We start from the raw sequence: 144,179 nt of genomic DNA, 5'->3' as shown, positions 1-144,179 counted from the left end.
AAACATTGTCCTAACCTGATGAAGATACTATTTCGGAATTTGGAGTTACCACATCTCGAAGTTTTTGCCTGCATAATCTTGCAGTTAAGACATGCAAGTTCAACTCTTTCTCATGCCATTGATTATTTTTTATCAAACTACTTGCAACGTACTATTCATATCATTACTCCACTTAAACGCAAGCTATTAATTTTAGAATTATAAATATGACTATGTGGTGGGTGATGGAACCATGGTTTGTGTTGATGGTGGAGGTTCCATTGCAACTGGGAATCTTCTATCTCTAAATAGGAACTCCCCACTATATGATTTTCCTGGCTTGCCGTGCAGCCACGTCACCCCTTTTTATGTCCTACCGCGTGCAGTCGGGGCGTCGCGCCTAGCTTCACCAGTTCACGTCCCTTCGTGCCTCTACCAATTCACGCACAAACCAATTATTGCATTGTCCTACGACTTTCTGGTACATAGCTATAGTTAGTGCATGATGCACATATTCTATTATACCGAACTTGTTGAATATACTCGAACTCACCCTTCCCTCTTGAACCCCCTACTTAGATTGGGAGTCACCGAAGAAGGATCAGCCGTGGAACTTGAATAGGAAGGACTCAACCACTACATGAGGTAGAACACAATTAGTGAAGCCAAAAGAGTCAACTTCTACATCAATCATGGTGGAAACTTAGAATAATAGTAGGAGGGAACCAATTCCCTAATCCTAGAACGTAAATAGCTAGAGTTCAGTCATAATTTCTTTAGCAAGACAAGTAACTCTATAGGTGTAGTTAGTGATAAATTTAGTCTACGAGTTATTCTTATGGATTTTTATTTACAGTTTTACCTTATTGTAATTAGAAGTTTGTGAAGATCTTCTATAACAAGTCAAAGTTATAATTTTATAGACATATCTTGGACTCACAATGTTTCTATTGTACCACTCTAAGGTATATAATACTAGTGGGAATGTGTTTCATTGGTGTTATGTCAACGAATTTGGGTACGATAACATTTAGTGATATGTTGGGTCACCGCAAGATGCAAGTGCATGGTTTTCACACCGAGCTACAGTGATCTCAACCATTTTCTCAAATTCGGAAATAACATTTTAAAGTTCTAAAAAATACAAAAAAATATAGACATGGATACATACATATGTGCTCTACATCTCCGAAAGTTTTTCTAAATACGTTGTATAGTTGGCTACCCAAGAATCATAAAAAAAAATCTTGTGGAAAAAAACTTTTAGTATGCAGATTACATATGATAGATGCAAGTAAACACTAGTCATATATATGGACTTGTCTAAAAATTTCATAATATTTAGTTAATATGCTTTATTTTCTATATGTTCAACTTTCTGTTTCTCTTTAAACACATGAATTACTCAAGTTTTATCAAGATCACCAAGTTAACTAGCGGCCCATTCCTTAACTTCTTTTAAAACATCAACGTTGAAATTTCAACCTTTTAAATTATTCCTAAATAATTTCATATTTTATGCAATTTACAAACATTAGACCAAGTAATGTACTATTTCACATAACCTATCTCCAAGGACCCATGTATTGTCAGATCAAAAAAAGGAGAATGGTTACTAATATTTCTAGAATCAACAAAGCGAGGGGTAGGTCTCATAATTCTCCAGTCAACCTAGTACATGAAGTCACGGGGTATTTGTCTTCCCAATTAGGGAAGCTCAAAACACAATCTAGTTTTATAAAAGTGGGATTGATCTGAATTGTTGGCCATGTGCATTTGCACGATTCTGAAATGGTAAAGGATTCAAACATGCCAAGGAAAGGAGGTGATCCAACCGCACCATCCATATCACGTATAACCTGTGCCAACCAAAGGAAGTTCTCTTAGCATTGACAACACAACTCAAGTTGTTGCCCTCCTAATTTATTCCTATCAAAAACCCTTTTAATGAAGTTAAAAATAACACCAATTAGAACCAGAAAATTATTGTCATGAGAAGTTATAGACAATTCATCTAAGAAAGCTTTCTCTTCAGGCTGTGCATCGCCATTAATGCATAAACTATTATCAAATTCCAGTGAAAATCATAACTTTTAACTAAAGCAGTGCTCTCACAAAATATTCTCCGATTTCATATTTGATAAAATCAAGATTATTTTTATTGAAACCCACTAAAATTTCTCCTGACTCGCCACTGAGGGCCAAGTAAATTTTGTTTGGTTCATGGACAATAGGGCGTTTTTTAAGTCATATATATGTACTTGTCTAAATATTTCATACTATTTAGTTAATATGCCGCATTTTTCTATATGTTCAATTTTGTGTTTCTCTTTAAACACGGGAATTACTCAAGTTTTATCAAGATCACCAAGTTGTAACATCCCAGGTTTAGAGGCTACAAAAAGAGAGAATACAGATGTGTGCATTGAATTCATGCATAGAAAATCCGGGAAAATTTTGCTCTTTCAAATAAAACTTGTCACAGTAACTGAAGTTTCAATTGACTTGATGGAATTGAAGTAGCATCAAGACAAGCGCTAAAAACCTCAATGTGACCTTTGCTAAAACCATATTTTGGGTAGACATAATTTGATCCATATGTTGGATCAAATGGAACTAGAACTACTACACAACACTTTAAGTGAGGATAAAATATCAAATCCTATAAAGGATCATAACATGGTATTCCTTACAACAACAACATCTTCTTTAAGAATCAAACTCTAACTTATTAACACTTAAAAGATAGCAACTATCTTTGTGTGTAATTTAATTCACTTCGAAACTTATTACCAAATATGGTAAACCACAAGGTCTAAATTTCATAAAAGCCACACATTATTACTTAAATCATAACTTACTAAATTTATGGAATAACACAAAACTAAATTTGTTTACATTATAAATTATAGTTCAAACTATTTTAATAAAATTAAGTATGAGTATTTTGAAACTCATATGGTCATGCCTTGGTGGAATCAAACATGACCATCCAAAATTGGGGCATAACCTTTATCTTTAACATTTTCAACACAATTATAATTTGGAGACACTCACACATGATATAGTGCCTCATTGATGTCTACGCACGCTTCTATTCCTGTAAACAGTGTTGGGCCTCCAAGAGCAGAGGTTCGTAGAACAGCAGCAAGTTTCACTTAAGTGAATCACCCAAGGTTTATCGAACTCAGGGAGGTAGAGGTCAAAGGTATCCCTCTCAAGCAACCCTGCAATTAAGATACAAGAAGTCTCTTGTATCCCCAACACACCTAATACACTTGTCAGATGTATAGGTGCACTAGTTCGGCGAAGAGATAGTGAAATACAAGTAATATGGATGATTATAAGTAGTAATTGCAATCTGAAATAAAAATAGCAGCAAGCGAACATGTAGCAGAACTTGTTGGAAACGGTGTTTCAATGCTTAGAAACAAGGCCTAGGGATCATACTTTCACTAGTGGACACTCTCAATAATGATCACATAATTGAATAAATAAATGTTACTCTCAAACACTCTCTTGTTGGATAACAAACACCATTCATTGTGTAGGGCTGCAAAAGCACACCTCAAGCCGGAGTAAACAAGCTCCACAATGTCATAAAGGAATCACACACGATGCGCACACTGTCACCATCACACGGTGGAGAGTGACTCCGGAGTTCATATTAAAGTAACCTCTAGAGTGCATAATAAACAAGAGTAACATCTACATATTCAACTAGATTACAAAGCTCATGGTCACATAAAGATCACACCATGGGAGAGAGAGATGAACCACATAGCTACCGGTAGAGCCCTCAGCCTCAGGGGAGAACTACTCCCTCCTCATCATGGGAGTCAGCAGCGGCGATGAAAATGGCGGTGGTGTCGATGGAGATGACTCCTGGGGCAATTCCCCGTCCCGGCGGCGTGCCGGAACAGAGATTCTGTCCCCCGAAACTTGTCGTCGATGGCGGCGGCGCTGCGGAACCGTTGGTGGAATATGACTGGATGATCTAGGGTTTTCGCTCTGGGGCAATATATAGGCGAAGGGGCGGCATCGGTGGAGTCCCGAGGGGCCCACCTCACCTGGCGGCGCGACAGAAGGTGGGGCCGCGCCACCCTATGAGGTGGCCAGCTCGTGGCCCCCCTTCGTCTCTCCTTCGGACTCCGTGAAGCTTCTGGAAAAATAGGGACGTGGCCTTTTGTTTCGCGCAATTCCGAGAATATTCGCAGAAGTAATTTTCTAGAACCAAAAACAGCAGAAAACAGGAACTGGCACTTCGGCATCTTGTTAATAGGTTAGTCCCGGAAAATGCATAAAAATGATATAAAGTGTATATAAAACATGTAGGTATTGTCATAAAACTAGCATGGAACATAAGAAATTATAGATACGTTGAAGACATATCACTCATCCACAATAAGAAAACCATCCACAAGACATTTAGTAACAAATGCCACTTGGCTATCCAAAAATAAATCATACGAGAGGATAATACTCATGCCGCATAGGATGAAATTATCTACATAGATTGCCTCCTCAGCTATGCCACCTCATGCTCAAAGGATTGCTATGGATGAGGGCATGACAATCAAGCATCTTGCTCATCAAACCAAAACAAGAGTCACCCACCTATGTGTCATCATACTAGAGCAAACCCAAGCCTATAAAAGGAGCCACACCCTTCATCCATTTGATCATCTTGTAGCATGATGCAAGGAAACCACTACATAGAGGCACTCCATACATTAGATAGGGACTAGGTGAAGCAGCTAGGAGGTGGAGGCATGCCACAAGATGCAGGTTTATCCGATTTCCTGAAGAACAAGCTACAAAAGATAACAAGGTAGAATTCCTAGGCAGACCATATATTTTTAAGATCATATCATCATATTTTGAGTAGAGCCCTAGGATGTGTCAAATTATTGAGAAGTGAGAGAAGTTACAATACTAACCATTGCCATGACCATACAAGAATACTAGAGAGGTACTAATCCTAGTTGTTCAAGTCAACATTTGATCTTGGAGGTGAGAACCCTATTCCAATAGAAATACCTTAGGAAACCATTTCCATAATCCTCACAACTTGGTATTGATCATAAACCCTAAGAATCTAGGATGAGTGTGATGAGAGTAATAATAAAGAGAGATTAGTGAGGATTGAATTGATCATGTCTAATGCATGATCATGCTTTGTAGATATAGTACATAAGTTAAACTTTATTTAATAAGCAGATATTATCCATCACATGAAATAATAGGTAGACCACTAGTAATCAACTTTAGACCATTCTCATTATCAAGGATAGAAACCAATGAAGAACAACAAGACTTTGTTTATCCAAGCACTTGAGACAACCTTACTATTGTCTTGATCCAAGAATCCAATCAATGGTGAGGAAGAGTAACCCTAGTCAATAAAACATGGTGTCAACTCATACCCATAGCTTATGCCTATACCCCAACCCTAATGTGAGAATCACTTGGGATCTTAAGTAGAACACTACCACACCTCATGTCCACTTACGATTCCATTAGTGAAACATAAGCAAAACCCTAGACTATTCAACATTAGATCAACTCCACATAAAATACTAATCCCTAACTTGTGTATCATGGATCACAAGTATAAACCCAAGCCATATACACCCTAAGCTTAAACACCATTTTGGTGATTAGAGTTAAACCGATATCAAATTCTATTTTTCCTTCCAAGTGACTTGCTTAGTTAACCAAATAAAGTAGTGTTTTATAAATTGAACCACCATCTTAGAAAATGCATTAATTATGAGGAGCATAGGATTTTTCCTAAGTAATTCAAGCTAAAAGTTTACTAAAATAAGATAAGTGATTGTAGAACTTATCCAACCATTTTTCTAAATCCCTAGAAAATATGAGCACATAAAATCATGACATGAATTATACTCTTAACTAGGGAACTAAGTAACAAGAATTCACTTGTAAATAATTTAGTTGCAAATGTGTACAAGAAAAAAACCCTAACTAAAACTTGGTAGTTAAAGATAACCTTCTGGAAAATAATTTGAATACTCCTAGGTCAATATTTTAAAACTAATATTGATTTAAAGATAAGTCCCAAAACTCAAATAGCAATTAAGAATCCAATATGTTAACCCCATATAAAATTATCCTAATATTTCACTATGGAATTTGGAATCACTTCATCACTTTTAGAAGGATTCCAAATAACAGAAACCTATAAATCAAAACAGAATTTAAATTTAATTCAAATAACAATAATGGAAACTGAAAACAGAAATAGAAAAGAGAAGAGAGAGGGGCTTACCTGGCAGGCCGCAACAGCCCAACACAGCAACCACCCGTGCCACCCAGGAGCAGCCCAGCACCATCTGAATGCAATGGCCCAGTCTAGCCCGCGTACCCCTTCGCTTAAATAGAAGAAAAGTGAAGCCATCGTCTTCTCCATGGTCGACAACGCGACAGAGATCGCCGGCCACGTCCCTCGTCGACGATAAGCTCGACATGGACGTCGCCAGCCATCTCAGAACCTCGCCGAATCTTTCTCGCGTTCGTCCTATCCTAAATCATCACGATTCACGCTCGAAACCCTAACACGCATGACCGCCGCATCCTGGCCGCAAGTCGCCGATGCTCACCATCGATATATACCTCGCCGGGAGCTATAAATAGGAGAGGAGAACTGATGTCTACGCACGCTTCTATTCCTGTAGACAGTGTTGGGCCTCCAAGAGCAGAGGTTTGTAGAACAGCAGCAAGTTTCCCTTAAGTGGATCACCCAAGGTTTATCGAACTCAGGGAGGAAGAGGTCAAAGATATCCCTCTCAAGCAACCCTGCAATCACAAAGCAAGAAGTCTCTTGTGTCCCCAACACACCAAATACACTTGTCAGATGTATAGGTGCACTAGTTCGGCGAAGAGATAGTGAAATACAAGTAGTATGGATGTACATGAGTGGTAATAGCAATCTGAATAAAATATGGCAGCGAGTAAACATGCAACAAAATAGTAAACAAATGGAGATTCGATGCTTGGAAGCAAGGCCTAGGGATCCTGCTTTCACTAGTGGACACTCTCAACTTTGATCACATAATTAAACCACTCAACACTCTTTTGTTGGATGATGAACACCACTAATTGTGTAGGATTACACGAACCCTCAATGCCAGAGTTAACAAGCTCCACAATATTCGATATTCATGTTTAAATAACCTTAGAGTGCACGATAGATCAACACAACTAAACCAAGTACTAACATAGCATGCACACTGTTGATGGCGTGTAACTCACACGTTCGTTGGGAACCCCAAGAGGAAGGTATGATGCGCACAGCAGCAAGTTTTCCCTCAGAAAGAAACCAAGGTTTATCGAACCAGGAGGAGCCAAGAAGCACGTTGAAGGTTGATGGCGGCGGGATGTAGTGCGGCGCAACACCAGGGATTCCGGCGCCAACGTGGAACCTGCACAACACAACCAAAGTACTTTGCCCCAACGAAACAGTGAGGTTGTCAATCTCACCGGCTTGCTGTAACAAAGGATTAACCGTATTGTGTGGAAGATGATTGTTTGCAGAAAACAGTAGAACAAGTATTGCAGTAGATTGTATTTCAGTAAAGAGAATTGGACCGGGGTCCACAGTTCACTAGAGGTGTCTCTCCCATAAGACAAACAGCATGTTGGGTGAACAAATTACAGTTGGGCAATTGACAAATAAAGAGAGCATGACCATGCACATACATATCATGATGAGTATTGTGAGATTTAATTGGGCATTACGACAAAGTACATAGACCGCCATCCAACTGCATCTATGCCTAAAAAGTCCACCTTCAGGTTATCATCCGAACCCCTTCCAGTATTAAGTTGCAAAGCAACAGACAATTGCATTAAGTATGGTGCGTAATGTAATCAAAAACTACATCCTTAGACATAGCATCAATGTTTTATCCCTAGTGGCAACAGCACAACACAACCTTAGAACTTTTACATCCTTTGTCCCGGTGTCAATGCAGGCATGAACCCACTATCGAGCATAAGTACTCCCTCTTGGAGTTACAAGCATCTACTTGGCCAGAGCATCTACTAGTAACGGAGAGCATGCAAGATCATAAATAACACATAGGTATAACTTTGATAATCAACATAACAAGTATTCTCTATTCATCGGATCCCAACAAACGCAACATATAGAATTACATATAGATGATCTTGATCATGTTAGGCAGCTCACAAGATCCAGACAATGATAGCACAATGGGGAGAAGACAACCATCTAGCTACTGCTATGGACCCATAGTCCAGGGGTAGACTACTCACACATCACACCGGAGGCGACCATGGCGGTGTAGAGTCCTCCGGGAGATGATTCCCCTCTCCGGCGGGGGTGCCGGAGGCGATCTCCTGGATCCCCGAGATGGGATCGGCGTTGGCGGCGTCTGCGGAAGGTTTTCCGTATCGTGGCTCTCGGTGCTGGGGGTTTCGTCACGGAGGCTATTTGTAGGCGGAAGGGCAGGTCAAGAGGCGGCACGGGGCCCCACACCACGGGGCCGCGCGGCCAAGGGGGGCCGCGCTGCCCTAGGGTGTGGCCCCTCGTGGCCCCTCTTCGTCTCTCCTTCGGACTTACGGAAGCTTCGTGGAAAAATAGGCCCCTGGGCTTTGATTTCGTCCAATTCCGAGAATATTTCCTTACTAGGATTTCTGAAACCAAAAACAGCAGAAAACGACAGCGGCACTTCGGCATCTTGTTAATAGGTTAGTTCCGAGAGAAAATGCACGAATATGACATAAAGTGTGCATAAAACATGTAGATAACATCAATAATGTGGCATGGAACATAAGAAATTATCGATACGTCGGAGACGTATCAGCATCCCCAAGCTTAGTTACTGCTCGTCCCGAGCGGGTAAAAGCGATAACACGGATAATTTACGGAGTGACATGCCATCATAATCTTGATCATACTATTTGTAAAGCATATGTAGTGAATGCAGCGATCAAAACAATGTATATGACATGAGTAAACAAGTGAATCATATAGCAAAGACTTTTCATGAATAGCACTTCAAGACAAGCATCAATAAGTCTTGCATAAGAGTTAACTCATAAAGCAATAATTCAAAGTAAAGGTATTGAAGCAACACAAAAGAAGATTAAGTTTCAGCGGTTGCTTTCAACTTGTAACATATATATCTCATGGATATTGTCAACATAGAGTAATATAATAAGTGCAATAAGCAAGTATGTAGGAATCAATGCACAGTTCACACAAGTGTTTGCTTCTTGAGGTGGAGAGAAATAGGTGAACTGACTCAACATTGAAAGTAAAAGAAAGGTCCTCATAGAGGAAAAAGCATCGATTGCTATATTTGTGCTAGAGCTTTGATTTTGAAAACATGAAACAATTTTGTCAACGGTAGTAATAAAGCATATGCATCATGTAAATTATATCTTATAAGTTGCAAGCCTCATGCATAGTGTACCAATAGTGCCCGCACCTTGTCCTAATTAGCTTGGACTACCTGGATTATCACCGCAATACATATGCTTTCACCAAGTATCACAAAGGGGTACCTCTATGCCGCCTGTACAAAGGTCTAAGGAGAAAGCTCGCATTTGGATTTCTCGCTTTTGATTATTCTCAACTTAGACATCCATACCGGGACAACATAGACAACAGATAATGGACTCCTCTTTTAATGCTTAAGCATTCAACAACAATTAATTCTTTTCTCATTAGAGATTTGAGGATATTTGTCCAAAACTGAAACTTCCACCATGGATCATGGCTTTAGTTAGCGGCCCAATGTTCTTCTCTAACAATATGCATGCTCAAACCATTCAACTCAGTGTAGATCGCCCTTACTTCAGACAAGACGAACATGCATAGCAACTCACATGAAATTCAACAATGAAAAGTTGATGGCGTCCCCAGTAAACCTGGTTATCGCACAACAAGCAACTTAATAAGAGATAAAGTGCATAATTACATATTCAATACCACAATAGTTTTTAAGCTATTTGTCCCATGAGCTATATATTGCAAAGGTGAATGATGGAATTTTAAAGGTAGCACTCAAGCAATTTACTTTGGAATGGCGGAAAATACCATGTAGTAGGTAGGTATGGTGGACACAAATGGCATAGTGGTTGGCTCAAGTATTTTGGATGCATGAGAAGTATTCCCTCTCGATACAAGGTTTAGGCTAGCAAGGCTTATTTGAAACAAACACAAGGATGAACCGGTGCAGCAAAACTCACATAAAAGACATATTGAAAACATTATAAGACTCTACACCGTCTTCCTTGTTGTTCAAACTCAATACTAGAAATTATCTAGACCTTAGAGAAACCAAATATGCAAACCAAATTTTAGCATGCTCTATGTATTTCTTCATTAATGGGTGCAAAGCATATGATGCAAGAGCTTAAACATGAGCACAACAATTGCCAAGTATCACATTACCCAAGACATTTATAGCAATTACTACATGTATCATTTTCCAATTCCAACCATATAACAATTTAACGAAGGAGAAACTTCGCCATGAATACTATGAGTAGAAACCAAGGACATACTTGTCCATATGCTACAGCGGAGCGTGTCTCTCTCCCATAAAGTGAATGCTAGGATCCATTTTATTCAAACAAAATAAAAAACAAAAACAAACCGACGCTCCAAGAAAAAGCACAGAAGATGTGATGGAATAAAAATATAGTTTCAGGGGAGGAACCTGATAGTGTTGTCGATGAAGAAGGGGATGCCTTGGGCATCCCCAAGCTTAGACGCTTGAGTCTTCTTAATATATGCAGGGGTGAACCACCGGGGCATCCCCAAGCTTAGAGCTTTCACTCTCCTTGATCATGTTGCATCATACTCCTCTCTTGATCCTTGAAAACTTCCTCCACACCAAACTCGAAACAACTCATTAGAGGGTTAGTGCACAATATAAATTAACATGTTCAGAGGTGACACAATCATTCTTAACACTTCTGGACATTGCATAATGCTACTGGACATTAGTGGATCAAAGAAATTCATCCAACATAGCAAAAGAGGCAATGCGAAATAAAAGGCAGAATCTGTCAAAACAGAACAGTTCGTATTGACGAATTTTAAAATGGCACCAGACTTGCTCAAATGAAAATGCCCAAATTGAATGAAAGTTGCATACATATCTGAGGATCATGCACGTAAATTGGCTTAATTTTCTGAGTTACCTACAGGGAGGTGGACCCAGATTCGTGACAGCAAAGAAATCTGGAACTGTGCAGTAATCCAAATCTAGTACTTACTTTTCTATCAACGGCTTAACTTGGCACAACAAAACACAAAACTAAGATAAGGAGAGGTTGCTACAGTAGTAAACAACTTCCAAGACACAAAATAAAAACAAAGTACTGTAGGTAAAAACATGGGTTGTCTCCCATAAGCGCTTTTCTTTAACGCCTTTCAGCTAGGCGCAGAAAGTGTGCATCAAGTATTATCAAGAGACGAAGTGTCAACATCATAATTTGTTCTCATAATAGAATCAAAAGGGTACTTCATTCTCTTTCTAGGGAAGTGTTCCATACCTTTCTTGAGAGGAAATTGATATTTTATATTACCTTCCTTCATATCAATGGTAGCACCAACAGTTCGAAGAAAAGGTCTTCCCAATATAATTGGACAAGATGCATTGCATTCAATATCCAAGACAACAAAATCAACGGGAACAAGGTTATTATTAACGGTAATGCGAACATTATCAACCTTACCCAAAGGTTTCTTTGTAGAATGATCAGCAAGATTAACATCCAAATAACAATTTTTCAGCGGTGGCAAGTCAAGCATATTATAAATTTTCTTAGGCATAACAGAAATACTTGCACCAAGATCACATAAAGCATTACAATCAAAATCTTTAACCTTCATCTTAATAATGGGCTCCCAACCATCTTCTAGCTTTTTAGGAATAGAGGCTTCGCGCTCTAGTTTCTCTTCTCTAGCTTTTATGAGAGCATTTGTAATATGATGTGTAAAAGCCAAATTTATAGCACTAGCATTAGGACTTTTGGCAAGTTTTTGCAAGAACTTTATAACTTCAGAGATGTGGCAATCATCAAAATTCAAACCATTATAATCTAAAGCAATGGGATCATCATCCCTAATGTTGGAAAAAATTTCAGCAGCTTTACCACAGGCAGTTTCAGCAATTTTAGCAGTTTCAGGCAGTTTTTCGCGCTTTGCATTAGAAGTGGAAACATTGCTAACACCAATTCTTTTATTAGTATTAGTAGGAGGTGCAGCAACATGTGTAGCATTAGCATTACTAGTGGTGGTAATAGTCCAAACTTTAGCTACATTCTTCTCTTTAGCTAGTTTTTCATTTTCTTCTCTATCCCACCTAGCACGCAGTTCAGCCATTAATCTTATATTCTCATTAATTCTAACTTGGATGGCATTTGCTGTAGTAACAATTTTATTATGATGATTTTCATTAGGCAAAACTTTCGATTTCAAAAGATCAACATCAGCAGCAAGACTATCAACTTTAGAAGCAAGTATATCAATTTTCCCGAGCTTTTCTTCAACAGATTTGTTAAAAGCAGTTTGTGTACTAATAAATTCTTTAAGCATGGCTTCAAGTCCAGGGGGTGAACTCCTATTATTGTTGTAAGAATTCCCATAAGAATTACCATAGCCGTTGCCATTATTATAAGGATATGGCCTATAGTTGTTACTAGAATTGTTCCGGTAAGCATTGTTGTTGAAATTATTATTTTTAATGAAGTTTAGATCAACATGTTCTTCTTGTGCAACCAATGAAGCTAATGGAACATTATTAGGATCAATATTAGTCCTATCATTCACAAGCATAGACATAATAGCATCAATCTTATCACTCAAGGAAGAGGTTTCTTCGACAGAATTTACCTTCTTACCTTGTGGAGCTCTTTCCGTGTGCCATTCAGAGTAGTTGATCATCATATTATCAAGAAGTTTTGTTGCTTCACCAAGAGTGATGGACATAAAGGTACCTCCAGCAGCTGAATCCAATAAATTCCGTGAAGAAAAATTTAGTCCTGCATAGAAGGTTTGGATGATCATCCAAGTAGTCAGTCCATGGGTTGGGCAATTTTTAACCAGAGATTTCATTCTTTCCCATGCTTGAGCAACATGTTCAGTATCTAATTGTTTAAAATTCATTATGCTACTCCTCAAAGATATAATTTTAGCAGGGGGATAATATCTACCAATAAAAGCATCCTTGCATTTAGTCCATGAATCAATACTATTCTTAGGCAGAGATAGCAACCAATCTTTAGCTCTTCCTCTTAATGAGAAAGGGAACAATTTTAGTTTAATAATATCACCATCTACATCTTTATATTTTTGCATTTCACATAGTTCAACAAAATTATTAAGATGGGCAGCAGCATCATCAGAACTAACACCAGAAAATTGCTCTCGCATAACAAGATTCAGTAAAGCAGGTTTAATTTCAAAGAATTCTGTTGTAGTAGCAGGTGGAGCAATAGGTGTGCATAAGAAATCATTATTATTTGTGGTTGTGAAGTCACACAACTTAGTATTTTCAGGGTTGGCCATTTTAGCAACAGAAAATAAAGCAAACTAGATAAAGTAAATGCAAGTAAACTAATTTTTTTGTGTTTTCGATATAGCAAACAAGATAGCAAGTAAGGTAAAACTAGCAACTAATTTTTTTGTATTTTGATTTAGTGCAGCAAACAATGTAGTAAATAAAACTAAGCAAGACAAAAACAAAGTAAAGAGATTGAGAAGTGGAGACTCCCCTTGCAGCGTGTCTTGATCTCCCCGGCAACGGCGCCAGAAAATATGCTTGATGGCGTGTAACTCACACGTTCGTTGGGAACCCCAAGAGGAAGGTATGATGCGCACAGCAGCAAGTTTTCCCTCAGAAAGAAACCAAGGTTTATCAAACTAGGAGGAGCCAAGAAGCACGTTGAAGGTTGATGGCGGCGGGATGTAGTGCGGCGCAACACCAGGGATTCCGGCGCCAACGTGGAACCTGCACAACGCAACCAAAGTACTTTGCCCCAACGAAACAGTGAGCTTGTCAATCTCACCGGCTTGCTGTAACAAAGGATTAACCGTATTGTGTGGAAGATGATTGTTTGCAGAAAACAATAGAACAAGTATTGCAGTAGATTGTATTTCAGTAAAGAGAATTGGACCGGGGTCCACAGTTCACTAGAGGTGTCTCTCCCATAAGGCAAACAGCATGTTGGGTGAACAAATTACAGTTGGGCAATTGACAAATAAAGAGAGCATGACCATGCACATACATATCATGATGAGTATTGTGAGATTTAATTGGGCATTACGACAAAGTACATAGACCGCCATCCAACTGCATCTATGCCTAAAAAGTCCACCTTCAGGTTATCATCCGAACCCCTTCCAGTATTAAGTTGCAAAGCAACAGACAATTGCATTAAGTATGGTGCGTAATGTAATCAACAACTACATCCTTAGACATAGCATCAATGTTTTATCCCTAGTGGCAACAGCACAACACAACCTTAGAACTTTCATCCTTGTCCCGGTGTCAATGCAGGCATGAACCCACTATCGAGCATAAGTACTCCCTCTTGGAGTTACAAGCATCTACTTGGCCAGAGCATCTACTAGTAACGGAGAGCATGCAAGATCATAAATAACACATAGGTATAACTTTGATAATCAACATAACAAGTATTCTCTATTCATCGGATCCCAACAAACGCAACATATAGAATTACATATAGATGATCTTGATCATGTTAGGCAGCTCACAAGATCCGACAATGATAGCACAATGGGGAGAAGACAACCATCTAGCTACTGCTATGGACCCATAGTCCAGGGGTAGACTACTCACACATCACACCGGAGGCGACCATGGCGGTGTAGAGTCCTCCAGGAGATGATTCCCCTCTCCGGCAGGGTGCCGGAGGCGATCTCCTGGATCCCCCGAGATGGGATCGGCGTTGGCGGCGTCTCTGGAAGGTTTTCCGTATCGTGGCTCTCGGTACTGGGGGTGTCGTCACGGAGGCTATTTGTAGGCGGAAGGGCAGGTCAAGAGGCGGCACGGGGGCCCCACACCACAGGGCCGCGCGGCCAAGGGGGCCGCGCCGCCCTAGGGTGTGGCCCCCTCGTGGCCCCTCTTCGTCTCTCCTTCGGACTTCTGGAAGCTTCGTGGAAAAATAGGCCCCTGGGCTTTGATTTCGTCCAATTCCGAGAATATTTCCTTACTAGGATTTCTGAAACCAAAAACAGCAGAAAATAGCAACTGGCACTTCGGCATCTTGTTAATAGGTTAGTTCCAGAAAATGCACGAATATGACATAAAGTGTGCATAAAACATGTAGATAACATCAATAATGTGGCATGGAACATAAGAAATTATCGATACGTCGGAGACGTATCAACTGTCACCATCACACTATGAAGGAGGAATAGATCACATCAATACTATCATAGCAATAGTTAACTTCATAATCTACAAGAGATTACAATCATAACCTACGCCAAGTACTACACGATGCACACACTGTCACCATTACACCGTGGAGGAGGAATAGAGTACTTTAATAACATCACTAGAGTAGCACATAGATGATATTCAACTAGATCAAATAAAGAGAGAGATGAACCACATAGCTACAGCGGAGCCCTCAGCCCCGGGGGTGAATTACTCCCTCCTCATCATGGAGACAGCAATGGCGGTGAAGATGGCGGTGGAGACGGCGGTGGAGATGACACCGGGGGCAATTCCCCGTCCCGGCAGGGTGCCGGAACAGAGACTTCTGTCCCCCGATTTGGAGTTTCGCGATGGCGGCGGCTCTGGAAGGTTTTCTCTGGTTTCGTCAATCTGTATAGGGTTTTCGCGACGGAGACCTTAAGTAGGTCGAAGGGCAGCCTCGGAGGGGGCCTGGTGGGCCCACACAATAGGGGGGCGCGCCCCACCCCTTGGCCGCGCCGCCTTGGCGTGTGGGGCCCCCCTGGCTCCTCTCCGGTACTTCTTCGATGCTCTGGAACCTTCCGGGAAAAATAAGGTGTTGGGCATTAATTTCGTCCGATTCCGAGAATTTTTCCTTACTAGGATTTCTGAAACCAAAAACAGCAGAAAACAGGAACTGGCACTTCGGCATCTCGTTAATAGGTTAGTTCCGGAAAACGTATCAAAACGATATAAAGTGTGCACAAAACATGTAGGTATTGTCATAAAACTAGCATGGAACATAATAAATTATAGATACGTTTGAGACGTATCAAGCATCCCCAAGCTTAGTTCCTACTCGCCCTCGAGTAGGTAAACGATAACAATGATAATTTCTTAAGTGACATGCTACCAACATAATCTTGATCAACATTATTGTAAAGCATATGAAGTGAATGCAGCGATTCAAATCAATGGTGAAGACAATGAGTAAACAAATGAATCATATAGCAAAGACTTTTCATGAATAATACTTTCAAGACAAGCATCAATAAGACTTGCATAAGAGTTACTCATAAAGCAATAGATTCAAAGTAGAAGGTATTGAAGCAACACAAAGGATGATTAAGTTTCAGCAATTGCTTTCAACTTGCAACATGTATATCTCATGGATAGTTGTCAATGCAAAGCAATATAACAAGTGCAATAAGCAAGCATGTAAGAATCAATGCACAGTTAAAACAAGTGTTTGCTTCTAAGATAGAGAGAAATGGGTAAACTGACTCAACATAAAAGTAGAAGAATGGCCCTTCGCAGAGGGAAGCATTGATTGCTATATTTGTGCTAGAGCTTTGGTTTTGAAAACAAGAAACAATTTTGTCAACGGTAGTAATAAAGCATATGCATTATGTAAATTATATCCTACAAGTTGCAAGCCTCATGCATAGTATACTAATAGTGCCCGCACCTTGTCCTAATTAGCTCGAATTACCTGGATTATCATCGCAATACATATGTTTTAACCAAGTCCAAAGGGGTACCTCTATGCCGCCTGTACAAAGGTCTAAGGAGAAAGCTCGCATTGGATTTCTCGCTTTTGATTATTCTCAACTTAGACATCCATACCGAGACAACATAGACAACAGATAATGGACTCCTCTTTAATGCATAAGCAATTAGCAACAATTAATGTTCTCATATGAGATTGAGGATATTTGTCCAAAACTGAAACTTCCACCACGATTCATGGCTTTAGTTAGCGGCCCAATGTTCTTCTCTAACAGTATGCATGCTCTAACCATTCAACTAGTGGTAAATCTCCCTTACTTCAGACAAGACGGACATGCATAGCAACTCACATGATATTCAACAAACTGTTGATGGCGTCCCCAGAAACATGGTTATCGCACAACAAGCAACTTAATAAGAGATAAAGTGCATAAGTACATATTCAATACCACAATAGTTTTTAGGCTATTTGTCCCATGAGCTATATATTGCAAAGATAAAGAATAGAAATTTAAAGGTAGCACTCAAGCAATTTACTTTGGAATGGCGGAGAAATACCATGTAGTAGGTAGGTATGGTGGACACAAATGGCATAGTGTTTGGCTCAAAGATTTGGATGCACGAGAAGTGTCACTACAAGAAAAGTTCTGATAGACAACGTCCCAAAATCGTCCACTAAGGGGTATTTTTCGTCGCCTATGGGCCTAACCCGACGATATGGGTTCTGTTGTCGAAACTGCGTCAGGCAAAGTCCTACGACGATTTTTTCGGTCCGTCGCGCTTGGGCGCCCTTCCGCCACGGAAAATCGGACCGTTGCCCAAGTGTTTCCGGGAGCCCGTTGACTGCTGACGTCATGCAAACTGACACGTGGTAGACGCAGTTAATCGGCAAGCACGGCGTTAACCGGCTGAAACCCCGTGGTAGATGGTAGGCCCACACGAGGCCTGCCACGTCTTAAGCGGGCCGGGCCAGCTGACATAGTTTGACCGGTCAACTATATAGCTGGGCTGGTCCATTAGTTACGTGGGCCGGGCCTAACCTCTAAGGTTGACTAGTCAAAACTTAAATGGGCCGGCCCATTTAACATGTGGGGTCCACCTTACAGCAACTGGGCCGGCCCAAGAAGCAAGTGGGCCGGACCAAAACACAGGTGGGTCCCACTTTCCTGTTAAAGGGCCGGCCCATTTAGTGTGTGGGGTCCACCATATAGCAAGTGGGCCGGGCCAAAAACACAGGTGGGTCCCACTTTCCAGTTAAAGGGTCGGCCCATTTAGTATGTGGGGTCCACCATATAGCAAGTGGGCCGGCCCAACAAGATAGTGGGCCGGGCCAAAAACACAGGTGGGTCCCACTTTCCTGTTAAAGGGCCGGCCCATTTGGTGTTTGGGGTCCACCATATAGCAAGTGGGCCGGCCCAACAAGATAGTGGACCGGGCCAAAAACACAGGTGGGTCCCACTTTCCAGTTAAAAGGCCGGCCCATTTAGTATGTGGGGTCCACCATATAGCAAGTGGGCCGGCCCAACAAGATAGTGGGCCGGGCCAAAAACACAGGTGGGTCCCACTTTCCAGTTAAAAGGCCGACCCATTTAGTATGTGGGGTCCACCATATAGCAAGTGGGCCGGCCCAACAAGATAGTGGGCCGGGCCAAAAACACAGGTGGGTCCCACCTTCCTGTTAAAGGGCCGGCCCATTTACCATGTGGGACCACCATATAGCAAATGGGCTGGCCCAATAAGATAGTGGGCCGGCCCAATAAGCATGTGGATCCCACTATCGTGTAACCGGGCCGGCCTACTAAAGAAGTGGGCCGGCCCAAAATGAAAGTGGGTCCCACACTACTGTAAGTGGGCCGGCCCAATCTGTTGTAGGGCCCTACTTGTTTGACTAGTCAACTTGCATTAAATTTCATGAGCCTAAAATCTAATATCAATGATACACACAATTACATACACAAATAAAACAAGTAGGAAAATTACAAGGCAATTAATGTGCCCAAATAAAAATATTACATAGAATCATTGAGGACTTATATTAGCATCATCAATAACACGTTGACATTTGGCAATCGCCTTGATTGAATCTTGTGTACTCTTTGTCAACATATCAGCTACAGATCTTAAAGCAGCAATACCATGTCTTTTATAAAGTACAGCCTTGAGATATTTACTGTTTGATGAAAGAAATGGTCTAGGTTGACGGCTATGAGAAGATGCATCAGAAGAAATATCAGAACTTTTTGTGGGCCTCACTTCTAATGAAGATTGCTTCATCACAAGCGCATTACGATAATAATGCAAAAAGAGTTAAACGATGAACTATGCAAACATTTATTATGCAATGTAGATATAAGATAATAACAAGTTGCATAAATAAGACAATGTATGGAACTTGTACTAAGCACAAACTTACATCATAATGTTGCACAGGGTCGCTACAGATCCTTTTTTGGCGACTATCTTCTAATGATGACTGCTTCATTAAAACTGCATTCTGGTAACATTGCAAACATAGTTACAACAATTAACTATTCAAACATGTATTACGCAATGTAGTGATCAGATAACAGCATGTAGCAGAAATAAGCACAAGATAAGATAAGATGCATGTACTAATAAGCACACACTGGCTTGCTGCAGGTCCTTCTCTTGTGTGCACTAGTCGTGGTCAACATGCCTGTCATTTTAGGTTCAGCCATCAAGTGAAATGCTAATCCTCCTGCTCCATTGTCCTTAATCTGTGTTTAGATATCACATTTAAGACCAAGTCAGCTGGTTTCAAATAACAAAAAACTTGAGCTGCCAAATGAATAAGCCAATATTTACCAGATATCAGATTAAAACCAACTAGATGTTGCTTTGCATGAGATACGAATTTCAGACATTCAGATTTAGAGTAGGGTAATGCCAAGGTTTTCCACATAAAGTAAACTGGCATTAAGAATGACCAAATGTCCGGTTCAAATCACCTTCGCAGTTTCTCCAAGACAAGCATATCAAATAGGCAGAAACATAGTAAAGCATGAATGGCATTGCTATGGCAGGGTTCCAAGTGTTAATCTCTTGCATAAGGAACAATGCATATAGGTTATAGATAATAACGGAAGTAAACTGCCAAAATAACCAACCAAGAACTCAGATTCCAACCTTCCCTAGCGTCCCCGCTGTTAATATTGGATGTTCTAATAAGTGGTTCGCATGATCAATCCCTAGGAAAAATAACATTGACAAGTCAGTCTACGATAATACAAAGACCAGACATGCACGCAGCAATAACTATATAAGCTAAAGACGAGGTATAAGAGCAAGCAGATTGGAAATGCACATAGCATGATTATAAAAGCAGTGTGAGAATAGCAGACACGAGAAAACTGTTGGAGATATGCCCAAGAGGCAATAATAAAAGTGGTTATTATATATATTTATGTTTATGATAAAAGTTTATATATCATGCTATAATTGTATTAACCGAAACATTGATACATGTGTGTTATGTAAACAACAATGAGTTCCTAGTAAGCCTCTTGTATAACTAGCTTGTTGATTAATAGATGATCATCGTTTCATGATCATGAACATTGGATGTTATTAATAACAAGGTTATGTCATTATGTGAATGATATAATGGACACACCCAATTAAGCGTAGCATAAGATCACGTCATTAAGTTATTTGCTATAAGCTTTCGATACATAGTTACCTAGTCCTTATGACCATGAGATCATGTAAATCACTTATACCGAAAAGGTACTTTGATTACATCAAACACCACTGCGTAAATGGGTGGTTATAAAGGTGGGATTAAGTATCCGGAAAGTATGAGTTGAGGCATATGGATCAACAGTGGGATTTGTCCATCCCGATGACGGATAGATATACTCTGGGCCCTCTCGGTGGAATGTCGTCTAATAGCTTGCAAGCATATGAATGGTTCATAAGAGACCACATACCACGGTACGAGTAAAGAGTACTTGTCATGAGACGAGGTTGAACGAGGTATAGAGATACCGATGATCAAACCTCGGACAAGTAAAATATCGCGTGACAAAGGGAATTGGTATCGTATGTGAATGGTTCATTCGATCACTAAAGTCATCGTTGAATATGTGGGAGCCATTATGGATCTCCAGATCCCGCTATTGGTTATTGGTCGGAGAGAAGTCTCAACCATGTCTACATAGTTCGCGAACCGTAGGGTGACACACTTAAAGTTTGATGTCGTTTAAGTAGATATGGAATATGGAATGGAGTTCGAAGTTTTGTTCGGAGTCTCGGATGGGATCCAGGACATCACGAGGAGTTCCGGAATGGTCCGGAGAATAAGATTCATATATAGGAAGTCACTTTCCAAGTTTGGAAATGATCCGGTGAATTTATGGAAGGTGGTTTCTAGAATTATCCGGAAATAAATCACTATGGAAGGAGGAGTCCCTGAGGGACTCCACAAACCCTAACCAGCCAACCAAGTGGGAGGGTGGAGTCCATGGTGGACTCCACCTCCTTGGCCGGCCAAGAAAAGGGGAAAGGGGAGAGTCCCTGTCCCTCTAGGTTTCGTCCATAAGGCAGTTTTTCTGTTGGGGTCTTATTCGAAGACTTTGGGCAAACCCTTGGGGTTCCACCTATATAATGAGGAGGAGAGGGAGGGGGCAGCCCATGGCTTGGCCGCACCACCCCTGCCCCCTTGAGGCCGGCGCCCATGGCACCCCCTCTCCCAAACCCTAGCCTCCCCTCCTCCACATACAAACTCCCGCAACGCATAGGCGAAGCCCTGCCGGAGTTCTCCACCACCACCGCCACCACGCCGTCGTGCTGCCGGGATTCCGAGGAGGATCTACTACTTCCGCTGCCCGCTGGAACGGGGAGAAGGACATCGTCATCAACACCGAACGTGTGACCGAGTACGGAGGTGCTGCCCGATCGTGGCACCGTGATCAAGATCTTCTACGCGCTTTTGCAAGCGGCAAGTGATCATCTACCGCAGCAATAAGAGCCTACTCTTATAGGCTTTGGAAATCTTCAAGGGTGAGTCTTGATCATCCCCTCGTTGCTCCCGTCTTCTAGATTGCATCTTGGCTTGGATTGCGTTCTCGCGGTAGGAAATTTTTTGTTTTCTATGCAACGAATCCCTACAGTGGTATCAGAGCCGTGTCTATGCATAGATGGTTGCACGAGTAGAACACAATGGTTTTGTGGGCGTTGATGTTTTTGTTGTCTTTAGTTTGAGTACTTTGCATCTTTGTGGCATAGTGGGATGAAGCGGCTCGGGCTAACTTTACATGACCGCGTTCATGAGACTTGCTCCTCGTTCGACATGCAACTTGTATTGCATAAGAGGCTTTGCGGGTGTCTGTCTCTCCTACTATAGTGAAGATTCAATTTACTCTTCTATTGACAACACTAGTATCACCGTTGTGGTTCATGTTCGTAGGTAGATTAGATCTCACTCGAAAACCCTAAACCACGTAAAATATGCAAACCAAATTAGAGACGTCTAACTTGTTTTTGCAGGGTTTGGTGATGTGATATGGCCATGATGTGATGATGAATATGTATGAGATGATCATTATTGTATTGTGGCAACCGGCAGGAGCCTTATGGTTGTCTTTATATTTCATGTTGAGTATTATTTCAAAGTAGTTGTAATAGTTGCTACATGCGGTGAACAACCATGAAGACGGCGCCATGGACCTTGACGCTATGCCGACGATGATGGAGATCATGCCCGTTGATGATGGAGATCATGTCCGTGCTTTGGAGATGAAGATCGAAGGCGCAAAGACTAAAGGGCCATATCATATCACATATGAATTGCATGTGATGTTAATCCTTTATGCATCTTATTTTGCTTAGAACGCGACGGCAGCATTATAAGATGATCCCTCACATTAATATCAAGATAATAAAGTGTTCTCCCCTCGTATGCACCGTTGCACAGTTCGTCGTTTCGAAGCATCTCGTGATGATCGGATGTGATAGACTCAACGTTCACATACAACGGGTGTAAGCCATGTTGCACACGCGGAATACTTGGGTTTGCTTGACGATCCTAGCATGTACAGACATGGCCTCGGGACAACGGAAACCGAAAGGTTGAACACGAGTCATATGGATGATATGATCAACATGTTGATGTTCACCATTGAAGCTACATCATCTCACGTGATGATCGGTTTTGGTATAGTGGATTTGGATCGTGTACCACTTAACAACTATGAGGGATGTTGTATTAAGTGGGAGTTCATTAGTAATTAGATTAAAACATGAACTAATTATCATAAACATAGTCTGAGTAGTATTTTGAATTAATTTTGTAGTATTGGCATCTGTTTTCTACCATGCGCTAGTCTTGTTATTGAGATAGAAATACTGTTAAAATCTGACAAGAAACTTTACGGATTGGTACCGTATTGTTAAAGAATCAAGAATTGATTAAGTCCTATTGCAAACTTTTAGTAAACCTCACATTGTTGATTCAAAGAGCTATGGTTTCAATTAGTACCTAAAGTTATCTTGTCTCCGTGAAACTTGAAGTTCAAATCTGTTTGAAAAGTAAGGAGCTGAAAACTTAGTTTTCAGAAATAATCAAGATATGAGATATATATGATATCTAAGACCTTATTGCAAGATGATAGAATATAATTTGGTGAGACTACATAAACTCATAAGTTTTATGGGAATGTACGAAGGTTGAAGACGCAAGGCGTCCCAATCCTCCAACTTTTGGGGCACTAACGATATTCACATATCCATGAAGTGATCGTCCTTAGTATGCACCGTTGCTAAGACTCGTCGTTTCGAAGCATCTCGTGATGATCGGGTGTTATAGATTCTACGTGTGCATACAACGGGTGCAAGCCAGATTTGCACATGTGAATACTGAGGTTAAACTTTACGAGCCTAGCATGTACAGACATGGTCTCGGAAAAGTCGTCATGATATGATGGATAAAATTATGAGTGAAATTGTTCATCATATTACAAAGTTACTAATAGTGAAATCTGAAACACTTGTCATATGATGATCAACTTCAAAGTAAGAACCTCAAGGTTATTGGTATTTGACCAACAAACCTAGAAGTTATTGAAGGTGAAGTATTTTCTGAGAATGAGGAAAGCTAAAAGAGAAACTACAAAAGATATTTTGGCAGAAAGAAAGAAAAGACTAGAAAGTCTAGCTCAGGTGTATATAAATGATATACATGTTATGGATATATTCCTTGTTTGGTCACATAATGAAATTCTTGGGTATTTGTACCAGATTGGTTGGTATGAGATGTCATACAATATAACACAATACAAGAATATGATGGCCTAAGTGACTAATAAGGAATATGGTAATAATGCACATCTGGAACATAATAAAGTGTTATTATGCTTGTCGTTGGCATTCTACCTAGCCCTTATAATTTATAATAAAGAACTTAATAAATTGTTATTTTGCTCTGGTCAAATGAAAACAATGAGTTGTTCAAATTATGACATTACTCCATGTACGATGGATAAGTTATTATAAATCTTAATGGTGAAACACACATACATAACACTGACGCTAAAATGCAATAAGGCAAATGATTTGAATTCCACTTATTTGTGGAACCGCCATTTAGGTCATGTTAGAAAGGAACGCATGAAGGAACTCCATGCAAATGGAATTTTGGAGTCATTCGATTTTTGAATCGTTTGGCGCTTGCAAATCTTTTCTAAAGAGAATGACTGAAATACCGTTCATAGGCCAAGAGTTGAACGGGAAACTAACTTAGTGGAAACATACATGATGATATATGTGGTTCACTGGGCATAGTTGTGTGCGGGAGATTCTTCTACTTCATGAAAACTTCCAACAATGAATTGAGTATATATGTGGATATATTCGATAAGGAAGAAGTTTGAAACATTTGAATGGATTCAAATAAATTTCAGCATGAAGTGGAAATCATCGTAATAGAAAAGTCAAATATCTATGATTGGATCATGGGGGAAATATTTGAATTACGAGTTTTAGCGAACATCTAAGAGAGTTATGAAATTGTTCTACAACTCACGTTTCTTGGAGTATCATAATGATGATGGAGTATCCGAGAGATGTATCCAAACCTTGTTGGATCAATGATGAGATAAAATATTGATGCCATTATATTTTTTGTGGATTATGCTTTAGAGACTACCGCTTTTACACTGAATAGAGCATCATCATGATCCGTTGAAATGACACCATACGAGTTATGGCATGGGTATGAACCCTAATAGTCCTTTCTTAAATTTTGGAATGCATAGCATAAAGTAAATAAGTTTACAACCAAAATCGGATGAATGTCTTTGTTGGTTATCCCACAGAATTGATTGGGAATTCTTTCCACTATGGAGACAAAGACAAAAGTGTTTGTCAATGTTTCTTACTTATTTCCAAGAAATTGTTTTTAGCGAAGTATTTGAGTGGGAGGACAATAGAACTTGATAAGGTTCATGAACCTGAGCATAATGATCAGAGTAGCGCAGCATCGGAATTGGTTCCGGAAGCGGCCACGACGATCATGGCTCCCATGTCTACAAAATGTTATAGTCATGGAGATCGAAGTACTTATTGAACCTTGTAGGTATGGTTTACTTTGTGATCAAATAAATGATTTGTGAACAAAGGATTGTTTTTGAACAATGATAAACCAACTACATACAAAGAAGTTATGATGGGCCCTGACTCCATTAAAATGGCTATACGCCATGAAATCCAAGATAGATGAATACTTTTTGAAAGTAAACGGATCTATAAAATTGATGGACTTGGATGGAATATCCTTGAATAAGCTCGACTTGTCGAAAAGTTGTTTACGACAAAGTTCAAAGAGTTGACTACGATAAGATTAGATCTTCCGTAGCAATGCTTATAGTCTATGTGGATTATTGATACGCGTACAACACGCGTCCGTTGGGAACCCCAAGAGGAAGGTCTGATGCGTACAGCGGCAAGTTTTCCCTCAGTATGAAACCAAGGTTTATCGAACCAGTAGGAGCCAAGAAGCACGTTGAAGGTTGATGGCGGCGGGATGTAGTGCGGCGCAACACCAGAGATTCCGGCGCCAATGTGGAACCTGCACAACACAACCAAAGTACTTTGCCCCAACGAAACAGTGAGGTTGTCAATCTCACCGGCTTGCTGTAACAAAGGATTAGATGTATAGTGTGGATGATGATTGTTTGCAGAAAACAGTAAAACAGTATTGCAGTAGATTGTATTTCAGTATAGAGAATTGGACCGGGGTCCACAGTTCACTAGAGGTGTCTCTCCCATAAGATAAACAGCATGTTGGGTGAACAAATTACAGTTGGGCAATTGACAAATAAAGAGGGCATGACCATGCACATACATATTATGATGAGTATTGTGAGATTTAATTGGGCATTACGACAAAGTACATAGACCGCCATCCAGCATGCATCTATGCCTAAAAAGTCCACCTTCAGGTTATCATCCGAACCCCCTCCAGTATTAAGTTGCTAACAACAGACAATTGCATTAAGTATTGCGCGTAATGTAATCAGTGGCTATATCCTTGAACATAGCACCAATGTTTTATCCCTAGTGGCAACAGCACATCCATAATCTTAGAGATTTCTGTCACTTCCCCAGATTCACGGAGACATGAACCCACTATCGAGCATAAATACTCCCTCTTGGAGTTACAAGCATCTACTTGGCCAGAGCATCTACTAGTAACGGAGAGCATGCAAGATCATAAACAACACATAGACAAAACTTTGATAATCAACATAACAAGTATTCTCTATTCATCGGATCCCAACAAACGCAACATATATAATTACAGATAGATGATCTTGATCATGTTAGGCAGCTCACAAGACCCAACAATTAAGCACAATGGGGAGAAGACAACCATCTAGCTACAGCTATGGACCCATAGTCCAGGGGTAGACTACTCACACATCACTCCGGAGGCAACCATGGCGGCGTAGAGTCCTCCGGGAGATGAATCCCCTCTCCGGCAGGGTGCCGGAGGCGATCTCCTGAATCCCCCGAGATGGGATTGGCGGCGGCGGCGTCTCAGTAAGGTTTTCCGTATCGTGGCTCTCGGTACTGGGGGTTTCGCGACGGAGGCTATAAGTAGGCGGAAGGGCAGGTCAAGAGGCGGCACGAGGGGCCCACACCATAGGCCGGCGCGGCCAGGGCCTGGGCCGCGCCGCCCTAGGGTGTGGCCACCTCGTGGCCCCACTTCGTCTCCTCTTCGGTCTTCTGGAAGCTTCGTGGCAAAATAGGACCCTGGGCGTTGATTTCGTCCAATTCCGAGAATATTTCGTTACTAGGATTTCTGAAACCAAAAAAAAACAGCAGAAAAAGAATCGGCACTTCGGCATCTTGTTAATAGGTTAGTTCCAGAAAATGCACGAATATGACATAAAGTGTGCATAAAACATGTAGATAACATCAATAATGTGGCATGGAACATAAGAAATTATCGATACGTCGGAGACGTATCAGCATCCCCAAGCTTAGTTCTGCTCGTCCCGAGCAGGTAAAACGATAACAAAGATAATTTCTGGAGTGACATGCCATCATAACCTTGATCATACTATTTGTAAAGCATATGTAGTGAATGCAGCGATCAAAAAAATGTATATGACATGAGTAAACAAGTGAATCATATAGCAAAGACTTTTCATGAATAGCACTTCAAGACAAGCATCAATAAGTCTTGCATAAGAGTTAACTCATAAAGCAATAATTCAAAATAAAGGCATTGAAGCAACACAAAGGAAGATTAAGTTTCAGCGGTTGCTTTCAACTTGTAACATGTATATCTCATGGATATTGTCAACATAGAGTAATATAATAAGTGCAATATGCAAGTATGTAGGAATCAATGCACAGTTCACACAAGTGTTTGCTTCTTGAGGTGGAGAGGGATAGGTGAACTGACTCAACAATAAAAGTAAAAGAATGGTCCTCCATAGAGGAAAAGCATCGATTGCTATATTTGTGCTAGAGCTTTGATTTTGAAAACATGAAACAATTTTGTCAACGGTAGTAATAAAGCATATGTATCATGTAAATTATATCTTACAAGTTGCAAGCCTCATGCATAGTATACTAATAGTGCCCGCACCTTGTCCTAATTAGCTTGGACTACCGGATCATCGCAATACACATGTTTTAACCAAGTGTCACAAAGGGGTACCTCTATGCCGCCTGTACAAAGGTCTAAGGAGAAAGCTCGCATTGGATTTCTCGCTATTGATTATTCTCAACTTAGACATCCATACCGGGACAACATAGACAACAGATAATGGACTCCTCTTTTATGCATAAGCATGTAACAACAATTAATTTTCTCATTTGAGATTGAGGATATTGTCCAAAACTGAAACTTCCACCATGGATCATGGCTTTAGTTAGCGGCCCAATGTTCTTCTCTAACAATATGCATGCTTAACCATAAGGTGGTAGATCTCTCTTACTTCAGACAAGACGGACATGCATAGCAACTCACATGAAATTCAACAAAGAGTAGTTGATGGCGTCCCCAGAAACATGGTTATCGCACAACGAGCAACTTAATAAGAGATAAAGTGCATAAGTACATATTCAATACCACAATAGTTTTTAAGCTATTTGTCCCATGAGCTATATATTGCAAAGGCGAATGATGGAATTTTAAAGGTAGCACTCAAGCAATTTACTTTGGAATGGCGGAGAAATACCATGTAGTAGGTAGGTATGGTGGACACAAATGGCATAGTGGTTGGCTCAAGTATCTTGGATGCATGAGAAGTATTCCCTCTCGATACAAGGTTTAGGCTAGCAAGGTTGTTTGAAACAAACAAAAGGATGAATGGCGCAGCAAAACTCACATAAAAGACATATTGTAAACATTATAAGAATCTACACCGTCTTCCTTGTTGTTCAAAACTCAATACTAGAAATTATCTAGACCTTAGAGAGACCAAATATGCAAACCAAATTTTAGCATGCTCTATGTATTTCTTCATTAATGGGTGCAAAGCATATGATGCAAGAGCTTAAACATGAGCACAACAATTGCCAAGTATCACATTATCCAAGACATTATAACAATTACTACATGTATCATTTTCCAATTCCAACCATATAACAATTTAACGAAGAAGAAACTTCGCCATGAATACTATGAGTAGAAACTAAGGACATACTTGTCCATATGCTACAGCGGAGCGTGTCTCTCTCCCACAAAGTGAATGCTAGGATCCATTTTATTCAAACAAAACAAAAACAAAAACAAACCGACGCTCGAAGCAAAGCACATAAGATGTGACGGAATAAAAATATAGTTTCAGGGGAGGAACCTGATAATGTTGTCGATGAAGAAGGGGATGCCTTGGGCATCCCCAAGCTTAGACGCTTGAGTCTTCTTAGAATATGCAGGGGTGAACCACCGGGGCATCCCCAAGCTTAGAGCTTTCACTCTCCTTGATCATGTTGCATCATACTCCTCTCTTGATCCTTGAAAACTTCCTCCACACCAAACTCGAAACAACTCATTAGAGGGTTAGTGCACAATAAAAATTAACATGTTCAGAGGTGACATAATCATTCTTAACACTTTTGGACATTGCATAAAGCTACTGGACATTAATGGATCAAAGAAATTCATCCAACATAGCAAAAGAGGCAATGCGAAATAAAAGGCAGAATCTGTCAAAACAGAACAGTTCGTAAAGACGAATTTTAAAATGGCACCAAACTTGCTCAAATGAAAATGCCCAAATTGAATGAAAGTTGCGTACATATCTGAGGATCAAGCACGTAAATTGGCAGATTTTTCTGAGCTACCTACAGAGAGGCAGGTCGGAATTCGTGACAGCAAAGAAATCTGAAACTGCGCAGTAATCCAAATCTAGTATGAACTTTACTATCAAAGACTTTACTTGGCACAACAAAACACTAAACTAAGATAAGGAGAGGTTGCTACAGTAGTAAACAACTTCCAAGACACAAAATAAAAACAAAGTACTGTAGGTAAAAACATGGGTTGTCTCCCATAAGCGCTTTTCTTTAACGCCTTTCAGCTAGGCGCAGAAAGTGTGTATCAAGTATTATCAAGAGACGAAGTGTCAACATCATAATTTGTTCTAATAATAGAATCAAAAGGTAACTTCATTCTCTTTCTAGGGAAGTGTTCCATACCTTTCTTGAGAGGAAATTGATATTTTATATTACCTTCCTTCATATCAATGATAGCACCAACAGTTCGAAGAAAAGGTCTTCCCAATATAATGGGACAAGATGCATTGCATTCAATATCCAAGACAACAAAATCAACGGGGACAAGGTTATTGTTAACGGTAATGCGAACATTATCAACTTTCCCCAAAGGTTTCTTTGTAGAATGATCAGCAAGATTAACATCCAAATAACAATTTTTCAGCGGTGGCAAGTCAAGCATATTATAAATTTTCTTAGGCATAACAGAAATACTTGCACCAAGATCACATAAAGCATTACAATCAAAATCTTTAACCTTCATCTTAATGATGGGCTCCCATCCATCCTCTAGCTTTCTAGGAATAGAGGCTTCGCGCTCTAGTTTCTCTTCTCTAGCTTTTATGAGAGCATTTGTAATATGTTGCGTGAAAGCCAAATTTATAGCACTAGCATTAGGACTTTTAGCAAGTTTTTGTAAGAACTTTATAACTTCAGAGATGTTGCAATCATCAAAATTTAAACCATTATAATCTAAATCAATGGGATCATCATCCCCAATGTTGGAAAAAATTTCAGCAGTTTTATCACAGGCAATTTCAGCAGTTTTAGCAATTTCAGGCAGTTTCTCGCGCTTTGCATTAGAAGTGGAAACATTGCTAACACCAATTCTTTTATTATTAATAGTAGGAGGTGCAGCAACATGTGTAGCATTAGCATTACTAGTGGTGGTAATAGTCCAAACTTTAGCTACATTCTTCTCTTTAGCTAGTTTTTCATTTTCTTCTCTATCCCACCTAGCACGCAGTTCAGCCATTAATCTTATATTCTCATTAATTCTAACTTGGATGGCATTTGCTGTAGTAACAATTTTATTTTCAATATCCCTACTAGGCATAACTTTCGATTTCAAAAGATCAACATTAGAGGTAAGACTATCGACTTTAGAAGCAAGTATATCAATTTTCCCAAGCTTTTCTTCAACAGATTTGTTAAAGGCAGTTTGTGTACTAATAAATTCTTTAAGCATAGCTTCAAGTCCAGGGGGTGTGTTCCTATTATTATTGTAAGAATTCCCATAAGAATTAGCATAACCGTTACCATTATTATAAGGATATGGCCTATAGTTATTACTAGAATTGTTCCGATAAGCATTGTTGTTGAAATTATTATTTTTAATGAAGTTTACATCAACATGTTCTTCTTGGGCAATCAATGAAGCTAACGGAACATTATTAGGATCAACATTAGTCCTATCATTCACAAGCATAGACATAATAGCATCAATCTTATCACTCAAGGAAGAGGTTTCTTCGACAGAATTTACCTTCTTACCTTGTGGAGCTCATTCCGTGTGCCATTCAGAGTAGTTGATCATCATATTATCAAGAAGCTTTGTTGCTTCACCAAGAGTGATGGACATAAAGGTACCTCCAGCAGCTGAATCCAATAAATTCCGCGAAGAAAAATTTAGTCCTGCATAGAAGGTTTGGATGATCATCCAAGTAGTCAGTCCATGGGTTGGGCAATTTTTAACCAAAGATTTCATTCTTTCCCAAGCTTGAGCAACATGTTCAGTATCTAATTGTTTAAAATTCATTATGCTACTCCTCAAAGATATAATTTTAGCAGGGGGATAATATCTACCAATAAAAGCATCCTTGCATTTAGTCCATGAATCAATACTATTCTTAGGCAGAGATAGCAACCAATCTTTAGCTCTTCCTCTTAATGAGAAAGGGAACAATTTTAATTTTATAATGTCACCATCTACATCTTTATATTTTTGCATTTCACATAGTTCAACAAAATTATTGAGATGGGCAGCAGCATCATCAGAACTAACACCAGAAAATTGCTCTCGCATAACAAGATTGATAAAGCGAGGTTTAATTTCAAAGAATTCTGCTGTAGTAGCAGGTGGAGCAATAGGTGTGCATAAGAAATCATTATTATTTGTGGTTGTGAAGTCACACAACTTAGTATTTTCAGGAGTGGCCATTTTAGCAGTAGTAAATAAAGCAAACTAGATAAAGTAAATGCAAGTAACTAATTTTTTTGTGTTTTCGATATAGCAAACAAGATAGCAAATAAAGTAAAACTAGCAACTAATTTTTTTGTATTTTGATTTAGTGCAGCAAACAAAGTAGTAAATAAAACTAAGCAAGACAAAAACAAAGTAAAGAGATTGGGAAGTGGAGACTCCCCTTGCAGCGTGTCTTGATCTCCCGACAACGGCGCGGAGAAAAAGAGCTTGATACGCGTACAACACGCGTCCGTTGGGAACCCCAAGAGGAAGGTGTGATGCGTACAGCGGCAAGTTTTCCCTCAGTATGAAACCAAGGTTTATCGAACCAGTAGGAGCCAAGAAGCACGTTGAAGGTTGATGGCGGCGGGATGTAGTGCGGCGCAACACCAGAGATTCCGGCGCCAACGTGGAACCTGCACAACACAACCAAAGTACTTTGCCCCAACGAAACAGTGAGGTTGTCAATCTCACCGGCTTGCTGTAACAAAGGATTAGATGTATAGTGTGGATGATGATTGTTTGCAGTAAAACAGTAGAACAGTATTGCGATGGGATTGTATTTCAGTATAGAGAATTGGACCGGGGTCCACAGTTCACTAGAGGTGTTTCTCCCATAAGATAAACAGCATGTTGGGTGAACAAATTACAGTTGGGCAATTGACAAATAAAGAGGGCATGACCATGCACATACATATTATGATGAGTATTGTGAGATTTAATTGGGCATTACGACAAAGTACATAGACCGCCATCCAGCATGCATCTATGCCTAAAAAGTCCACCTTCAGGTTATCATCCGAACCCCCTCCAGTATTAAGTTGCTAACAACAGACAATTGCATTAAGTATTGCGCGTAATGTAATCAGTGGCTATATCCTTGAACATAGCACCAATGTTTTATCCCTAGTGGCAACAGCACATCCATAATCTTAGAGATTTCTGTCACTTCCCCAGATTCACGGAGACATGAACCCACTATCGAGCATAAATACTCCCTCTTGGAGTTACAAGCATCTACTTGGCCAGAGCATCTACTAGTAACGGAGAGCATGCAAGATCATAAACAACACATAGACATAACTTTGATAATCAACATAACAAGTATTCTCTATTCATCGGATCCCAACAAACGCAACATATAGAATTACAGATAGATGATCTTGATCATGTTAGGCAGCTCACAAGACCCAACAATTAAGCACAATGGGGAGAAGACAACCATCTAGCTACAGCTATGGACCCATAGTCCAGGGGTAGACTACTCACACATCACTCCGGAGGCGACCATGGCGGCGTAGAGTCCTCCGGGAGATGAATCCCCTCTCCGGCAGGGTGCCGGAGGCGATCTCCTGAATCCCCCGAGATGGGATTGGCGGCGGCGGCGTCTCAGTAAGGTTTTCCGTATCGTGGCTCTCGGTACTGGGGGTTTCGCGACGGAGGCTATAAGTAGGCGGAAGGGCAGGTCAAGAGGCGGCACGAGGGGCCCACACCATAGGCCGGTGCGGCCAGGGCCTGGGCCACGCCGCCCTAGGGTGTGGCCACCTCGTGGCCCCACTTCGTCTCCTCTTCGGTCTTCTGGAAGCTTCATGGCAAAATAGGACCCTGGGCGTTGATTTCGTCCAATTCCGAGAATATTTCGTTACTAGGATTTCTGAAACCAAAAACAGCAGAAAACAGCAACTGGCACTTCGGCATCTTGTTAATAGGTTAGTTCCAGAAAATGCACGAATATGACATAAAGTGTGCATAAAACATGTAGATAACATCAATAATGTGGCATGGAACATAAGAAATTATCGATACGTCGGAGACGTATCAATTATTCTAGTAATCGCTACATATTTCTTTCATGAGATATGATAGTAGGATGGCAAAATACATTACTTAACAGAAGTGTGTATTAAAGGTGTATACAAGATACAACCAATTGTTTTGCTAGTCCGTGGAATACTAGATAGGTAAACGAACTTCAATTGGATGAAGTGAGTATCACGGAGTTGGAATCTTCACCGGATGAAATAGTCAAAGAGTTTTTGATTTCATCGAAAGCTTGATGAAGAGGCTTGCATTTGCAAGAAATTAAGTGGGAGCGCTGAGACAGATTTATAATACTTTATGTAGATACATATAGTTGGTTATAAATGATGTAATTATATACTTGATTATAAAAGGTTTCATTGAGAATTAACTTCAATGAAAGGATATGGACTGAAACATATTTAGTGTCAAGATCTATGAAGATAGATTGAAACACATAATAAGTTTAAGTCAAAGTACATAGAAAGGATATTGAAGTAGTTCAATATAGAAATATTAAGAAAATGTTCTTATCATGTGAAGTTTTAACAATACTTGAGTGTATCTGACACTCAATGAGTAAAAACACATGAGTGATTTAGATCACAATTAATATGTACACAATCAGATGTCCTGTGCTCTAAAATGTTAGGAGCATATACCAGAATGATTCATGTGATGATCATTGGACAAACAGTAAGAATATCCCTGTGTACTTTAGAAGAACCAAGGATATATAAATAGTTTTGTATGGAGAAATGACAAACAAATCGCTGTAAGGTGTTGCACCGATATTGGTTTTGTCACATATAAAAATAAAATTTCAATCTCAAAATTAGGCTAAGTGTTGTTTAAAAGGTAGCACAATGCTAGATTTAGAAGAGTTCTAAATACTGTGACGGATTCTACAAACAAAGGCAGAATATGTCATTGTTTTGACAATGACTGAGGATGTTAAGTCAAGAGGTTCTTTGAGAACTTGGTGTAGTTCCGATAGTGTCAGAACTTTGAAGCTATATTGTGTATGACAATATTAGTGACATATTTCAGACCGCGGAATTAAGGTTCCACCAGAAGACCAAACATATTTAATGCCGACTCATTTGGAAAATGAGTGATGCGTGAAGACGCAAATGAATTGCAAAATACATATGTTTCTGAGTGTGTCAGAACCGTTGACTAAAGCTCTCCCTAGGGCAAAGTATGACCAACACCAGAATGCCATGGGTGTTAAGTACCTTACAATGTAATCTAGATTATTGACTCTAGTGCAAGTGGGAGACTGTTGGAGATATGCCCAAGAGGCAATAATAAAAGTGGTTATTATATATCTTTATGTTTATGATAAAAGTTTATATATCATGCTATAATTGTATTAACCGAAACATTGATACATGTGTGTTATGTAAACAACAATGAGTCCCTAGTAAGCCTCTTGTATAACTAGCTTGTTGATTAATAGATGATCATCGTTTCATGATCATGAACATTGGATGTTATTAATAACAAGGTTATGTCATTATGTGAATGATATAATGGACACACCCAATTAAGCGTAGCATAAGATCACGTCATTAAGTTATTTGCTATAAGCTTTCGATACATAGTTACCTAGTCCTTATGACCATGAGATCATGTAAATCACTTATACCGGAAAGGTACTTTGATTACATCAAACACCACTGCGTAAATGGGTGGTTATAAAGGTGGGATTAAGTATCCGGAAAGTATGAGTTGAGGCATATGGATCAACAGTGGGATTTGTCCATCCCGATGACGGATAGATATACTCTGGGCCCTCTCGGTGGAATGTCGTCTAATAGCTTGCAAGCATATGAATGGTTCATAAGAGACCACATACCACGGTACGAGTAAAGAGTACTTGTCATGAGACGAGGTTGAACGAGGTATAGAGATACCGATGATCAAACTTCGGACAAGTAAAATATCGCGTGACAAAGGGAATTGGTATCGTATGTGAATGGTTCATTCGATCACTAAAGTCATCGTTGAATATGTGGGAGCCATTATGGATCTCCAGATCCCGCTATTGGTTATTGGTCGGAGAGAAGTCTCAACCATGTCTACATAGTTCGCGAACCGTAGGGTGACACACTTAAAGTTTGATGTCGTTTAAGTAGATATCGAATATGGAATGGAGTTCGAAGTTTTGTTCAGAGTCTCGGATGGGATCCAGGACATCACGAGGAGTTCCGGAATGGTCCGGAGAATAAGATTCATATATAGGAAGTCACTTTCCAAGTTTGGAAATGATCCGGTGAATTTATGGAAGGTGGTTTCTAGAATTATCCGGAAATAAATCACTATGGAAGGAGGAGTCCCTGAGGGACTCCACAAACCCTAACCAGCCAACCAAGTGGGAGGGTGGAGTCCATGGTGGACTCCACCTCCTTGGCCGGCCAAGAAAAGGGGAAAGGGGAGAGTCCCTGTCCCTCTAGGTTTCGTCCATAAGGCAGTTTTTCTGTTGGGGTCTTATTCGAAGACTTTGGGCAAACCCTTGGGGTTCCACCTATATAATGAGGAGGAGAGGGAGGGGGCAGCCCATGGCTTGGCCGCACCACCCCTGCCCCCTTGAGGCCGGCGCCCATGGCACCCCTCTCCCAAACCCTAGCCTCCCCTCCTCCACATACAAACTCCCGCAGCGCATAGGCGAAGCCCTGCCGGAGTTCTCCACCACCACCGCCACCACGCCGTCGTGCTGCCGGGATTCCGAGGAGGATCTACTACTTCCGCTGCCCGCTGGAACGGGGAGAAGGACGTCGTCATCAACACCGAACGTGTGACTGAGTACGGAGGTGCTGCCCGATCGTGGCACCGTGATCAAGATCTTCTACGCGCTTTTGCAAGCGGCAAGTGATCATCTACCGCAGCAATAAGAGCCTACTCTTATAGGCTTTGGAAATCTTCAAGGGTGAGTCTTGATCATCCCCTCGTTGCTCCCGTCTTCTAGATTGCATCTTGGCTTGGATTGCGTTCTCGCGGTAGGAAATTTTTTGTTTTCTATGCAACGAATCCCTACAGTGGTATCAGAGCTGTGTCTATGCATAGATGGTTGCACGAGTAGAACACAATGGTTTTGTGGGCGTTGATGTTTTTGTTGTCTTTAGTTTGAGTACTTTGCATCTTTGTGGCATAGTGGGATGAAGCGGCTCGGGCTAACTTTACATGACCGCGTTCATGAGACTTGCTCCTCGTTCGACATGCAACTTGTATTGCATAAGAGGCTTTGCGGGTGTCTGTCTCTCCTACTATAGTGAAGATTCAATTTACTCTTCTATTGACAACACTAGTATCACCGTTGTGGTTCATGTTCGTAGGTAGATTAGATCTCACTCGAAAACCCTAAACCACGTAAAATATGCAAACCAAATTAGAGACGTCTAACTTGTTTTTGCAGGGTTTGGTGATGTGATATGGCCATGATGTGATGATGAATATGTATGAGATGATCATTATTGTATTGTGGCAACCGGCAGGAGCCTTATGGTTGTCTTTATATTTCATGTTGAGTATTATTTCAAAGTAGTTGTAATAGTTGCTACATGCGGTGAACAACCATGAAGACGGCGCCATGGACCTTGACACTATGCCGACGATGATGGAGATCATGCCCGTTGATGATGGAGATCATGTCCGTGCTTTGGAGATGAAGATCGAAGGCGCAAAGACTAAAGGGCCATATCATATCACATATGAATTGCATGTGATGTTAATCCTTTATGCATCTTATTTTGCTTAGAACGCGACGGCAGCATTATAAGATGATCCCTCACATTAATATCAAGATAATAAAGTGTTCTCCCCTCGTATGCACCGTTGCACACAGGTGTCAGTAGAATGAACAGGATGGTAGCAACCGGATAATGCTTTTGTACTGTACAATATTTAAACAAACTTCATGCGAAGCAACACATCAAGAAAGTTAACTGCATATGAGATCTGCAAATAACTACACAAAACATGGCTAAAGAAACACCGCGATCTAACGGGCCAGCGTACTAACCAAGCTGCGGCGGGGTGGACGGGGGCGGCAACTTGCATTCCAGCGGCGGCGAACGCGGGAGACGATGAATCGACCCTGTTTCAGTAGAAGCGGGCGTTAGTGAAGCAGATCTGGTTGGCTGGCAAGGGATTCGGTGAAGTTGATACAGCCGTTGCGCCGAGGTAGTCGGTGGCGAGGTCGGCGGTGAAGCAGATCCGTCGGTCTCGAGGTCGGCGGTGAAGCAGATCCGTCGGTGGCGAGGTCGGCGGTGAAGCAGATCCGTCGGTGACGAGGGCGGCGGGGGAGCGGATCAGGTGGGTGGACAGCCAACACGATCAAGGCTACGCTGTGGAGGAGTATGCCGGCGGCGAAGCAGATCTAGTACTGTAGAGCAGAGCTTTGGCGTGTGATAGTATTTTTGAGCTAATGGGGCGAATGGTTGGTGGGTGGGTGTGGGCCTGTGGGGAGGGTTCGGGATCTAGGCAAGATATTTCATTGTTACCGAATGAGCCCTCCATGGTCGGTGGGTTGTAGCTTCCGGACCAGGGTTAAAAGGGTAAAACTGGTCATGGGATTTTCGAATGGATGCGGCGGGATGATTTGGCGCGCGGCCGAAATTTTCAGTTTCAAGCTACGAGCAGAACGACAAAAATAATGTTCTTCCCCAGGGAGCTCTCATTTCTTCCTCTTCTCTTTCTCTCTCGAGTCTCTCCCACTCCCCCGGCTCCTTGATACGTCTCCAACGTATCGATAATTTCTTATGTTCCATGCCACATTATTGATGTTATCTACATGTTTTATGCACACTTTATGTCATATTCGTGCATTTTCTGGAACTAACCTATTAACAAGATGCCGAAGTGCCAGTTGCTGTTTTCTGCTGTTTTTGGTTTCAGAAATCCTAGTAACGAAATATTCTCGGAATTGGACGAAATCAACGCCCAGGGTCCTATTTTGCCATGAAGCTTCCAGAAGTCCGAAGAGGAGACGAAGAGGGGCCACGAGGGGGCCACACCCTAGGGCGGCGCGGCCCCCCCTTGGCCGCGCGGCCCTGTGGTGTGGGGCCCTCGTGCCGCCTCTTGACCTGCCCTTCCGCCTACAAATAGCCTCCGTCGCGAAACCCCCAGTACCGAGAGCCACGATACGGAAAACCTTACTGAGACGCCGCCGCCGCCGATCCCATCTCGGGGGATCCAGGAGATCGCCTCCGGCACCCTGCCGGAGAGGGGATTCATCTCCCGGAGGACTCTACGCCGCCATGGTCGCCTCCGGAGTGATGTGTGAGTAGTCTACCCCTGGACTATGGGTCCATAGCAGTAGCTAGATGGTTGTCTTCTCCCCATTGTGCTTCATTGTCGGATCTTGTGAGCTGCCTAACATGATCAAGATCATCTATCTGTAATTCTATATGTTGCGTTTGTTGGGATCCGATGAATAGAGAATACTTGTTATGTTGATTATCAAAGTTATATCTATGTGTTGTTTATGATCTTGCATGCTCTCCGTTACTAGTAGATGCTCTGGCCAAGTAGATGCTTGTAACTCCAAGAGGGAGTATTTATGCTCGATAGTGGGTTCATGCCTGCATTGACACAGGACGATGTGAGAAAGTTCTAAGGTTGTGTTGTGCTGTTGCCACTAGGGATAAAACATTGATGCTATGTCTAAGGATGTAGTTGTTGATTACATTACGCACCATACTTAATGCAATTGTCTGTTGCTTTGCAACTTAATACTGGAGGGGGTTCGGATGATAACCTGAAGGTGGACTTTTTAGGCATAGATGTAGTTGGATGGCGGTCTATGTACTTTGTCGTAATGCCCAATTAAATCTCACTATACTCATCATGATATGTATGTGCATGGTCATGCCCTCTCTATTTGTCAATTGCCCAACTGTAATTTGTTCACCCAACATGCTGTTTATCTTATGGGAGAGACACCTCTAGTGAACTGTGGACCCCGGTCCAATTCTCTATACTGAAATACAATCTACTGCAATACTGTTCTACTGTTTTCTGCAAACAATCATCTTCCACACAATACGGTTAATCCTTTGTTACAGCAAGCCGGTGAGATTGACAACCTCACTGTTTCATTGGGGCAATGTACTTTGGTTGTGTTGTGCAGGTTCCACGTTGGCGCCGGAATCTCTGGTGTTGCGCCGCACTACATCCCGCCGCCATCAACCTTCAATGTGCTTCTTGGCTCCTACTGGTTCGATAACCTTGGTTTCATACTGAGGGAAACTTGCCGCTGTACGCATCACACCTTCCTCTTGGGGTTCCCAACGGACGCGTGTTGTACGCGTATCAAGCAACTTTTTCTGGCGCCGTTGCCGGGGAGATCAAGACACGCTGCAAGGGGAGTCTCCACTTCTCAATCTCTTTACTTTGTTTTTGTCTTGCTTAGTTTTATTTACTACTTTGTTTGCTGCACTAAATCAAAATACAAAAAAATTAGTTGCTAGTTTTACTTTATTTGCTATCTTGTTTGCTATATCAAAAACACAAAAAAATTAGTTACTTGCATTTACTTTATCTAGTTTGCTTTATTTACTGTTGCTAAAATGGCCAACCCTAAAAACACTAAGTTGTGTGACTTCACAACCACAAATAATAATGATTTCTTATGCACACCTATTGCTCCACCTGCTACTACAGCAGAATTCTTTGAAATTAAACCTGCTTTACTGAATCTTGTTATGCGAGAGCAATTTTCTGGTGTTAGTTCTGATGATGCTGCTACCCATCTCAATAATTTTGTTGAATTGTGTGAAATGCAAAAGTATAAGGATGTAGATGGTGACATTATAAAATTAAAATTGTTCCCTTTCTCATTAAGAGGAAGAGCTAAAGATTGGTTGCTATCTCTGCCTAAGAATAGTATTGATTCATGGACTAAATGCAAGGATGCTTTTATTGGTAGATATTATCCCCCTGCTAAAATTATATCTTTGAGGAGTAGCATAATGAATTTTAAACAATTAGATACTGAACATGTTGCTCAAGCTTGGGAAAGAATGAAATCTTTGGTTAAAAACTGCCCAACCCATGGACTGACTACTTGGATGATCATCCAAACCTTCTATGCAGGACTAAATTTTTCTTCGCGGAATTTATTGGATTCAGCTGCTGGAGGTACCTTTATGTCCATCACTCTTGGTGAAGCAACAAAGCTTCTTGATAATATGATGATCAACTACTCTGAATGGCACACAGAAATAGCTCCACAAGGTAAGAAGGTAAATTCTGTCGAAGAAACCTCTTCCTTGAGTGATAAGATTGATGCTATTATGTCTATGCTTGTGAATGATAGGACTAATGTTGATCCTAATAATGTTCCGTTAGCTTCATTGGTTGCACAAGAAGAACATGTTGATGTAAACTTCATTAAAAATAATAATTTCAACAACAATGCTTACCGGAACAATTCTACTAACAACTATAGGCCATATCCTTATAATAATGGCAACGGCTATGCTAATTCTTATGGGAATTCTTACAACAATAATAGGAATTCACCCCCTGGACTTGAAGCCATGCTTAAAGAATTTATTAGTACACAAACTGCTTTTAACAAATCTGTTGAAGAAAAGCTTGGGAAAATTGATATACTTGCTTCTAAAGTTGATAGTCTTGCTGCTGATGTTGATCTTTTGAAATCGAAAGTTATGACTAATGAGAATCATCATAATAAAATTGTTACTACAGCAAATGTCATCCAAGTTAGAATTAATGAGAATATAAGATTAATGGCTGAACTCCGTGCTAGGTGGGATAGAGAAGAAAATGAAAAACTAGCTAAAGAGAAGAATGTAGCTAAAGTTTGGACTATTACCACCACTAGTAATGCTAATGTTACACATGTTGCTGCACCTCCTACTAATACTAATAAAAGAATTGGTGTTAGCAATGTTTCCACTTCTAATGCAAAGCGCGAGAAACCGCTCAAACTAAAAATCATTAAACTGCATGCGATAAAGCTGCTGAAATTTTTTCCAACATTGGGGATGATGATCCCATTGCTTTAGATTATAATGGTTTGAATTTTGATGATTGCCACATCTCTGAAGTTATAAAGTTCTTGCAAAAACTTGCTAAAAGTCCTAATGCTAGTGCTATAAATTTGGCTTTCACACAACATATTACAAATGCTCTCATAAAAGCTAGAGAAGAGAAACTAGAGCGCGAAGCTTCTATTCCTAGAAAGTTAGAGGATGGTTGGGAGCCCATCATTAAGATGAAGGTTAAAGATTTTGATTGTAATGCTTTATGTGATCTTGGTGCAAGTATTTCTGTTATGCCTAAGAAAATTTATGATATGCTTGACTTGCCACCGCTGAAAAATTGTTATTTGGATGTTAATCTTGCTGATCATTCTACAAAGAAACCTTTGGGGAAAGTTGATAATGTTTGCATTACCGTTAATAATAACCTTGTCCCCGTTGATTTTGTTGTCTTGGATATTGAATGCAATGCATCTTGTCCCATCATATTGGGAAGACCTTTTCTTCGAACTGTTGGTGCTACTATTGATATGAAGGAAGGTAATATAAAATATCAATTCCCTCTCAAGAAAGGTATGGAACACTTCCCTAGAAAAAGAATGAAGTTACCTTTTGATTCTATTATTAGAACAAATTATGATGTTGATGCTTCGTCTCTCGATAATACTTGATACACACTTTCTGCGCCTAGCTGAAAGGCGTTAAAGAAAAGCGCTTATGGGAGACAACCCATGTTTTTACCTACAGTACTTTGTTTTTATTTTGTGTCTTGGAAGTTGTTTACTACTGTAGCAACCTCTCCTTATCTTAGTTTAGTGTTTTATTGTGCCAAGTAAAGTCGTTGATAGAAAAGTTCATACTAGATTTGGATTACTGCGCAGTTTCAGATTTCTTTGCTGTCACGAATTCCGACCTGCCTCTCTGTAGGTAGCTCAGAAAAATATGCCAATTTACGTGCGTGATCCTCAGATATGTACGCAACTTTCATTCAATTTGGGAATTTTCATTTGAGCAAGTATGGTGCCATTTTAAAATTCGTCAATACGAACTGTTCTGTTTTGACAGATTCTGCCTTTTATTTCGCATTGCCTCTTTTGCTATGTTGGATGAATTTCTTTGATCCACTAATGTCCAGTAGCTTTATGCAATGTCCAGAAGTGTTATGTGTCACCTCTGAACATGTTAATTTTTATTGTGCACTAACCCTCTAATGAGTTGTTTCGAGTTTGGTGTGGAGGAAGTTTTCAAGGATCAAGAGAGGAGTATGATGCAACATGATCAAGGAGAGTGAAAGCTCTAAGCTTGGGGATGCCCCGGTGGTTCACCCCTGCATATTCTAAGAAGACTCAAGCGTCTAAGCTTGGGGATGCCCAAGGCATCCCCTTCTTCATCGACAACATTATCAGGTTCCTCCCCTGAAACTATATTTTTATTCCATCACATCTTATGTGCTTTGCTTGGAGCGTCGGTTTGTTTTTGTTTTTTGTTTTGTTTGAATAAAATGGATCCTAGCATTCACATTGTATGGGAGAGAGACACGCTCCGCTGTAGCATATGGACAAGTATGTCCTTAGTTTCTACTCATAGTATTCATGGCGAAGTTTCTTCTTCGTTAAATTGTTATATGGTTGGAATTGGAAAATGATACATGTAGTAATTGCTATAAATGTCTTGGGTAATGTGATACTTGGAAATTGTTGTGCTCATGTTTAAGCTCTTGCATCATATGCTTTGCACCCATTAATGAAGAAATACATAGAGCATGCTAAAATTTGGTTTGCATATTTGGTTTCTCTAAGGTCTAGATAATTTCTAGTATTGAGTTTGAACAACAAGGAAGACGGTGTAGAGTCTTATACTGTTTACAATATGTCTTTTATGTGAGTTTTGCTGCACCGGTTCATCCTTGTGTTTGTTTCAAATAAGCCTTGCTAGCCTAAACCTTGTATCGAGAGGGAATACTTCTCATGCATCCAAAATACTTAAGCCAACCACTATGCCATTTGTGTCCACCATACCTACCTACTACATGGTATTTTCCGCCATTCCAAAGTAAATTGCTTGAGTGCTACCTTTAAAATTCCATCATTCGCCTTACAATATATAGCTCATGGGACAAATAGCTTAAAAACTATTGTGGTATTGAATATGTAATTATGCACTTTATCTCTTATTAAGTTGCTTGTTGTGCGATAACCATGTTCACTGGGGACGCCATCAACTATTCTTTGTTGAATTTCATGTGAGTTGCTATGCATGTTCGTCTTGTCTGAAGTAAGAGCGATCTACCACCTTATGGTTAAGCATGCATATTGTTAGAGAAGAACATTGGGCCGCTAACTAAAGCCATGATCCATGGTGGAAGTTTCAGTTTTGGACATATATCCTCAATCTCAAATGAGAAAATTATTAATTGTTGTTACATGCTTATGCATAAAAGAGGAGTCCATTATCTGTTGTCTATGTTGTCCCGGTATGGATGTCTAAGTTGAGAATAATCAATAGCGAGAAATCCAATGCGAGCTTTCTCCTTAGACCTTTGTACAGGCGGCATAGAGGTACCCCTTTGTGACACTTGGTTAAAACATGTGCATTGTGATGATCCGGTAGTCCAAGCTAATTAGGACAAGGTGCGGGCACTATTAGTATACTATGCATGAGGCTTGCAACTTGTAAGATATAATTTGCATGATACATATGCTTTATTACTACCGTTGACAAAATTGTTTCATGTTTCCAAAATCAAAGCTCTAGCACAAATATAGCAATCGATGCTTTTCCTCTATGGAGGACCATTCTTTTACTTTATTGTTGAGTCAGTTCACCTATTTCTCTCCACCTCAAGAAGCAAACACTTGTGTGAACTGTGCATTGATTCCTACATATTTGCTTATTGCACTTATTATACTACTCTATGTTGACAATATCCATGAGATATACATGTTACAAGTTGAAAGCAACCGCTGAAACTTAATCTTCTTTTGTGTTGCTTCAATACCTTTACTTTGAATTATTGCTTTATGAGTTAACTCTTATGCAAGACTTATTGATGCTTGTCTTGAAGTGCTATTCATGAAAAGTCTTTGCTTTATGATTCACTTGTTTACTCATGTCATATACATTGTTTTGATCGTTGCATTCACTACATATGCTTTACAAATAGTATGATCAAGATTATGATGGCATGTCACTCCAGAAATTATCTTTGTTATCGTTTTACCTGCTCGGGACGAGCAGAACTAAGCTTGGGGATGCTGATACGTCTCCAACGTATCGATAATTTCTTATGTTCCATGCCACATTATTGATGTTATCTACATGTTTTATGCACACTTTATGTCATATTCGTGCATTTTCTGGAACTAACCTATTAACAAGATGCCGAAGTGCCGATTCTGTTTTCTTGCTGTTTTTGGTTTCAGAAATCCTAGTAACGAAATATTCTCGGAATTGGACGAAATCAACGCCCAGGGTCCTATTTTGCCACGAAGCTTCCAGAAGTCCGAAGAGGAGACGAAGAGGGGCCACGAGGGGGCCACACCCTAGGGCGGCGCGGCCCCCCCTTGGCCTCGCGGCCCTGTGGTGTGGGGCCCTCGTGCCGCCTCTTGACCTGCCCTTCCGCCTACAAATAGCCTCCGTCGCGAAACCCCCAGTACCGAGAGCCACGATATGGAAAACCTTACTGAGACGCCGCCGCCGCCGATCCCATCTCGGGGGATCCAGGAGATCGCCTCCGGTGATACGTCTCCGACGTATCGATAATTTCTTATGTTCCATGCCACATTATTGATGTTATCTACATGTTTTATGCACACTTTATGTCATATTCGTGCATTTTCTGGAACTAACCTATTAACAAGATGCCGAAGTGCCGATTCTTTGTTCTGCTGTTTTTGGTTTCAGAAATCCTAGTAAGGAAATATTCTCGGAATTGGACGAAATCAAAGCCCAGGTGCCTATTTTTCCACGAAGCTTCCAGAAGTCCGAAGGAGAGACGAAGAGGGGCCACGAGGGGGCCACACCCTAGGGCGGCGCGGCCCCCCCCCCCTTGGCCGCGCGGCCCTGTGGTGTGGGGCCCCCATGCCGCCTCTTGACCTGCCCTTCCGCCTACAAATAGCCTCCGTGACGAAACCCCCAGTACCGAGAGCCACGATACGGAAAACCTTCCAGAGACGCCGCCAACGCCGATCCCATCTCGGGGGATCCAGGAGATCGCCTCCGGCATCCTGCCGGAGAGGGGAATCATCTCCCGGAGGACTCTACACCGCCATGGTCGCCTCCGGTGTGATGTGTGAGTAGTCTACCCCTGGACTATGGGTCCATAGCAGTAGCTAGATGGTTGTCTTCTCCCCATTGTGCTATCATTGTCGGATCTTGTGAGCTGCCTAACATGATCAAGATCATCTATATGTAATTCTATATGTTGCGTTTGTTGGGATCCGATGAATAGAGAATACTTGTTATGTTGATTATCAAAGTTATACCTATGTGTTATTTATGATCTTGCATGCTCTCCGTTACTAGTAGATGCTCTGGCCAAGTAGATGCTTGTAACTCCAAGAGGGAGTACTTATGCTCGATAGTGGGTTCATGCCTGCATTGACACAGGACAAGGTGTGAGAAAGTTCTAAGGTTGTGTTGTGCTGTTGCCACTAGGGATAAAACATTGATGCTATGTCTAAGGATGTAGTTGTTGATTACATTACGCACCATACTTAATGCAATTGTCTGTTGCTTTGCAACTTAATACTGGAAGGGGTTCGGATGATAACCTGAAGGTGGACTTTTTAGGCATAGATGCAGTTGGATGGCGGTCTATGTACTTTGTCGTAATGCCCAATTAAATCTCACAATACTCATCATGATATGTATGTGCATGGTCATGCTCTCTTTATTTGTCAATTGCCCAACTGTAATTTGTTCACCCAACATGCTGTTTGTCTTATGGGAGAGACACCTCTAGTGAACTGTGGACCCCGGTCCAATTCTCTTTACTGAAATACAATCTACTGCAATACTTGTTCTACTGTTTTCTGCAAACAATCATCTTCCACACAATACGGTTAAGCCTTTGTTACAGCAAGCCGGTGAGATTGACAACCTCACTGTTTCGTTGGGGCAAAGTACTTTGGTTGTGTTGTGCAGGTTCCACGTTGGCGCCGGAATCCCTGGTGTTGCGCCGCACTACATCCCGCCGCCATCAACCTTCAACGTGCTTCTTGGCTCCTCCTGGTTCGATAAACCTTGGTTTCTTTCTGAGGGAAAACTTGCTGCTGTGCGCATCATACCTTCCTCTTGGGGTTGCCCAACGAACGTGTGAAATACACACCATCAAGCATATTTTCTGGCGCCGTTGCCGGGGAGATCAAGACACGCTGCAAGGGGAGTCTCGACTTCTCAATCTCTTTACTTTGTTTTTGTCTTGCTTAGTTTTATTTACTACTTTGTTTGCTGCACTAAATCAAAATACAAAAAAATTAGTTGCTAGTTTTACTTTATTTGTTATCTTGTTTGCTATACCAAAAACACAAAAAAAAAATTAGTTACTTGCATTTACTTTACTTATTTCATCATGTTTCCTTTTAATTTTACCACAAAATACATACCGGTAGGACGTGGGTCTATAATTGGGAGAAATAATATAGAAGAATTCTTCAACCATGTTAGTACCGTTGACGATTTTGAGGATAGACACTTGGTAGACCTTGCGCCTACTTATGAAATTGCTGCTGCGCATTTAGTTCGCCTGTTGGAAACTAAATTTGTTAATCTTAATCCTATAATCCAACACATGTTTCTCACACTTGGTGATATGGAAGAAGGGGAAAAGAAAGATTTTGTTTTAGAAACCCTTCTTAGAGAATTTGGTGGTCTAGCAAGAGAAGCTAGAAAGGTCTTTGCTAAATTTGATATGCTTGGTTCTCATACTAATTTTGTTAGTCTCCTTGAAAAGATGGACATGGATAGAATAACATACACTAATAACATTGATGATGGTGGGGAGATCAAAGCACCAATACCATGCAAACTCTTAGCTATGAATGATGCACTAGAAAATAACTATGCTTGGCTTGTTCCTGAAAATTTGTTTGATGAGAGTAGCACGCCTAAGACTAATGAAAAGGGAGATGCTAAAACTTATGTATCCAATATACTATGCCTAGTTGAGAAAACTTCACACCCCGCTGAGAATGCATCATCCTTTGATAATACTTGATACACACTTTCTGCGCCTAGCTGAAAGGCGTTAAAGAAAAGCGCTTATGGGAGACAACCCATGTTTTTACCTACAGTACTTTGTTTTTATTTTGTGTCTTGGAAGTTGTTTAATACTGTAGCAACCTCTCCTTATCTTAGTTTTGTGTTTTGTTGTGCCAAGTTAAGCCGTTGATAGAAAAGTAAGTACTAGATTTGGATTACTGCACAGTTCCAGATTTCTTTGCTGTCACGAATCTGGGTCCACCTCCCTGTAGGTAACTCAGAAAATTAAGCCAATTTACGTGCATGATCCTCAGATATGTATGCAACTTTCATTCAATTTGGGCATTTTCATTTGAGCAAGTCTGGTGCCATTTTAAAATTCGTCAATACGAACTGTTCTGTTTTGACAGATTCTGCCTTTTATTTCGCATTGCCTCTTTTGCTATGTTGGATGAATTTCTTTGATCCACTAATATCCAGTAGCATTATGCAATGTCCAGAAGTGTTAAGAATGATTGTGTCACCTCTGAATATGTTAATTTTTATTGTGCACTAACCCTCTAATGAGTTGTTTCGAGTTTGGTGTGGAGGAAGTTTTCAAGGATCAAGAGAGGAGTATGATGCAACATGATCAAGGAGAGTGAAAGCTCTAAGCTTGGGGATGCCCCGGTGGTTCACCCCTGCATATTCTAAGAAGACTCAAGCGTCTAAGCTTGGGGATGCCCAAGGCATCCCCTTCTTCATCGACAACATTATCAGGTTCCTCCCCTGAAACTATATTTTTATTCCATCACATCTTATGTGCTTTTTCTTGGAGCGTCGGTTTGTTTTTGTTTTTTGTTTTGTTTGAATAAAATGGATTCTAGCATTCACTTTATGGGAGAGAGACACGCTCCTCTGTAGCATATGGACAAGTATGTCCTTGGTTTCTACTCATAGTATTCATGGCGAAGTTTCTCCTTCGTTAAATTGTTATATGGTTGGAATTGGAAAATGATACATGTAGTAATTGCTATAAATGTCTTGGGTAATGTGATACTTGGCAATTGTTGTGCTCATGTTTAAGCTCTTGCATCATATGCTTTGCACCCATTAATGAAGAAATACATAGAGCATGCTAAAATTTGGTTTGCATATTTGGTTTCTCTAAGGTCTAGATAATTTCTAGTATTGAGTTTGAACAACAAGGAAGACGGTGTAGAGTCTTATAATGTTTTCAATATGTCTTTTATGTGAGTTTTGCTGCACCGGTTCATCCTTGTGTTTGTTTCAAATAAGCCTTGCTAGCCTAAACCTTGTATCGAGAGGGAATACTTCTCATGCATCCAAAATACTTGAGCCAACCACTATGCCATTTGTGTCCACCATACCTACCTACTACATGGTATTTTCCGCCATTCCAAAGTAAATTGCTTGAGTGCTACCTTTAAAATTCCATCATTCACCTTTGCAATATATAGCTCATGGGACAAATAGCTTAAAAACTATTGTGGTATTGAATATGTAATTATGCACTTTATCTCTTATTAAGTTGCTTGTTGTGCGATAACCATGTTTACTGGGGACGCCATCAACTTTTCATTGTTGAATTTCATGTGAGTTGCTATGCATGTTCGTCTTGTCTGAAGTAAGGGCGATCTACACTGAGTTGAATGGTTTGAGCATGCATATTGTTAGAGAAGAACATTGGGCCGCTAACTAAAGCCATGATCCATGGTGGAAGTTTCAGTTTTGGACAAACATCCTCAAATCTCTAATGAGAAAAGAATTAATTGTTGTTGAATGCTTAAGCATTAAAAGAGGAGTCCATTATCTGTTGTCTATGTTGTCCCGGTATGGATGTCTAAGTTGAGAATAATCAAAAGCGAGAAATCCAAATGCGAGCTTTCTCCTTAGACCTTTGTATAGGCGGCATAGAGGTACCCCTTTGTGATACTTGGTGAAAGCATATGTATTGCGGTGATAATCCAGGTAGTCCAAGCTAATTAGGACAAGGTGCGGGCACTATTGGTACACTATGCATGAGGCTTGCAACTTATAAGATATAATTTACATGATGCATATGCTTTATTACTACCGTTGACAAAATTGTTTCATGTTTTCAAAATCAAAGCTCTAGCACAAATATAGCAATCGATGCTTTTTCCTCTATGAGGACCTTTCTTTTACTTTCAATATTGAGTCAGTTCACCTATTTCTTTCCACCTCAAGAAGCAAACACTTGTGTGAACTGTGCATTGATTCCTACATACTTGCTTATTGCACTTATTATATTACTCTATGTTGACAGTATCCATGAGATATACATGTTACAAGTTGAAAGCAACCGCTGAAACTTAATCTTCTTTTGTGTTGCTTCAATACCTTTACTTTGAATTATTGCTTTATGAGTTAACTCTTATGCAAGACTTATTGATGCTTGCCTTGAAGTGCTATTCATGAAAAGTCTTTGCTATATGATTCACTTGTTTACTCATGTCATATACATTGTTTTAATCGCTGCATTCACTACATATGCTTTACAAATAGTATGATCAAGATTATGATGGCATGTCACTCCAGAAATTATCTGTGTTATCGTTTTACCTGCTCGGGACGAGCAGAACTAAGCTTGGGGATGCTGATACGTCTCCGACGTATCGATAATTTCTTATGTTCCATGCCACATTATTGATGTTATCTACATGTTTTATGCACACTTTATGTCATATTCGTGCATTTTCTGGAACTAACCTATTAACAAGATGCCGAAGTGCCAGTTGCTGTTTTCTGCTGTTTTTGGTTTCAGAAATCCTAGTAAGGAAATATTCTCGGAATTGGACGAAATCAAAGCCCAGGGGCCTATTTTTCCATGAAGCTTCCAGAAGTCCGAAGGAGAGACGAAGAGGGGCCACGAGGGGGCCACACCCTAGGGCGGCGCGGCCCCCCCCTTGGCCGCGCGGCCCTGTGGTGTGGGGCCCCCGTGCCGCCTCTTGACCTGCCCTTCCGCCTACAAATAGCCTCCGTGACGAAACCCCCAGTACCGAGAGCCACGATACGGAAAACCTTCCAGAGACACCGCCAACGCCGATCCCATCTCGGGGGATCCAGGAGATTGCCTCCGGCACCCTGCCGGAGAGGGGAATCATCTCCCGGAGGACTCTACACCGCCATGGTCACCTCCGGTGTGATGTGTGAGTAGTCTACCCCTGGACTATGGGTCCATAGCAGTAGCTAGATGGTTGTCTTCTCCCCATTGTGCTATCATTGTCGGATCTTGTGAGCTGCCTAACATGATCAAGATCATCTATATGTAATTCTATATGTTGCGTTTGTTGGGATCCGATGAATAGAGAATACTTGTTATGTTGATTATCAAAGTTATACCTATGTGTTATTTATGATCTTGCATGCTCTCCGTTACTAGTAGATGCTCTGGCCAAGTAGATGCTTGTAACTCCAAGAGGGAGTACTTATGCTCGATAGTGGGTTCATGCCTGCATTGACACCTGGGACGATGTAAAGTTCTAAGGTTGTGTTGTGCTGTTGCCACTAGGGATAAAACATTGATGCTATGTCTAAGGATGTAGTTGTTGATTACATTACGCACCATACTTAATGCAATTGTCTGTTGCTTTGCAACTTAATACTGGAAGGGGTTCGGATGATAACCTGAAGGTGGACTTTTTAGGCATAGATGCAGTTGGATGGTGGTCTATGTACTTTGTCGTAATGCCCAATTAAATCTCACAATACTCATCATGATATGTATGTGCATGGTCATGCTCTCTTTATTTGTCAATTGCCCAACTGTAATTTGTTCACCCAACATGCTGTTTGTCTTATGGGAGAGACACCTCTAGTGAACTGTGGACCCCGGTCCAATTCTCTTTACTGAAATACAATCTACTGCAATACTTGTTCTACTGTTTTCTGCAAACAATCATCTTCCACACAAATACGGTTAATCCTTTGTTACAGCAAGCCGGTGAGATTGACAACCTCACTGTTTCGTTGGGGCAAAGTACTTTGGTTGTGTTGTGCAGGTTCCACGTTGGCGCCGGAATCCCTGGTGTTGCGCCGCACTACATCCCGCCGCCATCAACCTTCAACGTGCTTCTTGGCTCCTCCTGGTTCGATAAACCTTGGTTTCTTTCTGAGGGAAAACTTGCTGCTGTGCGCATCATACCTTCCTCTTGGGGTTGCCCAACGAACGTGTGAAATACACGCCATCATCCGGCACCCTGCCGGAGAGGGGATTCATCTCCCGGAGGACTCTACGCCGCCATGGTCGCCTCCGGAGTGATGTGTGAGTAGTCTACTCCTGGACTATGGGTCCATAGCAGTAGCTAGATGGTTGTCTTCTCCCCATTGTGCTTCATTGTCGGATCTTGTGAGCTGCCTAACATGATCAAGATCATCTATCTGTAATTCTATATGTTGCGTTTGTTGGGATCCGATGAATAGAGAATACTTGTTATGTTGATTATCAAAGTTATATCTATGTGTTGTTTATGATCTTGCATGCTCTCCGTTACTAGTAGATGCTCTGGCCAAGTAGATGCTTGTAACTCCAAGAGGGAGTATTTATGCTCGATGGTGGGTTCATGCCTGCATTGACACCTGGGACAGTGACAGAAAGTTCTAAGGTTGTGTTGTGCTGTTGCCACTAGGGATAAAACATTGATGCTATGTCTAAGGATGTAGTTGTTGATTACATTACGCACCATACTTAATGCAATTGTCTGTTGCTTTGCAACTTAATACTGGAGGGGGTTCGGATGATAACCTGAAGGTGGACTTTTTAGGCATAGATGCAGTTGGATGGCGGTCTATGTACTTTGTCGTAATGCCCAATTAAATCTCACTATACTCATCATGATATGTATGTGCATGGTCATGCCCTCTCTATTTGTCAATTGCCCAACTCTAATTTGTTCACCCAACATGCTGTTTATCTTATGGGAGAGACACCTCTAGTGAACTGTGGACCCCGGTCCAATTCTCTATACTGAAATACAATCTCTTGCACATCTGTTTCTACTGTTTTCTGCAAACAATCATCTTCCACACAATACGGTTAATCCTTTGTTACAGCAAGCCGGTGAGATTGACAACCTCACTGTTTCGTTGGGGCAAAGTACTTTGGTTGTGTTGTGCAGGTTCCACGTTGGCGCCGGAATCTCTGGTGTTGCGCCGCACTACATCCCGCCGCCATCAACCTTCAACGTGCTTCTTGGCTCCTACTGGTTCGATAACCTTGGTTTCATACTGAGGGAAACTTGCCGCTGTACGCATCACACCTTCCTCTTGGGGTTCCCAACGGACGCGTGTTGTACGCGTATCACTCCTCTCCCCCTTCTCTCCGGCGGCCTCGCCGGCCGGAGACGAGGCCGACTTCTCTCTGTATATTGTACACCCTCCGAACTAAATTAATTGATTCAACTTTCCTTAGACGTGTATGTATCTAGAGTAAAAACATGTGTGGATACATCCATATTTAGATAAGCAAAGTTGAGTCAGCTAATTTGGATCCGAGGGAGTTAGTGTTGTTGTAAGCTTAGATCCAGTGTTTCCCATGAGCAGAATGGCGCAATGGAGTCGGGGATCTCATCATCGGCTTCAGATCTGGCCTATGGTGAATCTGGCGGATCTTGCCGGCCAAACCCCGATCTGGTGCCATCAATGTGATGGCGCTAATGGTGAGGCTTGCTTTGGTCAGTGCTTCAGATCTGGCCAATGGGGAAGTCAAGCTGCTAAAGTTCACAAGCTCGGGGCATACGGCGGCGTCATCCGTCTTGCCCATGCACATCTTGGCCTTTTAGCGGCCCTTCTCAGAGCCAATATGCCGTTGCTGAGGCCCTTCTTCTCCTTCGTCCTGGCGACTACCGGCGACACCGTCCCAAGTGGTGCGTCCCCGGCGACGGAGTTGCTGGAAAGGATGCGGAGCAGAGATCTGATGTGCGGTCGAGAAGGACTCGATTGATTTTCTTCTATATGTTTTGGGGTCCTTTTTGTAAAGTTGCAGGTTCTATTAGTTATTGTCTAGTACTTTTGGTCCTCTATGTAATTTTTTGGACTAGTTTCCATTGGCACTGATAAACTTGAATTTTGACAAGTTCACAGGGAAAAAAATTCCTTTGCACATATGGCCTATCATGTATAAACATTCTTGAGATTTAAACTATATGTAATGTGCCATGCATTAACCCTAAACCATATATATGTAACTAACCCTAGCTGATCAAACCCTACTTAATTAAAACAAATAACCCTAAACTATACGCATGCACTTTATGCGCAAAGGCGCGGGTGCCTCTAATAATGTGTGTGCGCACTCGATCGATGATCCCTAAACCTTATACAACCCTGAAACCCTAATGCCTAATCCCTAAACCCTAAACACCCTAAACACTAAACCCTATACCCTAAACCCTAACCCTAAACCCTAATTAAACCCTATATATAGGCCAATGACACTTAATTGTGCATCAAGCAGGCCAGGGGTGCCTCGCAGTCCTCTAATTAAATTAAATGTGCCATGCATTAACCCTAAACCATATATGTAACTAAACATAGCTAATCAACCCTACTTAATGAAAACACATAACCCTAAAATATACTAGCTATAACCCGATCAAATAAAAACATGCTCTATATATAGCAGCTAGCTAGCAAACCGTAGATTAACACCAATTAATATATACATGGCCTATATCGATCATGTTGTATAACATATCCCTGAGATTCATTAATTAATTATATAATTATCGTGATAAATTAATTAACTTTAATTTTGACAAGTTCTCTCGAATGAAAACACATTTGATTAAGTTGCCTCATAATATATATATAATTAGTGTGCATGCATGGCCTACCATGCATTCGTGCATATATTTTAATGTATATTTGAACATATTCTTGGGGATTTCAATCTCTCTCTCGATCATCTATATATCGTTGGTGGCCAAAAAACACACATATATATGCATGCAATTTATGCGTAAAGGCGTGGGTGCCTCTAATAATGTGTGTGCACACTCGATCGATGATCCCTAAACCTTAAACAACCCTAAAACCTTAAATCTCTAATCCCTAATCCCTAATCCCTAAACCTAAACACCCTAAACACTAAACCCTAAACCCTAGACCCTAAACCCTAACCCTAACCCTAACCCTAACCCTAAACCCTAATTAAACCCTATGTATAGGCCAACGACACTTAATTGTGAATCGAGCAGGCCAGGGGTGCCTCGCTGTCCTCTAATTAAATTAAATGTGCCATGCATTAACCCTAAACCATATATATGTAACTAACCCTAGCTAATCAACCCTACTTAATTAAAACACATAACCCTAAACTATACTAGCTAGCTATAACCCGATAATAAAAACATGCTCTATATATAGCAGCTAGCTAGCAAACCGTAGATTAACACCAATTAAAATATACATGGCATATATTGATCATGTTGTATAACATATCCCTAAGATTCATTAATTAATTATATAATTATCGTGATAAATTAATTAACTTGAATTTTGACAAGTTCTCTCGAATGAAAACACATTTGATTAAGTTGCCTCATAATATATATATAATTAGTGTGCATGCATGGCCTACAATGCATTCGTGCATATATTTTAATGTATATTTGAACATATTCTTGGGGATTTCAATCTCTCTCTCGATCATCTATATATCGTTGGTGGCCCAAAAAACACACATATATACGCATGCACTTTATGCGTAAAGGCGCGGGTGCCTCTAATAATGTGTGTGCGCACTCGATCGATGATCCCTAATAAACCTTAAACAACCCTAAAACCCTAAATCCCTAATCCCTAAACCCTAAACACCCTAAACACTAAACCCTAAACCCTAGACCCTAAACCCTAACCCTAACCCTAACCCTAACCGTAAACCCTAGCTAACCCTAAAACCTAATTAAACCCTATGTATAGGCCAACGACACTTAATTGTGCATCGAGCAGCCCAGGGGTGCCTCGCGGTCCTCTAATTAAATTAAATGTGCCATGCATTAACCCTAAACCATATATATGTAACTAACCATAGCTAATCAACCCTACTTAATGAAAACACATAACCCTAAAATATACTAGCTATAACCCGATCAAATAAAAACATGCTCTATATATAGCAGCTAGCTAGCAAACCGTAGATTAACACCAATTAATATATACATGGCCTATATCGATCATGTTGTATAACATATCCCTGAGATTCATTAATTAATTATATAATTATCGTGATAAATTAATTAACTTTAATTTTGACAAGTTCTCTCGAATGAAAACACATTTGATTAAGTTGCCTCATAATATATATAATTAGTGTGCATGCATGGCCTACCATGCATTCGTGCATATATTTTAATGTATATTTGAACATATTCTTGGGGATTTCAATCTCTCTCTCGATCATCTATATATCGTTGGTGGCCAAAAAACACACATATATATGCATGCAATTTATGCGTAAAGGCGCGGGTGCCTCTAATAATGTGTGTGCACACTCGATCGATGATCCCTAAACCTTAAGCAACCCTAAAACCTTAAATCTCTAATCCCTAATCCCTAATCCCTAAACCTAAACACCCTAAACACTAAACCCTAAACCCTAGACCCTAAACCCTAACCCTAACCCTAACCCTAACCCTAACCCTAAACCCTAATTAAACCCTATGTATAGGCCAACGACACTTAATTGTGAATCGAGTAGGCCAGGGGTGCCTCGCTGTCCTCTAATTAAATTAAATGTGCCATGCATTAACCCTAAACCATATATATGTAACTAACCCTAGCTAATCAACCCTACTTAATTAAAACACATAACCCTAAACTATACTAGCTAGCTATAACCCGATAATAAAAACATGCTCTATATATAGCAGCTAGCTAGCAAACCGTAGATTAACACCAATTAAAATATACATGGCCTATATCGATCATGTTGTATAACATATCCCTGAGATTCATTAATTAATTATATAATTATCGTGATAAATTAATTAACTTGAATTTTGACAAGTTCTCTCGAATGAAAACACATTTGATTAAGTTGCCTCATAATATATATATAATTAGTGTGCATGCATGGCCTACAATGCATTCGTGCATATATTTTAATGTATATTTGAACATATTCTTGGGGATTTCAATCTCTCTCTCGATCATCTATATATCGTTGGTGGCCCAAAAAACACACATATATACGCATGCACTTTATGCGTAAAGGCACGGGTGCCTCTAATAATGTGTGTGCGCACTCGATCGATGATCCCTAATAAACCTTAAACAACCCTAAAACCCTAAATCCCTAATCCCTAAACCCTAAACACCCTAAACACTAAACCCTAAACCCTAGACCCTAAACCCTAACCCTAACCCTAACCCTAACCCTAAACCCTAGCTAACCCTAAACCCTAATTAAACCCTATGTATAGGCCAACGACACTTAATTGTGCATCGAGCAGCCCAGGGGTGCCTCGCGGTCCTCTAATTAAATTAAATGCGCCATGCATTAACCCTAAACCATATATATGTAACTAACCCTAGCTAATCAACCCTACTTAATTAAAACACATAACCCTAAAGTATACTAGATATAACCCGATCTAATAAAAACATGCTCTATATATAGCAGCTAGCTAGCAAACCGTAGATTAACACCAATTAAAATATACATGGCCTATATCGATCATGTTGTATAACATATCCCTGAGATTCATTAATTAATTATATAATTATCGTGATAAATTAATTAACTTGAATTTTGACAAGTTCACTCGAATGAAAACACATTTGATTAAGTTGCCTCATAATATATATATAATTAGTGTGCATGCATGGCCTACAATGCATTCGTGCATATATTTTAATGTATATTTGAACATATATATTCTTGGGGATTTCAATCTCGATCTCTCTCTCTCGATCATCTATATATCGTTGGTGGCCCAAAAAACACACATATATACGCATGCACTTTATGCGTAAAGGCGCGGGTGCCTCTAATAATGTGTGTGCGCACTCGATCGATGATCCCTAATAAACCTTAAACAACCCTAAAATCCTAAATCCCTAATCCCTAAACCCTAAACACCCTAAACACTAAACCCTAAACCCTAGACCCTAAACCCTAACCCTAACCCTAACCCTAACCCTAACCGTAAACCCTAGCTAACCCTAAACCCTAATTAAACCATATGTATAGGCCAACGACACTTAATTGTGCATCGAGCAGCCCAAGGGTGCCTCGCTGTCCTCTAATTAAATTAAATGCGCCATGCATTAACCCTAAACCATATATATGTAACTAACCATAGCTAATCAACCCTACTTAATGAAAACACATAACCCTAAAATATACTAGCTATAACCCGATCAAATAAAAACATGCTCTATATATAGCAGCTAGCTAGCAAACCGTAGATTAACACCAATTAATATATACATGGCCTATATCGATCATGTTGTATAACATATCCCTGAGATTCATTAATTAATTATATAATTATCGTGATAAATTAATTAACTTTAATTTTGACAAGTTCTCTCGAATGAAAACACATTTGATTAAGTTGCCTCATAATATATATAATTAGTGTGCATGCATGGCCTACCATGCATTCGTGCATATATTTTAATGTATATTTGAACATATTCTTGGGGATTTCAATCTCTCTCTCGATCATCTATATATCGTTGGTGGCCAAAAAACACACATATATATGCATGCAATTTATGCGTAAAGGCGCGGGTGCCTCTAATAATGTGTGTGCACACTCGATCGATGATCCCTAAACCTTAAACAACCCTAAAACCTTAAATCTCTAATCCCTAATCCCTAATCCCTAAACCTAAACACCCTAAACACTAAACCCTAAACCCTAGACACTAAACCCTAACCCTAACCCTAACCCTAACCCTAAACCCTAATTAAACCCTATGTATAGGCCAACGACACTTAATTGTGAATCGAGTAGGCCAGGGGTGCCTCGCTGTCCTCTAATTAAATTAAATGTGCCATGCATTAACCCTAAACCATATATATGTAACTAACCCTAGCTAATCAACCCTACTTAATTAAAACACATAACCCTAAACTATACTAGCTAGCTATAACCCGATAATAAAAACATGCTCTATATATAGCAGCTAGCTAGCAAACCGTAGATTAACACCAATTAAAATATACATGGCCTATATCGATCATGTTGTATAACATATCCCTGAGATTCATTAATTAATTATATAATTATCGTGATAAATTAATTAACTTGAATTTTGACAAGTTCTCTCGAATGAAAACACATTTGATTAAGTTGCCTCATAATATATATATAATTAGTGTGCATGCATGGCCTACAATGCATTCGTGCATATATTTTAATGTATATTTGAACATATTCTTGGGGATTTCAATCTCTCTCTCGATCATCTATATATCGTTGGTGGCCCAAAAAACACACATATATACGCATGCACTTTATGCGTAAAGGCGCGGGTGCCTCTAATAATGTGTGTGCGCACTCGATCGATGATCCCTAATAAACCTTAAACAACCCTAAAACCCTAAATCCCTAATCCCTAAACCCTAAACACCCTAAACACTAAACCCTAAACCCTAGACCCTAAACCCTAACCCTAACCCTAACCCTAACCCTAAACCCTAGCTAACCCTAAACCCTAATTAAACCCTATGTATAGGCCAACGACACTTAATTGTGCATCGAGCAGCCCAGGGGTGCCTCGCGGTCCTCTAATTAAATTAAATGCGCCATGCATTAACCCTAAACCATATATATGTAACTAACCCTAGCTAATCAACCCTACTTAATTAAAACACATAACCCTAAAGTATACTAGATATAACCCGATCTAATAAAAACATGCTCTATATATAGCAGCTAGCTAGCAAACCGTAGATTAACACCAATTAAAATATACATGGCCTATATCGATCATGTTGTATAACATATCCCTGAGATTCATTAATTAATTATATAATTATCGTGATAAATTAATTAACTTGAATTTTGACAAGTTCTCTCGAATGAAAACACATTTGATTAAGTTGCCTCATAATATATATATAATTAGTGTGCATGCATGGCCTACAATGCATTCGTGCATATATTTTAATGTATATTTGAACATATTCTTGGGGATTTCAATCTCTCTCGATCATCTATATATCGTTGGTGGCCCAAAAAACACACATATATACGCATGCACTTTATGCGTAAAGGCGCGGGTGCCTCTAATAATGTGTGTGCGCACTCGATCGATGATCCCTAATAAACCTTAAACAACCCTAAAACCCTAAATCCCTAATCCCTAAACCCTAAACACCCTAAACACTAAACCCTAAACCCTAGACCCTAAACCCTAACCCTAACCCTAACCCTAACCCTAAACCCTAGCTAACCCTAAACCCTAATTAAACCCTATGTATAGGCCAACGACACTTAATTGTGCATCGAGCAGCCCAGGGGTGCCTTGCGGTCCTCTAATTAAATTAAATGCGCCATGCATTAACCCTAAACCATATATATGTAACTAACCCTAGCTAATCAACCCTACTTAATTAAAACACATAACCCTAAAGTATACTAGATATAACCCGATCTAATAAAAACATGCTCTATATATAGCAGCTAGCTAGCAAACCGTAGATTAACACCAATTAAAATATACATGGCCTATATCGATCATGTTGTATAACATATCCCTGAGATTCATTAATTAATTATATAATTATCGTGATAAATTAATTAACTTGAATTTTGACAAGTTCTCTCGAATGAAAACACATTTGATTAAGTTGCCTCATAATATATATATAATTAGTGTGCATGCATGGCCTACAATGCATTCGTGCATATATTTTAATGTATATTTGAACATATTCTTGGGGATTTCAATCTCTCTCTCGATCATCTATATATCGTTGGTGGCCCAAAAAACACACATATATACGCATGCACTTTATGCGTAAAGGCGCGGGTGCCTCTAATAATGTGTGTGCGCACTCGATCGAGGATCCCTAATAAACCTTAAACAACCCTAAAACCATAAATCCCTAATCCCTAAACCCTAAACACCCTAAACACTAAACCCTAAACCCTAGACCCTAAACCCTAACCCTAACCCTAACCCTAACCCTAACCCAAAACCCTAGCTAACCCTAAACCCTAATTAAACCCTATGTATAGGCCAACGACACTTAATTGTGCATCGAGCAGCCCAGGGGTGCCTCGCGGTCCTCTAATTAAATTAAATGCGCCATGCATTAACCCTAAACCATATATATGTAACTAACCATAGCTAATCAACCCTACTTAATGAAAACACATAACCCTAAAATATACTAGCTATAACCCGATCAAATAAAAACATGCTCTATATATAGCAGCTAGCTAGCAAACCGTAGATTAACACCAATTAATATATACATGGCCTATATCGATCATGTTGTATAACATATCCCTGAGATTCATTAATTAATTATATAATTATCGTGATAAATTAATTAACTTTAATTTTGACAAGTTCTCTCGAATGAAAACACATTTGATTAAGTTGCCTCATAATATATATAATTAGTGTGCATGCATGGCCTACCATGCATTCGTGCATATATTTTAATGTATATTTGAACATATTCTTGGGGATTTCAATCTCTCTCTCGATCATCTATATATCGTTGGTGGCCAAAAAACACACATATATATGCATGCAATTTATGCGTAAAGGCGCGGGTGCCTCTAATAATGTGTGTGCACACTCGATCGATGATCCCTAAACCTTAAACAATTCTAAAACCTTAAATCTCTAATCCCTAATCCCTAATCCCTAAACCTAAACACCCTAAACACTAAACCCTAAACCCTAGACCCTAAACCCTAACCCTAACCCTAACCCTAAACCCTAATTAAACCCTATGTATAGGCCAACGACACTTAATTGTGAATCGAGCAGGCCAGGGGTGCCTCGCTGTCCTCTAATTAAATTAAATGTCCCATGCATTAACCCTAAACCATATATATGTAACTAACCCTAGCTAATCAACCCTACTTAATTAAAACACATAACCCTAAACTATACTAGCTAGCTATAACCCGATAATAAAAACATGCTCTATATATAGCAGCTAGCTAGCAAACTGTAGATTAACACCAATTAAAATATACATGGCCTATATCGATCATGTTGTATAACATATCCCTGAGATTCATTAATTAATTATATAATTATCGTGATAAATTAATTAACTTGAATTTTGACAAGTTCTCTCGAATGAAAACACATTTGATTAAGTTGCCTCATAATATATATATAATTAGTGTGCATGCATGGCCTACAATGCATTCGTGCATATATTTTAATGTATATTTGAACATATTCTTGGGGATTTCAATCTCTCTCTCGATCATCTATATATCGTTGGTGGCCCAAAAAACACACATATATACGCATGCACTTTATGCGTAAAGGCGCGGGTGCCTCTAATAATGTGTGTGCGCACTCGATCGATGATCCCTAATAAACCTTAAACAACCCTAAAACCCTAAATCCCTAATCCCTAAACCCTAAACACCCTAAACACTAAACCCTAAACCTTAGACCCTAAACCCTAACCCTAACCCTAACCCTAACCCAAAATCCTAGCTAACCCTAAACCCTAATTAAACCCTATGTATAGGCCAACGACACTTAATTGTGCATCGAGCAGCCCAGGGGTGCCTCGCGGTCCTCTAATTAAATTAAATGCGCCATGCATTAACCCTAAACCATATATATGTAACTAACCATAGCTAATCAACCCTACTTAATGAAAACACATAACCCTAAAATATACTAGCTATAACCCGATCAAATAAAAACATGCTCTATATATAGCAGCTAGCTAGCAAACCGTAGATTAACACCAATTAATATATACATGGCCTATATCGATCATGTTGTATAACATATCCCTGAGATTCATTAATTAATTATATAATTATCGTGATAAATTAATTAACTTGAATTTTGACAAGTTCTCTCGAATGAAAACACATTTGATTAAGTTGCCTCATAATATATATAATTAGTGTGCATGCATGGCCTACCATGCATTCGTGCATATATTTTAATGTATATTTGAACATATTCTTGGGGATTTCAATCTCTCTCTCGATCATCTATATATCGTTGGTGGCCAAAAAACACACATATATATGCATGCAATTTATGCGTAAAGGCGCGGGTGCCTCTAATAATGTGTGTGCACACTCGATCGATGATCCCTAAACCTTAAACAACCCTAAAACCTTAAATCTCTAATCCCTAATCCCTAATCCCTAAACCTAAACACCCTAAGCACTAAACCCTAAACCCTAGACCGTAAACCCTAACCCTAACCCTAACCCTAACCCTAACCCTAAACCCTAATTAAACCCTATGTATAGGCCAACGACACTTAATTGTGAATCGAGCAGGCCAGGGGTGCCTCGCTGTCCTCTAATTAAATTAAATGTGCCATGCATTAACCCTAAACCATATATATGTAACTAACCCTAGCTAATCAACCCTACTTAATTAAAACACATAACCCTAAACTATACTAGCTATCTATAACCCGATAATAAAAACATGCTCTATATATAGCAGCTAGCTAGCAAACCGTAGATTAACACCAATTAAAATATACATGGCCTATATCGATCATGTTGTATAACATATCCCTAAGATTCATTAATTAATTATATAATTATCGTGATAAATTAATTAACTTGAATTTTGACAAGTTCTCTCGAATGAAAACACATTTGATTAAGTTGCCTCATAATATATATATAATTAGTGTGCATGCATGGCCTACAATGCATTCGTGCATATATTTTAATGTATATTTGAACATATTCTTGGGGATTTCAATCTCTCTCTCGATCATCTATATATCGTTGGTGGCCCAAAACACACACATATATACGCATGCACTTTATGCGTAAAGGCGTGGGTGCCTCTAATAATGTGTGTGCGCACTCGATCGATGATCCCTAATAAACCTTAAACAACCCTAAAACCCTAAATCCCTAATCCCTAAACCCTAAACACCCTAAACACTAAACCCTAAACCCTAGACCCTAAACCCTAACCCTAACCCTAACCCTAACCCTAACCCTAAACCCTAGTTAACCCTAAACCATAATTAAACCCTATGTATAGGCCAACGACACTTAATTGTGCATCGAGCAGCCCAGGGGTGCCTCGCGGTCCTCTAATTAAATTAAATGCGCCATGCATTAACCCTAAACCATATATATGTAACTAACCCTAGCTAATCAACCCTACTTAATTAAAACACATAACCCTAAAGTATACTAGATATAACCCGATCTAATAAAAACATGCTCTATATATAGCAGCTAGCTAGCAAACCGTAGATTAACACCAATTAAAATATACATGGACTATATCGATCATGTTGTATAATATATCCCTGAGATTCATTAATTAATTATATAATTATCGTGATAAATTAATTAACTTGAATATTGACAAGTTCTCTCGAATGAAAACACATTTGATTAAGTTGCCTCATAATATATATATAATTAGTGTGCATGCATGGCCTACAATGCATTCGTGCATATATTTTAATGTATATTTGAACATATATATTCTTGGGGATTTCAATCTCGATCTCTCTCTCTCGATCATCTATATATCGTTGGTGGCCCAAAAAACACACATATATACGCATGCACTTTATGCGTAAATTAAGGCGCGGGTGCCTCTAATAATGTGTGTACGCACTCGATCGATGATCCCTAAACCTTAAACAACCCCTAAAACCTTAAATCCCTAATCCCTAATACCTAATCCCTAAACCCTAAACACCCTAAACACTAAACCCTAAACCCTAGACCCTAACCCTAACCCTAACCCTAAACCCTAGCTAACCCTAAACCCTAATTAAACCCTATATATAGGCCAACGAAACTTAATTGTGCATCGAGCAGGCTAGGGGGTGCCTCGCGGTCCTCTAATTAAATTAAATGTGACATGCATTAATCCTAAACCATATATATGTAACTAACCCTAGCTAATCAACCCTACTTAATTAAAACACATAACCCTAAACTATACTAGCTAGCTGTAACCCGATCTAATAAAAACATGCTCTATATATAGCAGCTAGCTAGCAAACCGTAGATTAACACCAATTAAAATATACATGGCCTATATCGATCATGTTGTATAACATATCCCTCATATTTATTAATTAATTATATAATTATCGTGATAAATTAGTTAACTTGAATTTTGACAAGTTCTCTCGAATGAAAACACATTTGATTAAGTTGCCTCATAATATATATATATATATAATTAGTGTGCATGCATGGCCTACCATGCATTTGTGCATATATTTTAATGTATATTTGAACATATATATTCTTGGGGATTTCAATCTCTCTCTCTCGATCATCTATATATATCGTTGGTGGCCAAAAAAACACACATATATACACATGCACTTTATGCGTAAAGGCGCGGGTGCCTCTAATAATGTGTGTGCGCACTCGATCGATGATGATCCCTAAACCTTAAACAACCCTAAAACCCTAAATTAATTATCGATCTCCCTGTGATTCATTAATTAATTATATATATAATTATCGATGATAAATTAATTAACTTGAATTTTGACAAGTTCTCTCGTATGAAAACACATTTGATCAAAAGTTGCCTCACAATATATATATATAATTAGTGTGCATGCATGGCCTACCATGCATTCGTGCATATATTTTAATATATATTTGAACATATTCTAGGGGATTTCAATCTCTCTCTCTCGATCATCTATATATCGTTGTTGGTGGCAAAAAAAACACACATATATACGCATGCACTTTATGCGCAAAGGCGCGGGGTGCCTCTAATAATGTGTGTGCGCACTCGATCGATGATCCCTAAACCTTCAACAACCCTAAAACTACTCCCCTAAACCCTAAACACCCTAAACACTAAACCCTAGACCCTAAACACCCTAAACACTAAACCCTAAACCCTAGACCCTTAACACCGTAAACACTAAACCCTAAACCCTAAACACCCTAAACACTAATTAAACCCTAAACCCTAGACCCTAAACACCCTAAACACACTAGACCCTAAACCCTAGACCCTAAACACCCTAAACACTAAACCCTAGACCCTAAACACTGAACCCTAAACGTACCCTAGACCCTAGCTAAACACCCTAAACACTAAACCCTAAACCCTAAACCCTAGCTAGCTAACCCTAAACCCTAATTAAACCCTATATATAGGCCAACGACACTTAATTGTGCATCAAGCAGGCCAGGGGTGCCTCGCGGTCCTCTAGTTAAATTAAATGTGCAATGCATTAACCCTAAACCATATATATCACTAACCCCTAGCTAATCAAACCCTAGTTAATTAAAACACATAACCCTAAACTATACTAGCTAGCTATAACCCGATCTAATAAAAACATGCTCTATATATAGCAGCTAGCTAGCAAATTAAACGGTAGATTAACACCAATGGCCAATATCGATCATATGTTGTATAACATCTCCCTGAGATTCATTAATTAATTATATAATTATCGATGATAAATTAATTAACTTGAATTTTGACAAGTTCTCTCGAATGAAAACACATTTGATTAAGTTTCCTCATAATATATATATAATTAGTGTGCATGCATGGCCTACCATGCATGCATTCGTGCATATATTTTAATATATATTTGAACATATTCTTGGGGATTTCAATCTCTCTCTCTCTCGATCATCTATATATCGTTGGTGGCCAAAAAAACACACACATATACGCATGCACTTTATGCGCAAATGCGCGTGTGCCTCTAATAATGTGTGTGTGCGCACTCGATCGATGATCCCTAAACCTTAAACCCTAAATAAACCCTAATCCCTAATCCCTAAACCCTAAACACCATAAATATTAAACCCTAAACCCTAGACCCTAAACCCTAACCTCCTAACCCTAAACCCTAAACCCTAATTAAACCCTATATATAGGCCAATGACACTTAATTGTGCATCAAGCAGGCCAGGGGTGCCTTAGCTCGCGGTCCTCTAATTAAATTAAATGTGCCATGCATATATATGTGTTTGATTTGGGGATTTCAATCGCTCTCTCGTATGTAGCTCTCTCTACCTCTCTCTCTCTCTGTCTCTCTCTCTCGTTAATTGGTGGCCAACAACACACACATGCACTTTGTGCGCAAAGGCATGCGCCTCTAATAATGTGTGCGCAGTCGATCGATCTAGTTTTGATTAATCATAGCACACAAATAAAGAAGTTGTATTTGAATCCACACAACCTAATCTAAAACACATAACCCCTAACATGGCCTAATTAATTAACCCCTTCTCTCTACCTAATTAGTGGAAATTGCACAAAATCAAAAGGGGTCCCTCACTAATTATGCATATCTGCTAGATTGTGATAAACTTTTGCCCCATATATATTTGGTGGATGGGTGCATCTTGGCATGTAAAACAATTAGTGTTTGCAAATGGCGTTGTCAAAATTTATGTACAAATGATTTCTTTCCATCCAAAGTGCATAAAATGGGAGTTTTAATGAAGAAAGTACAAATAAAACAGCTCAACATGCTTCCACACCCCGATTTTCACACGAAGTAGAGCATATTTAAAGGATAATTCCAGAGTTTTACTATTTTTCAAGCAACTTTGCTAATTTTCCCCCACTCACATGACTTTATGTCGATTTAACGAAAATATGGCGAATTTAAACTACATGGGCGGGATAGTTTGAATTGTGCGCGCGGCAAAGGAACCGCCTATTCCTCAACCTTGTGCACGGAAAATTACACACGCAACTCCATTAAACGCCACCTAACGACCTTAATTATCACCCCGGCGGCCCGGCCGCATGACCCCCCACCCACCCCTACACAACTTATCCCCGTCCGTGCGAAGAGCTTCCCCTCCCCGTCCCGTCCGTGCGAAGAAGAAGCTTCCCTTCCCCGTCGTTCTTCTCGAGACGCACCGGCGGTCAAGTTGATCCACGGTAGGGCTGCTATCTCTAGCTCAATCATGTATCGGGCAAGACGGCCTAACGATTTATATTTTCTTGATGCTGCTAAAAATATTCGTCGATGCTCGAACTAATTGGCACTTTATAGTTTTCCGCTCGATTTGTCATCGATCAATTTGTTCATTTGCATGGGCATATAGAGTCAGTTCTGCACTCGATCCGTTAATTTGCTGAAATGCCATGGCAGAGTTTTGTACACGATCTGTTTGCTAAAATGTCGATGGGCATTTTTTGTTTTGTACTCGACATGATTGCTGAAATGCATAATCATGTAGTATAGTTTTGTACTCGATGGATATACATTTCCTACTTCGCCTTAAATTAATCACCAACCATTGTATCTCATAATTAAACAGATGGACAGAACTTGGATACTGCATGGACACTTATGTTCCCCTTCATATATAAATGGTGTTCAACCCTTTATGGGGTTTATTAGAGCTCATGAAGGTCACAACCTGGACGTGTATTGCCCGCGCTGCACATGTATGAATGGTGAGAAGAGGCCTCACCCTGTAGTGGCAGATCATTTACACATTTTTGGGATGGACCGCACATATGTTAGGCGGGTTTAGCATGGTGAACCATATAATGATCCTTTAGCAGGAGAAGCAGATCTTGCTCACACTGTATGTGTGCTGGCATATGTAGTTAATTATTTATATTGATGCTGCCGCTGTTTCAATCAATAGTTTGCATTGCTGTGCAATGTTCTGTACTCAAATTTAACTTGTTGCAGATGGATGGACGGGAAGGAGAGAAAAAGCGCTTGCTTCAGGAAACGGGTTTCAGCTCTGGGACATGTGCTGTGCCAGATGAGAAGGTAAATATGTAAAACGGCATTTGTTCAGGTTGCATCCCTTAGATGTTTGTCTAATCGGTTGATGTACTAATTGCAGAAGCATAGAGTTGAAGAGGTCTCTCAGTTTGATGGGAGATTTGAAGATGAATCTCAGTTTGATGCACCTGTGGATGGTAGTGATGACGAGCCTTTCATAGACGAAGGTCCTGCACCTGAGATTATCCAGCCTACAGAAGGAGGCCGTGGACCGAGTACACAGCTTTGCGTTGAAGTGGATGCACGCCCGGAGATCATCAGGGGCGTCCGGGTAGTCCCAAGACCACCCAGCCCTGATGCACCTGTGGATGGTACTGATGACGAGCCTCTCATAGATGAAGGTCCTGCACCTGAGATTATCCAGCCTACAGAAGGAGGCCGTGGACCGAGTACACAGCTTTGCGTTGAAGAGGATGCACACCCGGAGATCATCAGGGGCGTCCCGGTAGTCTCAGGACCACCCAGCCCTGATGCAAAATGTTGAGCTACTTTATGATTCGTACTCTTATGTTCTGGTGCTGTAGTATGTTATGATTTGTACGCCTTTGGCGCTAGATTAAGCATTCAGTGGATGATCGCGTTGCAAAATTCGACACCCACACAATCAGTTCATCGTATGAGTAGTAGCACAATTACTTCTACAGCGATTCCTGCCAGCGCATTAGTTGGTAGCATGAAACACTTTCAGGTACTCCCCTCTGATTCATATTAATTGACTCAATTCTGTCTAGATATGGATGTATCTAGATGCATTTGTTAACTAGACTAACAAACTTGAGTCAGTTAATATGAATCCGTGTAAACCGCCCAGTCCTCGAGCAGCTAGTTTATTGACTCTGGACTCCAAGCCTCTCGCGGCAAGCCGTCGTCGAAGCTTTGACCAGATCTTGGCCTGCAATTTTTTTTGTGTGGCGAATAGCAAAGCTTTGACCAGTTCCTCTCGGGATACAGCACGCCGGTGAGCTTGGACGGTTGCCATGAGCACTTTCCGGCGGAACTTCCTCTTTAGCGCCCTCAAGCCGCTGCTGCGAGACAGCACGCAGTGCCTCGAGGTTGACGGAATTCTAGATCTCAGGGCGGGGGGTCCGCATCGTCCGGGAACGATCTCCAGCGGGTTAACGAGGACATGCATGGCGGCCAGGGGATTTTTTTTTTTTGGTTTGAGCTTGGGATTTGGGGTTTTTTCGGATAGGGGAGGAGGAACCGAGGAAGAGGAAGGAACAGCTGCATGCTTGGCGCGTGGCGGTGTGCTTGAATTTTGAATTTTTGTGAAATGTTTCATTTCCCCGCTACAATTCGGGGGTTTCTTGACGCACCAATGCGTCCCGCCGGGCAGCTTCAAGTGAATTTGGGGTGCCACACTATGGGCCCTAGTTTCAGTGAGACATGTAATGACTAGTCACATCAGTAAGTTCACTGTGTAATAAAATATGTTACCCCTCCCCTTTATGTAGCACCCCTTCTCTCCCGATCGAGTGCCGATTGCCGACGGATGCAAGCCGCTAGCTCGATCCCCTCCTTTCGCCTCCACCGTCCAGGCATCCAGCTTGGAGGGGCAAGCTGCATCTAGACCAAGCGGATTAGGTAGGACTAGTAATGTTCTTTCCTTTCTCGAGATCGGTTCTTTTTTCCTCTCCTCGATATCTTGCGCATCTCTTTCCTATTCTGGGCGAAGGGGTGTCTTTCTGGTCACCCTCGAGCTGGGAGTGATTGATGGGGGTGGAGGGCGGGGGCTACCTTTGCTTGGATTGGGGTGTTCTTCCTTTATTTGTCGACATTTGCAACCTTTGTAGTTTCTGCTGACCCTCACTGTATCTTTTGTCAGCTTGTACAGGAAAGGTAAGACCTCGGCGGTGGGGGCAATGGAGCGTAAGGCCACCACGCATGTGGGCAGTTGGCTGAGCCTGAGCTGCGTCCCAGCCCCGCGAAGCAGGTACTCCGTTTGCTTATCCAATCTTTACCTTTTAAGTGTCTCTCTGCATCCTCAATCTGTTCCTGTTCTAGAATATGCTTAAAGTAGCACATGTCTTCAGCTGTTTGTGCGTAAAGCCTCTGTGACACCATGCTCTATATTCTCTGTATCAGGTTGGTACCTCCAGGTTCCGTGCTGAGGCTATGGGGAACGAGAATAGCGCCCCACCTGCTACAGGAGCATGGCCCGATCTGCAGCACAAGAAGCGAAATGCCACTGCTGAGCTGGGCAGGGACCGCCCAGGGGTAATTTTTTTAACCAACTTACCATGATGTAGTCTGAATCTGATACTCCCTCAAATCCCAAATTAATTGACTCAACTATCTGTAGATACGGATGTATCTAGATGTGTTTTAGCTCTAGATACTACTGCCTCCATCCCAAAGCTTTGGGCTTATATTATTTTTAGAAAGTCAAACTATACCATGTTTGACTAAGCTTTTACCAAAAATCAGTAACATGCAAAATACAAAATTAATATCATTAAATAGATAATAAAATATATTTTCCTACGGTATCTACACAGTATTATATTTGTTGATAGAATGTTCTAAAATTTTGGTCAAACTTTGCTTGTTTTGATTTCTCAAAAATAAATAAGGCTTAAGCTTTTGGATGGTGGTAGTACATTCATATCTAGACAAAGCTGAGTTAACTAGTTTTTTTGTCTGTCCATAGCTAGTGTTCACGCTGCAAAAGGCTAAGAGCATCCACTATATGCATCAGTCTATCTCATACAGTAATTCAATATCACTGCTGAGGTCTGCCTTTTGTTTTGCTATTCATATGCAGACTGAAACTTTAGGGCCTTTACTCAAAAGGAAGATCAAAACTGCGGCTGATCAAAGCTGCCAAGATGTTGATGCCGCCCCCATCTTCTAAATGCCTCTACAAGCACAAGGCCACGCGCCAGCTGGGTGGTTATCTTTTAATGAATATGGTATATTTTCTTAATCCACAAAACATGCCTTGATTTTTCTCTGTTTATTGTCGGTTTTTTCTATGCTTGCCAAAAGTTTACAACAACAACAACAACAACCAAGCCTTTCAGTCCCAAACAAGTTGGGGTAGGCTAGAGTTGAAACCCATAAGATCTCAAAGCCAAAAGTTTAGAAACACCAAATTCGTTTGCTTACAATCATCACACAGTAATGTTCATCTACTCCAGTTCCCCTAACCCAACAAAAAATAATGTTAATTACGATTTTTAGATTAAAAGAGCACCATTAGGCGCTGTTAATTACGACTTTGAGATTAAAATGTCATTTGCAATTGTTAATTACAATTTTGAGACAAATGGTTAGTTTAACCTCGATCTCTTCTGCTCTCCATTTTTCCCAACCGAACAAAAATGTAACCATTCCATTCCTCTGAAATGGAACCATTCCATTCCATTCCACGCTGTTTCAGAACCGAACACACCCTTGCATTGTTGTGAACTGTTGTCCATACACGGCCATACCCTTCCACTTACATCCAGCACTATATGCATCAGTCTGTCTCAGAGTCATTCAATATCACTGCTGAGATCTGTTCCCATTCTTATGCAGGCTGAAACTGCTGCGCCTTTACTCAAGTGGATGCAAAATGAGGCTAATGAGGCTGCTGTGAGGACGATGGTGCCGGCACCATCTTCCGAAAACCTCTACAAGCACGAGGCCATGGGCCAGCTGGGTTGTGACCTTTTAATGAATCTGGTATATTTTCTTAATCCACATACATGATTTCATTATTATCTATTTAATTACTGTTGGCTTTGTCTAATGCTTACCAAAAGTTCAGAAACACTGCGTTTGCTTACAATCATCATACACTAATTTTTCACTTTTCAGTCTGTCTCATCCAGTATATAAACTGTTGATTTTCATTGGCTTCTTTTGTAATCATTTGCATTGTTGTCAACTGTTCTCTATGCACAACCCTATTCTTCCACTTACACCCCGCACTATTTGCATCAGTCTATCTCATAGATTTATTAAATATCAATGATGAGTTCTGTTGCTATTCATATGCAGGATGAAACTTCTGTGCCTCTACTCAAATGGATAAAAAATGATCCTGATGAGGCTGCTGTGAAGACGATGGTGCCGCCACCATCTTCTGAAAACCTCCTCAAGCACAAGGCCACGGCCAGCTGGTGGTACCCTTTTCAAGAAGCGGTATATTTTCTTAATCCTCATACATGATTTGATTTTTGTCTATTTATTGCCGGCTTTGTCTAATGCTGACCAAGAGTTCAGAAACACAGACACCTATTCTTCCACTTACATCCAGCACTATATGCATCAGTGTCTCATAGATTCATTTTATATATCACTGCTGATGTCTGTTGCTCTTCAATTTTCATATGCAGACTAAAACTGCTAAGGCTTCATTGGTCAAAAGGATTGCAACTGCTGCTGATGAGGCATCTGCAGAGGCTGCCACCAAGTTACTGTCAGCCCCACCTTCTGGATGCTTATATAAGCTCAAGTCCAAGGACCAGCCGGGCCGTAACCATCCAAGGGTTCGGGTATATTTTCTTAAGCCACATATACATGCCATGATTTATGTCTGATATTATCACCGGCTCTGTCTAATGCTTTTTGGAATTCGGAAACACCAAATTAGCATGCTTATATTCATCATACACTAATTTTTCACTGTTCAGTTTGTAACATAGTGTTATGCACTCGCTTGTCAACATTTGCATTGCTCTGAACTATGCACTTTACACAACCTAATTCTTCCACTTACATTCAGCGCTACGCACCAGTAGTACCTCCCATGTTTCCTTCACCATCCCGATGCCGAGCTTGCGGGAATATGGCGGGCCCATGTACATACCCCGCATATAACACCTCCTATGGCTCTATCTACCTTTCTAGTAGCTCCTTCACAGAGTTACAGGTATGTATTCTCAGTGGTTTAGCATGAATTGGCATATAGTAAAGTCTTGTTTTTAGTCTTCCTGCTTCTTACATTTGTATCAATTTTCACATGCAGACTGTACCTTGTGAACTTCGTCCAATGATTAACCAGATGTGTCCGCATGAAGGGTCTTTCACTATGCATGGCAATGGCAAATTGATGAACACCTACACGGTCTATGAGGTGTATGTCTACAAGACGCAGGCCATCACATATTTGTATGGACATGATTGGAGAAAGTTTGCTTTTGACTACGGTCTGAAGAAGGGCGTCGAGCTGAGGATCGAAACTCAAACGGGCAGATATACGTAATCGCTTACGTAGTTGGAGACACTTCCAAATATATAATATGTAACTTTTTTCTACTCATATCTTTTGATAACTGCATTCTGAGCAGTTGTTCTAAACCATTCCCTCTGTTCTAGCTTGCTGGGTTTAACATGATCAAAGCTGCAGATCCCCTGATGGAACAGGAGCGGATGTCATAAAGGGCAACCACACCAGCACCGGCACCGGCTTCCCACTCTCCTGCATCAGCACCGGTTCCTGTACCAGCTCCGTTTACTGCATCTACCTAGCAGTCCCCTACATCAGCATTGGTTCCTGTAGAGGCCCCATATACTACACCTGCCCAAGAGGTTCTCGCATCAAGATCGGTTCCTCTAGCTACACCGTTTCGCACCTGCCCAACAGTCTCTCCTGCATCGCACCGGTTCCTCTAGAGGCACCGTTTCATCGCACCTCGCACAGTCTCCCGCATCAGCACCAGCTCGTGTACCAGCCCAGTGCTCCCGCACCTGCCCCGCCAGATCACCGAGGTCTCAGCTCATTGCCGTGGCCACCCGTGTGGTGACCAGGACGCATCCGAAGGCTATGTTCGTGAGTATATGACAAAGATAACCGCTCTTATCTTGATGTTTTCTCTCGCTCAAAGTCTCACATGGTTCAAAGTGCATTGGTGCCATTGACTAATTTTTGGTGGTATCTCTTGCTTTGAATCAGAAATTGCCTAAAAGTATCTCCAAGGATCTCAATGCTGGTCGAAGGGGCAAGATATCCCTCGTCATGGAGAGTGAAGGTCTCACCGTGGAGGGACGGTACTCCGTCAGTCCCACAGATGGCCGCTTGGCTGTTACTTCCAGGTGGAAAAAGTTCATTGACGGTGCCAAACTTCGCATTGGATCAAAGTTGAAGGTCAAGATCTTTCGATGACGCTGTGACATGCTGGTCATAAAGTTCGCGGTTGTCTAGTTCTGTTGTCCCATGAGCCCTTAGCAAATGCATTTGTAGTTATACTTATATAAGGTTATCTTATCTGAAGCGCTAATTAAGTGTAGGGGTGGAAAAACTCTCGCAAGCTTTTGCTCTTAGCAAGTATGTATGTATGATCAGCTATTATGATAACTAATGTTTGTGTTCATCTTAATTTGCATTTCCGTTTTAGAAAAAAACTTAATTTCTATTTTGGCTGACCTGTTAGAGAACTATCAGATTGAACCCACAACATGATTCAAATAGATTCATTACACCGAGCCACATGTCTTGACCTTGCTATACACTACTTCCATTAATCAGTGCAAGAAGGCTTACCCGAGCTGCTGAACCATGGCAGATTCGAATCCACCTTATCTATCTAGAAATACAACCTTTGCGTAAATAAGCCAAAAATCAGTTGGTAAACAAATTCAAGAAAAGAAACATTTACCTTTCTCGAGAGGATGACATGCGGGACCCATGAGGCAAGAGCATCCTCAACTATTTCAAGGCGGCAGGGATCAAAAGAAAAAAGGAAATAGCCGTAAATTAATTAGGGTCAAAAATAAATCCATCAAAGGAAACTTTTATTGTTCATAGAGGATGACATGTGGGACCGACTTGCCAGCTGCGTCGTCATCGTTTCAAAGGGGGCAGGGGATCAAAAGAAAAAGGCAAATAGCCAGAAATTAGGGGAAAAAAATAAATCCAACAAAGGAAACTTTTATTGTTCATAGAGGATGACATGCGGGACCCATGAGCCAGCAGCTTCCTCAACGTTTCAAAGTCGGCATGAGATTGAAAGAAAAAGGCAAGTGGCATAATATCAGGAGCCAAAAATAATCCAAGAAAAGAAACTTTATTGTACATAGAGGATGACATGCGGGTCCCATTTTCTAGCAGCGGTCTCAACGCTTCCAAGGCGGCACAGGACCGAAAGAAACATGAAGTAGCCAGAAATCAGGGTGTGAAAAAAATCCAAGAAAAGAAAGATTTCAATTGGGCTGTATCTGGACATCTGGGCCTTCGAACTATCCTGCTGGGCCTTTTGACTCGTACAATTTCAGCCCACTCCAAAACAGGAAAGGTCGGATTTTTCTCAAAAAAAAACAGGAAAGTCCTATGCTTCGCAAAAATAAAAAACAAGGAGATTCAACATATAAGTTTGTTTATGTAGATATAAAGATTTAATTTATCCGTTTGCAATAGCTCAAAGCGAAATACAACGTTTATTGTATGCAAAATAAAATATCACATGTTTCTTGTACGGGGAGGCTGACATCGGGGACCCATGAGCCAGCAGCGTCGTCAACGTTTCAAAGGCGGCAGGGGATCGAAAATAAAAAAAGCCAAAAATCAGTTGGTAAAAAAATACAAGAAAAGAAAACATTTATCGTTCTGAGAGGATGACATGCGGGACCCATGAGGCAGCAGCATCCTCAACGTTTCAAAGTCGGCATGAGATCGAAAGAAAAAGCCAAGTGACATAATATCAGGAGCCAAAAATAATCCAAGAAAAGAAACTTTATTGTACATAGAGGATGACATGCGGGTCCCATTTTGTAGCAGCGGTCTCAACGTTTCCAAGGCGGCACATGACCAAAAGAAAAATGAGGCAGCATCATTCTCAACAATTCCAAGGCGGCAGGGGATCAAAAGAAAAAAAAGGAAATAGCCAGAAATTAATTAGGGGTCAAAAATAAATCCACCAAAGGAAACTTTTATTGTTCATAGAGGATGACATGTGGGACCGACCTGCCAACAGCGTCCTCATCGTTTCAAAGGGGGCAGGGGATCAAAAGAAAAAGGCAAATAGCCAGAAATTAGGGGTCAAAAATAACTCCAAGAAAGGAAACTTTTATTTTTCGTAGAGGATGACATGCGGGACCCATGAGCCAGCAGCTTACTCAACGTTTCAAAGGCGGCATGAGATCGAAAGAAAAAGGCAAGTGACCAAATATCAAGAGCCAAAAATAATCCAAGATTTATTGTACATAGAGGATGACATGTGGGTCCCATTTTGCAGCAGCGGTCTCAATGTTTGTAATGCGGCTTGAGATCAAAAGAAAAAGAAAGTAGCTAGTAATTAGGGGGTGAAAAAAATCCAAGAAAAGAAAGTTGATGGACATAGAGGATGACATGCAGGTCCCTTGAGCCAACAGCTTACTCAACGTTTCAAAGGGGGCAGGGGATCAAAAGAAAAAGGCAAGCCAAAAATCAGAGGGTGAAAAAAAATCCAACAAAGGAAACTTTTATAGCACATAGAGGATGACATGCGGGTCCCATGAGCCAGCAGGTTCCTCAACGTTTCAAACGTGGCATGAGATCGAAAGAAAAAGGCAAGTGACCAAATATGAGGTGCCAAAAAAACTCCAAGAAAAGAAAGTTGATTGCTCATAGAGGATGACATGCGGGTCCCATTTAGCTGCAGCGGTCTCACTGTTTGAGAGGCGGCATGTGATCGAAAGAAAAAGGCAAGTGACCAAATATCAGGAGCCAAAAATAATTCAAGAAAAGAAAGTTTTATAGTCCATAGAGGATGACATGCGGGTCCCATTTAGCAGCAGCGGTATCACCGTTTGAGAGGCGGCAGGGGATCGAAAGAAAAAGGCAAGTGACCAAATATGAGGTGCCAAAAAAAAATCCAAGAAAAGAAAGTTTTATAGTCCATAGAGGATGACATGCGGGTCCCATTTAGCAGCAGCGGTATCACCGTTTGAGAGGCGGCAGGGGATCGAAAGAAAAAGGCAAGTGACCAAATATGAGGTGCCAAAAAAATCCAAGAAAAGAAAGTTTTATAGTACATAGAGGATGACATGCGGGTCCCATTTAGCAGCAGCGGTATCACCGTTTGAGAGGCGGCAGGGGATCGAAAGAAAAAGGCAAGTGACCAAATATGAGGTGCCAAAAAAAACTCCAAGAAAAGAAAGTTGATTGCTCATAGAGGATGACATGCGGGTCCCATTTAGCTGCAGCGGTCTCACTGTTTGAGAGGCGGCAGGGGATCGAAAGAAAAAGGCAAGTGACCAAATATGAGGTGCCAAAAAAATCCAAGAAAAGAAAGTTTTATAGTACATAGAGGATGACATGCGGGTCCCATTTAGCAGCAGCGGTATCACCGTTTGAGAGGCGGTAGGGGATCGAAAAAAAAGGCAAGTGACCAAATATGAGGTGCCAAAAAAAACTCCAAGAAAAGAAAGTTGATTGCTCATAGAGGATGACATGCGGGTCCCATTTAGCTGCAGCGGTCTCAACGTTTCCAAGGCGGCAAGGGATCAAAAGAAAAAGGAAGTAGCCGTAAATCGTGGGGTCAAAAAATCCAAGAAAAGAAAGAAATTTGGTTCATAGAGGATGACAAGCGGGACCCATGATCCTGCATCGTAAACGGCTCGATAGGAGAGCGTTGAACGAGATGGCGCGATCGAGAAAAAAAACAATGCTAGAGAGGCTGCCATCTGGGCCCTACATCCCTGGGCGGTGCGGATTTGCGTTGACTCGGCCGGCGAACCCGAGAATTCGTGATGCACCACGTCCCGGGCCACCATACGCGACGTTTTGGCCGCTTTCGTCGGGCTAGGTGGCCTCAAAAACGAGAAAAAAAAGTTTTGACATGCACCACGGAGGGACCAAAAATCGTCGGCCATGGTGCACCAGCAACCACGGCGCGACTTCAACTTCGTCGGCCATGGCAACTTTTCTTGTAGTGTGTTCCCTCTCAATACGAGGCTTAGGCTAGCAAGGTTATTTGAAAGAAACACAAGCATGAACTGGTACAGCAAAACTCACATAAGAACATATTGCAAGCATTATAAGATTATACATTGTCTTCCTTGTTGTTCAAACACCTTTACCAGAAAATATCTAGACTCTAGAGAGACCACTCATGCAAGCCAAATTTTAACAAGCTCTATGTATTTCTTCACTAATAGGTGCAAAGTATATGATGCAAGAGCTTAATCATGAGCACAACAATTGCCAAGTATCAAGTTATTCAAGACATCATACCAATTACGACATGTAGCATTTCCCGTTTCCAACCATATAACAATTAACGAAGCAGTTTCAACCTTCGCCATGAAAATTAAAAGCTAAGAACACATGTGTTCATATGAACCAGCGAAGCGTGTCTCTCTCCCACACAAGCATTTATTCAAACAAAAACAGAAACAAAAACAAACAGACGCTCCAAGTAAAGTACATAAGATGTGACCGAATAAAAATATAGTTTCAAGAGAAGGAACCTGATAATTTTGTCGATGAAGAAGGGGATGCCTTGGGCATCCCCAAGCTTAGACGCTTGAGTCTTCTTGAAATATGCAGGGATGAACCACGGGGGCATCCCCAAGCTTAGACTTTTCACTCTTCTTGATCATAGTATATCATCCTCCTCTCTTGACCCTTGAAAACTTCCTCCACACCAAACTCAAAACAACTCATTAGAGGGTTAGTGCATAATCAAAAATTCACATGTTCAGAGGTGACACAATCATTCTTAACACTTCTGGACATTGCCCAAAGCTACTGGAAGTTAATGGAACAAAGAAATCCACCCAACACAGCAAAAGAGGCAATGCGAAATAAAAGGCAGAATCTGTCAAAACAGAACAGTCTGTAAAGACGAATTTTAAAGAGGCACCAGACTTGATCAAATGAAAATGCTAAAATTGAATGAAAGTTGCGTACATATCTGAGGATCACACACAAAAATTGGCAGATTTTTCTGAGTTACCTACAGAGAATTCTGCCCAAATTTGTGACAGACAGAAATCTGTTTCTGCGCAGTAATCCAAATCTACTATCAACCTTTCTATCAAAGACTTTACTTGGCACAACAATGCAACAAAACTAAGATAAGAGAGGTTGCTACAGTAGTAACAACTTCCAAGACACAAATATAAAACAAAGGTACTGTAGCAAAATAAACACATGGGTTACCTCCCAAGAAGTTCTTTCTTTATAGCCATTAAGATGGGCTCAGCAGTTTTAATGATGTACTCGCAAGAAATAGTATTTGAAGCAAAAAAAAAGAGCATCAAGAGGCAAATTCAAAACAAATTTAAGCCTAGCATGCTTCCTATGCATAGGAATCTTGTACACAAATGAATTCATGAAGAACAAAGTGACAAGCATAAGAGGATAAAACACGAGTAACTTCAAAATTCTCAACATAAAGAGGGGAAACTTAATATTATTAAGATGCATATAACCATGTTTCCCTCTCTCATAATAACTTTCAGTAGCATCATTGATGAAATGCACAATATACCCATCACTTAAAACATTCTTATCATGGTTCATATGCATAGGAGTATCATTAATTTTGGCATAAGAAGAGTTCTTCTCATTAATAGTAATTGGAGCAAGATTATTATCAAGAATTTGAACATGGTAAACAAGTTGCATATTAAGGGAATTGTTTTTGGCAATCCAATCATAACTATGACAAGTTTCATAAGGATAGTTATAACCTATATCATAGCATTCTTTATAATAATCATTAAAGGTCGGAGGCACAGTGTCATCATAAGAAATAGAATAGTTATCTTTCACAGTCGGTTTATCTGTGACCATACCATCATTGTTATTAGAAGGAGATGTATCAAACACATAATGATCAGTAGCAAAAGGATTTTCAAACACCTCTTCCCCAAGCTTAGAGCTTTCTATATCATTATGGGAGGAAGCATGGATAGTACTGATACTATGGTAATTATTAACATCATCATTTTCAGAATTAGTTTCCCAGAGATTTGCAATATCAAAAGTAGTGTGCTCTTTCAAATCATGATCACTAATGTAGGTAAAGGGCATAGGAAGATCGTTGTACTCAGATTCATTATCATAATAATCATCAGGAGCAAGATACTTACGGTTACCTATCGTTATCTCATACACGCGGGGATATGTTGTTACCTCTTTCTTTTTATTCCCCTTCTTCTTCTTCTTCTTCTTCGTTCCCTTCTTCTTCTTCTCCTTTTCCTCGTTCCCTTCTTTAGGAGGGAGAGGCTTGATGAGAGGCTTCTCCACATAACCTGCTTTATTTCCAGAAACAATAGAAGAAACTTGGGAGGATTCCTCCTTTTCATTAATAAGTTCAAAACACACAGCGGTCCTATCATATTTTGGCAAGGTGTCATCTTCTAAAATATTTTGTATGTAAGTATTTGTATGGCAATTATCAATGCAATAAGAAAAACACCCATGCAGGACATCATCAACATCAAGATCATTAATATCTAACAAAGAAATTTTTCTTGATAACTCTTCACACCACAAAAATAAAGTAAGTTCATCATGCTGATTAGGAGTAATTTCATCATCACAATACAAATTTGCAGCACTCATGGGGTTCAAATTATCATTGGAGGAGCATTGAAAATTAAAATGACCCACTCTATGGCAAAGTTCACAAATAAAAGGATAGAGGACACAAACTTTTTCACCAAGATCATCTAGCGCCCTAGACCACTTTCTAGTTTTTTCATTAGTATGATGGATACAATATTCATCTTCGATTTGATTAATTCCACAAGGTCTATGCATTCCACAAAAATTAACATGCTTATAGGAAATAGCATTCTTAGGAGTTTGAGCATGTTTATTGCAATCATTAACAACAATTTCATCCTTCATACAAGCCTCTTTAAAAGGTTCATGATATTTATCAAAATTCTTCCTAGGCAATTCAAAATGAGAGGCAAAAGCTTTATAAAGATTTGCAGCAACTTGGGAGTCAAGACCATAGGTAGCACTCATATTTCGAAATTTACCAGTATCCATAAAAGTTTCAATGCATTCATAATCATAGTTTATACCTGATTCTTTACCTTTGTCGTTCTCCCAGTCTTCAGCGTTCTCCTGAATCCGGTTAAGAAGGTCCCATTTAAACTCTTCTTTATTGCGCGTGAATGATCCAGAACAAGCAGTATCCAGCAAGGTTTTATCTTGAAAAGAAAGTCTTGCATAGAAATTATCAATGATGATATTACCAGGAAGCTCATGATTGGGGCATTTGAGCATTAAAGACTTCAATCTCTCCCATGCTTGGGCAATACTCTCTCCATCATGAGGCCAGAAATTATATATTCGGTTTTGGTCTTTGTGAATTTCACTTGGAGGATAGAATTTAGAATAAAATAGAGGCACAATATCCTTCCAATCAAGAGAATGCTCATCCTTCAGCAGTTTATACCAATGCGCCGCTTCACCAGACAACGACATAGAGAATAATTTCTTCTTCACTTCATCCATAGAGATACCTGCACACTTGAATAACCCGCATAATTCATGCAAAAACAGTAAATGATCTCCAGGATGGACAGTTCCATCCCCTTCATAGCGGTTATCCATAACACGTTCAATAATTTTCATAGGTATTTTATATGGAATACTTTTATGTAGGTGCATTTAAAATATCACAAGCATCATTAGAGTTATCGCGTATGGAAGATAAAGTATTATCAGAGCAAATTTTCTCCCTTAAAGATGGGAAGCTAAAAAGATCACAAAAACTAGCTTCCCCAAGCTTAGACTTCTCCATAGCATTAGCAGTAATTGCATTCATACTAATAACATCGCTACTAGTATGCAAATAAGGTTCCATAGGTTTTTTAATTTTCGCATCAAACAATTCTAAATCAGGAAAAAGATTAAAAAGCTCACCAAATTTTTTGTTGTTTTCCATTATGCCTAACTAGTGAAAATAAAAACAAGAAACAAAAAGTTGCAATTGCAGGATCTAAAGGAAATAGCTTCGAGCACTCACACACCAGCAACAGTGCTAGGAAATAGCTTAGTAGTCGGAGGATGTGAATACCTTTTACCTTACCTCCCCGGCAACGGCGCCAGAAAATAGCTTGATGTCTACGCACGCTTCTATTCCTGTAGACAGTGTTGGGCCTCCAAGAGCAGAGGTTTGTAGAACAGCAGCAAGTTTCCCTTAAGTGGATCACCCAAGGTTTATCGAACTCAGGGAGGAAGAGGTCAAAGATATCCCTCTCAAGCAACCCTGAAATCACAAAGCAAGAAGTCTCTTATGTCCCCAACACACCAAATACACTTGTCAGATGTATAGGTGCACTAGTTCGGCGAAGAGATAGTGAAATACAAGTAGTATGGATGTATATGAGTGGTAATAGCAATCTGAATAAAATATGGCAGCAAGTAAACATGCAACAAAACAGTAAACAAACGGAGATTCGATGCTTGGAAGCAAGGCCTAGGGATCCTGCTTTCACTAGTGGACACTCTCAACTTTGATCACATAATTAAACCACTCTACACTCTTTTGTTGGATGATGAACACCACTAATTGTGTAGGATTACACGAACCCTCAATGCCGGAGTTAACAAGCTCCACAATATTCGATATTCATGTTTAAATAACCTTAGAGTGCACGATAGATCAACACAACTAAACCAAGTACTAACATAGCATGCACACTGTCACCATCACACTATGAAGGAGGAATAGATCACATCAATACTATCATAGCAATAGTTAACTTCATAATCTACAAGAGATTACAGTCATAACCTACGCCAAGTACTACACGATGCACACACTGTCACCATTACACCGTGGAGGAGGAATAGAGTACTTTAATAACATCACTAGAGTAGCACATAGATGATATTCAACTAGATCACATAAAGAGAGAGATGACCCACATAGCTACAGCGGAGCCCTCAGCCCCGGGGGTGAATTATTCCCTCCTCATCATGGAGACAGCGATGGCGGTGAAGATGGCGGTGGAGACAGCGGTGGAGATGACACCGGGGGCAATTCCCCGTCCCGGCAGGGTGCCGGAACAGAGACTTCTGTCCCCCGATTTGGAGTTTCGCGATGGCGGCGGCTCTGGAAGGTTTTCTCTGGTTTCGTCAATCTGTATAGGGTTTTCACGACGGAGAACTTAAGTAGGCGGAAGGGCAGCCTCGGAGGGGGCCTGGTGGGCCCACACAATAGGGGGGCGCGCCCCACCCCTTGGCCACGCCGCCCTGGCGTGTGGGGCCCCCCTGGCTCCTCTCCGGTACTTCTTCGATGCTCTGGAACCTTCCGGGAAATATAAGGTGCTGGGCATTAATTTCGTCCAATTCCGAGAATATTTCCTTACTAGGATTTCTGAAACCAAAAACAGCAGAAAACAGGAACTGGCACTTCGGCATCTCGTTAATAGTTTAGTTCCGGAAAACGTATCAAAACGATATAAAGTGTGCACAAAACATGTAGGTATTGTCATAAAACTAGCATGGAACATAAGAAATTATAGATACGTTTGAGACGTATCAAGAACCGCAGTGGAAGCCTTAATATTCGCCACCCCACCTCATCCTTTCCGACACTTCCTAGCTCCCATATTTGTCTGTTATTTGTCGCCGGCGTCAAGGAAGAACCGGACGATTGGAGCCACCCTAGACTCCGGCGAGTGGTCGAGGAGACGCACCTCATCGAGAGAAGCATCCAGGAGCAAGAAGGCATCAAGGGGAGCTCGGAGCATGTCGAATTTGGCCGTTCCCTTTCACCAGTTGTTGTTGGAGAAGTCGTCAATTTGCTCAGCTCCGGCCACCACTGCCTCCGTCGACCACACCATCATTCTTAGGGTGAGCTTGCGCATCTCTTGAACCCACTATTCCTTCCTAGCATCATTGCAGAGCGCGGAGTTGATGAAGGAGAATTTATGTGCAACGTTGAGCGGAACCCCAAGAGGAAGGTATGATGAGCATAGCAGGAAGTTTTCCCTTAGTAAGAAACCAAGGTTTATCGACCAGTAGGAGAAAAACGTTCTCTCCCGAGGTGTTGCGAACCAACTCGTGGCAGGGTGCACTGCCGGCACCAGCAGCAACGTGGAGACCTGCACACAAACAACCAAGTACTTTGTCCCCAACTTTCAGCGAGGTTGTCAAGCTCACTGGTTTTGCTGAAAACAAAGGATTAAACGGACTGTGTGGAAGAAGAATTGTTTGCACAGAACAGAACAGGAAAATGCTATAGAAGATTGCAATTAAAATAAGAAGGACCGGGGTCCACAGTTCACTAGAGGCGCCTCCCCAATAAAATAAATATGCTGGGTAAACAAATTACAGATGGGCAATGGACAAACAGAGATTATACGCTAATGGTTGGTGCAGAATACATGTTATGAAAGCATGCGGGCATTACAACAATATACATAGACCGTAATCCAACTGCATCTATGACTAATAATCCACCTTCAGGATTGCATCCGCGACACCCTCCAGTATTAAGTTGCAAGCAACGGACTATCGCTTTAAGCAATGTGTGTAAAGTAAACGATGAAACTACCCTTGAATAGAACACCGCTGTTTTCTCCCTAGTAGCAACAACACATCTACAACCGTAGAGAACAAGGTCACTTCCCATGGTTAAATAGAGGCATGAACCCACTATCGAGCATAAATACTCCCTCTTGGAGCCGCTAGCATCTACTTGGCTAGAGCATCTACTAGAAACGGAGAGCTAGCATGCAAGATCATAATAACATAATACATAATCTCAACCAAAGCAATCTCTCTATAAATCAGATCCACATCAAACCAACATGTAGCAATTACAAATAGATGATATTGATCATGTTAGGCAGCTCACAAGATCTATACATGAAGCACAACAAGGAGAGTACATCCATCTAGCTACTGCTATGGACCCATGGTCCCATGGAGGACTACTCACGCATCACCTCAGATGAAGACATGGCGATGTAGAGGCCTCCGGCGGTGATTTCCCTATCAGGCAGGGTGCCGGGATGGACTGCAGAACCCTCCCGAACTAGGGTCTCGGTTGACGGCGGTGTCGGAAATTTTCGTGGATGGAGGATCGGGTTCCTGGGGTTTTCCCGATACGAGGAATAAATAGGCGGAAGGGTGGAGCAAACGAGGAGACGAGGCGCCAATACATGGGCCAGGCGCGGCCAAGGGTGGGGCCGCGCCTACCCTATCTACTGCCACGTGGCAGCTCTCCTGCGCGTGTCCTTCTGGCTCCGTCTTTGCCCCGGAAAAATAAGACTCTAGGCTTTTGTTTCGTCCAATTCCAATAAACTTTCATGTACAACTTTTCTGAAACACAAAAACAACAGAAAATAGGAACTGGTACTGCGGCATTGCGTTAATAGGTTAGTCCCAGAAAATGCTAAAAAGTATGGAAAAATGCACATAAAACATATAAGAATTGTAACAAAACAAGCATGGAGCATCAAAAATTATAGATACATTTGGGATGTATCAATCATCTGTAGCTCGAGTTTGATCGTTTGCCGGAGTGCGCCGCTGCAACACATGGTTGTCGGTGATGCTCCGGTGAGTCTTTCGGTAATCCGCCACCACCATCGTACTCACTAGGTTGAGGGGGTCCAGAGACATCTATTAGCACATCCCGGGGGGGGGGGGGGGGGCAAAACGTCGGTGATGCCAACATGGCAGGTGGGGTCCCTTGGCGCTATTGACTGGTCTTTGCCCACATGGAAATTTGTTGGAGATATGCCCGAGAGACAATAAGAAATTGGTTATTGTTATATCTTAGTGTTCATGATATATGTTTACACTCCATGCTATAACTGTATTAACCGGAAACATTAATACATGTGTGTTGTGTAAACAACCAGAGTCCCTAGTAAGCCTCTCATTTAACTAGCTTGTTGATTAATAGATGATCATGGTTTCCTGATCATGAACATAGGATGTTATTAATAACAAGATCATATCATTAGGTGAATGATGTGATGGACACACCCATAGTAAGCATAGCATGAGATCAAGTCATTAAGTTCAACTTCTTATAAGCTTTCGATACATAGTGACCTAGTCCTTCGACCATGAGATTGTGTAAATCACTTATACCGGAAGGGTACTTTGATTACATCAAACGTCACTGAGTAAATGGGTGGTTATAAAGATGGGATTAAGTATTCGGAAAGTATGAGTTGAGGCATATGGATCAAGAGTGGGATTTGTCCATCCTGATGACGGATAGATATACTCTGGGCCCTCTCGGTGGAATGACATCTAATTAGCTTGCAAGCATGTGACAAGGTCACAAGAGATGACATACCACGGTAATGAGTAAAGAGTACTTGTCGGTAACGAGGTTGAACTAGGTATGGAGATACCAATGATCGAACCTCGGACAAGTAAAGTATCGCGTGACAAAGGGAATCGGTATCGTATGTAAAAGGTTCAATCGATCATTAAATTATCATTGAATGTGTGGGAGCCATTATGGATCTCCAGATCCCACTATTGGTTATTGGTCGGAGAGGAGTCTCGACCATATGTCTGCATAGTTCACGAACCGTAGGGTGACACACTTAAGGTTTGATGTCATTTTAAGTAGATATGGTATATGGAATGGAGTTCGAATGTTGTTCGGAGTCTCGGATGGGATCCAGGACATCACGAGGAGTTCCGGAATGGCCCGGAGAATAAGATTCATATATAGGAAGTCAATTTCCATGTTTGGAAATGATCCGGTGCATTTATGGAAGGCGCTAGAATGTTCTAGAACCTTCCAGAAGAAATCACCATGGAAGGTGGAGTCCCGCATGGACTCCACCAACCCTAACCAGCCAACCAAGAAGGAAGGTGGAGTCCATGGTGGACTCCACCACCTTGGCCGGCCAAGGGAGAAGGAAAGGGAGGAGTCCCTATTCCCCTAGGTTTCATCCTTTGGTAAGTTTTGGAGTTGGATTCTTATTCGAATCTTTGGGAAAACCCTAGGGGATTCCACCTATATAATGAGGGGGGGAGGGAGGGGCTGGCCACTACTTGGCCGCACCACCCAAGGGGCACCAAGGCCGGGGCCCAAGAGCACCCCCTTCCCAAACCCTAGCTACTCCCTCCTCCTTCTTCTCCCGCATCGCTTACGGTGAAGCCCTGCCGGAGATCTCCACCACCACCGTCACCACGCCATTGTGCTGGCGGAATTCCGAGGAGGATCTACTATATCCGCTGCCCGCTGGAACGGGGAGAAGGACGTCGTCATCAATACCGAACATGTGACCGAGTACGGAGGTGCTGCCCGATTGTGGCATCGTCAAGATCTTCTACGCGCTTTTGAAAGCGGCAAGTGATCGACTACATCAACAACGAGATCTAATATCGTAGGCTTTGGAATCTTCGAGGGTTAGTCTCATGATCTTCATCTCGTTGCTACCATCTACTAGATTAGATCTTGGCTTGTTATTCGTTTTTGCGGTAGGAAATTTTTTTGTTTTCTATGCTACGAATCCCATCAAAATTGACCCAGTCAATGGACCCACTGGTCAGTCTCTGCGGGTAGAAATGAACCGGTATATTTAGTGTTTTTCATTTAATTCAAAATCCAGAAAAATGCTGAAACTTTTCCAAATTATATAAAATTCATTTCAACTCATAAAAATACAAATGAGATATAAAAATGCACATAAAAATAAACTCTATCCAATAAAAATATAACATGAAAGTTTTGTTGAAGTAATATTTAATTATTTAACCTATATTGATTAGGCCTTTTCTTTTATCCTGAATAAAATTAAAATTCAATAATTATTTAAATTTCAAAAATGAATAATACCTATTTAGTAAGTAAAGAAAATACTAAGATTAAATTTCTTTTATCATGTTATCATTAACTTAAATATTAGTGGTATTTTAAAACCCTAAATTGCACTTATCTATTCATCATTTTCTTTAAATAATAAGAAAATTATAAAAAATTTAAACACTAATATTATTATTTTTATTTCAAAGCATTAAGAATTTCAACTTTATTACAAATTATTACCTTAAGAATTGTAGCATAATTTGGAAACCCTAGTTCCAATACAAGTAAAAAACTCTAACCCTATTATTTTATGTGCATACCCTAAATTATTTTCAACTCTAAAACCTAGGAATTTATCACATGTGATCATATGAACTTAACATTAGTTATAGATCCTTACTATGAAACAAATAAATTCATGTTCATTATTTACTAAAATAAAACAATCCAAATACACATGAAGTTATTATTTCATGTCTTCTTAGTTAATAGACCTTATATGATTCCTTAATGGTCAACCCTAACTTGTTAATTCTTGTCATCACCATTAATCATCATTAAGTAGTGTCACACCACCTTGATAAATCATCCTTTGATATGATACCCTATGGTCAACCATAGTAGTAACCATGCATAGTAATTTAATTTGTTGTCCATGTTTAGCTAAAACATGCCAATACTTGCTGCATATGGATCCATCCTACTTAGTAACCAACTCGTCCCTAATTAGTGAATTAAATGAACCTAATAGTGAATCCTAGTAAACCCTAGAAGAACATAGCTCCTATTTATAGTAGTTCTTGTTCTTTATTAAACATGTTCTTAAAAAGTTATTATTTTGAAGTAAATAAATAAGTAAACCATATAAGTAAATAGTTCTTATTTGAAACACTTCTTATTTCTTATGTAACATGTTCTTCAAAAGTTATTCTTTTGAAGTATATAATAAGTAATCATCAACCATGTACTATAAGACTTAAAACCAACAAATGCTCTTTACATGTTATTCAACCACAATTCCTTTGTGTGCATGATTGTATGATGCATTACACCACTTGTTTATGATGCCAAGATAATCAAACCCTAATAAGAACCCTATTTGGGAAACCACTCTAAAAGTGCAGCAAACTTTAAAGAAATCATTATAACTCACTAATCCTAAATCGTCGGGGTTAGGTTACGCTTAGGGCGGTTGCATTTCATACTATGTATTATAGCAGTTCTTTAAACATTGTCTTACCGGATGATGATGCTATTTCAGAATTTGGAATTATCGTATAGAAGTCCTTGTCTGCATAATCTTGCAGTTAAGAAAGGCAAGTTCATCGCTTGCTCATGTCATTTGATTATTTTTATCAAATTACTTGCAAAGTACTATACTTATCACTCCTGCGTTTAAAAGCAAAAGATTACTTTTAAAATTATGAATATGACTATGTGGTGGGAAATGGAACCATGGTTTGAGATGATGGTGGAGGTTCCATTCCAACTGGGAAAGTATTCACATAGGATTAACAACAAATGTCGTCCAGTGATTCTAGCGTCGTATATTGCGTGTTAACCATAAGATCTATAATGGCACTGGGGAAGTCAATTGTAATTTCTTATTTTCGCATATCAACGGATGCCTATTTGCCAGCGATGTGGGGTGCTACTGGTCCCACGGTAAGGTTGAGAGGCCATCAAGCTCTCCGATCCCAGGTGGACGTCATTGTGCAATAGGGTCTATGATGGATTGTATCATGGCCGAGGATCAAGCGCTCTAGATAAGTAAGCGATTGAGGGCCCTCTGAATACAAAAGGTTGAGCATGCGGGGTCGGGGAGAAGCCAGTAATTGGCTTGGCTCTTATACCTGGCCTCACACCAAGGAAGTGTGGACGAGAACTAGACTCGGTTGGCAACAAGGATAAGTTCTCTTATGGGTAAAGTAACACACCTCTACATAGTGTATTGAATTGTGACTTGTCACTCCTTGTTTCGGGAAGGAACTACGAACGCGGAAGGAAAGGAACTCCATGAAGTTCTGGTCAACCTGTGAAGACTGGCGGACATAGTTTTTCAGAATAAAATAAACCTTTTGAAGAAATGATTACGAAAACTTGCATTTGCCTATGACTTTATGTTCTGTGGCTGTAGCTAGTGCATGATACACCTATTTCCTATAATGATCTTGCTGAGTATGCTCGTACTCATTCATTCTCTCTTGAACCCCTTCTTAGATTTAAAGTTACCGACGGAGAAACTACCGTGGAAATCGAAGACAAAGGAGTCAACTACAACAAGATGGAGAACCCAATCAATGAAGTCAATGGAGTAAACTGATACGTCTCCAATATACCTATAATTTCTGATGTTCCATGCTAGTTTTATGACAATACCTACATGTTTTGCTCACACTTTATAATGATTTTATGCATTTTCCGGAACTAACCTATTAACAAGATGCCGAGGTGCCAGTTCTTGTTTTCTGCTGTTTTTGGTTCCAGAAAGGCTGTTCGGGCAATATTCTCGGAATTCGACGAAACAAAAGCCAAACATCTTATTTCACCGAGACGGACCAGAACACCGAAGGGGACCCGGAGAGGAGGCCCAGGGACCCCACACCACACTGGGGCGCGGCCTAGGAGGGGGCGTGCCGCCCTATGGGGTGGGCCCCCCAGGCACCCCCTTGCGCCGCCTCTTTGCCTATATAATCTCTCGTGACATGAAAACCCTACAACAATTGACGAAACTCCAGAAAGACTCCAGGGACCCCGCCGCCATCGCGAAACTCCGTTTCGGGGGACAGAAGTCTCTGTTCCGGCACGCCGCCGGGACGGGGAATTGCCCCCGGAGTCATCTCCATCGACACCACCGCCATCTTCATCGCCGTTGCTGTCTCCCATGATGAGGAGGGAGTAGTTCTCCCCCGAGGCTGAGGGCTCTACCGGTAGCTATGTGGTTCATCTTTCTCCCATGGTGTGATCTTTATGTGATCATGAGCTTTGTATCACTATTAATCTATGTGCTACTCTAGTGATGTTATTAAAGTAGTCTATTCCTCCTCCATGATGTAAAGTTGACAGTGTGTGCATCATGTAGTACTTGGCGTAGGTTATGATTGTAATCTCTTGTAGATTATGAAGTTAACTATTACTATGAAAGTATTGATGCGATCTATTCCCCCTTTCATAGCTATTGTTGACAGTGTGTATGCTATGTTAGTACTCGGTCTAAATTGCAACGGTCTATTATGCACTCTAGAGGTTACTTTAATATGAACTCCGAACGTTGTGGATCTTGTTTACTCCGGCTTGAGGTGTGCTCTTGTAGCCCTACACAATGAATGGTGTTTGTTATCCAACAAGAGAGTGTTTAAGAGTAGCATTTATTTATTCAATTATGTGATCATTGTTGAGAGTGTCCACTAGTGAAAGTAGGATCCCTAGGCCTTGTTTCCAAATACTGCAAACATCGCTTATTTACTGTTTTACTGCATCTTTACTTCCTGCAATATTTACTTCAAATCGCAATTACCGTTTACCACCATCTATACCACCTGCGTTTTAATATCTCTTCACCGAACTAGTGCACCTATACATCTGACAAGTGTATTAGGTGTGTTGGGGACACAAGAGACTTCTTGTATCTTAATTGCAGTGTTGCTTGAGAGGAATATCGCTGGCCTCTACCTCCTGAGTTCGATAAACCTTGGGTGATTCACTTAAGGGAAACTTGTTGCTGTTATACAAACCTCTGCTCTTGGAGGCCCAACACTGTCTACAGGAATAGAAGCGTGCGTAGACATCAAGCTATTTTCTGGCGCCGTTGCCGGGGAGGTAAGGTAAAAGGTATTCACATCCTTCGACTACTAAGCTATTTTCTAGCACTGTTGCCGGTGTGTGAGTGCTCGAAGGTATCTCCTTTAGATTCTGCAATTTTATCTTTTTGTCTCTTGTTTTTATTTTCACTAGTTAGGCATAATGGAAAACAACAAAAAATTTAGTGAGCTTTTTAATCTTTTTCCTGAGTGAAGACATGGATTGTTTGATGTGAAAATTTAAAAACCTATGGAACCTTATTTGCATGCTAGTAGCAATGTTATTAGTATGAACGCAATTACTGCTAATGCTATGGAAAAGTCTAAGCTTGGGGAAGCTAGTTTTCATGATCTTTTTAGCTTCCCAGCTTTAGGGGAGAAAATTTGCTCTGATAATACTTTATCTCCCATATGCGATAACTCTAATGATGCTTGTGATATTATAAATCCACCTACTGAAAGTATTCCTTTCAAGATACCTATGAAAATTGTTAAACTTGCTATGAACAATTGCAATTTAATTTGGAGATGGGACTGTCCATCCTAGTGATCATTTACTCTTTATACATGAATTATGCGAGTTGTTCGAGAGTGCAGGTATTTCAAAGGACCAAGTTAAGAGGAAGCTATTCTCTATATCTCTGAAGGGCATGGCTGCAGAATGGTATAAGATGCTGAAGAACGGTCGATCTATTGGTTGGGAGGAAATTGTACCTCTCTTTTATTCTAAATTTTATCCTCCTCATGAAGTGCATGTTGATAGGAATTACATTTATAACTTTTATCCTCGTGATGGAGAGAGTATTTCCCAAGCATGGGGGAGACTGAAGTCATTAATGCTCAAATGTCCCATTCATGAGCTCCCCCGTAATGTTATTACTAATAATTTTTATGCAAGGCTTTCAGGACACCACAAGGACTATCTTGATGCCTGTTTGGAGGGATCTTTCACAAGCAAGGAGGTTGAAGCTAGATGGGATCTTCTTGAAAGAATTCAAAGCAATACCAAAGATTGGGAGAATGACAAAGGTAAAGAATCAGGTATAAACTACGAGTATGATTGCATTAAGTCTTTCGCTCAAACTGCTGATTTTCAAGAGCTTAGTGCTAAATATGGTCTTGATTCTCAAATTATGGTCGATTGCTATAGAGCCTTTGCTTCTCATATTAATGTTCCTAAATAAAATTGGTACATGTATCATGAACCTTTTAAAGACACTTGCATGGAAAATGAAATTGTTGATAATGATTGCAATAAACATGCTCAAACTTCTGAAAATACTATTTCCTATAAGCATGTTAATTTTTGTGGAGTTCATAGACCTTGTGAAAAGAATAAAATTGAAGAAGAATATTGTATCCATCACAGGAATGAAAAAACTAGAAAGTGGTCTAGGGCTCTAGATGATCTTGGTGAAAAAGTTTGTGCCCTCTATCCTTTTATTTGTGAACTTTGCCATAGAGTGGGTCATTTTAATTTTCAATGCTCCTCCAATGATAATTCAAACCTTATGAGTGCTACAAATTTGTATTGTGATGATGAAATCACTCCCAATCAGCATGATAAACTTACTTTATTTTTGGGGTGTGAAGAGCTATTGAGAAAAACTTCTTTGATGGATATGAGTGCTCTTGATATTAATAGTGTCCTGCATGGGTGTCTTTCTTATTGCATTGATAATTGCCACACAAATACTTACATACAAAATATTTTAGAAGATGACACTTTGCCAAAATATGATAGGACCGCTGTGTGTTTCGAACTTATTAATGAAAAGGAGGAATCCTCCCAAGTTTCTTCTATTGTTTCTGGAAATAAATCAGGTTATGTGGAGAAGCCTCCCTTCAAGCCTCTTCCTCCTAGAGAAGGGAACGAGGAGAAGGAAAAGAAGAAGAAGGGAACGAAGAAGAGGAAGAAGAGGGGGAATAAAAAGAAAGAGGTAACGGCATATCCCCGCGTGTATGAGATAACGATAGGTAACAGTAAGTATGTTGCTCCTAATGATTATTATGATAATGAATCTGAGTACAATGATCTTCCTATGCCCTTTACCTACATTAGTGATCATGATTTGAAAGAGCACACTACTTTTGATATTGAAAATCTCTGGGAAACTAATTCTGAAAATGATGATGTTAATAATTGCCATAGTATTAGTACTATCCATGCTTCTTCCCATAATGATATAGAAAGCTCTAAGCTTGGGGATGAGGTGTTTGAAAATCCTTTTGCTACTGATGATTATATGTTTGATACCTCTCCTTCTAGTAACAATGATGGTATGGTTACAGATGAACATACTGTGGAAGATAACTATTCTATTTCTTATGATGACACTATGCCTCCAATCTTTGACAATTATTACAAAGAATGCTATGACACAGGTTATAATTATCCTTATGAAACTTGTAATAGTTATGTTGGGATTGCCAAAAACCATTCCCTTAGTATGCAACTTGTTTACCATGTTCAAATTCTTGATAATGATCATGTTTCAATTATTATTAATGAGAAGAGTTTTTCTTATGCCAAAATTAATGATACTTTTATGCATATGAACGATGATAAGAATGTTTTAAGTGATGGGTATATTGTGGATTTCATCAATGATGCTACTGAAAGTTATTATGAGAGAGGGAAACATGGTTATATGCATCTTAATAATATTAAGTTTCCCCTCTTTATGTTGAGAATCTTGAAGTTACTCGTGTTTTATCTTCCTATGCTTGTCACTTTGCTCCTCATGAATTTATTTGTGTACAAGATTCATATGCATAGGAAGCGGGTTAGGCTTAAATTTGTTTCACACTTGCTTTTTGATGCTCTCTTTGCTTCAACTCTCATCCTTATATGAGCATCATTAAAATTACCAAGCCCATCTTAATGGCTATAAAGAAAGCACTTCTTGGGAGATAACCCATGTTTTATTTTGCTACTGTTTTGTTGTGTCTTGGAAGTTGTTACTACTGTAGCAACCTCTCCTTATCTTTACTTTATTGCATTGTTGTGCCAAGTAAAGTCTTTGATAGTAAGATTGATACTAGATTTGGATTACTGCGCAGAAACAGATTTCTTGCTGTCACGAATTTGAGTAGGTCTCTCTGTAGGTAACTCAGAAAAATCAGAGAAAATTCATGAGTGATCCTCAGATATGTACGCAACTTTCATTCAATTTGAGCTTCTTCATCTGAGCAAGCTAAGTGCCTCTAAAAAATTCGTCTTTACGGACTGTTCTGTTTTGACAGATTCTGCCTTTTATTTCGCATTGCCTCTTTTACTGTGTTAAGTGGATTTCTTTGTTCCATTAACTTTCAGTAGCTTTGGGTAATGTCCAGAAGTGTTAAGAATGATTGTGTCCTTGCTGAACATGTGAATTTTTGATTATGCACTAACCCTCTAATGAAGTTTATGAGAAGTTTGGTGTGGCGGAAGTTTTCAAGGGTCAAGAGAGAAGGGTGATATAATGTGATCAAGAAGAGTGAAAAGTCTAATTTTGGGGATGCCCCCATGGTTCATCCCTGCATATTTCAAGAAGACCCAATCATCTAAGCTTGGGGATGCCCAAAGCATCCCCTTCTTCATCGACAACTTATCAGGTCACCTCTAGTGAAACTATATTTTTATTACGTCACATCTTATGTTCTTTACTTGCAGCGTCTGTTTGTTTTTGTTTTTATGTTTGTTTGAATAAAATCGGATCCTAGCATTCCTTATGTGGGAGAAAGACACGCTCCGCTTTTTCATTTGAACACTTGTGTTCTTAGTTTTACTTTTAATGTTCATGGCGAAAGTTAAAAGCTGCTGTATTTATTGCTATTTGGTTGGAAACAGGAAATGCTTCATGTGGTAATTGTTTTGCTCAATAGATCATGTTTAAGCTCTTGCATCATGTACTTTGCACCTATTAATGAAGAACTACCATAGAGGTTGTTGAAATTTGGTTTGCATGATTGGTCTCTCTAAAAGTCTAGATATTTTCTGGTGAAGTGTTTGAACAACAAGGAAGACAGCGTAGAGTCTTATAATGCTTGCAATATGTTCTTATGTAAGTTTTGATGTACCGGTTCATACTTGTGTTTGCTTCAAACAACCTTGCTAGCCAAAGCCTTGTACTGAGAGGGAATGCTTCTCGTGCATCCAAAACCTTGAGCCAAAACTCATGCCATTTGTGTCCACCATAACTACCTACTATGTGGTATTTTTCTGCCATTCCAAAGTAAATTGCTTGCGTGCTACCTTTAAAATTTCATTCCTTGTCTTTGCAATACATAGCTCATGGGAAAGTAGCCTAAAAACTATTGTGGTAATGAATATGTCGCTTATGTATCTTAGTTCTTATAAGTTGCTTGTTGAGCGGTGACCATGTTTCTGGGGATGCCATCAACTATTACACTTTTGTTGAATATCATGTGAGTTGCTATGCATGTTCGTCTTGTCTGAAGTAAGGGTGATTTATCATGATCAAATGGTTTGAGTATGCATATTGTTAGAGAAGAACATTGGGCCGCTAACTAAAGCCATGAATCATGGTGGAAGTTTCAGTTTGGACATTAATCCTCAATCTCTTATGAGAATAATATCTATTGTTGAATGCTTATGCATTAAAGAGGAGTCCATTATCTGTTTTCTATGTTGTCCCGGTATGGATGTCCTTAGTTGAGATCTATCAAAAACGAGAAATCAAATGCGATCTATCTCCTTGGACCTTTGTACAGGCGGCATAGAGGTACCCCTTTGTGACACTTGGTTGAAACATATGTAATGCAATGATAATCCATGTAAATCCAAGCTAATTAGGACAAGGTGCGAGCACTATTGGTATTCTATGCATGAGGCTTGCAACTTATAGGATGTCTTATGCATAACACGTATGAATTATTACTACCGTTGACAAAATTGTTTCTATGTTTTTAAAATAAAAGCTCTAGCACAAAAATAGTAATCCATGCTTCCCTCTGCGAAGGGTCTTTCTTTTACTTTATGTTGAGTCAGTTTACCTACTTCCTTCTATCTTAGAAGCAAACACTTGTGTCAACTGTGTGCATTGATTCCTACATACTTGCTTATTTGCACTCATCATATTACTTTGTGTTGACAATTATCCATGAGATATACATGTTGAAGTTGAAAGCAACTGCTGAAACTTATATCTTCCTTTGTGTTGCTTCAAAACTTTCTTCTAAGAATTTATTGCTTTATGAGTTAACTCCTATGCAAGTCTTATTGATGCTTGTCTTGAAAGTACTATTCATGAAAAGTCTTTGCTATATGATTCAGTTGTTTAGTCATTGTCTTTACCATTGCTTCGAATCACTTCATTCATCTCATATGCTTTACAATAGTATTGATCAAGATTATGATAGTAGCATGTCACTTCAGAAATTATCCTTGTTATCGTTTACCTACTCGAGGGCGAGTAGGAACTAAGCTTGGGGATGCTTGATACGTCTCCAACGTACCTATAATTTCTGATGTTCCATGCTAGTTTTATGACAATACCTACATGTTTTGCTCACACTTTATAATGATTTTATGCATTTTCCGGAACTAACCTATTAACAAGATGCTGAGGTGCCAGTTACTGTTTTCTGCTGTTTTTGGTTCCAGAAAGGCTGTTCGGACAATATTCTCGGAATTCGACGAAACAAAAGCCAAACATCTTATTTCACCGAGATGGACCAGAACACCGAAGGGGAGCCGGAGAGGAGGCCCAGGCCCCCCACACCACACTGGGGCGCGGCCTAGGAGGGGGGCGCGCCGCCCTATGGGGTGGGCCCCCAGGCACCCCCTTGCGCCGCCTCTTCGCCTATATAATCTCTCGTGACGTGAAAACCCTACAACAATTGACGAAACTCCAGAAAGACTCCAGGGACGCCGCCGCCATCGCGAAACTCCGTTTCGGGGGACAGAAGTCTCTGTTCCGGCACGCCGCCGGGACGGGGAATTGCCCCCGGAGTCATCTCCATCGACACCACCGCCATCTTCATCGCCGTTGCTGTCTCCCATGATGAGGAGGGAGTAGTTCTCCTCCGAGGCTGAGGGCTCTACCGGTAGCTATGTGGTTCATCTCTCTCTCCCATGGTGTGATCTTTATGTGATCATGCGCTTTGTATCACTATTAATCTATGTGCTACTCTAGTGATGTTATTAAAGTAGTCTATTCCTCCTCCATGATGTAAAGTTGACAGTGTGTGCATCATGTAGTACTTGGCCTAGGTTATGATTGTAATCTCTTGTAGATTATGAAGTTAACTATTACTATGATAGTATTGATGCAATCTATTCCCCCTTTCATAACTATTGTTGACAGTGTGTATGCTATGTTAGTACTCGGTCTAAATTGCAACGGTCTATTATGCACTCTAGAGGTTACTTTAATATGAACTCCGAACGTTGTGGAGCTTGTTTACTCCGGCTTGAGGTGTGCTCTTGTAGCCCTACACAATGAATGGTGTTTGTTATCCAACAAGACAGTGTTTAAGAGTAGCATTTATTTATTCAATTATGTGATCATTGTTGAGAGTGTCCACTAGTGAAAGTAGGAAACCTAGGCCTTGTTTTCAAATACTGCAAACATCGCTTATTTACTGTTTTACTGCATCTTTACTTCCTGCAATATTTACTTCAAATCGCAATTACCGTTTACCACCATCTATACCACCTGCGTTTTAATATCTCTTCGCCGAACTAGTGCACCTATACATCTGACAAGTGTATTAGGTGTGTTGGGGACACAAGAGACTTCTTGTATCTTAATTGCAGGATTGCTTGAGAGGAATATCTCTGACCTCTACCTCCCTGAGTTCGATAAACCTTGGGTGATTCACTTAAGGGAAACTTGCTGCTGTTCTACAAACTTCTGCTCTTGGAGGCCCAACACTGTCTACAGGAATAGAATCGTGCGTAGACATCATAAACTTCTGCATCAGCTAGAGTGAAAACCTAGACTAGGAAGAAGGGAACCATTTCCCTAATCCTAGCATTTAAGTAGCTAGAGTTCTCTCAGATTTCTTTAGCAATCTTCGTACCTCTAGAGCTAGAGTTAGCCATAATTTAGACTACGAGTTGTTCCTTTGAAGCTTTATTTACAGTTTTACCTCACTGTAAAGTAGAAGGCTGTGTTGATCTTCTTAAACAGTTCATGTGTACTTCTATGGACATGCCTTGGACTCGCATATGTTTCTATTGACCACTCTAAGGGATGTAACATGAGTGGAACGGTGTTTCACTTGTGTTATGTCAACGATTGGCGCACTACATCATGCAGTGGTATGCTGGGTCACCGCACAAGTTAACTAGCTAGCGGTCCATTTCTTAACTTCTTTTAAAACATCAATGTTTATATTTCAACCTTTTAAATTATTCCTAACTAATTTCATCTTTTTTGCAATTTACCAACATTAGACCAAGTAATGTACTATTTCAGATAACCTATCTCCAAGGTCCCATGTATTGTCAGATCAAAAAAAGGAGAATGGTTACTAATATTTCTAGAATCAACAAAGAGAGGGGTAGGTCTGTTAATTCTCCAGTACATGAAGTCACGTGGTATTTGTCTTCCTAATTAGGGAAGCTCAAAACACAATATAGTTATTAATCTGAATTGTTGGCCATGTACATTTGCATGATTCTGAAATGGTAAAGGACTCAAACATGCCGAGGAAGGGAGGTGATCCAACCGCACCTTCCAATATCACGTATAACCTCTGCCAACCAAAGGAAGTTCTCTTAATGCCTATTGTTCCACGATATCATTGACAACACAACTCAAGTTGTTGCCCTCCTAGTTTATTCCTATCAAAAAACCTTTTAATGATGTTAAAAATAACAGCAACTAGAACCGGAAAATCATTGTCATGAGAAGTTATAGACAATTCATCTAAGAAAGCTTTCTCTCCCGGCTATGCATCGCCATAAACTATTATCAAATTCCAGTGAAATTCATAACTTTTAACTAAAGCAGTGCTCTCACAAAACATTCTCCGATTTCATATTTGATAAAATAAAGATTATTTTTATTGAAACCCACTAAAATTTCTCCTGACTCGCCACCGAGGTGGACCAATGCCAAGTAAATTTTGTTTGGTTCACGGACAATAGGGAATTAAGAAGGGGAGAAGTTACTTTTCCTAGTTTCATGTGATCCTAGTAAATCTATGTCGTTATCTAATATGGCTTCTCTAAAAAAAACATCTTGTTAGTATATTTCCCTACACCTCTTATGCTCCAAACTACTGATCCTTTCATTATTACTTTCTAAATATTTTATTTCCTTTTCTAACTAAAGTTACATTTTTCGCACAAGAAAAATCAGGTGATGTTGAATTTCTATTTTTGCGACAAAAACTTGTTTTAAACTATCCAAGCAGGTTTCTTCTCTATCCATATCAGAATTTTCCTCATGGGATAAGAAAGAATTCGTCATTATTAGCATCACTTGTGTTAATGGCACCACACGAGCTTTGTCCATGAATATCCTTAGTATTTCAAATATCATGTTGTCCTAATTCCAGTCTAGCCTGTTCTAGATCTTTATAAAGTTCTCATTAGTCTCAACCATTTCTAGGGTAGACACTAAACATGGAGCAATCTGATGTAAAGATCCATTTACGCTGTACCTATGTTACCAAAATATCAGACTAATTAATTACGGAGCTTTGTTGATTACTTGGCAATGTTTTGCAATCATGCTGAAGTGTCCCAATCATGCATGAACTCTGGAATACAGTTCAGCTAGCATCAAGAAAGAAAGTGCGCTGCGCATGATGCAAGCGCCGCCGCCTGGCCGCCATCACCTATCGCGCGCGCGTGCAGCCGCCGTTTCCGGTAATTGGCCGCGCAAAAGCAGCTGCAAAACGGCGGCCGGTCGATGAGGACAGGACACCGAGACGTGCCGTGGTGGGCTCTAGATCGGGGGCTATCTTCAGTTCAACAACGCTCGTCGCTCATGGAGAATTAAGTCGATCGAGCATATACACGACAGAAACTGATCGATGCGGTATGGGGGACGGTACGGCCGGCGCAGCAGGACCCAAACCTAGTAGTACCAGAGCATCTTCGGTCACGTTTCCTAAACCGTTCCTCAAACAGGACCGAATTAAGCGTTTGGGGACGTGTCTTGTTCGTGCCGCGTTTGGGGGACGTCGCTCCCTAGCCGCGTCCCCCAAAAGTCGCCCACAAACATTAAAATACTCTTTTTTGTCCTTTTTTTTGCATTTTTACAAACTAATACATAATTAGGAACGTGGTTTACACGAAGATATAGTTTGGAACATGATTTTCCATAAACTAATACATAGTTTGAACCATGGTTGACACAAATATAAAATATTGTAAAATAACTAAACCTAACTAGATCGGGCATCGAAAGTTTCGTGTGTTCGCTGCCAAGAAAGAATATTCGAGGGCACACCTAGTCACCCAAACTGGAAAATCCAGCTGGTGAGGCTGCCCCTGTAGGTTCTTCCGGAGAAGAACAAACAGAAACCTCCGTGCATATATTCGCTGCGAAGAAACAACACTCATCAGTCGTCGTCCTCCTCGGCGCCGGCGCCGTGGTAGTTCCGGCGGCAACGCGTCTCGTCGAACACCTTGACGCTCATATCCCTATCGCCAAAGTAGGAGAACACGAGGACGAAGCCGGCTTCGAGGCGGTGGTAGCGCGCGAATTTCTCCCAGCCGATGTGGAGGTACATCTTGCCGCGCGCGTCGTAGATCACGTCCACGATCCACTGGCAGCAGCCGCTGTCATCCTCCCGCAAATGCAGCGAGCCCGGGCGCTCGTCGCCGGCGACAATGTCAGCGAAGGTGTCCGGCAGCCTCTGGATGTCGTGTGGGTCGCCTTGAGGACGACGATGAACTCGGGCAGCATGGGCCCCTCCTCGTCCTGCATGTCCGACGATGAGGACGACGACGACGAGCGTGCAGCTCTGCCGCGGCCACGACCACGAGCACGGCCACGAGCTCGGCCTCCGCCTCTACCAGCTATGGTGTCGACTCTTGAGATGGTGGCGGCTAGGGTTGGGGAGAGAGGCGCTAGGGTTTGTGTGCGAGAGGGACGATGAGAGGCGGCCCTTTTTATAGGCCGCAGGGAGGCGGGGGAGCGGTGGCGCTCATTAACGCCTACACGCAGAGCTAGGCACGACGAGACGCTTCGATGCGCCTCTGCGGGAACTGCACCGCCGTTGCGCGCCAATAACTTCCATCGTGAGGTAGGCGACGGTTAGGTTAAAATTCAATGTGCCACTGACGCGTCGGCCCCGCCACTCCCCGCCTCGCTTTTCGGTGTGTCCGGTGTCCCCGGAGCGTCCCCTGTGGAGCGGGGCCGGGCTCGGGGCGCCGGACATCATATCGGTCCGCGCCGGATAGAAAGCGGCTTTGGGGGACGCGGCTGGGAACGTTTTTTTGTCCGGCGCGCTCCAAATACCGTTGGGGGACGGTTTAAGGGACGCGACTGGAGATGCTCTTAGGTGGGCCAACAAATGTATGGTCTATTTGCATTGTGACCTATACGGCAGATATTCTAATTTTAGATGTATGTATACTTCCTCCATTTCAGTGTATGTTGCTTATAAATTTTAGTTAAAGTCAAACTTTACAAAGTTTGAATGACTATATTGCAAATAAAAAGTTGATAAGGGAAATATATTAACAACCTGAAGATACCAATTTCATTCAATCTCTGCAACAACACAGTGTCCTAATGGCATTATGGACGAAAATAGCCGAAAAAGAAGAAGAATTAAAAAATGAAAAGTCCCACTACAACTATCAATTTCTTGTAGAAGCGATCCTAACACACCACCAAAACAACATCTGAAGTTCAATCTCTACAAAAGTGATGCATCTAAGAAAGAAACAGTGTACAAGCGTCATCGTCATCCGATCATAGATTATAGGTTTTCACCCTGGAGAAAGTCATTGCTCACAAAACAATGTCTTCAATATGGCCATTACCAAGCACAACCAATTAAGGCCAGACCTTGAATTTTCAACTTACAAGGTAACTGTGAACTTCTCATGTGTTGTCGCCCCTACTTTCAATGTCGGTGCTACGAGTCAATAATCACCAAGCTAGTTCCTCCTCGCCACAAAGAGTCAATCCACCATTGCTAATCCTTATAACTCGGCTTTCATGACATTTCCGCCTCTGAATTCACCATAGACCGTCAAAGACGCGTCCCATGACGGTAACAAGCATCAGATCTTCGTTGTGCTCCTATGAAACCAAACGGCCAGAAAAAATACAGGTGCGCACAACCGAATTGAATCCGATCAAGCAATCTCCAGGCATGAGGCGCCCATGGAAGTTCGCCGACGGAGTCTTCCAAAACTTGCCGCTCCAGGCCTGATCAACAAGGTGGTAAGCCGGTCTTCGTCTTGGTATGAGAGGAACCCCAGGACCGCCTCGTTTATCCGCAAAACTCGCAGGCCCCCACGCCGCCAATCACCGGCCATCAGAACAACATCAGAGGAGAGGGCAGCACCGCGCACGACTGCAGAACGCTGGCGTGGCCAAGTCCACTGCCAGATCTCGTAGAACCAACCCTAGTTCGGTTCACTGGCCTAGATCGAAGCTCAAGGTGGCCCAGATCGTGGCCCAGATTGCCCCAATCGCATGTCGTGTGTCCGAACGACCGCACGCCACATTCTCTTCATCGTTGTTCCGCTTTTGGACCTGAGGCCCCGACCGCGCCGCCCTTGCCCTCTGTCGGCGTCCGACCTCCGAGAAGCAACTCCCTTGCCCACCATCGTTTCGATGGGATGGGTGCCACCACCGCCGTCGATGGCAGCAATTGGGAATAGGTGGCTGCTTAATGTTTACGGAAGTGAGCCTCTGGAGTGGATCAGCAAAAAATATTATTATCTGTGATATAAAATATATACAATATGAATATATATTTTTTCATGATTCTAATAATACTAGTTCCATATTATAAAGGTTTGTATGTTTTGTTATTATAATTGATCAAATTTTACAAAGTTTGACTTTCACACAAAATTATGCGCATCATATTATGGGATAGAGGGAGTAAAAACAAACTATGTATACGGAAAATACTGATTTTTTTTACATGAAACCAAGTGCAGCACTGCTCGTAGTCCAGTAGTACTTGTGAAGAAAACCGAAAGGAGTGAAAGAATCAGGGGAGAACAAAGATCGAGACTAGGATCCATGCATATCGACCAGAGAATTTATGCTCTGCCCTGAGGGCCGGGGAAGCAAGGACGGCGCTTTACGTGTAGCACATTCTGACTGGGACACACACGGCCTAGAACAAGGGGATGCCGACGGTGAAAGCAACGGCGGCCGGGGACCGACCAGAGCTGCCCGCGTCGCCGTCGGCGACAACGACCGCCCGCACGGCCGCGGCCAGACGCCACGCATGGACCATCGGACGACGCGATATGCCGGCCGGATATGTGCCCTCCTCCTCGCGCGAAACTAAACCATTATTTGCTGACCTCGACCGGCCTCGCCTCGCGTCGTCGACACCTCGGCGCCGCCGGATTCGTACGTATATTTGCACACGTCGCCGTGTCCGTTTTCTCGCCGGGATAGGCATCGACTGCGTTCGCGTGCGTGTCGCCGCCGGAACATGACGTATCAATCAGTTTCAGTTAGTTCGTAGCTAGCGGTACTTGCTTCAGTTTTACGGGGCCAGTTATGAACCTAACTTCGGGCGCGTTTGGTAGCCTGCATCACTTTCCTGCACCACTAGCGCAGCAGAAAGGAGTCCCCTGTGCGTCGTAAACGGATCATGGGTCATAAAAGCCACGTTATTTGGTGGCCTGCATAGAGTTTTTTCTGTCCCGTAGAGATTTGGGTTCTGCCTAGGTTGATTTTCAGGCCTTGTAGCAGCCCAGAACGGCGCCCCTGTTGTTCGATTGCAACCCAGAAACTGCTTCTGCTTACCTCTTACCTTCGGTGGTGAGGTTACTAGCGATCAACAGCATAAGGAAGAGCACAATTCACAGTTCAGACAAACTTAGCACTGATAATATGTAATATCCCAGGTAATGGGGTTACAAAAATAGAGGAAACAGATGTGTGCATTGCATTCATGCATAGAAAATCTGGGAAAATTTCGCGCTTTTAAATAAAAACTGCATCGAAGGGGAATAAGTTTCTCTCTCGACACCTTACAGGGTTAGGGTTTCGAGAGTGCGACAAACTTGTTTCTTATCTAACTAAACTAGGGTTTTGAGAAGAAAGGGGAGAGTTTGCATCACAACTTAAGTTGCATGATTGAATTCAAACCTAAGTTGAATTTGAATTTCAAATTCAAACATCAAATAAATATCTCATAAATTCAAATTGTGAGGAAATTCATTAAGTAAATTATAAATAATAAACAATATGAACAATTAAAATAAAGTAAAGCTCATTAGAGAAAACTTTGAGCTATATTGATATTCACACAAAATACAATGTCAATTACAATATCCAGAATTGAAATATAAATTTACAACACATTACAAGAATTGGAGAAATAGAAAAAAAAAGAAAAAAAAAGAAAATTACAAGTAAATGAAATGTCCCAAATTACACATGATAATCCTCTTGAAAAGCTTGATCCAGATGATCTTGATCTTCATCTTGATCATCTTCTGGTTTTCCTGCACTCAAACAAAACAAAACACCAATTATGCCAAGTGGAATTGCCACTTGGCAGGTTAGTAGAATAATGAAAATAAGAAGATATGGATCAGCTCTGCCGAGCTGATCATCTCACCGCCAAGCACATGCCAGATACCAAGTATCTGGTATATACACACACACAAGCAGCTCACACAGCCTGTGTGCATGCTCAACACCAAGCCATTGAGTGTGCATGTAGCACAACACACACACACACCAGCAGTGAGTCACATAGTGTGCCAGACCAAGCTGTCGACCAGGGAGAGCAAGGGAGCACCAAATATAAACTTTTCAGAGCCAAACCCTAGCTGTCTATCGACAGAATCTCCAGGGTAAGAACACAAGCACATCAAGAACAGGAAGAACAGCCACTGCTGTTCAACCTGCCTAACTCACCACAGCACTGAATCAAGCACCACAAGATTGCAAGGAGGAGCAGGGCAAGTATCATCACCACACTGAAGAAATCCTCTACACCAACACCCATTTTCTAGGAGCTGGAGTGAGGTATACACAAAAGAACCTGAGCAAACACATGCTTTGCTCATCAATACGCATACACATGCATCACAGGAGCACAGAAGGGTAGAATACCCTGTTTGTGTCATCATCTGGCTACAAAGCCATTTGGTGCAAGCAAATATGGGTAAGACCATTAGATAATCATCCTAAGGGAACATCAGTTATGCAAATCAATGCATAACTAAAGGAATCCAGCCAAGAATGAATTCATAACTAGCCTAGCCCACACACTCAGCACCTACAGCTAGCTAGGCCATCAGACTATAGACAAATCCTTGTCTATATATTTTCTCAACATCAAAAGCCACTGGAAGTCCAGTATTGGATCAAGCCAGTGAGCAGTTGTTCAAATCCAGCAAGCAATCACCAACTAGAGCAAGCCACAGAAGAAGGGAGCTACCCTTGACAGCATCACAAAGCAGCGCTGTGGCTACCTCAACCCACAGCCAGCACAAGAACCTACACATCATTATCCATTTGGATTCAGTAGAGGGCTAGGGTACACAACTGAGTGTTGGCATCCATCTAGCCCTGTCACATTTAATTGGATGATCGCAACTGCAAAGCAGCTCACATCACTTATCCACTTCAGTAAAATTCAGGCAATACAGATAAGTGAACAAAACAAATAAATCAAAGCACCAGGGCTTTGCAGGTGATCCAATGGATCACTGCAAGCAACAGCAGTTGCTTAAGCCAACAACAGTACACACCAGGCCAAGCCTGTATGAAGTACAAACAGCACTGGTTGAGCACCAGTGAATCACAGAGAGAAGCACACACTTGCTCACAAGCAAGTAATGATCAATTGATCATCAGAGCATCACTTGCTCTTGCTACAGGTCACCACAGCCAAGCATAGCATCAACACATGAACCAGACAATAAGATCAGCCACAGGACATGAACCAATACATCACAGATAATCAAATAAGCTAGATATCAAAGTATCCAGTAGCAGTTCATCATGGGATAGGGCTGTACAGGCACAGCTATGCTCAGTGGAGCATCTCCATGAATTAGAGCACACAGAAAGGCATATCAGAGGCACTGACACTTGCAAATTTGCAAGGATTATACACAGTAATCACAGCCAGAGCAAATAGTTGAATACACTTGATGATCTAGCAGTAATAGCATCAAGGACAAGATCACAGAGATAGAATTAAGCAAGAATTGCAAACATAAGCAAGCACAGAGCCGAGGAATCTTGCACAGAATCATGTATAGCATGGCAGGATAGCACAACAGTAGTAACCATGGCAGTAGCAGGCAAAGAAGGTAGATTTACAAAGAAGACAAGGCATAGCAACACAAGCAAAGTAGCACATGAACAAAGTTAGCAAGGCACAAAGAATAAATAAGATAGTCACGGCAAGCATCTCAACATGGAGATGCAGGCCAGTGGCTGAGCAAGACGAAGAGGATGAGGAGAGAAGTGAGCAGAGCAGACAGGGAGAGTAGGAGGCGATGGATACTCACCGGTGAAGTGAAGCACAGGGCACGGCCATGGCGGCCACGGCGGCACACGCCGAGGGCGCAGCAGCGCCAGGCCAGGCCAAGCCATGACGGCACCACGGCACCAGCATCACCACGGTCAGGCACGGCGGCGCCACGGCATCTGGAGCGTCGGTGGCGACGAGATCGCCACGGCACTCCACGCCAGGTGACCAGAGCGAAGGGGGGCAAGACGAGCAGGCGGCGCTTCACAAATCGCCACGGTGGATCTGAAGCGCCGTTGAACGGCGGTTCAGATGCGCCATATCTCGCCGGCGGCGACGGCCGGAGATGGCCGGAACAATTCGGAGAAGACGGCGGCGACGCGGGTGTCGCGAGAGTGTGGGCGAGGGCTAGGGTTCGTGAGCGAGTGGTGGTGAAGGGGTCGGTGCGACCGACCGAGCCCAAGTGTGGCTCGGGTTAGGGTTAACCGCTGGGCCACCCTGACAGGTGGGCCCAGAGGCATTTTTGGTATTTCACAAATTCCAAATAAGGCAGAAACTTTGAAAATACATAACAAATTATTAATAACTCTAAAAAAATAATTAAAAATATGAAAACCACTCAGAATAAAATTCTCTATCATAATAAAATATGAAATGGAATTTTTGGAGATAAACAAGAATAAGTTCAAATTTGATGAATTAAATAATCATTTAAATCACACATGTTATTTTCAATAATGAAAATAAGTCCATAAATTCATTTGGACTCTAAAAACTCCTTGACAACATTTCAAGGTTGTATTTTTCCCTAAACAGAGTATCCCTAATATTGTTCTTAGTACTAACCTCTCACATAAAATGTAGAAACCTATCACTAATATATGGGTATCCCATGTGCTCATCCTCATCAGATCTAACTAATCAAGTAGGGTCAACCAAGTACAAAACCCTAGTTCCTATTCCAAAGACCACATCCTTAGTTATCCATAACTAGCATCACGCCATTGTGATGAACCCTAATAGCAACTACACCTACTATTATGTATTACATTCCCTACTCCACTAAACCCTACTAGTGTTGGATACTAACTATCAACCATCCTATTTAGGAGCCAATTATTCCTTACTTACCAGAACCAACAGTAAAACCTAGGCCACCTCAACCCTAATTGATATACATCTTCTTACTTAAGAAGTATGTTCTTCAAAAGTTATTCTTTTGAAGAAAATAAGGAATCATCATCAACCCTGCTTATAAGGACCTATAAACCCTAGCTAGCTATCACCAACAAGATGAACCAATCTTGATAGCAACCTTGTATGAATAATTGCTTAGAATGCCAGGCTTAACTCAACCTTACAAGCCCTTGGTGTTGATGAATCCAACTAGGTTGGGATCCATCTAATATTTACTCCAAAGAACTACATGAAACCATAGTCAACCATAGAAACCCAACCTAATTATCATACTTGTTCTTTATCAAAGAACATGTTCTTCAAAAGTTATTATTTTGAGGTATATGATAATTAATCATTAACCATGCCATATAGTACTAAAACTGACCATTATCCTTTACTTGTTAACGTTATGCCAATCATCATTCTTTGTGTGCTCAATTGATTATTATGCTTTATTATCTACCTGTTTATGATACCAAGCAACCAATCCTTAATAAGAACCTTGTTTGTGAATCACTCTAAAAAGTGCAACACACCCTAAGCAAATCATTTCAACTAGCCAATCCTAAATCATCGGGGTTAGGACACGCTTAGAGCGATTGCATCTCATACTTATGCATTACTGCATCCTTGTCAATCTTTTAAACATCGTCCTTACCGGACGATGATGCTATTTCAGAATTTGGAGTTATTGCGTATCGAAGACCTTGCCTGCATAATCTTGCAGTCAAGAAAGGCAAGTTCATCACTTGCTCATGTCATTTGAGTATTTCTATCAAATTACTTGCAAAGTATTATGGTTATCACTATTGCATAAAAACCAAAACCACTATTTTCATAACTATGAATATGACTATGTGGTGGGCAATGGAACCATGGATTGTGTTGATATGGTGGAGGTTCCATTGCAAGGGTTTATATCCATCTAGGATTAAACAACAAATGTCGCCAGTGATTCTTGTGCCGTAATACCCGTGTTAACCATAAGATCCGGAGTGGGACGGAGTAGTCAAAAGTGTTTCCACCTCTCGTTCATCAACGGATGCTCATTACCGGGTGCTCATGATCTTGCGAGACTTGATGCAGGGGTGGGAACCCGTAGAAGTCCCAACGGTAATGAGGTCTATGATGGGTTGCATCTGCCGGCGTAGGAATGTATGGTAGAGCCCTGCATTGACGTCGTGGTCGGAGTCCACCCTGAAATCTATGGGAATAATGGGGCCGGCGTGGACCCAGGGTCGGAGTATGCAACAAAGGGTGGGTGTTCGAGGTAGCGGAGGAACATGATTGGCTAGACCTTATACCGGGCCTCACACCAAAGGAAGTGTGGACGGGTCGCCCCCGGTTGGCACCAAGGTTAAGATCTCTTATGGGTAAAGCAACACACCTCTGCAGAGTGTAAAGAACCGTGACCTGTCACTCCCTGTTCCGGGATATGGAACTGCGAACGCGGCCGGAAAGGAGCTCCATGAAGTTCTAGTAAACCGGTGAAGGCTGACGGACATAGTTCTTCTGAATAAAAGCAACCTTTTGAAGAAATGGTTATGAAAACTTGCATTGGTATTAGACTTTCTGGTCTAATGCTGTAGCTAGTGCATTAAACACCTCTTTCCTATAATGAACTTGTTGAGTACGCTCGTACTCATCCCACTCTTAAATCCCCTGCTTAGATATGAAGGCATCGAAGGAGGATCTTCAGTACAACTCGAAGGCCGAGGAGTCAACAACTACTTCACGAGACAGGACCTTGTCAGAGGAGTCAGATACCACATCCAACAAGGAGAAACCTAGTTTAGCCATAGAAGGGAACTAGCTTCCTAAACCTAGCTCCTACTTAGCTAGAGTCTATTCTTAGCCTCTGTAGCTAGTGAAATACTCTACAAATAGAGTTCGTGATAAGACTAGACTACGAGTCGTTCTTCTAGAGTTTATTTGCAGTTTTACCTCATTGTAAAGTAGGAGGCTGTGATGATCTTATGTAACAGAGTCGATGTTGTAATTCTATAGACATGCCTTGGACCCGCATATGTTTCTGTTGTACCACTCTGAGCGATATAATACCCGTGGAACTGTGTTTCATTGGTGTTATATCAGACTTACATACTACACCATGCAGGGGTATGCCGGGTCACCACAGTTGGTATCAGAGCAAATGCTTTGACCTTAGGATTAAAACCCTTTAAAGGAGACCTATAGGATTGGTAGTGTCTATAGGAAGTTGTTGTAGATAAACCAAATACTTCTTATGACTTGAGATGGATATTCACTTGAGAATAATCCTGACACACTTAAGTCAACATTTCCTATCTATCTTTACTAAGAGAAGTTAGTTAGTTAATCCCAAACATGTAGTACACAATTAAGTCTGAAAAACAATAGATGAGTAGATCATAGTTGGTATACAATACATGGTAGTCCAAAGAGAGGATACAACCATAAGGAAGATATCCTATTGGAAGTTGTGTACCAACACTTGTTATGGTTAAGTAAGAGTTATACATGTTGCGGTCAAAACCCACCGGCGGGCAGCGACGGGCAACACAGTAGAGCCGGGAACAACTTAGGGCTGCGGCTGGCCCTGGTCCCTCCGAGCGATGGCCCGCAAAGCCTTCTGGTCACACGTCCGATGCTGATTGCAAGGGCGTGCCACCTGACCTATACCTGGTCAGGAAGGTGATGGAGATGCCTCGCTTAGTTTCCTGCATGGCATACACGTAAACATTAAATACGAGCCTCGATCGGCTCTCAGGTTATCCTGTGAATCGGCTCAAGGAGCCGATCCACCCATGATTCGTACGGGGTGCACGAATATATGGTGGTCCTGCTTGATCAAGATAAAGCTAATTAGATCTACGACGATTTAGGGTTTTCACCGCATAATCGGATCATCCTACTCACGGTTGGGCCTCGCGGCCACGCACGGTAATCGTAAGCCGATCCTAAACAAGGCCTAAAAACCAACACGATGTTGATCCCCGGAACATCCTGTTTAGGGCTAGCGAACGACACCCTACGTGCCGCTGGATCCTCCCCCCTTTGTAAGGCCTAACTATTGCAGATATTAAACTAATCCTTGTAGAACAAGGAGCAATCGTAACAGATCAGATCTACTACATAATGATCAAGCGGGGTGCCGCCCCTACACCTAAGATAGGTGTAAGGGCGGCTAGATATGCAAGGGTTGCACTACGACAGCATATGATACGAAGAACAATGCTAACCCTAACATATCTATGATAACTACGTTGCTCGCCATCAAAAAGGCTTCAGTACGAGCAACGCATGAACAACATGAAGCTTCTGCTGCCTAGATCGCAAGATGCGATCTAGGCAGCATGATGCTTACCGGTAGAAACCCTCGAGACGAAGGAGTTGGCGATGCGCCGAGATTGATTTGGTTGGTTGAACGTTGGTTGTTGTTTATTCCATAAACCCTAGATACATATTTATAGTCCAGGGGACTTTCTAACGTGGGAATAATCCCCACCGTGCACGAGACAAACTCTAACTTCTAATCTATGATGCAATCTACTATAATTAAAGATACACGGGCAATCTAGCCCAAACTCTTCGTGCAAGGCCGCTTCAGAGATCTTCCACGTGTAATCTTCCAAGCCCATCTCCCTTACGGCCCACCTCCTGATTTGGCCAAAATCTGGTGATAACACATGCCCCCCTGGTTTTGGCAATGATAATTTCAAAACCACTCTGTTTTTCCTTCGAAGGGTCATGTCGTGGCAGAGCAGAACAGCCGCAGTATTCTTCATCATGATGCCTTGTCTTCTCAGCTTCTCTGCACAATTTGATAGCTTTAGCATCACCTCCTCGGAAACTGCAATAGCATTAAATTTCCACCAGATTTCTCATTATTTATCCGTGCCGATCGATTAGCCCTCTTCATCCCCTTCCTCTGTTCTAGCTATCAGCACCAAAAACCCTCTTCTTCTTCAGCCATGTCGTCTTCTTCCTCCTCTTCCGTCTCTCTCCAATCCTCTTCCTCAAGCGAATTGGTTCCAGAGCACAACCAGATGGAGGCGTACAACCGCCGGGCTCCCAAGCATTGGGACAAGCGGGAGTGGGACTTCGACTACGTGCCGGAGGGTGAAGACCTTGTCTGGTCAGATGGGGCTATGCCCCTAACCGACGGGGAAGATGACCTCCGGTACCTGGTTGACGGAGTACTGGAGGCGTAGAGCGACGACGACGACCCTCCCTTCCGGGGTAAATTCACCTCCGTCACCAAAGAAGAAGAGGACGACGATGAAGAAGACGTCTCCTCCGACCTGAAGAAGGAACAGGAGGACGACACCTCCTCCGACGAACCACCACCAAAGCGTATCCGGGGCTGGGCTTGGTCAGACGAGGACAATGATGATGACGAGGAAGAGGCCTCTGCTGAAGGTCACAGTAGCAGCAACGAGGAACTCGCCGACAGCAGCAACGGCGATAGCTACCTCAGCGACGGCGAAGACAGCAACAGCCCTTAGAATAGGGATTTACTAGCATAGAGTTGGTAGTAGTAATCCGTTCCCTTTTGTTGAACAATCGGCTTCTCCTTGTAAGAAATTTTATTATCAATGAAAACTTCTTTTGATTTTGCCGATGTCCTGTATGCTGATTCAGCCGATTTTTCCTCATCTGACTTTGTCGACCATTAGCCCAATCAATGTTCAATGACTGATGGCAACGCATCGGTCTCTCACGATAATCTGTGAAACAGGTCAATTCAATCATCCCTCCAAATTAGCCAGTCTGACCGATGATAATAATACCGCCGTTCGCAGTAAGCCGTGGGTTTAGTCTTGAGCAGGTGTCTTTACAAGGGCCCTGGAACTGTCGCTGAATCAGCTTGGATACTAAAGCTGATACCTCTGTAACAAAGCACCTCTTTTCAGAACAGTTGCGATGGAGAGCCAGCCGATTCCAACCAAATTTGCTCTCCAGAGCCAAGAAACCTCCAGGCGAGTTGCCCCCCAAGCCTCACCCAAGGCGAGAATAGTGATGAATCAGCCAAAAATGTTACCATTGGCTTCCAAATGATTAATATGGAACCAGCCGATTCCAACGAAATCGGCTCTCCAAAACAAAGACATTTTAGGGCGAGCTGCCCCCCGAGCCTCAGTCAAGGCGAGAATACCGGCATGGATGCACAGATCAAACAAAAGGCTCTGACCTTAGGCAATCTGGTAATCCGAGATAGCCACCATGAAGAATCAGCCAGACTTGCCCCCATTGATCAGTTTCCTTCCACTGATGTTGTAGACGAAACACCAACAGCTCAACTGACGCAAAGGATTGACCATCTTGGCGACAATGTGATCCCTGAGCACATAGCTGGTAGGTCCCGTGTAATTGTTCTAGAGTCGATGGCTGCGCATCGGCTTCGCTTCTTAGTTCTAAAGTCGATGCCCTCGCATCGGCTGTAAAATTTTTTTTACTGGCCGATTTTCCCTAATCGTCTCCCAGTGTTTCACTGCGCACATGTTTACACATGTTTGTCTGCACATGTTTCTTTGACTATATGCCCCCCGAGCCGAATCTGCCAGGTGACTGCAGATATCGGCTTTGTGATTAGCCAGGGCGCTGTACTTGCACGTCGGCTCCGCGAGGATTCGTGTTGATTTTCATCCGCCGACGTGGCCGCTGCCCAGTAGATCGATGTTGAACATAAGCAGAACATGTGGTGAAGATAATTTTGGCCGATTGCTGGAATCGGCCTCCATATCGATTGAAGCGCTGACTGAAGGTTCTGTAATGTCCCTTCATAGATTTTTGGGGCCGATCACAAGGATCAGCCTTGCCATATTTGCTCGTCGGTTTGTCCTTGCAACTCGGTCAGGCTGGTGGATAAAACCAACCCAACCTCTGACCTTATGCGCTTGCTGTCGTCCATCTTGAGTGCATCGTGTAATCGTGGAGCACTAAGCTCCGTCGGAAGGACGAGCACCATGTTTGTGCCAGCCGATGTTTCATCATCGGCTTTCCTTTGCTTTGGGCGCCACTCCATTTTCCGTGGACGACCCTCTTCATCCAGGGTTCGCTGAACTTTCGCGGCCAGATCAGGTCGTGCCTTCCTTAGCGTATGCAAGTATAACCTTTCGGCTTCCTCCAGGCCGCGCAATCGCTGAACCCTGCGCTTTTGTGAACGGCTGAGTCCATCAGGGCACCACCTTGGACGGTGGTACCTGTCTTTTTCTTCTTGTCCCTCGTCTTCTGAATCCTCGAGATCTTCCCAACGAGGGGACTCAGCGCGTTTGCTTTGTGGCGGGAGAGGCCCTAGGCGCTTGAACACAGACACGTTGGCTGCCTCCTTCTTCTTCCGGTTGCATTCTGGGCAATTGCCGATTGTGGGCAATCGGCTCATTCCTGAATCCCAGCAGTGTCTGAAGAAGGGGCAGTCCCAGTGCCTATCGTTGTCGTCTTGCTCCCTTGATATTTCCTTTGCACGGCGCTCGTGCTCCTCCTCATCGCGATCGTGCCGACGATGTCTTCTGGCTTCTCTAGCCAAACGATCTCTTTCATCATCATCGCTGGATCGTCGGCGTTGGTCATACTGACTCACATACTTGTTGAGGAGGTGATCAGAGAGGGGTCGCTGATATCTTATGTTCTTCACTTCTCCCTCTGTGACGTAGCGCTTGCCATCATGACGGAGCCGATCGCGTGGAGCGGCCTCCTCTGTGTCTTTGCTACGAGAGCAACTGCCCTCGTCTTCATCCTTGCCAGCGTGGTGTCCAAGTCCTACCATGTTGATGCTGAACGAGGATCCTGGCTGGCAACCTTCAGGGTAAGTGCATCCCACCATGTTAACGGCGGGGAAGGGTTGGGTGTCGACCTTCATGGCGTACTGGTTAAAAATCAGACGTCCTTGTTCTATCGCCATTTGGATCTGCTGACGCCAAACCCTGCAGTCGTTGGTGGCATGGGAGAGCGAGTTGTGCCATTTGCAGTATGGCTTTCCGTTCAGCTCCTGTACCGTGGGGAATTTGAGACCTTCAGGTATCTTCAACTGCTTTTCCTTGAGTAGGAGGTCGAAGATTTGTTCAGTCTTGGTCACGTCAAAATCAAACCCCCTGGGCGGGCCTGGTGGCTTTACCCATTTGCAGGACACGGGGGTTGCCCCCCGAGTCCATTCAGCCACTGCTACCTCTTGATCTCCCGCAGAAGCTTCGTCCTCCTCTGCCTCGACCAGGACTACTGCACGCTTGAATTTGTCCTGGTACAGGTCCGGGTGGCGCTGTTCATATGCCGACAGTTTCTGAACCATATGCGCCAGTGAGGGGTAGTCTGCTTGGGAGGCCATGTCCTTGAGCGGTGTTGCGAGGCCCGCTACTGCCAACTCGACTGCTTCCTTTTCAGTTATACGAACCGAATAACATCGGTTCCTAAGATTTCTGAAGTGCTGGATGTATTCTGTCACAGTTTCTCCACGCTTCTGACGTAGTTGTGCTAGATCGGCAATGCTGGACTCGGAAGCCTCTGAATGGTACTGCATATGGAACTGCTCTTCCAACTGCTTCCAAGTCCGGATGGAGTCTGGTGGCAACGAGGTGTACCACCCGAAAGCCGATCCCGTGAGGGACTGTGAGAAGAACCTCACGCGTAGGGAATCCGACACTGAGGCCGTTCCTAGCTGTGCCAAATATCGGCCGACGTGCTCGATGGAGCTGGAACCATCTGATCCACTGAATTTGGAGAAATCAGGGAGCCGATATTTAGGTGGTAGCGGGATCAATTCGTAGTCGTCGGGGTACGGCTTGGAATAGCCGATTGCCCTCCTTTTCGGCACCATGCCGAACTGGTCTCTCAGTATGGTACTGATCTGATCCGCTGTGCTGGCTGCAGGAGTTGAACTCTGAAGATTCGCCGGGGTGGCGTACTTAGCCAGCCATGTTTGTTTTTCCAGCTCTGAGCCAACTGCAGGAGCTGGGCTCTGGAGGTTCGTCGGGGTGGCGTATTTAGTTAGCCACGTCTGCTTCTCAAGATCTGTCGCTGACGTCCCTCCTGTTTTCGCCGGAGTCCCTGATGTTGTGGCCTAGTTCGTGAGAGCCCAGTTACCGCAATCTGGCACATAAGTGCATGCGTACCCGTGGGGGATCTCCTTAGGCGCCTCCTGCAAGAACTGGCAGTCACTAGGGTCACCACCAATCTTGTAGACGACGAATGCCGGTGAATTCAGCACTTCTGGTGCTGCCAACGCAAATGGCAGCGGTGGACGGGACCGGGAGTGGCAACTCTCCTTGATGCGTCCCGAGAGCTGGTCCTGACGGCGAGTACTGGTGCCTCATGATCTCCTGGATCACCCGAAGAGCGACACGCTCCAACGTGTTTACCAGGTTCTCAGAGTGGCGGTGTAGCGAGTGAGCCACCAAGTAGTTGATCTCCTGCCGCAGGGACCTGGTGCGTTCTTCTGACGGGGCAGAGAGGTCTATCCCATCGAGTGCACCATCAGGCGAGAACCCCTTCCACCTGATGCCATGTGAACGGGTTCTGTGAAAAGAGCCGATGAGGTCGGCTTCGAGGATGGTATTGACCTCGTCATACTTCTTCTTGAGCTCGTCGGTCAGATCCTCGTACGTGACTGGCGTGCCGTCCGCCATCTCAGATGTAGATGGCGATGTGGTTGATGTAGACGATTGTCCCACCGGGCGTGCCAGAATGTGTTGCGGTCAAAACCCACCGGCGGGCAGCGACGGGCAACACAGTAGAGCCGGGAACAACTTAGGGCTGCGGCTGGCCCTGGTCCCTCCGAGCGACGGCCCGCAAAGCCTTCTGGTCACACGTCCGATGCTGATTGCAAGGGCGTGCCACCTGACCAATACCTGGTCAGGAAGGTGATGGAGATGCCTCGCTTAGTTTCCTGCATGGCATACACGTAAACATTAAATACGAGCCTCGATCGGCTCTCAGGTTATCCTGTGAATCAGCTCAAGGAGCCGATCCACCCATGATTCGTACGGGGTGCACGAATATATGGTGGTCCTGCTTGATCAAGATAAAGCTAATTAGATCTACGACGATTTAGGGTTTTCACCGCATAATCGGATCATCCTACTCACGGTTGGGCCTCGCGGCCACGCACGGTAATCGTAAGCCGATCCTAAACAAGGCCTAAAAACCAACACGATGTTGATCCCCGGAACATCCTGTTTAGGGCTAGCGAACGACACCCTACGTGCCGCTGGATCCTCCCCCCTTTGTAAGGCCTAACTATTGCAGATATTAAACTAATCCTTGTAGAACAAGGAGCAATCGTAACGGATCAGATCTACTAAATAATGATCAAGCGGGGTGCCGCCCCTACACCTAAGATAGGTGTAAGGGCGGCTAGATATGCAAGGGTTGCACTACGACAGCATATGATACGAAGAACAATGCTAACCCTAACATATCTATGATAACTACGTTGCTCGCCATCAAAAAGGCTTCAGTACGAGCAACGCATGAACAACATGAAGCTTCTGCTGCCTAGATCGCAAGATGCGATCTAGGCAGCATGATGCTTACCGGTAGAAACCCTCGAGACAAAGGAGTTGGCGATGCGCCGAGATTGATTTGGTTGCTTGAACGTTGGTTGTTGTTTATTCCATAAACCCTAGATACATATTTATAGTCCAGGGGACTTTCTAACGTGGGAATAATCCCCACCGTGCACGAGACAAACTCTAACTTCTAATCTATGATGCAATCTACTATAATTAAAGATACACGGGCAATCTAGCCCAAACTCTTCGTGCAAGGCCGCTTCAGAGATCTTCCACGTGTAATCTTCCAAGCCCATCTCCCTTACGGCCCACCTCCTGATTTGGCCAAAATCTGGTGATAACAATACAGACCTGTAATATGAGTAATATCAAGTGATGAAGATAATTAAGATATCTTAATAGAAGATGAAGACCAAGATAAGTAATAAGTAAGTAAAATTATCTAGACATGTGAAACAATTGATAGTAAGTAATAACTATGAGTCATATGAGGTAGTATAGATCATGATGAGTCAACCATGGGAGGTAAGGAAGAGAGATAGGAATAAAATATGCCTACTTACATGGTAGAAATAGTAATCACATATGATTCACTTGAGATTCATTATGTGATGGAATAGAACATCATAAACATTTAGGAGGAGAACAACAAGAAGTCAAGTGCTAAACAAATAGTGCAAGAATTGTGTTTCAAAACAATAAGAAGTGTGCCAAGCACATCAAAACCATAGTCTTATGATAGTATAAACACTTAGAAGTATAGGAGCTATATCATAATAAATAGGTGTTTAGAGTAGATATGATAGAACTTAGAGATACCATGTGAGTCAGTTCTCAACAAAATGGAAGTTAAGTAGTACTTCCAGAGAAAATTAGGTTAACCTTAAATATCCTAGACCACTTTGTTTCAAGTTTATCTCATTGCAATTGTGCAATTCAGGTAAATGTCAAGACAAATAGTAGAATGCCAACTATATGTGCTAAGTATCACGATATAACCTATCTTATGTGGTGTTATATACTACACATCAGAGCCTGATGTTTAGAGATGTCTTACTCAACTATTATATTCAGGCTTACGATGATGTGTATTATAAGCACAAAGCTGAATCTTTTTGGATTTTATTGGATTTTCATTGTTTGACTAGATCCATACATGAAGTTTGACTTTGATATGCAAATGCATGTTGCAATATCAAGTTCTGACTTGATGCTATAGATCTAGAGGGTAATGGTATTCGTGTAAGGAAGTGACGAACTCTGAAGATCTTAAGGACAAGACGAAGGTTCATCAGAAAAAGGAAGTAAAGTTGTGGGAAGTATCCACAATACTCTGAAAGAAGTGCCAATCAAAACTCATGCTTTACCTCATTAGAGGAGTACTTTAGTACATAAGAAGCATGAAGGTGAGAAATATGATGATGATGGTGAAATAGAAGTAGAACCATAATCATTATGGAAGAGGGAATGCATGGGAAATCACTTAGGATACTATATTCATAGTGTCAACTAGTGGTTTTCTTGCAAAATAAACCCTGACTAAAGGAAAATGATATATGAAACCATAGCAGATATAAGAAGACCATAGTTGATATCAGAAGACCCCAACTGGTATAGAATCAATACTACGAGATAAAGTAGAAGATGTCTCGTCCAGTTGATCAGAATCTATAATAGAATCCATTTTTAGATAACAAATAGCCACAATTGGTATTAAGTAGTCCACCATTGGATTATTTATACCAAGAAGTTGTGAACAAATAAAATTTTGTTAACCAAATAACCATGACCTATAATCATTGAGTAGAAGGATTCACCTTGAATGTCCACAAATTGTGTGGATACATCACAAAGATTCTTCACGAGACCTTAGAGGAATATAAACCATAAGCTACACCTAGACTAATATTCTAACCATTAATCCAATGGTTGGAAGAAAAGGAGTTGAAGACCATAAGAAAACTCTAAGGGGTAGAATATAGATTGAGTTGGAGGTTCAATAACTCAAGATTTTGAGCAAGATAGATGAAAAAGGTTTGAACTAAGAGGAAGTTCGATCTTATTTTCATAAGACTGTTGAACAATACTTTCAGAAGGATGTCAGACCAGAAGCCGAGGATTATACCTCGAGGAAGTAAGAAGTGGAGTATAACTTGAGAAAGTGAGTAATATTTACTCAGAAGTATGGAAGCTCAAGTAAGCTAGGTATAATGAAGTTGGATGAAGGAAATACCATAAACAAAATATAGCTCAAAAAGGCCAAATACCGAAGAAGATTGAATATACCAATACCAAAGACTAATAGAATGATTCCTTTCATGGAACCTAAATAAACCAGAATAGTTATAAGTATCAACTATAAACCATGATTGGATGGACTAAATGAGTCTACTCCATTCATAGAGAAATAAACCATCTCGACCATTTCATGTTAAGTACCTTATGTAGTACCATTATTGCAGTTTTGGTAGTAAGGGAAAACAAAGACCTATTATGTCAAATAGGAGAAGGTTATCCAATTAGTCCTCAATTAAGACTATCAGGACAAGAAGAAGTCTTAATCATGGAATCTCCAATGAGAAAGGAAACAAGCTTATAAGAGTTGGAAGAAATCAAAGAATCAAAGTAAGAACCATGGTTCAGAGACAAACCCTAATGGATTCTAGGAAGAATCTGGACGAGGGATATATTCAATTATATCTAGTGAGATCACTACGGAGTTCGAGAAAAGTTTAAGTCTGCACAAGTCAGATCCACACTTCGGAAACGTGAGAGAGATCAAACTTCGAGGACGAAGTTTAGTTTAAGGGGTAGAGACTGTAATATCCCAGGTAATGGGGTTACAAAAATAGAGGAAACAGATGTGTGCATTGCATTCATGCATAGAAAATCTGGGAAAATTTTGCGCTTTTAAATAAAAACTGCATCGAAGGGGAATAAGTTTCTCTCTCGACACCTTACAGGGTTAGGGATTCGAGAGTGCGACAAACTTGTTTCTCATCTAACTAAACTAGGGTTTTGAGAAGAAAGGGGAGAGTTTGCATCACAACTTAAGTTGCATGATTGAATTCAAACCTAAGTTGAATTTGAATTTCAAATTCAAACATCAAATAAATATCTCATAAATTCAAATTGTGAGGAAATTCATTAAGTAAATTATAAATAATAAACAATATGAACAATTAAAATAAAGTAAAGCTCATTAGAGAAAACTTTGAGCTTTATTGATATTCACACAAAATACAATGTCAATTACAATATCCAGAATTGAAATATAAATTTACAACACATTAGAAGAATTGGAGAAATAGAAAAAAAAAAGAAAAAAAAAGAAAATTACAAGTAAATGAAATGTCCCAAATTACACATGATAATCCTCTTGAAAAGCTTGATCCAGATGATCTTGATCTTCATCTTGATCATCTTCTGGTTTTCCTGCACTCAAACAAAACAAAACACCAATTATGCCAAGTGGCATTGCCACTTGGCAGGTTAGTAGAATAATGAAAATAAGAAGATATGGATCAGCTCTGCCGAGCTGATCATCTCACCGCCAAGCACATGCCAGATACCAAGTATCTGGTATATACACACACACAAGCAGCTCACACAGCCTGTGTGCATGCTCAACACCAAGCCATTGAGTGTGCATGTAGCACAACACACACACACACCAGCAGTGAGTCACATAGTGTGCCAGACCAAGCTGTCGACCAGGGAGAGCAAGGGAGCACCAAATATAAACTTTTCAGAGCCAAACCCTAGCTGTCTATCGACAGAATCTCCAGGGTAAGAACACAAGCACATCAAGAATAGGAAGAACAGCCACTACTGTTCAACCTGCCTAACTCACCACAGCACTGAATCAAGCACCACAAGATTGCAAGGAGGAGCAGGGCAAGCATCATCACCACACTGAAGAAATCCTCTACACCAACACCCATTTTCTAGGAGCTGGAGTGAGGTATACACAAAAGAACCTGAGCAAACACATGCTTTGCTCATCAATACGCATACACATGCATCACAGGAGCACAGAAGGGTAGAATACCCTGTTTGTGTCATCATCTGGCTACAAAGCCATTTGGTGCAAGCAAATATGGGTAAGACCATTAGATAATCATCCTAAGGGAACATCAGTTATGCAAATCAATGCATAACTAAAGGAATCCAGCCAAGAATGAATTCATAACTAGCCTAGCCCACACACTCAGCACCTACAGCTAGCTAGGCCATCAGACTATAGACAAATCCTTGTCTAGATATTTTCTCAACATCAAAAGCCACTGGAAGTCCAGTATTGGATCAAGCCAGTGAGCAGTTGTTCAAATCCAGCAAGCAATCACCAACTAGAGCAAGCCACAGAAGAAGGGAGCTACCCTTGACAGCATCACAAAGTCTTTGCCAGGGCTACCTCAACCCACAGCCAGCACAAGAACCTACACATCATTATCCATTTGGATTCAGTAGAGGGCTAGGGTACACAACTGAGTGTTGGCATCCATCTAGCCCTGTCACATTTAATTGGATGATCACAACTGCAAAGCAGCTCACATCACTTATCCACTTCAGTAAAATTCAGGCAATACAGATAAGTGAACAAAACAAATAAATCAAAGCACCAGGGCTTTGCAGGTGATCCAATGGATCACTGCAAGCAACAGCAGTTGCTTAAGCCAACAACAGTACACACCAGGCCAAGCCTGTATGAAGTACAAACAGCACTGGTTGAGCACCAGTGAATCACAGAGAGAAGCACACACTTGCTCACAAGCAAGTAATGATCAATTGATCATCAGAGCATCACTTGCTCTTGCTACAGGTCACCACAGCCAAGCATAGCATCAACACATGAACCAGACAATAAGATCAGCCACAGGACATGAACCAATACATCACAGATAATCAAATAAGCTAGATATCAAAGTATCCAGTAGCAGTTCATCATGGGATAGGGCTGTACAGGCACAGCTATGCTCAGTGGAGCATCTCCATGAATTAGAGCACACAGAAAGGCATATCAGAGGCACTGACACTTGCAAATTTGCAAGGATTATACACAGTAATCACAGCCAGGGCAAATAGTTGAATACACTTGATGATCTAGCAGTAATAGCATCAAGGACAAGATCACAGAGATAGAATTAAGCAAGAATTGCAAACATAAGCAAGCACAGAGCCTAGGAATCTTGCACAGAATCATGTATAGCATGGCAGGATAGCACAATAGTAGTAACCATGGCAGTAGCAGGCCAGCAGATTTACAGCAGCAGCACAGTAGCATAGCAACACAAGCAAAGTAGCACATGAACAGGCTAGCAAGGCACAGCAACAGCGCATAGTCACGGCAAGCATCTCAACATGGAGATGCAGGCCAGTGGCTGAGCAAGACGAAGAGGATGAGGAGAGAAGTGAGCAGAGCAGACAGGGAGAGTAGGAGGCGATGGATACTCACCGGTGAAGTGAAGCACAGGGCACGGCCATGGCGGCCACGGCGGCACACGCCGAGGGCGCAGCAGCGCCAGGCCAGGCCAAGCCATGACGGCGCCACGGCACCAGCATCACCACGGTCAGGCACGGCGGTGCCACGGCATCTGGAGCGTCGGTGGCGACAAGATCGCCACGGCACTCCACGCCAGGCGACCAGAGCGAAGGGGGGCAAGACGAGCAGGCGGCGCTTCACAAATCGCCACGTTGGATCTGAAGCGCCGTTGAACGGCGGTTCAGATGCGCCATATCTCGCCGGCGGCGACGGCCGGAGATGGCCGGAACAATTCGGAGAAGACGGCGGCGACGCGGGTGTCGCGAGAGTGTGGGCGAGGGCTAGGGTTCGTGAGCGAGTGGTGGTGAAGGGGTCGGTGCGACCGACCGAGCCCAAGTGTGGCTCGGGTTAGGGTTAACCGCTGGGCCACCCTGACAGGTGGGCCCAGAGGCATTTTTGGTATTTCACAAATTCCAAATAAGGCAGAAACTTTGAAAATACATAACAAATTATTAATAACTCTAAAAAAATAATTAAAAATATGAAAACCACTCAGAATAAAATTCTCTATCATAATAAAATATGAAATGGAATTTTTGGAGATAAACAAGAATAAGTTCAAATTTGATGAATTAAATAATCATTTAAATCACACATGTTATTTTCAATAATGAAAATAAGTCCATAAATTCATTTGGACTCTAAAAACACCTTGACAACATTTCAAGGTTGTATTTTGCCCTAAACAGAGTATCCCTAATATTGTTCTTAGTACTAACCTCTCACATAAAATGTAGAAACCTATCACTAATATATGGGTATCCCATGTGCTCATCCTCATCAGATCTAACTAATCAAGTAGGGTCAACCAAGTACAAAACCCTAGTTCCTATTCCAAAGACCACATCCTTAGTTATCCATAACTAGCATCACACCATTGTGATGAACCTTAATAGCAACTACACCTACTATTATGTATTACATTCCCTACTCCACTAAACCCTACTAGTGTTGGATACTAACTATCAACCATCCTATTTAGGAGCCAATTATTCCTTACTTACCAGAACCAACAGTAAAACCTAGGCCACCTCAACCCTAATTGATATACATCTTCTTACTTAAGAAGTATGTTCTTCAAAAGTTATTCTTTTGAAGAAAATAAGGAATCATCATCAACCCTGCTTATAAGGACCTATAAACCCTAGCTAGCTATCACCAACAAGATGAACCAATCTTGATAGCAACCTTGTATGAATAATTGCTTAGAATGCCAGGCTTAACTCAACCTTACAAGCCCTTGGTGTTGATGAATCCAACTAGGTTGGGATCCATCTAATATTTACTCCAGCAACTACATGAAACCATAGTCAACCATAGAAACCCAACCTAATTATCATACTTGTTCTTTATCAAAGAACATGTTCTTCAAAAGTTATTATTTTGAGGTATATGATAATTAATCATTAACCATGCCATATAGTACTAAAACTGACCATTATCCTTTACTTGTTAACGTTATGCCAATCATCATTCTTTGTGTGCTCAATTGATTATTATGCTTTATTATCTACCTGTTTATGATACCAAGCAACCAATCCTTAATAAGAACCTTGTTTGTGAATCACTCTAAAAAGTGCAACACACCCTAAGCAAATCATTTCAACTAGCCAATCCTAAATCATCGGGGTTAGGACACGCTTAGAGCGATTGCATCTCATACTTATGCATTACTGCATCCTTGTCAATCTTTTAAACATCGTCCTTACCGGACGATGATGCTATTTCAGAATTTGGAGTTATTGCGTATCGAAGACCTTGCCTGCATAATCTTGCAGTCAAGAAAGGCAAGTTCATCACTTGCTCATGTCATTTGAGTATTTCTATCAAATTACTTGCAAAGTATTATGGTTATCACTATTGCATAAAAACCAAAACCACTATTTTCATAACTATGAATATGACTATGTGGTGGGCAATGGAACCATGGATTGTGTTGATATGGTGGAGGTTCCATCGCAAGGGTTTATATCCATCTAGGATTAAACAACAAATGTCGCCAGTGATTCTTGTGCCGTAATACCCGTGTTAACCATAAGATCCGGAGTGGGACGGAGTAGTCAAAAGTGTTTCCACCTCTCGTTCATCAACGGATGCTCATTACCGGGTGCTCATGATCTTGCGAGACTTGATGCAGGGGTGGGAACCCGTAGAAGTCCCAACGGTAATGAGGTCTATGATGGGTTGCATCTGCCGGCGTAGGAATGTATGGTAGAGCCCTGCATTGACGTCGTGGTCGGAGTCCACCCTGAAATCTATGGGAATAATGGGGCCGGCGTGGACCCAGGGTCGGAGTATGCAACAAAGGGTGGGTGTTCGAGGTAGCGGAGGAACATGATTGGCTAGACCTTATACCGGGCCTCACACCAAAGGAAGTGTGGACGGGTCGCCCCCGGTTGGCACCAAGGTTAAGATCTCTTATGGGTAAAGCAACACACCTCTGCAGAGTGTAAAGAACCGTGACCTGTCACTCCCTGTTCCGGGATATGGAACTGCGAACGCGGCCGGAAAGGAGCTCCATGAAGTTCTAGTAAACCGGTGAAGGCTGACGGACATAGTTCTTCTGAATAAAAGCAACCTTTTGAAGAAATGGTTATGAAAACTTGCATTGGTATTAGACTTTCTGGTCTAATGCTGTAGCTAGTGCATTAAACACCTCTTTCCTATAATGAACTTGTTGAGTACGCTCATACTCATCCCACTCTTAAATCCCCTGCTTAGATATGGAGGCATCGAAGGAGGATCTTCAGTACAACTCGAAGGCCGAGGAGTCAACAACTACTTCACGAGACAGGACCTTGTCAGAGGAGTCAGATACCACATCCAACAAGGAGAAACCTAGTTTAGCCATAGAAGGGAACTAGCTTCCTAAACCTAGCTCCTACTTAGCTAGAGTCTATTCTTAGCCTCTGTAGCTAGTGAAATACTCTACAAATAGAGTTCGTGATAAGACTAGACTACGAGTCGTTCTTCTAGAGTTTATTTGCAGTTTTACCTCATTGTAAAGTAGGAGGCTGTGATGATCTTATGTAACAGAGTCGATGTTGTAATTCTATAGACATGCCTTGGACCCGCATATGTTTTTGTTGTACCACTCTGAGCAATATAATACCCGTGTAACTGTGTTTCATTGGTGTTATATCAGACTTACATACTACACCATGCAGTGGTATGCCGGGTCACCACAGTTGGTATCAGAGCAAATGCTTTGACCTTAGGATTAAAACCCTTTAAAGGAGACCTATAGGATTGGTAGTGTCTATAGGAAGTTGTTGTAGATAAACCAAATACTTCTTATGACTTGAGATGGATATTCACTTGAGAATAATCCTGACACACTTAAGTCAACATTTCCTATCTATCTTTACTAAGAGAAGTTAGTTAGTTAATCCCAAACATGTAGTACACAATTAAGTCTGAAAAACAATAGATGAGTAGATCATAGTTGGTATACAATACATGGTAGTCCAAAGAGAGGATACAACCATAAGGAAGATATCCTATTGGAAGTTGTGTACCAACACTTGTTATGGTTAAGTAAGAGTTATACAGACCTGTAATATGAGTAATATCAAGTGATGAAGATAATTAAGATATCTTAATAGAAGATGAAGACCAAGATAAGTAATAAGTAAGTAAAATTATCTAGACATGTGAAACAATTGATAGTAAGTAATAACTATGAGTCATATGAGGTAGTATAGATCATGATGAGTCAACCATGGGAGGTAAGGAAGAGAGATAGGAATAAAATATGCCTACTTACATGGTAGAAATAGTAATCACATATGATTCACTTGAGATTCATTATGTGATGGAATAGAACATCATAAACATTTAGGAGGAGAACAACAAGAAGTCAAGTGCTAAACAAATAGTGCAAGAATTGTGTTTCAAAACAATAAGAAGTGTGCCAAGCACATCAAAACCATAGTCTTATGATAGTATAAACACTTAGAAGTATAGGAGCTATATCATAATAAATAGGTGTTTAGAGTAGATATGATAGAACTTAGAGATACCATGTGAGTCAGTTCATGCAAGAACGCAGTGGGCTGCAGGCATCCAAACAGGCCGAAAATTGCTGACCCGATGCGAGCCAAGGGGGATACAGGCAACCAAATGCACACATGGAATCTCCAACACGGCGACCCATCCCGCGCCCGCACGTCCGGATGGGTCCAACCGGACAAATCCACGGCCCAACGTGGCCACGCACCGCAAATACGGATGGCCGCGGCGTCCGGAACGACGCAAACCCGTCCCAAATCTGGGCTAGGTATGCGTGGCCGTGGATGGCACGCGGCGTCCGGTCACGTCCGCCTGCTCGCCTGCTCGGCTCCCTTGGGCCCAGCTGTCGGTGGGAGCGGGCGGCATATTAAATGTGGACTGGGAGGGATCTGTCCCTGTCCAGTCCACTCCCCACTCCACTCCAGTCGACAGTTCCGCACGCACGCGCAACCTACTAGTGGAAAACAGGCCTAATGTCGCGGGTCGTATGACCCTTTTGTCGCGGGCGGCCAGCCGCGACAATGGAGGCGCGACAAAAGGTCGCCCTTTTGTCGCGGTTCGCTTACGACCCGCGACATAAGGTCCACCACGTGGCAGCCGCGGGGTGCGCAGGGGACAGGCCCTTTTGTCGCGGGCGGTAATACCACCCGCAATAAAAGGCCCTCTACGTGGCGCGCGCACAACGCTGCTGCTTTAGGGTTTGAGGGGTGCAGCACCCCCCCCCCCCCCGCCACCGACCGCCTGTTATTTCATTTTTTTCATTCGAAAATAAAAGTTGCATATATTTGTACGCTACTAGAAGTGGTACACGTTCATTCATTATATATATATAGATCGATCAAACAAATATTGGAAGCAAAAGTCGATTCCCCTTACATGTAGATTCCCCTTACATATATATATACATTTAGCTCACGATCGAAAAGCGGTACTAACGACCGTCTATTTGGAGGTAGAGCATCTATTTGGACTAAACAAGCCTTTGTTGTTTAGTACTTCTCTAACCAAAAGTCCCGACAGTTCCTCCGCAATTCCTAGTAGGTGATCCTTTGGTTGGAGTCTGTCCCGCATGTAGTCAACCTATATACGAAAATGAGATGAGTATGACTATATCAATCTTGATAACGAAATATTGACGATAATAAATAAAGTTGTGAATGTTATTGCTTACGTTGAATTTATTTTTGTTCTGCTTCTTAGTGGTTAACATGCGAATGGACTCGCAAACGTAGTATCCACATAGATTCGTCCCTTGTGGCTGCTGAGGGCACGGTACAGGAGTAAATGTCAGCTTCTCTGCCCAGGTACCCTCCTTATGATGTTTCTTGAAAGCTCTCCAAGCCCCCGCTGTGCAAAAGAATGATTGAATGAGTGGATAATTAATTGATATCTCACGAAAGATATAGCGCGGCGATGAAGGAAATTACACTTGGAGCAACTTCTGCAAGTCGCAGAACCCGTCCACGCCTCTACTCAGTGGGTCTCTTACTTCAACTATTCCCTTATCAGCTTGAATGTCTAGTAGAATCCAGTGGAAGCTGCACATGTTATGTATATACGTCAGGAATTACACTTAACATCGAGTAAGAAAAATTGAATGTGCATAAAAGATCATTAAGACTCTCACTCGTAGTTGTAAGGAAATAATATTGAATCACAGAAATATTGCTCCCCCAAAAACATTAGTAGGTTTCCCCCCGTATCTTCGCGGTTATGCTTTACCGTTTGAACATTTACTTTATCTGGGTCAACAAACCCAATATTGATAATATTGTTACTTTTGCATTCACTGATCTTCAGTCTGCATAAGAGAACACATAAGATATAATGAGTATATGCAATGAAAATGAACATGAACTGAATGAAAATGAACTTATATGTAGTTAACAACTTACAAGCAATAGCAACTCATGAGAGATTTGTCGAGGGCTTCTAAATTGAATAACTCCCAGAGTTCATTTATCTCAATATGGATCTCCTCCTTTCGGTAGTAATATTCAAATGGTATATCCGCCACGATGTACCTTATGTTCTCCTTGCATGCATCAAGGTACCACTGATGCAAATTCCGCATATGTGTTGGCAGTTTATGCAGCTGCTCTCTGCTGACCAAGTCGGCCCCGTAGACAAATTTAGGAGCTATATCAGCAGTGGGTAGTGCAGCATCTGCTGCTAATAGCAATTCCTCCACGGTAACTGAACAGGCAGCCGCTAGCCTTGCAGCTTCTTCCAGCACGAAACCACCATGTTCCTGGTACACCTTGGGAACATTAAGCACTTTGATTGCTGGGATCGATTGTTTGGGCTGATCTCCGAGCAGGGGAACTTCCTTTCTTTTTTTGCCTTCTGTCGTTTGCTTGGCCTTGAGGGGTGCACTTGTTGAACTTGACTTCTTCTCGGCTGCACTTCTAGCTGATGATTTGCTCGTGCTAGCAATATCCTTCTCCTTAGCCTTGTCATCCTTGTTCTTCTTAGCCTTTTCATCCTGCTTCTTGTCATCAATTACCCTCGCAAGGTGGCGTGTATAGTCATCCTTCTTCTCGTGTAAGTCATATTGCGATGGTGTGTTCAGAAAAGAAGTAGCATATGCTTTTTGCTTCTTGGTGTATGGCTCTGGCGCTGGGGGTTTTGGCTTATGAAAAAACTCATAGTTGTATTTCGCAACAATGGCCTCATTTTCCTCGACAGTACGATCGTAAGGACGGGGGGGGGGGAACCTTTGGTACTTTTGGGAGGGGCGACATCTTGCGGACAGGACTCTTGAAACGCTTCCGGTTGGGTGCATTCCGAGTCTTAGTGGGCGGAGGCGGCGGCGCTGGAGATGGAGATGGACTACAGATGTCGTGGTCGACGTCGTACCCATGGGGTGATGGTGGCGACATGTGATCAGTAGGAGGAGGTGATGGTGGCCTGCGATCATCTGGAGGAGGTGATGGTGACCTGGGACTACTGGTACTAGGGGCTACCCAGCCTGGCAGCCTGATGTTCTTATTTTCCCAGAGAATGATTTCTCCCAGCACCTCTCTGAGTGTAACCCCCCCATCACCTCCAGGGAACTGGAGCTCCAATGTCTCCCACGACGGTACAACTGAATCCACCCCGAAACGAGCATAGCCAGTTGGAATCTTATTGCCATGCCATGTTGCAGGCTCACCTTCAGGTCCAAATGCAGGTAAGACATAGCCGACCGCCACCTTAACAGACATGTTCCTGAACACCTCATGGAGATCACAAGGTGTTTGCTCCTTGATTCCATCCACGGGGTCGCCAGGACCGCCATCTATCATCCGTGTAGGAGGGGCCTCCGAGTTGGCCACGCTGCTGTCTCGTCGCTGAGATATGCCAGCGGTATTATCTGGCTGGCGCTGTCCTTTAAGTTCATTAATCTCCAGCTGCTGCTGCTGAATCTCCCGCTTCTGCTGGTCTAGTTGCCGTTGGAACTCAGCCATCCGGTCATTCTGCACCTCCAGGTCGCGTTGTTTTGCTCTCGCTCGGCTTCTATAAGTCTCCGCGTCATTCGGAAACCCAAGCGCCCACGGAACACTAGGGCCGAAGCCTCTTGTTCGTCCTCCCTTTTCAGGATTACCGAGGACAAGCGTCAGCAAGTCTTTCTCTCTATCGGGAGCAAACTTCAGTTTTCCCGCTTTAATATCAGCAGTCACTTTAATCCATTTTTCCCTGGGTACCCTAACCTTGCTGTCACTTTCAACAAGGTTCCATGTCTTCATGTCATACTCACAGCCATGCCCAAGGAACCAATTTCGAGCCCTAGTGTCCCATCCTTCTCGTTGTGGTTCTGGAGTGATCCCATTCAGCTTCATCTTAGCCTCTTGTGCATCCCACTTAGGCATGGCTACTTTGTAGCCCCCTCGCCCCGTGTGATGGTGATATTTCTTTTCGCTTGCATTCTTCTTGTTTTTCTTTGACAGGTTCACAGCCTCCTCTGATTCTTTGTACTTCACAAATTCTTCCCAGTTATGCTCCTGCTTCGCTAGATAGTTTTCGAATAATGGAGGCTTCTTCTCGGTCTTATAAGCTTTCCATAACCGGTTCTTATACGCCCGGAAAAGTTCCCCCATCTTCTTAAGAGCCCATTTCTTCACTAGGGCCCTCTGCTTGGCATTCTCAGACTCCGATCCCAAATTTGGCAAAGTGAAATGTGCCATGAGGTCGTCAAAAATTGTGTCTTTGTACCTATCGGCAACCTAACTTTCGGATACATTCTTGGTCTTGTTCCATTCTCTAATAGTGATCGGGAGACGATCTCTAACCAGAACTCCGCACTGATTTTTAAATGTCACTCTGACACTCGCGGGTGCCACCGGTTGGCCTTCCGGTGATATAGCTTCAATTGTGAAGTGGTCTTTTTTGCCCAACTTCTTTGCCGGACCTCGTTTCTCCAACTTATATTTGGAGGCCTAAGAGAATAAAAATTAATTAATTTATATACATATGTAGAATTCCATTAATGCCTCTATAGTAATCGTATACCTCATCATGACCGGAGCCGTCGGCTTCTCCATCACTGGAGCCGTCGGCTTCTCCATCAACGGAGCCGCGGTCTTCTCCAGCTCCGGAGCCGTCGGCTTGTCCATTACCGGAGTCGCGCTCTTCTCGGTCGGCTTCTTGTCCATCGCAGATTATGTCCTCGAATAAGTCTTCCTGTTCCAAGTCTCGACGGATTTCGAATGGATCCATTGTTTCTGCAAAAAATTAAATCGATAAGTACATGTTCTAACCCTAACACGAGAGGGAGAGGGTGTCGGCGACGCGTATTTGCGGGAGAGAGAGGGTGTCGGCGATGCGTGTTTGCGAGAGGGGGAGGGTGTCGGCGACACGTGTTTGCGAGAGGGACAGGGTGTCGGCGACGCGTGTTTGCGAGAGGGGGAGGGTGTCGGCGACACGTGTTTGCGAGAGGGAGAGGGTGTCAGCGACGCGTGTTTGCGAGAGGTGGAGGGTGTCGCGACGGGTTTTTGCGAGGGGGGGGAGGGGGTCGGCGTCGGTTGTTTGCGAGAGGGAGAGGGTATCGGCGTCGGTTGTTTACGAGAGGGAGAGGGGTGTCGGCGGGTGTTTGCGAGAGGGGTGTCGGCGGGTGTTTACTAAACTAAAACTTAAACTAATTAACTAAATTATATACAAAAAAACTTAAACTCTAAAACTTGAACTAACTAATTATCTAACTACAAAAATTTTACAACAAAATTTAAACTACAAAAATTTTACAAAAAAATTAAACTAACTAATTACAACAAAATTTGAACTAACTAATTATCTAACTACAAAATTTTTACAACAAAATTTAAACTACAAAATTTTTACAAAAAAAATTAAACTAACTAATTACAACAAAATACTTACAACAAAATTTGAACTAACTAATTATCTAACTACAAAATTTAAACTACAAAATTTTTACAAAAAAATTAAACTAACTAATTACAACAAAATACTTACAACAAAATTTGAACTAACTAATTATCTAACTACAAAAATTTTACAACAAAATTTAAACTAACTAATTATCTATATATATACTAAAATACTTACAAAAAAATTGACTAATTAACTAACTAACTAACTAACTAAAAAAATAAAAAAAAGAGGGCGGGGGGCGCCGGCGCCGGCGGCCGGCGGTTGCTACCTCTGCGTGCAGATGGGCGGAGGGGGCGCGGCGGCGGGGCGACACGACACAGCGGCGTGCGGCGGCGGGGGCGGCACCGAGCGGCGGCCCACGCGCGCAGGGCGGCGGCAACGAGCGGCGGCGCGCAGAGGGCGGTGGCACCGAGCGGCGGCGCGCGGCAGAGATGGCGGGGCGGCGCGAGAGGAGCTCGAGGCGGCGCGGCAGAGGTGGCGGGCGGCGCCGGGGGAGCTCGAGGCGGCGACGGCGGCCACGGCTGCGGCGCGGTGAAATCCGGCAGCCTGGCGGCGCTAAGTCGTCGTTAGGGTTGGCCTCCAGTATCGCGGGTGGACGCTCCGCCCGCGACGCGCGGGTTATATTATACCTACCCCCTTTTGTCGCGGGTTGTGGCACCACCCGCGATAAAAGGCCCCCCTTTTGTCGCGGGTCGTGCCACCACCCGCGATAAAAGGGGGGGGGGTCTTTTATCGCGGGCCGTGGCACGACCCGCGACAAAAGGGGGTGGGGGCTGATCCGCGCCAAGTGCATCCAACGGCTCAGGCCGTATGAATCCAACGGCCTGGAGCCGTTGGACGCGGATCAGCCCCTGGAGCTGTTTTTTTCTGTTTTATAAATAAACCCATATTTATCTATGTTAACTTAATAAAAACTATTATTTCAATAACTTTTAAATGGTAACTCAAATAGAAAAGTTTTATATATGAAAAGTGATCAGAAAAATCCAATGAACATGAATATGACATCCATATAACTATTTGCATCTCGCATCATATCAATCTTTCATCCGTTCCTGTTTCTTCTCTACTGCGCACCGCCGGCCTGCCACAAGTGTCGCTTCCCCGTGCCACGTGTCGCCGCCGCTTCCACGTGCCTCGCCCCGCCGCTGCCGGAGTGCGACGTGTGTAGCCGTGGCTTACACGTGCCATGCCCCGCGTGCGCTATATAGAGCGACGCGTGCGGGCGCAACCACACATCGCCACCGCCTCCGCTCTCATTCATCTTCGGGATGCCTCCACGTCGTCGAGGGTCGTCCGGTTTCCGTGGCGTTCGAGTGCGTCCGAGCGGTAGGTTCTACGCCGAGATACGCGCCGGTGGCTTCCGCCTCACCCTCGGCACGTACAACACGCCGGAGCTGGCGGCGCACGCTCACGACGCGGCGGCGTGGCGCTTTCGGCGGCCACGGCGCGACATGAACTTCCCGGATGTTGAATCGCTAGAGGAGGCGGAGTTCCTCGCGCCAGCGCCGTGCCTCGTCGACGACGAGGACCGTCGCCGGCACCGCCAGGTGCAGCGCAGGATCGCCATCGCCGAGCACGACGAGCAGTTGATGCGCCAGTGGAGTGCGCAGTTCCCCAACGACGTCGACAACACCGACGCGTTCTTCACTGACCTTAGGGCACAACGCAGGTCCAACAGGCGCCACCGTCGGGCCGTCGCCGATTTCGAGCTCGAGAACCCGAATACAACTTGGGCCGAAAACGACCCTCGGTGGGATGACATTTGGACGGGGACAACCTCCGACGACGAGTAGAGACTAGACTAGTCATTTATCTATTTTATTGTAATTTCAATAAAGTCGTTGTCGGTTCTACTAGTTTAAATTTAGTTTATAAAGTCATTGTCAGTTGTTTTTGTTCAATAAAGTGGTTGACACGAAATTTATTACGATTGAACTGGAATTAAAGTACAGAGCTCAACTGAAAATTAAGATACATGGCTAGATTCGAATGTTGGAGCCATTCAGTCATAGTCATGCCTAGCCCTATAATAGTCACCACTGTAGTCATCATAGTCGCCGACGTCATCGTCGCTAGCATCGGGGTCGCGGTTGTCGAACCTCGGCGGGTGAGCACGCGTGGGCTGGGATTGAGGGTAGTGCAGGCGGGGGCCACGGTAGGCCATGACGCTCTGGAGAGACCGGCCGCGCCACCACAGCCAACGGCCGGCCTCGTTGAAGTTCGAAGGAGGCGGGCCGTCCTCCTCGTACCTGGCAACCGCCCTCTCACGCCGATTGATGAAGAAGTTGTCCCAAGTCGGGCTGTAGTCGGGATGCCATTGGGGATTCCTCCGCTGTTCAGGCGTGAGCTTGAAATAGTAGTGGTTCGTGATGGCCATCTCGCGTGCCACACCTAGAGGGATAGGAGGGACCGGTACGCCTTCGACACTCAGCAACCAGCCGGTCGGGACGCGGTACCCTGGCGGGCAGGGGTAGTTCGAGGCGCAAAGCGCCTCCGCCTCCCGAGGTGTTAGACATATGATGGAAGCCATGGGAGAGAATGATGAGGTTTGCAGATATGAGTCTAGATGTGATATGTAAATGGAGGCCAAGCCTACATATATATAGTGGAAAAATGGCGGGAAGACGGAGGCGGGAACGCGGGAAGAAAATAGGCGGGAACGTAGTGGCGCGTGAAACTTTCATCCCGGGTGGAGGCTCAAACCGGGACAAAAGACTTGGGGAGGCTTATCTAGGAGGGCCTTATCTGGGGGGCTGACATGCGGGTAACCTTTTGTCACGGTTGGTGGGTGCAACCGGGACTAAAGCTGTCGGCAGGATAAGGATGTGCGGTAACCTTTTGTCACGGTTGGTGGGTGCAACCGGGACTAAAGCTGTCGGCAGCATAAGGACGCGTGGGTGGACGCACTGCTCGATGAGATAAAGCATGTAGCGCACGACTTCCTGTTGAAGGAACAAGACAAAGTAGAACCGGTGCCGTGCCTATAAAAGGAGCATCGATACGCCTTGCCAAACAGATCAACAAGCCAAGCAGAGTTTCATTCCCATGCATGAAGGAAAGGGTTGGGAAATCTCCCGTGGCGCAGCTTCTCGAAGATGTCGTTGGTGCACACGCCCTACGACTTCTTCGGAAGCTGCTCCTCAGAAAAATTTCCCTGCAAGCCTGTGAAAGACTCCATCTCCTCTAACAGTGTTGGGGAAAGGGTTCTCATTATTACATAAATGTAGAGATTGTGAAGAATACATTATTACATTGCCATCTACTGATGTGATCTTCTACGCCGTAGCCATGGAGAATCTTCATCATTTAGCAAGATGCTTGGGTCAATTTTCACCGTGAAGGGCGGAATTTCTTTAAACTTATTATAATCTTCTGACATGTCTGTCTTGTCATCCACTCCCACGATGTTTCTTTTCCCCGAAAGAACTATGTGGCGCTTTGGCTCCTCGGTTGATGTATTCTTTTGTTGATTTCTTTTTCTTGATTTGCTAGACATGTCCTTCACATAGAAAACTTGAGCCACCTCGCTGGCTAGGACGAATGGCTCGTCCATGTACGCAAGATTGTTGGGATCCACTGTTGTCATACCGTACTTATTGTCTACCTGTATACCGCTGAGCTTCACCCATTTGCACCGAAACAAAGGGACCTTAAAAGTGGGACCATAGTCAAGTTCCCATATCTCCTCTATGTATCCATAATATGTGGTGGTTTGCCCATTCTCATCTTTTGCATCGAAGCGGACACCGCTGTTTTGGTTGGTGCTCTTTTTATCTTGGTCGATCGTGTAAAATGTATTCCCATTTAACTCGTACCCTTGTAATGTACATATGTTTGAAGATGGTAACCTGGCCAATAAGAACAGCTGCTCCACAACAGATGGGTCATTAATGAGATGTCTTTGCAACCAACTGCCGAAGGTATTCATGTGTTGACGTGTAATCAAGGACTCGGGCTGGCCCGGGTTTATTTCTCGTAAAACATTCTTGTGTTTCTCGATGTACGGAGCCACCAAGCTGGAATTGTATAGAACTGTGTAGTGTGCTTGATTGAAAGAAATCTTGTCCCTGTACACCGTTGCTTTCCTTCCTAGTGGGCCTTTTCCAGTAAGCCTCCCCTCATACCGAGATTCAGGAACACCAATCGGCTTAAGGTCAGGAAGAAAGTCAACGCAAAACTCAATGACCTCCTCAGTTCAGTAGCCCTTTGAGATACTTCCTTTCGGCCTAGCTCGGTTATGAACATATTTCTTTAAGACTCCCATGAACCTCTCGAAGGGGAACATATTGTGTAGAAATACAGGACCGAGAATTCTAATCTCTTCAACTAGGTGAACGAGGAGGTGCGTCATAATATTGAAGAAGGATGGTGGGAACAACAACTCGAAGCTGACAAGACATTCGACCACATCTTCCTGTAATCCTGACAAAGATTCTGGATCCATTACCTTCTGAGAAATTGCGTTGAGGAATGCACATATCTTCACAATGGCTAGTCAAACATTTTCTGGTAGAAGTCCCCTCAATGCAACCGGAAGCAATTGTGTCATAAGCACGTGGCAGTCATGGGACTTCAGGTTCTGGAATTTTTTCTCCTTCATATTTACTATTCCCTTTATATTCGACGAGAAACCATACAGAACGTTGATACTGAATAGGGCTTCAAAAAAGATCTCCTTCTCTTGTTTGGTAAGAGCGTAGCTGGCAGGCCCTACAAACTGCCCTGGATGATTGCCGTTTCATCCTTTATTACTTTCCTGGTCCTCCCGTGCTTCTGGTGTATCTTTTGTCTTTCCATACACGCCCAGAAAACCTAGAATATTCACACAAAGATTCTTGGTCAGGTGCATCACGTCGATTGCAAAGCGGACTTCCAGGACTTTCCAATATTCTAGCTCCCAAAAAATAGATTTCTTCTTCCACATGGGCGCGTGTCCGTCATCATCTTTCGGAATAGGTCGACTGCCTGGACCCTTTCCAAAGATAACATTTAAATCCTTGACCATGTCAAATATATCAGCACCACTACGGGGGACAGGCTTCGGACGACGGTCAGCCTCGCCGTCGAAATGCTTGCCTTTTTTCCTTAAGGGATGCTTGCGCGGAAGGAAACGATGATTGAACGGGTACACAACTTTTATGCTTTTTCCCAAATATTTACTTTCAGTCTCATCTAAACAGTGTGTGCATGCATTGTATCCTTTGTTCGTCTGTCCTGAAATGTTACTAAGAGGAGGCCAATCATTGATGGTTACGAATAGCAACGCTCGTAGGTCAAATTCTTGCTCGGTGTGTGTTATCACCGGAATTTGACCAAGTCAGAGGTGGGCCGCGATTAAGATGGGCTTAAAGATTATATACGGAAGAAATACGTGAATCGGCCTTATATGCAAAGTTTGGGCTAGCATGCTCGTGTATCTGTAATATAGTATATCGTATCTTAGATTAGAAGATAGAGTTTGACCCGTGCACGGTTAGGTGCACGCCTAAATTAGAAAGTCCCCTGGACTATAAATATGTATCTAGGGTTTATGGAATAAACAACAACCAACGTTCAACCACAAATCAATCTCGGCGCATCGCCAACTCCTTCGTCTCGAGGGTTTCTACCGGTAAGCATCATGCTGCCTAGATCGCATCTTGCGATCTAGGCAGCACAAGCTTTATGTTGTTCATGCGTTGCTCGTACTGAAGCCTTTTTGATGGTGAGCAACGTAGTTATCATAGATATGTTAGGGTTAGCATTGTTCTTCGTATCGTATGCTGTCGTAGTGCAACCCTTGCATATCTAGCCACCCTTACACCTATCTTAGGTGTAGGGGCGGCACCCCGCTTGATCATTATTTAGTAGATCCGATCCGTTATGTTGCTCCTTGTTCTACAAGGATTAGTTTAATATCTGCAATAGTTAGGCCTTACAAAGGGTTGGAGGATCCAGCGGCACGTAGGGTGTCGTTTGCTAGTCCTAAACAGGATGTTCCGGGGATCAACCTCGTGTTGGTTTTTAGGCCTTGTTTAGGATCGGCTTACGATCACCGTGCGTGGCCGCGAGACCCAATCGTGAGTAGGATGATCCGATTATGCGGTGAAAACCCCAAATCGTCGTAGATCGAGTTAGCTTTATCTTGATCAAGCAGGACCACCATATATTCGTGCACCTCGTACGAATCATGGGTGGATCGGCTCCTTGAGCCGATTCACAGGATAACCTGAGAGCCGATCGAGGCTCGTATTTAATGTTTACGTGTATGCCATGCAGGAAACTAAGCGAGGCATCTCCATCACCTTCCTGACCAGGTATAGGTCAGGTGGCACGCCCTTGCATCAGCATCGGACGTGTGTGCCAGAAGCTTTGCGGGCCATCGCTCGGAGGGACCAGGGCCAGCCGCAGCCCTAAGTTGTTCCCGGCTCTACTGTGTTGCCCGTCGCTGCCCGCCGGTGGGTTTCTGACGCCAACACATTCTAGCACTCCCGGTGGGACGATCTTCTACATCAACCACATCGCCATCTACAGCTGAGATGGCGGACGGCACGCCAGTCACCTACGAGGATCTGACCGACGAGCTCAAGAAGAAGTATGACGAGGTCAAAGCAATCCTCGAAGCCGACCTCATCGGCTCTTTTCACAGAACCCGTTCCCATGGCATCAGGTGGAAAGGGTTCTCACCTGAAGGCGCACTCGACGGAGTGGACCTCTCTGTCCCGTCAGAAGAACACACCAGGTCCCTGCGTCAGGAGATTGGCTACATGGTGACTCACTCGCTGCATCGCCATTCTGAGAGCCTGGTGAATACTTTGGAGCGTGTCGCTTTTCGGATGATACAGGAAGTCATGAGGCACCAGTGCTCTCCGTCAGGACCAGTTCTTGGGACCTACCGAGGAGAAGTGCCACTTCAGTCCCGTCTCCCGTTGTCATTCGCGTTGGCGGCACCAGAAGTGCCTAATTCACCGGCATGCGCCTTCGACAGTGTTGAGGACGCTTACCCTGGGAGGTGCCAGCCAAGATGCTCGTTCAACATCAACATGGTGGAACTGGGGCACCGCCCTGATGAGGGTAGAGACGAGGGCAGCTGCTCTCATAGCGAAGATAAAGAGGAAGCCGCTCCATGCGATCGGCCCCGACACTGCCAAAAGATCCTGGTGATGATCAAGATGGAAGCCGATTCTAGCGATCGGCCCGTATTATCCGTACCTCCTGCTCTCCCGGTATATGGCGTCGACCTCACAGGTGACGGAAAGCTAGGGTATGGGTTTACATCGGCTGATGAGCTAGAGGAAGTCGACATCGGTCCTGGGGATAAGCCGCGACTGACTTTTATCAGCAAGAAGTTGGATCCACAGCTCAGGGGGCAGATGATAGCTTTGTTAAAGGAATACCCAGATTGCTTTGCATGGGATTACACGGAGATGCCTGGGTTGGACAGGAGCATCATTGAACATCGGCTCCCCCTTAAGAAAGGATTTCGGCCGTTCCAACAACGAGCCCGTCAGATGAGGGCCGAAATTCTGGAAGAAGTCAAGAAGGAGATCGAGAAGATGTTGGCCGCTGGGTTCATCAGGCCGTGCAGGTACGCTGAGTGGATCTCCAGTATCGTTCCCGTAGAGAAGAAGGACGGCCGATGGCGTGTGGCCATCGATTTCCGAGATCTCAACAGAGCCACTCCAAAGGACGAGTATCCGATGCCTGTGGCAGAAACATTGATCAATGCAGCTGCTGGCCACAAGGTGTTGAGCTTCATGGATGGCAACGCCGGCTATAACCAAATCTTCATGGCTCCGGAAGATATACACAAGACTGCATTCAGAGTGCCAGGGGCAGTAGGCTTGTTTGAATATGTAGTCATGACCTTTGGGTTGAAGAATGCTGGTGCAACGTACCAACGAGCCATGAATTATATATTTCATGATCTGATCGGGAAGTTGGTGGAAATCTACATCGACGACGTGGTAGTCAAATCTGTCTCCATGGAGGGACACTTGGATGATTTACGGCGCGTCCTGGACCGAACTCGGAAGTTCGGACTGAGAATGAACCCGAAGAAGTGTGCTTTCGGTGTGACGGCTGGTCAGTTCCTAGGTTTTCTGGTTCATGAACGGGGAATTGAGATCGGCCTGAAGAGTCAAGAGGCGGTGCGCACCATGCAACCGCCCACCACGAAGAAGGAGCTCCAACGTCTCATCGGCAAGATCAATTTTGTTCGACGATTCATCTCTAATCTGTCAGGACGAATCGAGCCATTCATGGCACTGGTGAAGACTAAATCTGATGACGGATTTCACTGGGGGGCAGAACAGCAGCAGGCGTTTGATGAGATCAAACGGTATCTGACGATGCCGCCTGTGCTAGTTCCGCCCCAGCAAGACAGGCCGTTCTACATCTACTTGTCAGTAGCTGACACGTCCATCGCTTCGGTAGTGGTGCAACTCTACGAGGGCGTTGAAAAGGTCGTTTTCTACCTCAGCAGAAGGATGTTGGACGCGGAAACAAGGTATCCTGAGGTCGAGAAACTGTGCCTCTGCCTGTTCTTTACCTGCACCAAGCTGCATCACATCCTTTTGACGGCAGAGATCTTCGTCATATGCAAGTCAGACGTTGTCAAGCACATGCTGTCGGCCCCTGTGTTGAAAGGCCGACTGGGTAAGTGGATATTTGCGTTGTCAGAGTTCGATCTCCGGTATCAGCCTGCGAAAGCAGTCAAAGGGCAAGCGTTGGCCGATCTCATAGCTGAGCGAATCAGTACTAATATAGCAGCACTATCTGTACGTGCATGGGCTATGTTCTTCGATGGATCGGCTTGCGACGATGGTTGTGGCATCGGCATCCTGCTCGTGTCGCCTCGGGGGGCAGAATACTCCTTCTCCATCAGATTATCTACCCCTTGCACCAACAACGTAGCAGAGTATGAGGCGGTCCGTAAGGGGATGGAGTTGCTACTGGAAGCCGGGGCAGAGGCAGTAGAACTTTTTGGGGACTCCAAGTTGGTGATTAACCAGCTCACGGATGAATATAAGTGCGAGAGTGAATCGCTTTTCCCATATTGGATGGAATGCCGTGAGTTGATAACACAGTTTCGGTACATCAACTTTAATTGGGTCCCAAGATCCCAAAACACCGAGGCCAACAATCTCGCACAGATGGCGTCAGGCTACATAGATATACCTGACGGGTCGGAAGTTCAGGTACAATTCCTGGAACAGGATGATTGGAGAGCCGAAATCTTCAATTACTTAAAAGATTCGGCTCGGGGGGCACCTAAACGGATAAGATACAAAGCCATGAAGTATGTCCTCATAGGGGACGACATGTTCTACAGGACGTTGGAAGGGTTGCTACTCAAGTGCCTGGGACCAACTGAGTCTAATCGGCTCTTACATGAGGTGCATGAAGGCGCCTGTGGAACTCATCAGTCGGCTCATAAGATGAAGTGGCTAATCAGGCGATCAGGGTTTTATTGGCCCACCATGCTTGAAGATTGCTTCAATTACTACAAGGGGTGCCAAGCGTGCCAGATGTTCGGGAAGATTCAGATGGTACCAGCATCAGCGAGGAACCCTATCATCAAGCCTTGGCCGTTCAGGGGGTGGGGCATGGATATGATCGGCAAAATCCATCCGGCGTCGAGTAAAAAACATGAATGGATTTTGGTTATCACAGATTACTTCACCAAGTGGGTGGAAGCCGTCCCTATGAAGAAGGTGAAATCAGAAGATGTGATCAAGTTTGTGAAAGAACACGTGATTCATAGGTTCGGGATTCCCCAAACTATCACGACCGATGGAGGTTCGGTCTTTGTTTCTAAAGAATTCAGGAAGTTCTGTGATGACATGGGGATTAAACTGATCCGATCATCTCCGTACTATGCTCAAGCTAATGGGCAAGCTGAAGCGTCCAATCAGAGCTTAATCAAGCTGATCAAGAGAAAGATTGACGAGAACCCTAGGGATTGGCATGAGAAGTTATCAGAAGCGTTATGGGCCTACCGCATGTCGTGCCATGGAGCTATAAAGACTTCATCGTACCAGCTTGTCTATGGACAGGAAGCCGTATTACCTTGGGAAATTACGGCTGGATCGAGATGTGTCACGTTTCAGAATGATCTGACAGCGGAAGAATATGCAGCTTTGATGAGTGACACTAGTGAGGACGCAACAGAACTTAGGCTTTGGTCGTTAGAAAAGATTAAGGAGAACAAAGCCAGGGTAGCTCGTGCCTACAATAAGAAGGTTAGACCAAAGGAGTTTCAAGTTGGTGATCTAGTATGGGAAGCTGTGTTGCCGTTAGGAACAAGGGACAAGGCATATGGCAAATGGTCTCCTAATTGGCACGGTCCGTACAAAGTCGTCCAGGCCTTGAAGGGTAATGCATACATGTTGGAAGAGTTGGACGGCGAGAAGTTCCCAGTAGCCGTCAATGG

The sequence above is a fragment of the Lolium perenne genome, chromosome 4, assembly GCF_019359855.2.
Source record: "Lolium perenne isolate Kyuss_39 chromosome 4, Kyuss_2.0, whole genome shotgun sequence".
Taxonomy (NCBI): Eukaryota; Viridiplantae; Streptophyta; class Magnoliopsida; order Poales; family Poaceae; genus Lolium; species Lolium perenne.
This window is presented reverse-complemented; position numbering follows the sequence as displayed.